This window comes from Rana temporaria, chromosome 1 (genome assembly GCF_905171775.1).
Source record: "Rana temporaria chromosome 1, aRanTem1.1, whole genome shotgun sequence".
NCBI lineage: Eukaryota > Metazoa > Chordata > Amphibia > Anura > Ranidae > Rana > Rana temporaria.
Genome location: NC_053489.1, coordinates 34,603,515 through 34,747,693, shown reverse-complemented (window position 1 = coordinate 34,747,693; position 144,179 = coordinate 34,603,515). Strand labels below are relative to the sequence as shown.

Sequence of the window (144,179 nt, the reverse complement as noted above, 5' to 3'; positions counted from 1 at the left end):
TTAACTTTTACTTTTTGCCTCCAGGTGAATGGATAGGGGTACGATGTACCCCATATCCATTCACTTAGGGTGGGGGGCCGGTATCTGGGGGCCCCCTTATTAAAGGGGACTCCCAGATTCCGATAAGCCTCCGCCCGCAGACCCCGACAACCAATGGCAAGGGTTGTCGGGAAGAGGTCCTGTCCTCATCAACATGGGGACAGGGTGCTCTGGGGTGGGGGGGCCCGCAGTGCGCCCCCCTGCCCCAGAGCACCCAACCCCCCCATGTTGAGGGCACGCGGCCTGGCACGGCTCAGGAGGGGGGGGGGGCGCTCGCTCGTCCCCACTCCCTTCCTGGCCGGCCGGGTACCGTGCTTTGGATACGGGTCTGGTATGGATTGTAGGGGGACCCCCTACGTCAATTTTTCGGCGTAGGGGGGGTCCCCTTACAACCCATACCAGACCTAAGGGCCTGGTATGCTCCTGGGGGGGAACCCATGCCGGTTTTGTTTTTTACAAATTGACGTGGAGTTCTCCCTCGGGAAAGCATACCAAATGCCGTCGCTGCAATGGGCCTTTACAAGGTGTGACTAACTTTACACTTTGTAAAACGAGCCCTAATTTTACACTTGCAAAATAACACTTACGGCGCAAAAAAGAAGCTAGAAAGCTTTGTGGATCGCCTTAAGTGCTAATTTGCATACTAGCAACGGCATTTCGACTCGAAATGCCCCCAGCGGCGGATGCGGTACTGCATCCTAAAATTAGGCAGTGTAAATCAATTACACATGCCGGATCTTCTGTGTAACTTTGGAAAAAGCCTTTTGAGGATCGTTTCCAAAGTTACACACAGACTGAACAGCACTTAAGTCGGAGTATCTCTTTTGAGGATCTGGCCCATTGTTTGCAATATATTTAGACTGGATGGTAGTAAATTGCGTCGCTTTAACTGACAATTGCGCGGTCGTGCGATGTGGCTCCCAAACAAAATTGACGCCCTTTTTTCCCCACAAATAGAGCTTTCTTTTGGTGGTATTTGATCACCTCTGCGGTTTTTAGTTTTTGCGCTATAAACAAAAATAAAGCGACAATTTTGAAAAAAAATAATATTTTTTACTTTTTACCAAAATAAATATCCCCAAAAATATTTAAAAAAAGTTTTTTTCCTCAGTTTAGGCCGATACGCATTCTTCTACCTATTTTCCGTAAAAAAAAATCACAATAAGCGTTTATTGATTGGTTTGCGCAAAAGTTATAGCGTTTACAAAATAGGGGTTAGTTTTATGGCATTTTAATCAATATTTTTTTTTTACTAGTAATGGCGGCGATCAGCGATTTTTTTTTCGGTACTGGGACAATACGGCAGACACTTCGGACACTTTTGACACATTTTTGGGACCATTGGCATTTTTATAGCGATCAGTGCTATAAAAATGCATTGATTACTATAAGAATGCAACTGGCAGGGAAGGGGTTAACACTAGGGGGCGGGAAGGGGTTAAGTATGTTCCCTGGGTGTGTTCTAACTGTAGGGGGGGGGGTGTACTCACTAGGGGATACATTGTATGAACAGACGGTCTGTTCATACAATGTATCCCCTAGTGAGTCCACCCCCCCCTACAGTTTACACACACAGCTCCCGGTTCTCGCTTTGTAACGAGCTATCGCGGGAGCCCGGCGGTGATCGCGACCGCCGGGCACGCGCGCGGGAGTCAGGAGCGAGCGGGGGGGCCTAGTGGCCGCTTCGAGAGCCAAAGTAGAGCCACGGGCTTTCGCGCAGGAGAGCCAACCTGCTGCCGTAGAACTGCGGCGGCTGGTCGGCATCTAGTTAAAGGAGTTGTAAAGAAAAATATTTTTTCACCTTAATGCAATCTATGCATTAGGGTAAAAAAACATCGGATGCTGCCCCCCCCCTGAGCCCCCGTTATACTTACCTGACCCCTCGAAAGTCCAGCGCGGCCCCGAGATCCTCTTCCCCGCTCAGCCTGGCCGTTGATTGGCTAGAGCAGATGGATTGAGAGCAGCGCAGCCATTGGCTGGCACTGCTGTCCATCACATCCAGTGACGTGGCGTGCCGAGGGGCGGGGCCGAGTGATACAGTGAGCGGCTATGGCCGCTCGCTGTATCACGGGAGCGCGCCCGCAATTACTCACCACCATGCGAGCTTTCGCATGACTGTGGTCAGTACTTGTGGGGAGGACAGAGACAGCCGCCGAGGGACCCCAGAAGAGGAGGATCGGGGCCACTCTGTGCAAAATGAACTGCACAGTGGAGGTAAGTATGACATGTTTGTTATTTTAAAGGAAAAAAATAAATTCCTTTAGTGACGCTTTAAGTTTGCTAAATCCTAGTACTTTATGGTGGCTCTAGATGCGGCATGAGATTAGAACAAAGCAGAGGTTTTCTGACTTTAAACTGTCTAGACACATCAGATCTTTTCTAAATGTTATGAACTTCATTTTTTCCACATATTGAGCCAGCTCTGTGCCGGCGACCTTTCCAGAAGCATGTCAGCGAGTAACGGAAAACACGCATCCAACACAAATAGATTGCTTTGTTTGGAGAGTTTGGGCACCGGACTTTTAAACTTTGAAATGTTGCCTGCTAGCTCACTTGACTTCTTTCTTCACGGGTTTTATGGCCGTCAACATGGGAATTTGTTTTTCCTTGTGGGAGAGTTTTGTTAGCGTGCATTAAAAAAAAAGTTGAAAGGAACGGTGTCTGTTTTTTCATCCTGAAGCCTGTAGACACAAGGGGCCAAATCCTCAGCCAGGCGGCGTAACTTAACTTTTTCCATTTAAGTTACACCGCCGCAAATTTCCCAAGTTAGTGCCCGATCCACAAAGCACTTACCTGGGAATTTGCAGCGGTGTAACTTAAATTCCGCCGGCGCAAGGCGTTCCTCTTCTCCAGGGGGCGATTACCATTTAAATGAGGCGCGCTCCCGCGCCGGCCGTACTGCGCATGCTCGTGATGTCATTTTCCCGGCGTGCATAGCGCGAAATTACGTTACGTCGGGCTTTGTGGATTGCGACGGGACAATAAAGTTGCGTCGGGTAAAAAAAAAGATACGGCGCCAAAAAAAACATTTTGAAATTTAAAAAAAATCGCGTCGCGAGCAAGAAAGGTCTGTTTTTACAAGGTGTAAACAGTTTACACCTTGTAAAAGCAGCCCTAATTTTGCGTTTGCAAAATATAACTTACGGAGAAAAAACGAAGCTGAAAAGCTTCGTGGATCTCCGTAAGTCCTAATTTGCATACCCGAGGCGGCATTTCGACGCGAAATGGACCCCAGCGGCGGATGCGGTACTGCATCCTATGATCCGACAGTGTAATTCAATTACACATGTCGGATCTTCGTCCTAACTATGGGAAACTGATTCTGTGGGTCAGTTCCATAGTTAGGACCAGGGATACGACGGAGTAACAGCAGTTACTCCGTCGTATCTCTTTTGAGGATTTGGCCCAAGGACTTTGGTTTCTTCATACTGACACTTGGCAATCTATTCTGACCTCTGGCAAGCACTCTGAAATGGTGGGTCTATGAGTAATGGTGTGGTCCCGGGTCATGAAGATTTACAGTCACAGCTGCCTATTGTTTTCTACTGTTTCCCTCTAATTGTTCTGCAGCACCGCGCAAATAACATACACTCATGCATTGCATGAGTGTATATTATTGTCGCCAGCCTATTCAGATAACCAGACATTGGGCGCCGATTATCTGAATAACGGCAGCTGGTTGGCTGTGCGGAAGTGCCTATCAGAGCCAGCAGCTCTGATAGGCTTTCCCAGTACAGCCCTTCAGCTCCCGGATGTCTTATCTTAGGAACGTAGTGGGCTACGTCCCTTGGATAAGACTGACGGCCGTCTCAGCCAATCAGGTTCACTGATTCTGGTTATCAGTAACCTGATTGGCTGAGGCGTCATCGAGGGTGGCAGAAGACATCGAGGGACCGTGGAAGGAGGATGGCGAACCCCAGAAAGGTAAGTGCCGGGCGGGGGGGCAATCTGACTGGCAGCATTTTACAGGGCACAGTGGGGACAATTGATGTGGGGACAATTGATGTGGGCACAGTGGGGGACAATTGATGTGGGCACAGTGGGGGACAAATGATTTGGGCACAGTGGGGACAATTGATGTGGGCCCCATGGGGACAATTGATGTGGGCACAGTGGGGACAATTGATGGCATGGCACAGTGGCTGCATTTGATGGCACAGTGGCTGCGTTTGGCATGGCACAGTGGTGACAATTGATGGGCACAGTGGTGACAATTGATGGCACAGTGGTGACAATTGATGGCACAGTGGCTGCGTTTGATGGCACAGTGGCTGCGTTTGGCATGGCACAGGGGCGACAATTGATGGCACAGTGGCGACAATTGATGGCATGGCACAGTGGCGACAATTGATGGCATGGCACAGTGGCGACAATTGATGGCATGGCACAGTGGCTGCATTTGATGGGCACAGTGGCTGCCTTTGATGGGCACAGTGGCTGCCTTTGATGTGCACAGTGAGGCTGCAATTGTCTTTTTTTTTTCATTTGTTTGCGCCCCCCCAAAAATTTGGAGCACCAGCTGCCACTGACCAGGGGGGTCATCTAACCATGGGCAAACTCAATTAGGTTGTACTGGGATGCCTTGGTGTGTTGGAATACTGTTCAAAATAAACATTGTTTAAGCTTAACCACTTCCCGCCCAGTCAATAGCAAATTGACGTCCGGGAAGTGGTTGCGTTATCCTGACTGGACGTCATACGTGGCGATCAGGGGTGCGGAGGCTCTTTACCTCATGGTCAGCCGTGTCCAATCACAGCTGATCACAATGTAAACAGGAAGAGCAGCTGATCGGCTTTTCCTCACTCGCCTCTGAGAGTAGAGGAGAGACGATTGGCTGCTCTCCTGACAGGGGGGTCTGTGCTGATAGTTTATCAGCACAGCCCCCCCTCGGATCCTCACCCAGGACCACCAGTATGCCACCCAGGACCACCAGGGATGGGCATCCACACTAGACTACCAGGTATGCCCCCTAGACCACCAGGGAAATGCAAATCTGTGCCAAGGCAGCTGCCAATCAATGCCCAGGCAGCTGCCAACCAGTGCCCACCCAAAATCCCTGCCAGTGCCACCAGGGATAAGCATTACTGCCACATATCAGTGCCGCATGTAAGTGCCCATCAGTGCCATGTATCAATGCCCATCAGTGCCCAGCAGTGCCGCCTATCAGTGCCCATCAGTGCCGCCTATCAGTGCCACCAAAAAATACCCATTATTGCAGCCTTTCAGTGCCCAGTGTCGCCTATCAGTGCCCACCAGTGCCACCCATGAGTGCCCATCAGTGCCACCTATCAATGCCCAGTTAAGCATATCAGTGCCACCCATCAGTGCCACCTACCAGTGCTGCATATCAGTACCCATCATCAGTGCTCGTCAGTGCCCATCAGTGTCACCTCATTGGTGCCACCTCATCGGTGCAGCCTTATCAGTGCTTGTCAGTACCCATCAGTGAAGGAGAAAACTTATTTACAAAATGTAATAACAGAAAATTCTCGGAAATACTTTCGGTCTTTTTTTATTTGTATAGCAAAGAATAAAAACCCCAGAGGTGATCAAATACCACCAAAAGAAAGCTCTATTTGTGGGAACAAAATGATAAAAATTCTGTTTGGGTACAGTGTAGCATGACCGCGCAATTATCTATTAAACAGCGACAGCGCAGAAAGTTGAAAATTGGCCTGGGCAGGTAAGTGGCCGGTATTGAAGTGGTTAAAGCTCCAGGCCCCCCCCCCCCCCCAAAAAAAAGAACACTTACCTGTCCAGGGATGTCCTCACCTGAGCCAATTCTTTAATCGGCTTTGGGTGCAGGCCCTGGCATCCCAAGTAAGGAAAACAGAAAGTTAAGCCTTGTGGCGTCACAGTTGTTTTCCTACTGCACATGCGCAAGTCCCACTGCACCTTGTGAAGGGTTCCAGAGTCTTCTGGGACCTGTGATGTGTCCCAAAAGACTGCTTGAGAAGGAGCAGGTGCCCTGCTTTTGACAGGTACCCACTCACACACTTGAGGTCAGCATCTGACCTCAAGTGTGTGAGTGGGTACCTGTCAAAAGCAGGTAACCGCCCCCTTCCTCCCAAAAAGTGCCAAATGTGGAGGATGCAAACAAGCGGAATTTTTGTTTTAAAGTGTTACTAAACTTACAACAGTAAAATCAGTCGGTACCTGCAGTAAAGGATGTGTGTCATACGCACTGTGGAACCTAAGGGGTTAATCCTCTGCATTGTGTGAAACTGCTGTTTTATCCTGTCTTCTCTGATACTCCCCTTCTTACACTGTCAACAATCCATCTTCTGATAGTACATAGCTTTTGGGGCACTCTGCACATGCTCAGTTTGGCGTGTATTGCTAGAGATTTTTTTGGGGGGGGGGGGGTGCATGTGATCATCACAGGGCCAATAAGCAATGTCCAGACAGCTGGTCAGTGGTCATGAAGCCTCAAAGGACACTCAGAGGAGAACAAAAACTTATTCTACAAGCTTTAAACAACGGACACTGATAGAAGTCACAAGACTTCTATATACTGCTGATGAGAAAAAGTATTTTGCCTTTTTACTAAAATATTTGCATTTCCATGTTCTGTGAGAGACCAGATATAGTGAATGCAGGCTCCTGGGTTTAGTAACACTTTAAGGCTCTATTCACACCTATGCAGTTTGCTTTTGAGCGTTTCTGCAGTGCTTTTTGGGCTGTTTTACCACAATTTTATTTTTTAGGGCAGATTAACCACTTAACCCCCGGATCATATTGTTGGTCAAAGACCAGAGTACTTTATGCGATTCGGCACTGCGTCGCTTTAACTGACAATTGCGCGGTCGTGCGACGTGGCTCCCAAACAAAATTGGCGTCCTTTTTTCCCCACAAATAGAGCTTTCTTTTGGTGGTATTTGATCACCTCTGCGGTTTTTCGTTTTTGCGCTATAAACAAAAATAGAGCGACAATTTTGAAAAAAAATAATATTTTTTTACTTTTTGCTGTAATAAATATCCCCCAAAAATATATAAAAAAACTTTTCTTTTCCTCAGTTTAGGCCGATACGTTTTCTTCTACATATTTTTCGTAAAAAAAAATCGTAATAAGCGTTTATTGATTGGTTTGTGCAAAAGTTATAGCGTTTACAAAATAGGGGGTATTTTTATGGCATTTTTATTAATATTTTTTTTTTACTAGTAATGGCGGCGATCAGCGATTTTTTTCGGTACTGCGACATTATGGCGGACACTTCGGACACTTTTGACACATTTTTGGGACCATTGGCATTTTTATAGCGATCAGTGCTATAAAAATGCATTGGATTACTATAAAAATGCCACTAGCAGTGAAGGGGTTAACACTAGGGGGCGGGGAAGGGGTTAAGTATGCCTGGGTGTGTTCTAACTGTAGGGGGGGGTGGCCTCACTAGGGGAAATCACTGATCTTCTGTCCATACATTGTATGAACCGAAGATCAGCATTTCCCCTGCTGACAGGACCGGGAGCTGTGTGTTTACACACACAGCTCCCGGTCCCCGCTCTGTAACGAGCGATCGCGTGTGCCCGGTGGCGATCGCGCCCGCCGGGCACACGCACGGGAGTCGGGGGCGAGCGGGGGGCGCGCGCGCACCCCTGGCTGCCTGCGAGAGAGCCGACGTAGTATGACGGGCTCTCGCGCAGGAGAGCCGACCTGCCGCTGTAGAATGACGGCGGCAGGTCGGCAAGTAGTTAAAAAATGAAATTCTTGGTAAAAACACACTGCAGTGGAACTTCGGATTACGAGCATAATCCGTTCCTGCCCCTGCCGCCATCTTCGGTGAGGGAATCAGGAAGTGAAGCGTTGCGGCTTCATTGCCCAGTTCCCTAATGCGCATATGAGAGCGATGCGGCGCGTCCTCACTGGTCCCCGATGTCTCCTGGAACCTGTGTATTTCCCAGAAGGCAGCGGGGGGACGGGAAGGGGCGTGACTCCCGCGGGAGTCTATTCCCGGAAGTGGGTGCAAATACCTGTATTATACCGGTATCTGCACCCCCTCCCCCCTGAAAGGTGCCAAAGGTGACACCGGAGGGGAGGAGGGTTCAGAAAATCGGAGGTTCACTTTTTGTGTGGATCTCCGCTTTAAGATTTATTTATGTTTTTTTTTGGTTTTGTTTTTTACACGTCTCCTGCCCGTACTTCATTGTTTTGCTGCAAGTGCAATAATACGACTACCCTTGTCAAGATGATGAAATTGGTTGTTGATTTTGAGTAAACCCCAAAGGCCAAATAGCTGCACATTTCCTGGTAGAACACCTGAACTATGTGAAGGAACATGTAATGGTCGATATGTCATGTCATGTGTCAGGTATGAAGTCTGCTTTTCTTCTGCTTATGAAACATTAATCAATTTCTCAAACTTATACTAAGCAAACTGGTTTACAGTGGATCCAAAAAGTATTTACAATGCATCACTTTTTCCACATTTTGTTATGTTACAGCCTTATCCCAAAATGGATAAAATAAATAATTTTCTTCCAAATTCTACAAAAAATACCCCATAATGACAACGTGAAAGAAGTTTGTTGAGATCTTTGTACATCTATTACAAAAACACGTGTGTTGGATCCCGCTCGTTGCTTAGCGCCTCTTGTCGGAAGTTGCCGACGGATAACATCCCCCCGGCCGTGCATGGTGCCCTCCGTCGCTGGTCCTTAACCACTTCCTGCCCGGCCTATAGGCGATTTACGTCCGGGAAGTGGTTTTGAAATCCTGACTGGACGTCCATGGACGCAGCGCGGCGATCGGTGATGCGGGGTGTCAGTCTGACACCCTGCATCTCCGATCTCGGTAAAGAGCCGGTAATTGAAAGAGAAAACTTACTTATTTACAAAAAAATTAACAGAAAAAAATAAAAACGTAATTTTTTTTCAAAATGTTCAGTTTTTTTTTTTAGTTGTTGTGCAAAAAAAAAAAATCGCAGAGGTGATCAAATACCACCAAAAGAAAGCTCTATTTGTGGGAAAAAAAGGACCCCAATTTTGTTTGGGTACAGTGTAGCATAACCGCGCAATTGCCATTCAAAAGTGCGACAGTGCTGAAAGCTGAAAATTGGCCTGGGCGGGAAGGTGCGCAAGTGCCTGGTATGGAAGTGGTTAATGTTGGTTCCGCATGCCTTGCAGCCTCCTCCCAAACTCCGCTCTCATGCTGGCCAGTCCCTGTAGCTCTCCTCGGCGGCTGCCTGGATCTTGAATCCTGGGGGGGGTTTGGATGTCCTGGACTGCAGGAGACATCCCACTGCTGCCACCAATGTGACCAATCCTGGATACCCTGGCTGGGCACCTCCGCCAGACCTGTGTCTTCTGTTCTCTAAATGCACCCACAGCCTCCAAAACACACAGTGACCGTGCGTTCTGTGACAACATGTACATACAGTAAGTGTTCACAGCCTTTTGCGCAATACTTTGCTGAAGCACCTTTGGCACCAACTACAGCCTCAAGTCTTTTTGGGCAGTTTCTCCCATTCTTCTTTGCAGGTTGGATGGGGAGTGTCGGTGCACAGCCATTTTTAGATCTCTCCAGAGATGTTCAATTGGGTTCAAGTCTGGGCTCTGGCTGAGCCACTCAAGGACATTCACAGAGTTGTCCCGTAGCCACTCCTTTGTTATCTTAGCTGTGTGCTTAGGGTCGTTGTCCTGTTCGAAGATGAACCTTTGCCACCGGTCTGAGGTCCAGAGCGCTCTGGAGCAGGTTTTCATTAAGGATGTCTCTGTATATTGCTGCATTTATCTTTCCCTTGATCCTGACTGGTCTCCCAGTTCCTGCAGCTGAGAAACATCCCCACAGTATGATGTACCACCACTAGGGATGAGCCGAACACCCCCCCATTCAGTTCGCACCAGAACCTTCGAACGGACCGAACGTTCGTGCGAACATTTAGAACCCCATTGAAGTTTATGGGACTCGAACGTTCAAATTCAAAAGTGCTAATTTTAAAGGCTAATATGCAAGTTATTGTCGTAAAACGGGTTTGAGAACCTGGGTCTTGCCCCAGGGAACATGTATCAATGGAAAAAAAAGTTTTAAAAACGGTCGTTTTTTCTGGAGCAGCGATTTTAATGATGCTTAAATTGAAAAAAAAATTGAAAAATTTCTTTCAATATCGTACCTGCTGGGTGTTACTATAAGAAAAAAGTAATTTAAAACTGTTTGCGGCTTTAATGTAATGTCTGCAATATGGATGAAAATCATTGAGAAAAATAGCATGGGTCCCCCCCCCCCCCCCTCCCCCCAGGTCATTACCAGACCCTTTGGCCCTATTTACCTTTAACAGCAGTATACAGGCAGTGCAAACAAGACAGGGACTGTAGGTTTGTTGTTAAGTAGAATCTGTTTGTAATTTTGAACTGGTACTTTTTTAAAGTGTAGCTCCAGCCAAAAAATCTTCCAGAAACCCCTAGATCCGCAAACTCGACCTAACCGAGGTCCGAAGTTTTTTCAGAAGAACCACAGTGGGCGCCATCTGCGGCAGGTGAGGTAGTCCCGCCTCCAGATTCGCCAACACCGAAGTGTCCTGCGTTCCCGTCCGCAATAGAGCCTCAATAGAGTCGGAATCACCCCTGAGCCCTAGTCCTCCCAGGTGCTGTAGTTGGGAGGCATAAAAGTAAAGATTAGGGTTGGGAACTGCCGCTCCCCTATGATCTTTACCATATTGCAGGGTAGTAGGACTGATCCTCGCTACTTTTTTCTTCCAAATCAGGGACCTGAGTAGGGTATCAATACGGGCAAACCACCTACGGGGTATCCACTGAGGAGAATTATGCATAATATACAGCAATTGGGGGCACCAAACCATTTTAATAAGGTTTATCCTACCTATGACTGAAAGTGGGAGCTTGCACCAGGTATTACACGTTAGTTTAAGTCTTTTGAAAAGTGGCAGGAGGTTGTCTGTAAGGCAAGACTGTGGGTCAGCCGTAACCTGAACCCCTAGATATTTAAAGAAGAAGACCACCTTGAGGCACTCCGCAGCAACTGGCAACGAAATCGTTGAGTCATCTACGGGTAAAATATTTTTAGAAAATAAAGGATCCCAACCTGGAACGTTCAATAAGCAAAAGTCAAAGTCAAGTGTCTCTTCTCCTCCTGGCCACATCATCATGGAGGGAGCGTCAGCTATGAGACTTTAACTATTCTGGAGCTATCGCATGGTCCCCAGTTATAAAACTTTAACTATTGCAGAGTTATTTCATGGTCCTCAGCTATGAGACTTTAACTATTCTGGAGCTATCGCATGGTCCCTGGCTGTGAGACTTTACATATTCTAAAGTACATCACGGTTCCCAGCTAGACTGTGCTACCATAACAAAGAGAAGAGTGTCCTCTGCCAACTGACCTAGGAGCAGGGCCATCTTAATGCATGGGCATCCCTGGGCACTGCCCAGGGGCCCCTAGGTGCATGGGGACCCCATGATAATCTTTCACTGCATCATACTTGCCAACTGTCCTGAATTTTCTGGGACAATCACGGTTTTTACTAAGCTGTCCAGGGATGGCCCAAGCAGTGTCCTGGAAACCTGTACTGAGCCCTCCTAAAACCTGGACTGTACCCTCCTGATCCCCCTGTACTGTGCCCTTTATATTGATTAGTCACTCACTGGTTTATGGCATGTTTTCTTAATGTTTAAAAAAATTATTTTTTTTGAAAGTACTAATAAATACAGTATATGCTTAATTCCATCAACTATTCATACTTTGATTCTTGAGAGTAGGTGCGTTAATGGGGGCAGGCTGTTACGGGCCCCAGTACATTACTTTGCCCAGGGGCCCATGATGCTATTAAGACGGCCCTGCCTAGGAGTCCCCCTTTTACCTCTCCTGGTAAAGTTCATGCATGCAATAAATCTTAAAAAGATATCCCCTAGACCAGTGTTTCTCAACTCCAGTCCTCAAGGCGCCCCAACAGGTCATGTTTTCAGGCTTTCCATTATTTTGCACAGGTGATTTGATCAGTTGCACTGCTTTAATAATTACCACAGCCATTTCATCTGAAGAAATCCTGAAAACATGACCTGTTGGGGCACCTTGAGGACTGGAGTTGAGAACCACTGCCCTAGACCAGTGATGGCGAACCTTGGAACCTCAGATGTTTTGGAACTACAATTCCCATGATGCTCATGCACTCTGCAGTGTAGTTGAGCATCATGAGAAATGTAGTTCCAAAACATCTGGGGTGCCAAGGTTTGCCATGACTGCCCTAGACTGTTTTATGGAGCTGGAGTAAATGACAGCCACTGTACCAGATAGGAAGATCCTGTCCAATTCTCAGCAGCTCCTTTGGGGGCAGTGCTACATGTTTTACCATCTTTTTGTTGACCCCAAATATTTTGTAGGTGCTAAAGCTCATGCCTACAGGTACCTTATGCAAGATCCAACTTTGCCACATGTAAAACAACATTTAAAGGTATTTTTCTTTTCCTAAAATAGAAAAGAAGATCTACTTACCTGCTCTGTGCAATGGTATTGCACAGAATGGCCCCTTATGTCCTCTTCTGGGGTCCCCCGCTTCAGCTCTCTGCTCCTCCTCTTCTCCTAGTGACCCCTAAGCAAGTTGTATGTCTAGTGGGCACTTGTGACACCACGCTTCTGAGCTGGGCGTTCATAGACACACACACAGTAGGTCTATGCCCCTTGCTCTCTCATCACTCTCATCTTTGACTGTAAGCAGCAGGACCCGATGACTCCCGCTGCTGCCTGTATGTCCTGTGAGAGGGAGAAGAGAGATCAGCATTGCTGCAGATGGAGCAGCGCTGGATCAAGAGTGGATTCAGGTAAGTGTTTGGTTAGGGAACAATGGTGGGACTTTTTTTTACCTTAGCTACTTGCCTACTGGGCACTTAAACCCCCTTCCTGCCCAGGCCAATTTTCAGCTTTCAGCGCTGTTGCACTTTGAGAGAGTGAGTGAGTGAGGGAAAAACTTATATAGCGCTGCACATGCGAACTGAATCGCCTCTGGGCGCTTGTTTGACCATTTCTCCTTTGACCTCAAAAGAGATGGGTTTTGATCTTTCTCCTAAAGGCCAAGTGGTTCTCCTCCAACCGAATGGAGGTTGGTGAAATGTTCCAAAGTCGAGGGCCTTGGACAGCAAATCTTCTTTCTTCTTTGGACTTGTATCTGGTTTTGGGGATTTGGAGTAGATTTTGGTTGGAGGATCGCAGAACGCGATTGGGGTTGTAAGCCTTTAGTTTTTCGCATAGATATTTGAGGGCATTTCCCAAAATACATTTATGCGTCAGACAGAGTGCTTTGAATGTGATTCTGTCTTTCACTGGCAGCCAGTGAAGGCTTCTCAGTGAGGGTGAGATTGCTTCCCAAGGTTTTTTCCCAGTCACAAGTCGCGCGGCCGTATTCTGAACGACCTGCAGGCGAGTGATTTGGTACTTTGGGAGTCCGAGGTAGAGGGCATTTGCATAGTCAAGTCTGGAGTTAACAATTGTTGCCACCACGACTGCTATGTCTTCTTTAGGAATAAATGGAATCAGTCTGCGTAGTAGGCGCAGCAGATGGTGGGATCCGCTGACTACTGACCCTATTTGTGCATCCATTGTCATGTAGGTGTCGAAGATGACTCCGAGACTTTTGACTTTGGTGCTAGGGGTGATGATTTTGCCCAGAATGGGCGGAGGTGTGCAGGTTGTTGCCGGTTGATTCTTTCGATAGGCGTGAAACAGGAGAAGTTCTGTTTTCGAACCGTTGAGTTTAAGATAACTCTTTGTCATCCAGTTCTCTATCAAAGAGAGGCATTTCTCCAGACCGTTTTTGCAGATGATGATCCTTTTTGTTGCAGATGCGAAAGTACAATTGTGTGTCATCCGCATAGGAGTGGTAGAGCAGCTTTTGGCTGCTGATGATTTCAAAAAGAGGGCGAAGATAGATATTAAACAGTACCGGCGACAGAGGGGATCCTTGAGGGACTCCGCATGACACTGTGCGTTTTTCAGAGGTGAACTTTTCCAGTTTCACTACTTGTGATCGGTTTTCCAAAAAGGAGGAGAACCAGGATAAGTCACATTCCGCGACTCTGGCTACTTCAGCTAGCCGAGTCAGTAATAGTTTGTGGTCTACCGTGTCAAAAGCTGCGCTAAGGTCCAACAGTACTAGAAGACAAGATTCTTCTTCGTCTGCGGCCTCGAGAGCATCATCCCATATTTTGAGCAGTGCTGTTTCCGTCCCGTGCCCTGGATGGAAACCCGATTGAAAAGGATCGAGCAAATTATGGGTGTCTAAATGCTGTTGCAGCTGTTGTACCACTACTTTCTCCATTACATTGGAGAAGACGTTCAGACCTGTAATGGGACGACGATGTTCAGGGTCCTTGGGGTCAAGGGTGGGTTTCTTTAGGATGGGTTTGATTATACCTTGTTTCAACAGGGTGGGCACTATGCCTTCCCTGAATGACTGGTTAATCAGCTGCTTTATAGGTGGTGCCAGAATATCGGCACATTCCTTGAGCAGTTTGGTGGGGATAATATCATTAGGCGCTGTGCTATTTTGCAGGGCGCTGATGATATTTTTTGTGGCCTCGATGGAGATGAGCTTTAGAGTAAACATTGTTGATTGCGGCAAGATTTCTGTGGGAATTGGTCGGTTGACTAGGGGGGGGGGGGTTAATGGGAGTTCTATTTTGCTGAATGCTTTCACGGATCCTTTCAATTTTGTTAACGAAATGATCCGATAATTCATTGCAAAATTCTTGGGTATCTGAATTGGGAGCTCCTAGACAGACTGGATTCATGGTCTGAGTGACAAGCTTGAAGAGTTCGCGGGGACGGTTTAGGGCATTGGTGATGATCTTGGAAAAATGATTTTTTTGGCCTTGAAAATTTCTTTGTGGTATTTTTTTGTTATTTCCTAGTAGATGGAGTTGTATTTCCGGATGCAGGTTTTGCGTTTGGGCGCTACTAAGTTGGCTGACTGTAGTAGAGCTGTGTTAATGGCATCCAGGGTTTCAGTGGCTGATTGATGTGAATGGATTGTTTTTACTTTATTCCCTAATGTTGTTTTGAATAGTTCCGAATGGAGCTTCTTCTAAGATCTCGTCCAGTGCATTGTCACTGGTTTTGGCGTTTTTCTTAAAGGGGTATTTTTGGTAATCATGAATTTGATTACATGGTGGTCTGTCCATGGTAACGGCTCATTTTCCAGAATTTTAACTTCCAGATCTTGTCTGAAAATAAGATCGAGCGTGTGACCAGAAGCATGTGTGGGCCCACATACTAGTTGCTGCAGACCTAGTCCTTCCAAGTGGTCAATGCAGGCGACGGCCACGGGATCCTGTGAGGAGTTGGCCCAAAGGTTGAGATCCCCAAGCAGCAAAAGATGTTTGCTGTTTAGTGTATAAGTGGAAATGAATTCTGTCAACGATGTGAGAAGCTGCGATTTTGGACCCGGTGGTCTATAGCAGAGTAGAATATGGACGGTCTCCTGGGGATTTGTTTGAAGCTATAGGGAGAGGGTTTCCATGAATGGAAGTGTGTTTTGAAGGACTGGTTTAGTGATCGAGAGGGAACTCTTATGGATCACTGCCAGGCCTCCTCCTCTTTGCCCCACTCTGTTTTCTGTTATTATGCGATAGTTCTCTGGCATCAGTTCGTCTAGAATGGTGTTACAGTCAGCTGTGAGCCAGCTTTCTGTAATAAAGAGACAGTCTAAGTCGCATTGTAGGATGAGATCATGAATTTCTACTCGGTGTCTTACTGCAGATCTTGTATTGACCAGAGTGCATGATATGCGCTTTGGTTTGGATAAGCAGGTGTAGTGTTTGACTGTCGATCGTCGATCGATTCTAAACAGTCGTTCAATCCTTAAGGCTTTTTTGGTGGCAGCCGGTAATATTGAGACAATTGCGCGGTCATGCAACACTGTACCCAAATTAAATTTTTATAATTTTTTTCACACATATAGAGCTTTCTATTGGCGGTATTTAATCCCTACTGGGGTTTTTATTTTTTGCTTAACAAATAAAAAAAAAAACTTTCATAGTTTATTATTATGATCTCCTTCATTGATGTGCGCTGATGAGGCTGCACTGATGGGAACTGATAGGCTGCAATGATGGAAACTGATAGGCGGCACTGATAAGGCAATGATATGGTGGCATTGATGGGCACTGATGAGGCAGCAATGGTGGGCCCTGATAGGTGGCACTGATGGGCGGCACTGAGGGGCACAGATAGTTGGCACTGAAGTGCAATGATAGGTGACACTGATGGGCACTGATAGGTGACACTGATGGGCACTGATAGGTGACACTGATAGGCAGCACTGATGATGAGGCACTGATAGAAGACAATGGTGGGCACTGATAGGCAGCACTGTTTTGCACTGGTAGGTGGCACTGGTGGGCACTGGCAGGTGGCACTGTTGGGCAGCCGAGTCTCGTAGACTCACTGATCACAGAGCGTGCCGCATGCACCCCACAGGGGGCACGCAGGCAGCTCATGCATTAAAGGACGTACGTGGACGCCCTTCAAGCAATTAAGTAAGGCCTGGAATGGAGAGACAGCAAAAACAGTAATGAAGGGCCGGGCAAGACGAGTTGGAGAGGAGAGACAACTAAGGTGTTAAAATTGGGAAGGCTTAAGGGGAGGAGGCAAGATGGAGAAATGAACTGGAGGGGAGGAGCGGTATAAAGGGGGTAGGCGGGGACTTCCGGGAACAGTTTGGGGAAAGTAGACAGAGAGGAGACATTTGTCCCACCCAAATTCCCTGTTGTGTGTCTTTGTTGTGTTTGTTTTCTCTTCTTGCAGGGTCCATGGATTTCGGGGTCGTCATAGTAACGGCTGTGTCTTTGGTCTTTGATGGTGGCAAAAATAGATGTGATGGAAGTGGTGGGGGGCTCATCGGTAGTATGTGCCCCTCTGGCGTATTCCAGCGGAACGGTATGCTGGAATACGGTTATGGTTGCACTGCGGGTAGGGGGTTGTCTCTGAGCTGGTGATACGGCTGTAGGCCTGGTATGGTGAAATATGGTCCAGCAATGTAGTGGTGGAAAGTGTTAAAATTCGGGGTGCCTTCAAAGACCAACAGACCGGGAGTTAAAATTGTCGTTACAAATGTTGTAGATATGTTAATTGAGAGTTATTTAATATTGGATTTTATATTTTGTTAATAAAATGGCTGCTATGGCCAGTTACACTCCAACTCCTGTGTGGTCTATTATTGGTAAATGGGGGCAAGGAAAAGGGGAGATGTAAAGTGTTTTAATGGAGTAAAGGGGCGGTATTGGAAAAAATACACTGGTCAAGGCCCGCGGGGGGGGGGGGGGAGTGGTTAATGCAGGGAAAAACGTCTAGAAAAGCCCAGAGCAGGGGAACGCAGTGGACTCGGTGGAGGGCTGGCATGACTGACGTCACAGGGGACAGCAAAATTAATGATTGGCTGTCAGGTCCCGGGGGGCGGGGGAAGGGAGTTTATTTAATGTTTGGTCCCCGCCCTCCCGGCAACACAGCGCGGAAGAAAGTTTAGTGAGGATGTCTGAAGTGCAGCTCATGCTGGATCAGCTGCAGGCGGAGGCGTCGGCGCACGGCCCTGAGTGGCTTCGGGACCAGCTGCGGCCTATTTTCGGTAGGTCGGCAGCTATTGAGGACGCGGGGGGGAGGGACACAGGACGTGCCCGGCGTTCTCGTCCGCCGGAGCGCTTTTCCCCAGACACATCCCCCAGGGCCCAAAGAAGACAAGGGAGCCCCCGTTCGCGGGCCCCTCCGGGCGCCCCCGCCAAGCGCGCAGCTCTGCCCACAAAGGGGGGGAACGGGAGGAATCCCACTCGAGGCCGTCGCGCCGCAGCAGGCCGTTCGGCCAGCCCTGGAGCAGCACCTGGGCCCGCGCGGCGTGCGGATGGTGATTCGGCGGGCCCCGCCCCCCGCTCCACCGCGGGGGGTGCGGTGCCTCAGCGTGGGAGATCTAGAGGCCCGACTGCTGGGCTTCCCATTTCCTCGGCCCACAGCCTTGCCGCGATTCGGATTGAAGGGGAGGGGACCACCGGCGACCTAGTTGGGGGCAGCAGGGATGGGGAGACCCCCCCAGGCCCACGAAAAGCGGCGCAGAAATCGGTGAACGGGTCGGGCGCGCGGAGGAGTGACCAGGCGGACGCCAGGCCCACGGCAGCCAGGGATCCTTCCCCTGGGGTGCATTCAGCGGAAGAAGAGGATCCATCCACGTTACGGTCGGAAGGGGAGCTGACGGATTCGGAGGACGAGCAACCATCCAGGACAATAGCAGCAGCGGTGGAGACGGGACGATCGGCTGGTGGGTCATCACCTAGGCAGCCCGGTAAGTCAATTTTATCTTTGCCTCGTACTGTGGGGAGGGGTGTGATGTCTGCTGGGGGCAGTGGGGGGGGGGTGTCATCTCGGGGGGGGCGGATACACGGGCAGGGGGCTCTCAGTCTGTGACACCGGGCGGGGGGGGTGTCCCTGGGGGGGGTGGTTTTGCTGGTGGGCAGATTTGAGGGCTCAGATGGGGCGACGGCGGGCCCGGTTGCGGCTTGGGTCCCCCCTGCGGTTCCGGTGGGGGGGGGGGGGGGCTCTACAGTTGACACTCTGCCGGCGGTGGTGACGGCTGGGCCGGTGGTGGCATCCGCCCCCGCGGTGAGCGGGGGTTCGGGAGCAGCTGCGGCTCCGGCGGCAGCAACAGCGGAAAAAGGGGCGGTGGCAAGTGAGGTTGCGCGACAGGAAATAATCCGCCTTGCTGACGCGGCAAAATGTGAGGTGTACTTATGCTATGAGGCGTCGCTGGGGACACATTTGAAGGCAGAGGTCCGGGAGAAGATATGGAAGGGTGAGTATGTGGAGATTTTCGCGTTACTCCCATTAGAGAAGTTCAACCTGGACAGGGGGAAGCCGGATGAATCCAAAAAGGAGGAGGAGGAACGGCGCAGGTATCGCTTGATTCCACGGACGTTTACTAATTGGCTGCAGGCGTTCAGTATCCTAGCGTGTGTGGTAGGGGAGAAAAAGCCGGAATGCTGCTCAGGGCTCTTCATATATCAGAATGCTATAGGGGAGGCACACAGGATCTACGGAGGATCCGCTTGGCTGCGATATGATGAACAATTCCGACAGCGGATGGCGGTGCGGCAGGACCTGCGCTGGAATCAAAAGGATATGAACCTTTGGCTGTGTTTGATGACGGCGGCGAGGGTTCCGGGGCAGTCCTTTCAAGGGGGGGCCGGGGGTCCATCTTCCCTTGGACAACCGGCCGGTCGGGCAAAAGGGGTGTGTTGGCAGTTTAGCTCCGGCACGTGCAAATTCGGAGGCACCTGCAGATACAAACACGAGTGCTCTGGTTGCGGAGGCTCCCACCCGTTGTCCAAGTGCTTCAAGCAGGGGAAGGGACGTTCCGGAGATTTTGCGAACAAGAGGGACGACACCGGTGATGGTGGAAAGGATGCGGCCGTTCCTCGGTAGGTATCCGGACAGGGGGGCGGCTCGGGCACTGGAAAAGGGTTTCTCAGAGGGTTTTCAAATACCGTGTGCGCTGGGGGTGGTACCCCCGGTCCCGCGCAACTTGCGGTCTGCGCTCTTACATCCGGAAGTGGTTTCGGAGAAGCTGCGGAAGGAGGTAGCTCTGGGGCGCATGGGAGGTCCTTTTTCGGCGGCACCCTGGGGGGATCTGGTAGTTTCTCCGCTGGGGGTGGTGCCCAAAAAGGAACACAACAAGTTTAGGCTGATACACCACCTCTCCTTCCCAAAAGGGGGGTCGGTTAATGACGCTATAGACCAGGAGGCTTGCACAGTGAGCTACACGTCATTCGATGCGGCTGTCCATTGGGTGCGACATTATGGGCGGGGGTCCTTGATGGCAAAATCGGACATTGAAGCAGCTTTCCGCTTATTGCCAGTGCACCCGGACAGCTTTCGGCTGTTGGGGTGTCATTGGGGGGGGCAGTTTTATGTGGACAAGTGCTTGCCCATGGGGTGTTCCATTTCGTGTGCACTGTTCGAGATGTTCAGCTCATTCTTGGAATGGGTGGTTAGGGACGTGGCCGGGGTGAGTTCTATCATCCACTACCTGGATGACTTCCTGTGCGTTGGACCGGCGGCGTCACGGATCGCAGCGATTCTGCTGGCAACGCTGGAACACATGGCGGAGCGCTTCGGGGTCCCCTTGTCTCCCGAGAAGACGGAGGGTCCAAGCACGGAGATGACTTTCCTGGGCATAACATTGGATTCCATGGCAATGGAATGCCGCCTGCCGGAGGACAAACTTGAGGCGATGAAGGCAGAAATCAGGGGTATGCTGGGGGTCAGGAAAGTGAAGCTGAGAGCGCTACAGTCGTTGCTCGGTAAGCTTAATTTCGCGTGCCGTATTTTGCCCATGGGGCGGGTGTTTAGCCGACGGCTGTCGGCGGCGACCGCGGGCGTGAGTTCCCCTAACCACTTTGTCACGCTCGGCAGGGTTCTTAGGGATGATCTGAGGGTGTGGCACTCCTTTTTGGAGTCATTCAACGGCCGGGCATTGTGGATGGCGGGACCGGTCAGTAACTTTGACTTGGAGCTGTACACGGATGCTGCGGGCTCCACAGGCTTTGGAGCATTCTTTCAGGGCAGGTGGTGTGCGGGTCCTTGGCCGCAAGACTGGGTGGACGCGGGTTTCACTAAGAATTTGGTGCTATTGGAATTGTTTCCGGTGGTACTGGCGGTTGAGTTGTGGGGCTCGGAGTTCAGGGATCGGAAGGTCAGGTTCCATGGGGACAACCTGGGAGTGGTTCAGGTCATTAACAGGGTATCGGCTTCATCACCGCCGGTGGTTCGGGTGTTGCAGCATCTGGTTCTACGGTGCCTACAGTTGAATATTTTTGTCCATGCAGTTCATCTGCCGGGGGTTGAGAATGTTATTGCTGACGCGCTGTCTCGATTTCAGTGGGACAGGTTCCGAGAGTTGGCGCCGGAGGCGGAACGACACGGAGAGCCTTGTCCGGATTGGCTGTGGAGGGTTGCATTGGCGTGATATCAAAATGGCTCAGGAGGTCGGTGAGTGAGGCAACTTGGGGGGCGTATAGCAAGGTGTGGTTGGAATGGGAGGCTTTGGCAAGAATGGTGGCTGTGGACCCGTTCGGGTCGGAGACACGATGGCTGGTGTTGTACTTCGTGGCTAGGAACATGGAGGACGGCACGTCTGTGGCCACGCTGAACAAAAAGATGGCAGGTCTTGCGTTCCTTTTTAAATTACGGGGGTGCCAGGACTTCACGAAGGATTTCTGGGTGCGGCAGGCGCTGAGAGGTTATAGAAAGGCAGGAACGACAAGGGACTCCAGGCGCCCCGTGTCGTTTGCTCTACTGGAAGGAATGCTGAGAAAATTACCGGTTATTTGTTCTTCGGAATATGAGTTTTTGCTGTTCAGGGCGGCCTTCACGTTAGCTTTCTTCGGGGCTTTCAGGATCAGTGAGTTGGTCAGCCCGTCGACCAAATGTCAAGGGGGCTTGGGCTTTCAAGATGTGGCTTGTGGGCAGGACAGGGTATCTATTTGGCTGTCGAAGTCAAAGACGGACCAGGGGGGACGGGGCAAGTCCATACAGGTATTTACAATTACGGGTTCTCCTTTATGTCCGGTGCAGGCGGTGCGGGCCTTCGGGGCCGAACGGCCTGAGGCGACGGGGTCGTTTCTGGTACATAGGGACGGGTTGCCGTTGTCAAAATATCAGTTCGGGGCTGTTTTTAGGAAGTGTTTGTTAGCCATGGGGTTGGATGGCAAGGGTTTTTCGTCACACTCCTTTAGGATAGGGGCGGCCTCAGAGGCGGCCCGTTGGGGATTGGGTACGGAAGCCATACAGCGCATAGGCAGATGGGAATATAGGAGATTTCAGAGTTATGTCCGTCCCCACCTATTGGATGTTTAGGACGGTAACGTCAAGTGGCGGTGGGGAGGGGGTCTGGGGTGTGGTGTGATCTGTTTGAGTGTTGCTGGGTTATGCGGTGGATTACCCGGTGCAATTGTCTTTTTTCTTTCAGGTGGGACCCCGGCACTAGTATGGATAATGGGACATTCTTATGTCTTTTGGGGGGCAAAACGGGCTGAGCTTAGACATAGCGGTCGGCAGTTGGGTTTCCCGAGGGAAGAGGCAAGCGTGCACTGGTTAGGGATTCCGGGAATGCTCTGGGGTAGGGTGGTTCCGGAAGTGCATCGCTTTGCGCGGCTGGACAGGCCCCCTGACGTCTTACTCTTGCACGTGGGGGGCAACGATCTAGGGGTCAGAGCAATGATGGACATCACTCGGGATATCAAGTTTGATATCTTGAGACTTCGGATGGCCTTTCCGGATATGATCGTCGTGTGGTCCGACATTGTGGCTCGGACTGCATGGCGTATGGCTAGGTCGGTAGCGGGAATCAACAGGGCCCGGAGGAAAATTAATAGGGATGTGGCCAAGTTTGTAGTGAGGAACGGGGGGTTGGTGGTACGCCATATGGAATTAGAGGAAGAGACCTGGAGGTATCTGCGAGGAGATGGGGTCCACCTTAGCCCAGTTGGGATTGACATGTGGGTATTGGGGTTACAGGATGGGATTCAGAGGGCCATTAGGGTGTGGAGGGGCACCCAAGGGTAAGGTTTTACCTTTGGGTGCTGGTGGCGTTGGTTGGTCCCTGCGGGTAAGGAATAGACTTTGAGAATGAAATTAATGACCTGTCGGTGACAGGCGATGATGAGGGTGATGCCAGTTAACGGAGGTTAGCTGGAAGAATGGAGTATGGAGCACTACGGTCGTGAGACGCCTTTGAGCCTGTTCGGCTTGAGGCCTGCAGAGGAATCCGAAGACCGCAGTGCAGCAAAAAGGGCATATATATATATGTTTATATATATATAGATATTTTATGGAAGGATAGAGGCTTTGCCTGCGGGGACCAACTTCAGGCAGTTTTAAGTTAGCAGATGTTCTTGCTTAGTTTGTGTTAAAATATGTTATGTTAATAAATCAGGCTGCTACGGCCTATTTTTTCCCCAACAAGCAATGGTGTGGTTTCAATTTAATGGGCAGAGGTTGGGGGGATACTAAGGGTTTGGTTAAGGTGGTAAGTAAGTGAAGTAGGACATCTGTTGTACTAAAGTCAAGAAAAGCCCAGAGCAGGGGAACGCAGTGGACTCGGTGGAGGGCTGGCATGACTGACGTCACAGGGGACAGCAAAATTAATGATTGGCTGTCAGGTCCCGGGGGGCGGGGGAAGGGAGTTTATTTAATGTTTGGTCCCCGCCCTCCCGGCAACACAGCGCGGAAGAAAGTTTCCCGCCCACCCACCCCTTATTGTAGTGGTAGAACATCATGGGGGGTTGTAGTATGTGTGATTTGTGGTGTGTGTTTGTTTTCTTGATATTTTGTTACAGGTTCAAAAATGGGTTGTCGTGGCAGCGTTGGTTGGTCCCTGCGGGTAAGGAATAGACTTTGAGAATGAAATTAATGACCTGTCGGTGACAGGCGATGATGAGGGTGATGCCAGTTAACGGAGGTTAGCTGGAAGAATGGAGTATGGAGCACTACGGTCGTGAGACGCCTTTGAGCCTGTTCGGCTTGAGGCCTGCAGAGGAATCCGAAGACCGCAGTGCAGCAAAAAGGGCATATATATATATGTTTATATATATATAGATATTTTATGGAAGGATAGAGGCTTTGCCTGCGGGGACCAACTTCAGGCAGTTTTAAGTTAGCAGATGTTCTTGCTTAGTTTGTGTTAAAATATGTTATGTTAATAAATCAGGCTGCTACGGCCTATTTTTTCCCCAACAAGCAATGGTGTGGTTTCAATTTAATGGGCAGAGGTTGGGGGGATACTAAGGGTTTGGTTAAGGTGGTAAGTAAGTGAAGTAGGACATCTGTTGTACTAAAGTCATGACTTTAGAACCATTTAGAGTTTGTGTTGTCCTTTTTATAGTCAGTTGTTGGTTCCTCTTCTGCCAAATCCACCTCTGTATACGCAGTCAAACAGTTTTGTTCATGAAAAATTATCTTGACTCGGAGCGCTAGATTCCATTGAGTACAGTTTTGAGATTCTTCTTCTTCTTTTTATATCTGTCAGTAGAACAACCTATGCCTGGGGCCAGTCATGCCGTGCATTAAATGTGACAGTTTTCTAAAACAACTTTTGCGGTCACACCATTATGCCCTCAGCATTGAAGAAGCTTTGGGAAATTTAGAAGGCACCAAGTACACTGTAGCAATAAAGTGACACAATATCCTTATTCTCACAATATCCATACACACCAACTACGGCTTTTTTTTTTTTAACGTCAGGCATCTAGCAGGCAGATGCCCTTACGAGGTATGACAATTTAATTCCTGGAATTGTAAAAACAAGGTTTGTGCAGGAGTTTTGTCGTGGTGGAGAATCCACTTGTCAGGCTAGAGTTCCGGTCTTTTCCTCCAACCAGATTCCTGTAACCCAGGGGTGTCCAAACTTTTTTCAAAGAGGGCCAGATTTGATGAAGTGAACATGCGTAAGGGCCGATCATTTTGCCTGACATTCTTTGAACCATTAAAATTTGGTCTAAGTGTGTTCGTTCGAGCCCCAATACACTGCCCAACAAGAATTCTCTTGCCTTTGTGGCTGTGTGTGGTGAAGAGATGAGCGTGAGCGTGTTATTTGTATATACCGTATTTATCGACGTATAACACACACCTTCTCTTTAGCAGGGAAGTTTCAGGGGAAAAAAATGTACCGTATTTTCCGGCGTTTAAGGCGACTTTCTAACCCCTTAAAATCTTCTTAAAAGTTGGGGGTCGTCTTATACGCCGGTAACCTAACCTTACCTTATCCCAGAATCGCGACCGTACGATTTTTCAAAAGCCGCTCCTCCGACGTCTTCTGTTCCGTGATAGGCGGAACATTCAGCTTCCCAGGAGGCACTGTATTCACTGTTCGCCTATCACGGAGGCCCTCTCGTCCTGTGTTTGGTGTCCGCCTATCATGGAGGCCCTCTCGTCCTCGGACGAGAGGGCCTCCGTGATAGGCGAACAGTGAATACAGTGCCTCCTGGGAAGCTGAATGTTCCGCCTATCACGGAACAGAAGACGTAGGAGGCGCGGCTTTTGAAAAAACATACGGCCGCGATTTGCATGTCTTAGGATAAGGTAAGGGCACGGTCTGGTCATGTAATGGGGCACGGTCTGGTCATGTAATGGGGCATGGTCTGGTCAGGTAATGGGGCATGGTCTGGTCAGGTAATGGGGCACGGTCTGGTCATGTAATGGGGCACGGTCTGGTCATGTAATGGGGCACGGTCTGGTCATGTAATGGGGCATGGTCTGGTCAGGTAATGGGGCATGGTCTGGTCATGTAATGGGGCATGGTCTGGTCATGTAATGGGGCACGGTCTGGTCATGTAATGGGGCAGGTCTGGTCATGTAATGGGGCAGGTCTGGTCATGTAATGGGGCACAGTCTGGTCATGTAATGGGGCAGGTCTGGTCATGTAATGGGGCACGGTCTGGTCATGTAATGGGGCACGGTCTGGCATGTAATGGGGCACGGTCTGGTCATGTAATGGGGCACGGTCTGGTCATGTAATGGGGCACGGTCTGGTCATGTAATGGGGCACGGTCTGGTCATGTAATGGGGCAGGTCTGGTCATGTAATGGGGCACGGTCTGGTCATGTAATGGGGCACGGTCTGGCATGTAATGGGGCACGGTCTGGTCATGTAATGGGGCACGGTCTGGTCATGTAATGGGGAACGGTCTGGTCATGTAATGGGGCACAGTCTGGTCATGTAATGGGGCAGGTCTGGTCATGTAATGGGGCACAGTCTGGCATGTAATGGGGCACGGTCTGGTCATGTAATGGGGCACGGTCTGGAATTTAATGGGGCACAGTCTGGCATGTAATGGGGCACAGTCTGGCATGTAATGGGGCACAGTCTGGCATGTAGTGGCATAGTCTGGCATGTGATGGTGGCACGGTGAGGCGAGGCATGACTAGTAGGAAGGGGGTAGTCTTATACGGTGAGTATATCCCAAAACCAACATTTTGGCTGGAAAATTAGGGGGTCGTCTTATACGCCGGCAAATACGGTAAATGAAAAGCTGTGAAGCAAAATAAGGTTCATTGCCCATGAATGCAGCCTAATCAGTTCCCATATGCAGCCTCTCCATTGCCATGAATGCAGCCTGATCGATGTCCATCTGCAGCCTCGGAGGGAAAGGGGGGGGTGGGCGGGATGAGCACCAACAGATTACATACAGGAGAATCTCCTGTTTACATAGCAGCCTCTTTAATACAATTTCTCCCGCCTCCTATGATAGACAGAGGAGTCCGTCCAATGGCAGCCCAGGAGACGGGACTTCCTATTACAGATGTCACTGAGTAAACAGGAGTTTCTCCTGTATGTAATTTGACAGCACCCGTTCCCCCTCTCCCTGTCCCCTCCGAGGCAGCGCAGATAAATACAGTATATATCCAAATTACCAGGGGGGCCACATTAAACTGGAACAGGGGCCACAATTGGCCCCGGGCCGGACTTTGGACATGCCTGCTGTAACTTTTTCAGAATTTCCAAGTAACAATGTTGCTTGACCGTTGTACCATGTTCTATGAACTGAGATGGCCACTCCAGAACCTTCTTGGCCTTGTGTTTTGGATCATTGTCATGTTGGAATGTCCAAGTACGTCCCATGCGCAGCTTCCTGGCTGATGAATGCAAATGTTCCTCCAGTATTTTTTGATAACATACTGCATTCACCTTGCCATCAATTTTGACCAAATTTCCTGTGTTCTGACAGGGGGACTGCCCCCTCATCAGAACACACACCGGTTGGCCGCCAGCTAGGGTTGCCACCTCATCCCTTTAAAACAGAACACATATGAATTACACAGGTTCTGCGGCTGATTAAGGTGGTAATTGAACTCAAGTGGAGCCTTATCTAAATTAAATTAGCCTCAGAACCTGTGTAATTCATATGTGTTCTGTTTTAAAGGGATGAGGTGGCAACCCTACCGCCAGCACTGATTGGATGACGATCGAATTTTGGTCTTCCAGCATGCCTATTCTGCAGATGCCAACTATTCAGACAGGCTGGTGTACACACAGGCCGAATGTAGGGCGGTTTCTGTTGAACCGGCCGATATTTGGCCAGTACCGTATTTATCTTGCTATAACGTGCCCCGGCGTATAGCGCGCACCCCCGAACTTGAAGGAAAATTAATGGAAAAAAAAAAAATACCTCCAGTTTGGATGCCCCTCGTCAGTGTCTTGCCCGTCCTCCATCGCGTCCTGCCCATCGTCCATCGCGTCAATTGGCTGCCTCGTCCGGTCCGGCGTCCTTCTGCGGCCATCGTGGTGTCCTCCCCACTCGATCCCCGGATCCCGCGCTGTGTTTGAACCACTGCGCCGGCATATACCGAGCGCAGCACACTCGGGTATAGTCGGGCAGGCTCGGCTCCTCTCGCGTAAAGGACGTACAGGACGTGACCGCGAGAGGAGCCGAGCCTGCCTGACTATGTACTGCGCTCGGGATATGCCGGCGCAGTGGTTCAAACACAGCGCGGGAAGTGGGTATCAGCGTATATCGCGCACCCACGATTTTGCCCTGATTTTCAGGGCAAAAAAGTGCGCAGTATACGCCGATAAATACGGTATATACCAGGCTTTAGATTTCAGCCCACATCTATTCCTCAATAAATTGAGAAGCATGAGAAATTAATTTTATAATTCGTATGGAGCCTATTCTGAACATGAAGGAATGTTGGAACTTCGATATAATCCCACCAGTAGGATAAACTGACCAAAATTGTAAGCCGGGTCACACAGGGGCAACACGACTTCCAGCACAACTTTGGGAGGCAACTTGGACACGACTTGAGTATGAATCATCCGGCAACTTACAAGGCAACTTCAAGTCGCCTCCAGGACAGGAGGCTTTCCAGTGGCCAATCAAACAACAATCAGCTCTGTGGGAGGGAGGGGGAGGGAGGGGGAGGGAGGGGTTTGCCTGAGAAATGTATGTTATCTTCCTGTATTGTTGCTTCAGTTAAGACAGTGATCAGACTTCTGAGGCAACTTCCATTGAAATCAATGGGCTGGATTCAGGTAGAATTGCGCTATTTTTACGGAGGAGCAGGGCAACGTTTTTGCCCTGCGCCCCCGTAAATTTACTGCGCTGCCCTTGATTCACGGAGCAGTAGCTCCGTAAATTGCGTGGGCGCGCCGGCAAAATGCCCGGCGTAAGCGCACGCAATTTAAATGATCCCGTAGGGGGCGGGAATCATTTAAATTAGGCGCGTTCCCGCGCCGAGCGTAGAGCGCATGCTCCGTCGGGAAACTTTCCCGACGTGCATTGCGGCAAATGACGTCGCAAGGACGTCATTTGCTTCAAAGTGAACGTGAATGGCGTCCAGCGCCATTCACGATTCACTTACGCAAACTACGTAACTTTCAAATTTCGTGACGCGTTAACGACGGGTATACGTAACATTGGCTGCCCCTGCTAATACGCTTTACGCGAAAAACGCCGTACGGAAACGACGTAAATTGCGTACGCAGGGCTCGCGCAACGTTGTGAATCGGCGTTAGTATGCAATTTGCATACTATACGCTGAGCACAACGGGAACGCCACCTAGCGGCCATCGCAAGAATGCAGCCTAAGATATGCGGGCATAAGAGCCTTATCCCGCGCATGTCTTAGGCTGCAGTCGGCGTAACGAGGTTCCTGAATCAGGAGCATTCGTTACGCCGGGGCAAGTAAGCAATTGCGCTGTGTAACTTATGGTTACACAGGCGCAATTGCTTCTTGAATCCAGGCCAATGGGTACAAGTTGCCTACAAGTCGGATTGAAGTAGTACAGGAACCTTTTCTGAAGTCGGAGTGACTTCAGTTGTGTACATTAAGACGGCTCCATTCACTTCCATTAATTTTCTCGACCTAACGACTTGGGACGACGCGAAAGGGGCCTTAGGAAAAACTAGAAGGAAATAGGCTTGTATTATGGAAATGTACTGGTAATCTTCGTGGAAATTCTGGTTTATTGTATCTTCTCTCTTTATAAAAACATCCTCACATCTTGTTCTTATATAATGCGGGGGAAATTCCCACCAGTAGCTGAACATTCGGAGAATGTAAAGCATGAAGTATATCTGATCATAATTCATGCTATGAGGATCACTAGAAATGCTTCAGTGACAAATTAGCCAGGTATTAAATTAAACTTTAGGCTAAACAGCTACTGTAAATGCACAGATGAAATCAGATGAAATACAGTTACATAGTTACATAGTTACATAGTTACATAGTTAGTCAGGTTGAAAAAAGACACAAGTCCATCCAGTTCAACCTCAAAACCTCAAAACAGTAAAACCTTGGTTTAAAGCGGATCTCCACCCTAAAGTGAAGTCGCGCTGATCGGCACCCCCCCCCCCCCTCCGGTGTCACATTTGACACCTTTCAGGGGCGAGGGGGTGCAGATACCTGTCTAAAGACAGGTATTTGCACCCACTTCCGGCCACACGTCACGGGCAAAAGACGGGTTTTTCCTGACTTCCCTTCTGTCCCCCGTTGTGTGCTGGGAACACTCGGCTCCCAGCACACAGCGTGTGAGCCAATCGGCAGGCGCGACTCGCGCATGCGCCGTAGGGAACCGGGCAGTGAAGCCGGAGCGCTTCACTTCCTGGTTCCCTCACCGTGGATCGAGGGGGGAGCAGCAGGGTGACGAGCGATCGCTCGTCCTCTGCTGCGGACGCCGCTGGACTCCAGGACAGGTAAGTGTCCTAATATTAAAAGTCAGCAGCTGCAGTATTTGTAGCTGCTGGCTTTTAATATTTTTTTTTGAGCACACATCCGCTTTAAGAGTAACTTGGTTTGTCAGCATTTTGAAAGACAAGCCATTTTTTATTAATTTTGCCTTGATATACAAGCGATGTCTTGATATAAGAGTAGTGTGATGTCACAACTGAGTATAAACTAGAAGAGAGGCGCCTCTAAGTGTAGCAATATGGTTACATTTAATGAAGGTACAACATTTAGAAACTCACATGGTTGATGATTAAAAGAGCCACATCTAAGTATGCAGGCATCCGGGGTAAAGCTGTCCACATAGACCGTCCTCTGCACCACCATTAATGTTGTCCCTTCCACTAGCTGTTCAAGCCTCGCTTTCAGATCGCTCTACTGCAGGGTAGTCTTCCTGGTCACGATTGCAGACTGACATCGGTGAGAGTCGGCGGTGTGGGGAATGGTCTATGTGGATCGCTTTATCCCGGATGTCTGCATGCTTAGATGTGCCTCTTTTAACCACTTGCCGCCCGCCAATGACATATTGTGGTTGTAGAATCCTGACTGACTCATATGACGTCCTCAGGATTCTGAGCCGCTGCGCGCCCCCGGGGGCGCTCATCGCGGCGATCGTTGTTGCAGGGTGTCAGTCTGACACCCCGCAACACCGATCTCGGTAAAGAGTCTCTCATGGAGACTCTTTACCACGTGATCAGCCGTGTCCAACCATGGCCGATCACGATGTAAACAGGAAGAGCCGTTGATGGCTCTTCCTCACTCGCGTCTGACAGACGTGAGTAGAGGAGAGCCGATCGGCGGCTCTCCTGACAGGGGGGGTTCGCGCTGATTGTTTATCAGCGCAGGCCCCCCTCGGATCGCCACACTGGACCACCAGGGAAGCCCACCCTGGAACACCAGGGAAGGGCAAAAAAAAAAAGCATTAAAAAAAAAAAGATGCCAATCAGTGCCCACAAATGGCACTGACTGGCAACATGGGTAAATCAGTCCTGCCCCACAGTGTCCATCAGTGCCACCCCACAGTGTCCATCAGTGCCACTCCACAGTGCCCATCCATGCCCAGTGCCCACCTATCAGTGTCCATCTGTGCCACCCATAAGTATCCATCAGTGCCACCCATAAGTGCCGCCCATGAGTGCCCATCTGTGCTGCCTATGAGTGCCCATCAGTGCCGCCCATGAGTGCCCATCAGTGCCGCCCATGAGTGCCCATCAGTGCCGCCCATGAGTGCCCATCAGTGCCGCCTATGTGTGCCGATCAGTGCCGCCTATGTGTGCCCATCAGTGCCGCCAATCAGTGCCACCTTATCTGTGCCCGTCAGTACTACCTCATCGATGTCCATCAGTGCCATCTCATCAGTGCTGCCATATCAGTGCCCGTAATTGAAAGAGAAAACGTACTTATTTACAAAAAAATTAACAGAAAAAAATAAAAACTTAATTTTTTTTCAAAATTTTCAGTCTTTTTTTAGTTGTTGCGCAAAAAAAAAAAACCGCAGAGGTGATCAAATACCACCAAAAGAAAGCTCTATTTGTGGGGAAAAAAGGACGCCAATTTTGTTTGGGTACAGTGTAGCATGACCGCGCTGAAAATTGGCTTGGGCGGGAAGGTGCGTAAGTGCCTGGTATGGAAGTGGTTAATCATCAACCATGTGACTTGCTAAATATTACACCTTCATTAAATGTAACCATATTGCTACACTTAGAGGCGCCTCTCTTCTCTTTTATACTCTGGAGCTCCTGCTGGATTTTGCTTCTAGTCTCCTTGTGGAGGCTTCCATTAGTGGATGGACATTTTATGGTTACACAACTTATCACATTGCTAGAATCTTATTATTTGGACTATTGACTGAAGGACCTAGGAATAAATGATTATGGAACAAATCATTTAATCAGTTTCCATTATTTCTTATGGGAAAATGTGCTTTGATATACAAGTGCTTTGGATTACAAGCATGCTCACGGAACGAATTATGCTCGCAATCCAAGGTTTTACTGTACATATATGGCAGTTTACAGTATGTACAGCTGTTTTACCTGCCGAATGATTTGTTTTTCTGCTCATCCAGTCCTAAGGTTTACATGGTCAGTAAAACTGGACCAGCCATCATAGATCAATTGTAACACGTCCCTATCTTAAAGGATGTTTCCACTTTTGCAGCCAAATTGGTATCACACCAACTTTATATTTTTTCATTTGTCCAATAACGTAAAAAAATGCAACTTACCTTTTATAGATGTTCTATTCTGGGCCCCTCGGCAAGCAAAAAATCCTACTAGTTTGTCTTTGTTTATGAGGTGGCTGCGCAGCATTATTTTCCATAATTAACCCTGTCTGTACCGCGCAGGCAGGTCTTCATTATCATTTGTATCTAGATTTGAACACTGCGTTAGATGTGTTCAGAGTGATGTGCAGTGTAATGCCGCGTACACACGGTCGGTCCATCCGATGAGAACGGACTGATGGACCGTTTTCATCGGTTAACCGATGAAGCTGACTGATGGTCCGTCGTGCCTACACACCATTGGTTAAAAAAACGATCGTGTCAGAACGCGGTGACGTAAAACACAACGACGTGCTGAAAAAAACGAAGTTCAATGCTTCCGAGCATGCGTCGACCTGATTCTGAGCATGCGTGGATTTTTAACCGATGGTTGTACCTACTAACGATCGTTTTTTTTCCCATCGGTTAGGAATCCATCGGTTAAATTTAAAGCACGTTGGCTTTTTTTTAACCAATGGTTAAATAACCTATGGCGCTCACACACGATCGGTTTTGACCGATGAAACCGGTTCATCAGACCGTTGTCCTCTGTTTAACCTATCGTGTGTACGAGGCCTTCGTTTTCCTCCACACTCTGGCCCGGATTCACAAAGCACTTACGCCGACGTATATCAAGTTACGCGTTAAGTGCAAATGTGCGCCGTCGTATCTGTGCGCAAGACCCACAAACAGAGATGCGCCTAAAAATAGGCTTCACCCTGCCGACGTAACTTGCTTACGCCGGCGTAGGGTGGGCGCACATTTAGGCTGGGCGCATAGTGCCGCTCCCATTGATTAGCTATTCAAACATGCAAATGAGGGAAATACGGCGATTCACGAACCTGCGTGCGCGTAAGGCTACGAGAGGTGCGCGTAAGTTGTACGTCGGGCGTAAAGTTATTCCCCATAAAGGAGGTGCAACCCAGCAGCAGACATGCAAAGGTCTGCACCAAGGAACACAAGCCAGCGCATTTTACGTTGGACGTGTGTCTGGCTGGGCGTAGGTTACGTTCACGGCGTACGCAGTGATCCGGCGTATCTTAGGTAGTTGTTCCAACGTGGTTGTGAGCAGGCGCAGGGGGATGCGTCCACGTTACGGCGCATGCGCAGTTCGTTATAAGTACTTGTCTAGCGCTCGGCCCATCATTTACATGGGGTCACGCCTCATTTGCATGGGTCACGCCCACTTCCACTTACGCCGGCCTGTGCCCTTGATACCCACGCCGGCGCAGTGTTGGGAGCACTGGCTTTCTGAATTCAATGCTTGCCTCTCTGCGCTGCGTCGGCGAAGCGTATATGGGTTACTCTACGGCGGCGTAATGTGCGCCGTGCTCTCTGTGAATCTGGGCCACAGTGTTTTGCTTTTAGGCCAAAAAGTTGAATTTTGGTCTCATCTGACCAGAGCACCTTCTTCCACCACATGGCTTCTAGCAAACGGCAAATGGGACTTCTTATGGCTTTCTTTCAACAATGTCTTTCTTCTTGCCACTCTTCCATAAAGGGCAGATTTGTGGAGAGACCACTAATAGTTGTCCTGTGGACAGATTCTCCCCCCTGAGCTGTGGATCTCTGCAGCTCCTCCAGAGTTACCATGGGCCTCTTGGCTGCTTCTCTGATGAATGCTCTCCTTGCCCAACCTGGTCGGTTTAGGTGGACGGCCATGTCTTGGTAGGTTTGTAGTTGTGCCATACTCTTTCCATTTTCGGATGATGGATTGAACAGAGCTCCGTGAGATGTTCAGAGCTTGAGATATTTTTTTTATAACTTAATCCTGCTTTAAACTTCTCCACAACTTTATCCCTGACCTGTCTGGTGTGTTCCTTGGCCTTCATGATGCTGTTTGTTCATTAAAGTTCTCTTATATAAACTTCTGAGGGCTTCACAGAACAGCTGTATTTATACTGAGATTAAATTACATACAGGTACCACCTCTTTATAAAGCCAAACCTGTAGGCTGGAACAGCCAACCCAGGCTAGATTGAGATAGGACAGGGAAAAAGCTAAAATGGACCTAAACTAGAAAAAAAAGTAGATTTGGTGTAGTTGTCCAGCTTTCGATATATATGGTGATATTACACCTTTGTTTAGGGTATTGGGATCTAGAACATAGGGAGGTAAATCCACATTACATTAATACTGTGGGGGTATTTTCTTGGCACACTTTGAGCCACCTTAATACCAATTGAGCATGGTTTAAATGCTATGGCCTACCTGACTATTGTTGCTGACCAAGTCTATCCCTTTATGACTACCACTGAACTCTGCACTCTGTAAGTAACACCCCCCCCCCCCCCCACTCAGCACTCTGTAATGCACTCCTGGTATTTAATGCACCTTTAAGACCCTTTCTGTAAGTGAGATTTGACCTCACCATTTGATGCAGTTGTGTGTGCGTGGGAAGGGGGGTTTTGGAGGGTCATGGTTGAGTTCTTGCACCTATTTTCTGATAAAAAAAAGCCCTGGGTACAATGTAGTCATAACGGGATAGACTTGGTCAGCAACAATAGTCGCTAAGGCAAAGTGCACCCTTGAACTCTGCACTCTGCACTCTGTATGCAGAGCACCCCCTAACTCTGCACAATCTATGTAGCACACCCCTGGACTCTGCACATAGAATACCACTGAACTCTGTATGCAGAGCACCCCCTAACTCTGCACAATGTATGTAGCACACCCCTGGACTCTGCACATAGCACACCACTGAACTCTGCTCTCTGTATGCAGAGCACCCCCTAACTCTGCACAATGTATGTAGCACACCCCAGACTCTACAGACTCTACACATAGCACACCACGGACTCTACACGTAGCACACCACTGAACTCTGTATGCAGAGCACCCCCTAACTCTGCACAATGTATGTAGCACACCCCTGGACTCTGCACATAGCACACCACTGAACTCTGCTCTCTGTATGCAGAGCACCCCCTAACTCTGCACAATGTATGTAGCACACCCCTGGACTCTGCACATAGCATACCACTGAACTCTGTATGCAGAGCACCCCCTAACTCTGCACAATGTATGTAGCACACCCCTGGACTCTGCACATAGCATATCACTGAACTATGCACTCTGTATGCAGAGCACCCCCTAACTCTGCACAATGTATGTAGCACACCCCTGGACTCTGCACATAGCATACCACCGAACTTTGCACTCTGTACGCAGCACACCCCCGGTCTCTGCATGTATCACACCACTGAACTCTGTATGCAGAGCACCCCCTAACTATGCACGATGTATGTAGCACACCCCCAGACTCTGCATGTAGTGTGATAGATTTCTGTAATAATGCCTATTTGATAAGCTGAGCTAATTTTCCTATTAGAATTATTAATAATGTCTAGTATTATTTTTTATATATTCTTTTTGATACCTTTTTATATACATATATATAAGCATGCATGTAATCATATTAGTACATTTTGTCCTTGATGATATATATATAAGATATGTTTAATGCAATGAATTGTGTTTAAAAGGTGTTTTCACTCATCCCTGCTACCTCCCATCAAAGGAATTCGTGCCTTGGACTGTTTTACACCCTTAAAAGGCAATAACCTTGTTTCCTGTGTATGGATTTCTAAATGGACGATTTGCTGGACTATTTTCCAACAAAGGACTGCCTTATCCCTGCGCCTTTTTCTGGACAAGCCCCTTTCCCAGCCCATCTCATTATATCCCTTGCAGTTTTCATCAGGAGACCCCTATTATTTAGAGCTGAACAAAGACCTTGCCATGTGCTTAGCAGGATGGGAGGGTAAATGGGTGGGATCGATGGGTGTGTACTTAATGTGAACCAATGAAAATGTATGTATCTGTGATGTCATGAGCCCTATAAAGCCAAGGGATGGTGGGAGGGAGCTTCCTGTTCTGCTCTGCTCTCATTTTCCTGCTGCATTCCACAAGAAGCTGTGTGTGTGTGTGTGTGTGTGTGTTTGTTTCTGCTTATCTCAACAGATTATACCAGTGGGTTTCTGCAAGCCATTCCTGTTTTGAGACAGGAAATCCTTCCCTGACAGTAGCACACCACTGAACTCTGTATGCAGAGCACCCCCGCTGCTTACCTCTGCATCCCCAATCACTTTCACCCCTCTTCAGTACTGGCCTCTGCATGCAACCCCCCCTTCCCACTGCCACAATCTTCTCCTTCTCTCCTTAGAAGCTCCACCATTTTCCACATGTCTTACCAGTGTTGCTGTATTATGTTGCAGCACCCAGCCAGCTCTAGTACCTCCCCACAGACTGTAGGTAGCTCTGCCTCTATCACTTGCAGGGAGATCATCCAGTAGGGGTTTTGGAAGCTACACTGCACCCTGGGCACCTTCATATGCCTAGTCCATATCCTGCACTCTGTGGGAGTCACTCAGGAGATCAGGTCTGTGGGAGATGTTGGGAGACAAGCTTTCACTGATAAACACAGAAGCCGGACTTCTGTGTTTACAAGTGATAGAGGTAAGAAGGGAGCAAAAGACCTGAGCCAGAGGTGGTGGAACTGAGTTCCACCAAGTTCCAGCTGTTAAAAAAGCTCTGAGTGTCCCCATCTTCTGGCTCCTTCCAACAGGATAATGTCACCACGTCACAAAGCTCCAATCATCTCACCACTGGACAATGAGATCACTGGACTCCAATGGCCTCCACACTCACCACATCTCATCCAATAGCACCTTTGGGATGAGGTGGAACGTGAGATTTGCATCATAAATGTGTAGCTGACAAATCTGCAGCAACTGCGTGATGATATCATGGGGAATATGGAAAAAAAAGAAGGAATGTTTCCAAAACCTTGTTAAATCTATGCAATGAAGAATGAAGGCAAAAGAGGGTCCAACTGGGTACTAGCAAGGTGTACCTAATAAAGTAGCCGGTGACTGTATTTTATTCAACATGATAATTTCCAATGATTGTCAGCACCATCTAGTTGACATACCAAGGTATTTTCCTGAATAAAGGAATTGTATTTCAGAGATAAAAAAAAATGCATTATGGCCACTAGATGATGTTTTTCTTTTCTTTTTTTTTCTTTTGGGGTATTTTTTTTTTCATGCTTATGATCATAGTAAATAATTATATCAAACAAAAAAAGGCGATATTCCATTGCGGCTGTGCGAATGTTTGTCACATTTGTACAGCGGATTTTTTATCGTATAAATTGACCCCGTACACGCGATCGGAATTTCCGACAACAAATGTTCGATATGAGCTTTTGGTCGGATATTCCGACCGTGTGTAGGCTCCATCGGACATTTAAGACCCCCATTGATAACGTCCTGTGAATGACGAAACGCGTCTGGGAGGCTACGCAGTGACGTCACCACACAGAGGAGGAGGGCTCCTTGTATGCCGGCCGGCATTTGTTTGGACTTTATACATGCTGTTTAAAATTGTTTGCTTGTGAGTATATCTCAACTTTTAAATAAATCTTTTGTAAAACGGAGTCACACTATGGTGCACCTCTCTTTTATATTTTAAACCGATCTAATTGGAGTTTGCTGTCATCGAGTACCTGTGGTTAACCTGTTCCATCCGGGGTCCCTGAGGAGTTAAAGGCCATGGCTGGTCTATAGCCAATTGCTCAATCTACTTGCCCTCTGGTAAGCGGCCTATTATTCCGGTGGAGGGTTCACCTATATTGCTTTACATGTCACTTTGGTGGTGTCGATTGTAGGATATTATCTGCAGTGATTTAACCTACATGGATTTATGCTTATCACCTAAGTGATATGTTTTACTTCCTCACGGACTTCTACCCAAGTGATTCATGTCACTTAAATATGGACTTTTTCTATATACCATACTTTTAGAGTTTCAAGAGTGTTTTAAATATTTTGTGGCGCGGCTTTTTTGTTCTCGTTTGTTCTGTGTATCGCACGTTAACTGCCGCCTATAGTGTGTTAATTTAGTGTGATTATTAGCGCAGTTTTGTTTTTTCCCTTCTATCGGACATTTGCTGTCGGAAATTTCCGACAACAAATGTTTGAGCGCTGGTTCTCTATTTTTCCGACGGCAAAAGTTCCTGTCGGAAATTCCGATCATCTGTATGCAATTCCGAAGCACAAAAATCCTACGCATGCTCAGAATTAATTTGACGCATGCTTGGAATCATTGAACTTAATTTTTCTCGGCTCGTCGTAGTGTTGTACGTGACCGCGTTCTTGGCGGTCGGAATTTCCGACAACATTTGTGTGACCGTGCGTATGCAAGACAAGTTTGAGCCAATATTCCGTCGGAAAAAAATCCACGGTTTTGTTGTCGGAATGTCCAATCGTGTGTACGCGGCATTAGAGGCTTGTTTGCCAGCACTGTTCATCCACAAATGAATTCCCTGTTTTTTTTTTTGTGGTACCCAGTTCATCTCTGACTGGCAGTGGAAGTTGCTAATTTGTTTGCCGTTATGTCTTTCAAAAGTAAGTTTGTGGTTGAGTGGACCTGCTTCTGAAAAATGCTAGTGGCCTGGCTGTATTCCTTATTGTCCTCAGCCCTTCAGTGGACCTGGCAGTCTGCAGATCAGGAAATCAGAGAAGAGGCAGAAGCTCTCCTCTACATACTCTTTCCAGGTCAAGCCTTTAGGGTCCTTTCAGACGTCCTTTCAGTTTTTCAGTCCGCTCCGTCGGCTCAGCGGGGATTCCCGCTGAGCTCTCGGCGGATAGGGCGGTCCCCGCACACAGTGCAGGGACCGCCCTGTCTCTGTTCCGCTGTCCCCTATGGGGAACCGGATGCAGACGGACCATGTGTCCGTCTGCATCAGTTCCGTTCCGCCGGACGGAAGAAAAATAGGGTTTTCTTCCGTCCGAAAACCGGATCCCGACGGACGCGGATGCTAGCGGATGCTCCATCCGCTAACGGACGCGTTCCCATAGGGATTCATTACAAGTCCGTTAACGGACTTGTAATGAACGGACAGGCAGAGCGGACGTCTGAAAGAGCCCTTAAGGGTTAGCATGACAGCCAGGCCACTAGCATTTTTAGAAGCAGGAACGAGCATTGGCAGCCTCCAAATTTCCTTTGAATAAATAAAAAACAAAATTAAAAAAAACAATGCAGTTTTATTTTATTTTTTTATTTTTTTAACACAATTTAATTATAAAGAAATAATTTTAATACAATCAATAACTGATTTTAAAGCAACTTTCTTTTTTTTGCAATATTTAAAGAGGAATCCTGATTTGTAGGGAAGCAGGAAAATGTTTTAAAAAACAAAAGCACTGAACAAATAAATACAACCAATACATTTTTTTCTCTCTCTCATGCCTGCAATTTCAGAGCATCAGATATGCAGCTCAGGAACCAATCAAATACAGAGGGTCTAGGCCACCCCCCCCCCCCCCCCCCGGTCATGCTGAGCGATAACAAAACTCATAGGATCACCATCGTGAAAACGATGTATCCTGTAAATGCACTTAATCCATACAACAGTAATATTTATTTTTTTTATTTTACATACATTTATTTATATTTTTATCACATTTATACACACACCAAGCTGTCCTGTAAATGTGGCAGTTACAGGGTTGGGACAAACGAAAACACTGCTTGGGGTAATTGCACTGCTTGCTTTTTTAGGGTCACCACACACGTTACAGTCAGATTATACAATCTCCTTTAAATCTAACAATGTTGCATACAAGTCCTTTGAGGAATTCTTTGGTAAAGTTTGGGTAAATCTACAGTTATATCAAAGCTCATTTTTTAGGGTCACAACGCAATCTACCAGAAATTTTTTACTAGACATGTGTACTGCCAAAAAAATGTGTTCCTTTTTTGTTTTCATTTCATTCGTTTTTTTTTTCCTGTAAATTAAAAAATAGAAAATTTGTAAATCTGAATATAGGAAAGAAAAATCCAAACAGTTGAAATAACTAATAATAACTAAACTATTAAAATTATAGGTATTGGAATTTCCTTTCAAATTTGGCTGTTATGCCGCGTACACACGGTCGGAAATTACGCCAGCAAAAGTCCGATGTGAGCTTTTGGTAGGAAATTCCGACCGTGTGTAGGCTCCATCGGACTTTTGTTGTCGGAATTTCCACCAGCAAAAGATTGAGGCTGCGATCAGTCCATCCGATGAGAACGGTCCGAAGGACCGTTGTCATCGGTTAACCGATGAAGCTGACTGATGGTCTGATGTGCCTACAAACCATAGGTTAAAAACCAATCGTGTCAGAACGCGGTGACGTAAAACACAATGACGTGCTGAAAAAAATGAAGTTCAATGCTTCCAAGCATGCGTCGACTTGATTCTGAGCATGCGTGGATTTTTAACCGATGCTTTTGCATACTAACCATCGGTTTTGACCTACCGGTTAGGCGTCCATCAGGTCAAAATTAAAGCAAGTTCTAAATTTTTTTGACCGAAGGTTTCTCAACTCCAGTCCTCAAGACGCCCCAACAGGTCATGTTTTCAGGATTTCCCTCAGATGAAACTACTGTGGTAATTACAAAGGCAATGAAACTGATCAAATCACTTATGCAAAATTATGGAAAGCCTGAAAACATGACCTGTTGGGGCGCCTTGAGGACTGGAGTTGAGAAACATTGGGTTAACTGACCGATGGGTTTGGACCAATGAAAAGGTCCTTCAGTCCGTTTTCATCGATTTTGACCGATCGTGTATATGTGGCCTGAGAGCAGGTTCTCAATTTTTCCGACGGAAAATAATTCCGATTGGAAATTCCGATCGTCTGTAGCAATTCAGACGCCCAAAAATCCGACACATGCTCGGAAACAATGCGACTTGTGCTCGGAAGCATTGAACTTAATTTTCTCGGCTCCTTGTAGTGTTGTACGTCAACGCGTTCTTGACGGTCGAAAGTTCAGAGACGTTTTGTGTGTATGCAAGCCAAGCTTGAGTGGAATTCTGTCGAAAAACAATCCAAGGTTTTTCCAACGGAAAATACGATCGGCACTATTAGTGAACCTAACGAATACAAATTTATCTAAAAGTTACGAATTATCCGAAATAAAGAATGCCACATATAAACAAATGGAACAGAACAAAATAAAAATAAATAGATATACATTAAAAAATTATAATAATAATTTTAAAATACCGTATTTATCGGCGTATACCGCACACTTTTTTGCCCTGTGGGTGCGCGATATACGCCGATACCCGCGCCAAGTTTGAACCACTGCGCCGGCATATACCGAGCGCAGTACACTCGGGTATAGTCTGGCAGGCTCGGCTCCTCTCGCGGTCACGTCCTGGACTTACAGGACGTGACCGCGAGAGGAGCCGAGCCTGCCCGACTATACTGCGCTCGGTATATGCCGGCGCAGTAGTTCAAACTCAGAGCGGGAAGCGGGGATCGGACGAGGAGAACACCACCGAAGCCGCAGACGGACGCCGGACCCGATGAGGCCGCCGATGGACGCCACGCAAGACAACAAAACTGTAAGTACTAAAATCTTTTTTTTTACAGGAATGTGGGTCCACTTTAGGGGTGCGCGCTATACGCCGGAGCGCGCAATACCCCGATAAATACGGTAATATTATTAATTTGTTTTGTTCCATTCATTTAGATACGGCATTGGTTATTACGGAGAATTCGTATCTGCGGATACATTCGTATTCCTTACATTCAATAACAGACAAATTTGAAAGGAAATTCCAATACCTATAATTTAATAGTTAGTAATAGTTAAGTTATTATTTCAGATTTTCGAATTGTCGGGATTTATTATTATTTAGAATTTCCGAATATTTGGAAATTCGGATGATTCCAAATTTGTCTAAATTAGCTAAAAAAAAACTTAAAAACATTCATGTAGTATAAGGATACAGATTGATTGGATAGTTTAGGTAGGTCCTTGCGTTTCTCAAATGATATCGTTTTGGTAAAAATTTGGTAAATCTAAAATTATTTCAAATGTTCACTGTTTAGGGTCACCAGACACATTACAATTTGACTATACAATAAATACAATTTAGATTTAACAAAATGATGTAGTAAAAGGGCTTGCCTCAATGGATGATTGAATTCCCTGGTTTTGTTTGACCCCTTCCATTGCTCCTTGCTGCAAAGGCCAGTTATGGCCACTGCCCCCACCTATTTGTTTAGATGATTGAAAAGTTTAGGCAGGTTCGTGAATTCCTCAAATGACATAATTTCGGTAAATATAAAGCCTAGTGCACACGGGCCAAATGTTCAATAGAAACCAGCCGACATTTGCCCGTGTGTATGGCAGCCGGTCCGACGGAAGGCGGCTTCTGTCCAAAGGCTCATGAACGAAAAAGGGCTGCTGGCCGCCTCCAGATCAATGCTCTCAGCCAAGCGCAGACTGGAGTGTTCTGGTGGGGGGGCCAACCCCCTGTCAGAACACAATAGAACAGCAGGGGAGATTGCTATGTCAATATCACATTGTTAGCACAGCAGCTTCGACCAGAGCGGTCAGTTTTTTTTCATTCAACCCAACTAGAGATGTGTACTAGGCTTAAAATTAAGTGTACACATATTATATGGTGATTTTGTACAGTGTATGGTGAACTTTACATGTATAATTAAATCTTTTTTTTAAAGTGGAACCCCTGCCCCCTACATTTCTTCATATTTTGAAACTCCCCTAGATCCCGTAAACCCAGGGGCGGACTGACAACTCATGGGGCCCCCGGCAATAGAAGACTATGGTGGGGTCCCCGGGCTTACAGATGGCCACCACGCCAGGAGGCAGTGCAGAGGCAGGGCAGTTAAAATCTCTGGATTTTCACATCAAAAGCATGTCGGTTTCAGACATATCAGGGACAGATATAAAAAAAAAACACCGATTTTTTGAGCCTGGCAACCCTGATGGGGCCCCCTAGTGGCATGGGCAGGGCCGATCCTAGACAGGGTGCATAGGGTTCATTGCACCCAGGCGCCTGCAGAGGTGGGGGGGCGCCGAACATCTAACAGACTCTCTAACAGAAGCCCTCTCTGTGTCCATCACAGAGGCTCCCCCTCCAGGTCCCAAAAAAGTACTCTGCTTCTCTTCCTGTATTTTGTTTATTGTTAAGAGATCATGTAAGGATCCCAGGGTAATGAAGACTTCGTGGGGGAGCATCTCTGTGGTTGAGTCATTGCCATAGAAATATTTGTAAAGGGGAGGAGATAGTAAAATGACGATGCTCATGTGGGGGCGCCAGAAATATTTCTGCACCCAGGCGCTTGTGACCCTAGGATCGGACCTGGGCATGGGGCCCTCGGGAAGTGCCCAAGAGCCCTCAATGGTCAGTCCACCCCTGCGCAAACCTATCCATGCCTTTTTCTTGCAGGACCAGGTCAGTCTGGTGATGGTGCAGGCCCTTTCTATACTTCCTCGGTGGCAGAGGTGGACAATCCTTTCTCCTGGTTGCAATGAAATGCAAGAGCTGCTGTGAGGCCAGGCTGTGTAATAGTGTGCTCACCCAGGGGGTGTGTCCATGACAGCCGCCATAAATTTAAAGGAAGTCGGTTGAATGACGCTGGCTGTCATTCAACCCAGAAGAAACCGGTGGAGATATTGCTAGGACAGGAAGTTTGCAGTGCTTGGCCACATTTTTCTTTTTTAAAATACAACACAGGGGATGAACCCTAGAACTTTCCACAATAATTTTTTTTCCCACAAGAAAGAACCCTAGAACTTTAACAATAATTGCTTTAAAGTGTATGTATAGACAAAACTTTTTTTTTTCTTACTTCTGGATCGAATAAGGAAGCATTAAAATCCCTGTTAGTTTTTTTTTGTTCGCCGTTTATGTACTATTGGATAAATCTTTCTTTTACTTCCTGTCCCAGAGATGCAAACGGAAGTCATAGAAAATCCCCCAAAGTGAGAGGAGGAGCAGGTGTCCCTAACTGGAAAATTGACTCTCCCTTGTTATAGGGACAACACAAACATTTTGGATTTTCACTTTCTTTCTAGGTGATAATGGCCCCCCAGTACATATAGAATCTCCCCTATGTGAGCACAGCCAGCAATAAAAACGTAATAAATGGCGTCCATACCTCTCTCCCCGAAACATTTCCTCCTGGGTTTATCTCAACCGCAACTAGCCGAACCCTATAAGAAACTACTAAGACATATTCTTACAGCGGCGAGGTGCTTGATAGGAGGCCCTCTATGCCAGGGTCAAGGACGTAGAGCTCATGGAGAAACTGACGGCCAGGATTCGGGACAAATTAGATGATCACGACGTTGTCTGGGAGAGGTGGCACTTTCTGGAGGACCCGCCCTGAGCCGGCGACTGGATTACCAAGGTACCGTGCTATTCTACCCTTTCTAGTCTGCCTTCTTCTCTCTTCTTCTCTCCTCCTTCTCTTCTTTCTCTCTGTTTCTTAATTACTTTTGGATGTTTTGTTTTTGAACGTGCAACTAACTGTGATGCCACTGTTGTACAGTCATGTGTCACTTAACCTCTTGTGCGATGACTCCACTATGAGTGGAGGGACCGGCGATGGAGAGTGTGGATGTTTGTCCCTCCCCTCTCTTGAGCTGGGTGAACTTTGAACTGGCACAAGTATATCTTGTTCTATTTTTGTACCCTTTTACATATTTGTACTGCTATTCTGTTATTACTGAACTTTTCAAAATAAAAAACTGTTATTTAAAAAAAAACGTAATAAACGGTCCAACGCTGGGGCCTCCAAACTGTGGTCCGTGGGCCGAATCCGGCCTTCCTGGCACCATTCCTTCCAATGACATCAACGATGGGGCGCTATTCCTCCCAATAACACAATGATGGGGCGCTATTCCTCCCAATAACACAATGATGGGGCGCTATTCCTCCCAATAACACAATGATGGGGCGCTATTCCTCCCAATAACACAATGATGGGGCGCTATTCCTCCCAATAACACAATGATGGGACACTATTCCTCCCAATAACACAATGATGGGGTGCTATTCCTCCCAATAACACAATGATGGGGCGCTATTCCTCCCAATAACACAATGATGGGGCACTATTCCTCCCAATAACACAATAATGGGGCGCTATTCCTCCCAATAACACAATGATGGGGCGCTATGCCTCCCAATAACACAATGATGGGGCGCTATTCCTCCCAATAACACAATGATGGGGCACTATTCCTCCCAATAACACAATAATGGGGTGCTGTTCCTCCCAATAACACAATGATGGGGCGCTATGCCTCCCAATAACACAATGATGGGGCGCTATTCCTCCCAATAACACAACGATGGGGCGCTATTCCTCCCAATAACACAATGATGGGACACTATTCCTCCCAATAACACAATGATGGGGTGCTATTCCTCCCAATAACACAATGATGGGGCGCTATTCCTCCCAATAACACAATGATGGGGCACTATTCCTCCCAATAACACAATAATGGGGCGCTATTCCTCCCAATAACACAATGATGGGGCGCTATGCCTCCCAATAACACAATGATGGGGCGCTATTCCTCCCAATAACACAATGATGGGGCACTATTCCTCCCAATAACACAATAATGGGGTGCTGTTCCTCCCAATAACACAATGATGGGGCGCTATGCCTCCCAATAACACAATGATGGGGCGCTATTCCTCCCAATAACACAATGATGGGGCGCTATTCCTCCCAATAAGACAATGATGGGGCGCTATTCCTCACAGTGACCACAGTCCTGCCCCCTATTGTCTGATGAATAATAAATTGGCCCTTTGTTTGGAAACGCTTGACCTAACCCTGTCCCATTCCCTCCAAAAACTAAAAAAAGGTTTTATCCAAAGATACACTTTAAATTGTTACAGTAAATGCTTCTGTATCCCTCGAAGTATTAAAGTTTGTCCCAGCCCTTGTAACTGTCACTTTTTCAGGACACAAATTTTGGATTTTTAACCGATGGACGTGCCTACTAACGATCGTTTTTTTCCCATCGGTTAGGAATCCATAGGTTAATTTTAAAGCAAGTTGGCTTTTTTTTAACCTAAGGTTAAATAACCTATGGGGCCCACACACGATCGGTTTGGACTGGTGAAAACGGTCCATCAGACCGTTGTCCTCTGGTTAACCTATCGTGTGTACGAGGCCTAAGTTACTTCTGTGCCCCTCCCAGATTTCGTTTTACTTTGTTACTGCAGTCTGACTTTCCCTGACCTCATAGCCATGTCCTGTCAATTGCCATTTCACTGTCTAATGAGTAAGGATGAGCTCCGGCGTGTTCGCATAGAACACGTGCGGAGCCCGCCAGGAAGTCGGCACCCGCGCTGCGCTAATCACAGCCAGGCAGACATTTCCCGATGCTCGGCTGCAGAGATCGGGAAATGTCTGCCTGGCTGTGATTAGCGCAGCGCGGGTGCCGACATCCTGGCGGGCTCCACACGTGTTATATGCGAACACGCCGGAGCTCATCCTTACTAATGAGAGGAACTCAGCGGCCAGTAAGAGCACGTTTTATGAACAGGAAGATGTTCATTGGTTGAGTTTTGATATAAAGTCAGGAAAAGTCAGGCCCCAGTAACAAGGTGAAACTAAACCAGAGCGTAGCACAGAAAGGGCATTTCTGGCGATTGGCTAATAACATGTTACAATAGGTGTCTTGTGGTGTTTTCTCTTACTAAAAGTATAACGTGGCGTACAGGTTTACATGCCTCTGTACTAAATTTGGCAGTGTGTGTGCTAAAAATAACTACAACAGATAAAAGTTGGCAAGAAATAGTAAATTTAACATTCAAAAATATATTCAGCTCTCCAAGAAAATTGTGATAATACATAGAATGGCAGGAAATTTTCAGCAACCAAGAGTATTGACGTGATCCAGCTTTCTGCTTTACAGCTCGCAGTGTGAGAGTACGATATGTGCGTTAGATAGACTGCATGTGCATGTAGAATGATAGAAGAGTTCTCCCGGAGGTCTAATCATTTGCAGATGATGACCTGTAAATGTCCATACGGAAAGCTCAATAAGGTGAATAAATGCAGTAGTCCACAAAAAGCTTGGCTAGAATTGACCAGAGTCTGTGCTTAGTCAATACACGGTTCTTTTTTTTCCTTCTTTAGGCTCATATAGTAGATCCTGTTGGCCTCGGGATAGGTGACTTCGGACAGAGGCAGTTTGTATATGGCAGAATTGTTCGTGGTCAGTAGGACAAACGTAAGCGTCGTTAAGCAAAACGGCCAAGTGCAAGACGGCAACCCAACCTGGAAGAGAGCAATAGGTAATGAATCCAAAGCACAATGGTGGAACCCATGAAGTAGGTTCACTGCTTATTATCACAACCGTATTCAGCGTATATGTATATATATTTATTCAGTTGTTTAGAGTTTCAATCTCTATGGACCAGCTCTCTGAGCACCACATTGGATATGCTTGAAAGCCTTTTACATTGAATTTTTTTGGCAATTTATTTATACGGTAGATTGCCAGTTCTTTTCGAAAACCTTCACGAAACTCCATAACTTGGGACTGGCATGCAGAACAGGGCCGATCCCAGGCAGGGTGCACAGGGGTTACCTACTGACCTTCACTGTGCTTCCACACCATTCTATTCAACCACCAGGAATAGGGAAGGCCAGTTCTTTGTAAACTCTGAGCCACTGTAGTCACAGGGCCAATTACCAAATACCATTGCCAGCTCTCTAACACAGTTAGGCCGGGTACTCACGACCAAACATGTATGGTGAAAGCGGTCCGTCGGACCGTTTTCACCATACATGTCTGCCAGAGGGCTTCTGTACGATGGTTGTACACACCATCGTACAGAAGTCCGCGCGTAAACAATACGCGGGGCGTGTCCGCGGTGTCGCCGCGTCGATGACGCGGTGTCGCCGCGACAATGACGCGGCGACGTGGGCGGCCCGCCTTTAAAATGCTTCCACGCATGCGTCGAAGTCATTCGACGCATGCGAGGGACGGCGGGCGCCTGGACATGTACGGTAGGTCTGTACTGACGACCGTACATGTCCGAGCGGGCAGAATTCCAGCGGACTGTTTTAAAACAAGTCCAGGAATATTTGTCTGCTGGGAAAAGGCCCGGCGGGCAAATGTTTGCTGGAATTCGGCCCGCTCGCGCCCACACACGACCAAACATGTCTGCTGAAACTGGCCTGCGGGCCAGTTTCAGCAGACATGTTTGCTCGTGAGTATGGGGCCTTAGAGTGAGTCACATGCTCCTTTATACTCAGAAATACAGTGTATTTGCTTCACTCCCAGCAGCTGAAGAGGGTGAAAGAAAGGTGAATATGTGCTTTTGGGGAGGGAGATATTAAAAGGAAATCTGTTGCTTTGCCCACAGCCCTGTCTGGCAGGAAAGGTGACCTGATTTTAATATATAAATGTGCCTTATAACAGTATCTAAACACACCATCATGATATAGACTTCCTTAGTTGGACCTACAGTATATGTACATATTTGCTTAAAAACGTTGTAAAAAAAAAAAATTTGGTATACAAAGTGATTTAAAAAAAAAAATGCAAAAAAAAACTATTGTTGAGTAAACCACTGCATACCAAAAATGCAAATTTTTGGTCTGGTCACAAAGGTTTTGATTGCCCCGGAACTTTGGAAGGGTTAAGTTAATTTCTTTCAACCGTATTTTAGATTTTCTGTCCCTTGAGGATCGGTTCACACTGGAACTGGCTGCGGATCACACAGGAACGCTGTGTGTCCCCTTCTCCGGTTCAGGGACACATCAGGGTTCAATCTTAGCCTGAATTCGGCCCTGAAACTGAGCTAAAGATGCACATCGTTTCTGTGCAGTGTGTGCCGCAGCCGCCCCGGAGATGTGAACTGGCTTCATAGAGAGCCAGTCACATTCTCCTGCTATGCGAATCGGATCAGGGGGGGGGGGGAATCCGGCATCCAATTCACATAGGTGTGAACCCAGCCTTAAACATGGAGTTGTAGATATTCTACACAAAAAATACAGCGAGTGTGATTTTAGGCTCCCTGTAATTACTTTTCAAGCAATACTTACCACTGCCATCACATTAGCCAATGCTGCTCCTAGATAGGCACACATCAAAGCTACAAAAAGAAAAAAATAATAATATATAAAAAGGATCATATTAGATATATGAATAATGTTAAAAAAACATAATCTGAATTTCATAAGTATATTATACTATTAGTAGGTAACATTTTTAGTAGGGTTGTCCCAATACCGATACTAGTATCGGTACCGATACCAAGCATTTGCCCGAGTACTTGTACTCAGGCAAATGCTCCCGATGCTTCACCCGATACTTGTACTGTCAGCGGTGATCAGTGCGTGGGGAAGTTACAAGCACCGATCACCGCTGTATAGATTTAAAAGTAATTTCTCCACTTCTCTCTCCCCCGCGCGGCTTTCAGCTGCTTTAAAATCAGCGGTGATCGGTGCTTGTAACTACCCCACACACGATCACTGCTGACTGTCCCGTGTCCTCCAGCCCCCCTCCATGTCCCCCGCCGTGCTGCTCTCTCCCTCCTTGTCCCCCGCCGTGTTTCTCTCTCCCTCCGTGTCCCCCTCCGTGTTGCTCTCTCCTTCTGTGCTCCTCCTCCACCCCCTGGAACTGTCAGGATGAAGAGCCGCAAATGAACAGAGTCAGTGATTACTGACTCTGTCCATTCACATAACTGAAACATCGTAAACTGTGTTTACAATGTTTCAGTTAATGAATGAAGAGAAGACACTGTCTTCTCTCCATTCATTTTCAGCGCAGCTGAGGCTGCTGAGAAAGGGACTGGGAAACATGTGTCTCTAGTCCCTTTCTCTGTCTCAAAGGGGAGATGTCAGAGGTCTGTTAATACCCCTGATATCTCACCAAAGCCCCCCAACAGGGCTGAAAAAAAAAAATAATAAAAAAAAAAAAAAAAAAAAAATTAAAGAAAAAACACACTGACACGGTCCACCCCTCCCCCCCCCCCCCCTTAAAAAAGAAAAAGAAAGAAAGCATTCTAAATAATAAAAAAAAGTAAAAAATTAAAAACAAATTGTTAAAAAAAAAAAAACTACTGACACATGTCACATGACATTAAATAAAGTATCAGTAATCGGTATCGGCGAGTACGTGAAAAAAAGTATCAGTACTTGTACTCGGTCTTAAAAAAGGGGTATCGGAACAACCCTAATTTTTAGGATAGATCAGAAGTGGAAGTCTACATATGGCTCATAGTAAATTTCTTGTAGGATCCATTCACACCAGTTGTGGTGCCATCGACTGTATATAGCGGCCCATTGAACCTCCACAACACACATTCACTGCAGCGCAACACACCTGTTTTTCATTTGTGGGGTACATTACAGCCCTTTCTTTTTTTTAAGTGTGTTGCCCGACACAGCGAGCCACAACCCATTTCAATGAACAAAAGTGCATACATTGCAGCATACTAGTGCAGTTGATTTCGTAATACTGGAGAGTGCAAAATCTGGTGCTGCTCTGCATAGAAACCAATCAGCTTCAAGTTTTTGTCAAAGCTAAACTGAACAAGCTGAAGTTAGAAGCCGATCGGCTACCATGTACAGCTGCATCAGATTTTGAGTGCTTTCGTTTTAGTAAATCTCCCGGACCGGTACTTGTGCTGTGAATGAGCCAATCCACTCAAAATTGATATTTTAGTACTTGGCAGATGCACCCCATATAATATATTCTTCAGTTTCGTCTGTCTCTCGGGAGCCCTATTGGTGAGATCTCTGCACTGAGTTCTTAGCAGGGCTCAAGTCCTGCGGGAACGGAGTTCCTGCACTTTTTTCACAGCAGGAACTCCGTTCCCTTTGCAGGACTAGAGCAGCCGAGAGCAGCCGAGCCGCCCAAGCCAATCCTTCACTAAGCGGCGATGCCCAGCTCGAGTCACTGTCAGGGGCAGGCGAACCTTAGCAATCCTTTATGTTACTGGCCGCTTCCTGTATATGGATTCATCGGGTAGTGTGCGGGTATTCCGTCACTTCCTGGATGCCGCAATGTCTCCTGCAAGCTTTTGTCATTGTTCCCAGGAGACATTGCGGAGGTCTGCCGCGAGTTATCGTGGGATTTAGAAAGAACTTGTTCCCAGGAGACGTTCCGTCACTTCCTCGATGCCGCAATACCCGCATACTACCCGATGAATCCATATACAGGAAGCGGCCAGTAACAAAGGATTACTAAGGTACAGTGGATCAAAAAAAAAAAACAAAAAAACATGCGGTTTAGTAATTATGCATATGAGCGTATCTTTTTTTTTTTTTTTTGGTGGGGGAGTGGATCTTGGGTGGGAGTTCCCACACTTTTTTTCTCCAGGACTTGACCCCTGGTTCCTAGGTCTACACAATTGGCAATTTCCCCCCTCCCCCCCAGCGTGAAACGTATAGCAAGGTGGAAATCAGAGGCCTCCTTACCTTAGGAGGCAGAGGATAAGGATCTGGGATAGGACTGCTGCTCCTCATTCCAGCTACTCCTCACACCAGGGCCATTGCTTCTCCTCCCGGCCAAACAGGAAGGGGGTCCTGAGACCCCGTTGGCCAGGAGTCCTATGACTCTCTGGCCGATCGAGTCTTAGGACCTGCTTCCTGATTGGCCGGGAGGAGAATCAAGAAGACAATAGTGAAAAATAATTCACTATTGTCACAGAACTGGGTGGGCTCAAGGCGCAGTGCTCTGCGCCCCCCGAGTCCACCCTTTTTATTTTGTATTTTAGTAGCGTTGACGTTTAGGTGAATGGAACACCATTATATCTTCATAGATATGTTCTCGTTTAAAAATGATGCATGGATTCATACAACAGTCTAAATACACATTACCTAATTCTACTTAGCTTTACACTCACCACAAGCAATGGCCAGCAGGTGGGACTGCCAGGTCAGAGCGTAGAACATCCCACCTACTGCGATACAGCCGAGCACCGAGTTATAGCCCCACAGTCCAAAATAGATCATCTCAAATGGTGCAGCAATGCTTAATCCTAAAGGAATGAGATCCATTGAGAAAATTGGAATTAATATGCTGCTTCAACAAATATTTTTTTGGAGAAACTTTAGTCATTTTTTATATTTTAAGATATACACATATATATTGTAAGGGGTTAGCTCGGTAGCGGAGTGTGTGATGGGTTCACTACACACTGAATTTATACAGACAGGCAGTCGAAGACGGTTGAAAACAAAGATTTTGGTTTATTCTTCCATCTTGCTGGAAACAAGTGCGAGCATCCAAACAGCATAAACAAAATCAAACATAAAATAAACCCTGGCCACTTGGGGCGTCTACCTTCACCACACAGGAACCTACCTATGGAGTCTGGCACAGCCTAGTGCTGGGCAGACACTGCTGGTCATACATCAGAAAACAATAGTCTCTTTTTGATTTTTATCACAAAGAAAAATCAATCACCTCCTCAGAAGACTTATAGCTACTGCTCTCCTTCACTCAGAAAGCCTCAGGATGCAGCAATTCAGTGGTAATCCTCTGGATTACTTATAGAGGCCTTAATTGCCTCATTCTGAACAGCTGAAGTTTTCCAACGCCCTTAGACCTTTTCTGGCTACTTTTGCAGCCGACGCCTAATAACAATTGGTGTATTGTCTAAACAAGGCAGAAATGTATGTCCCGTCTGTGACAACACCCACAGATTTACCTGACTTCCTGTCACAATATAATATATATATATATATATATATATAAATCTCCACTCTTGAATTGTTATAACAGGGAAACCTTACTGCTTAGAGATTTCCTTTTGTTTAATTACTTACTTGTATTCTCTCCCTGTCAGATCAAAAGTGTCAAGCAATAAAGCCATTGTATCCCCTGAGGCCCGGATTCACGTACAGCGGCGTATCTTTGTGCGGGCGGAACGTATCCTATTTACGTTACGCCTTCGCAACTTTTACAGGCAAGTGCCGTATTCTCAAACGAAATTTGCGGCGGTGTAGCGTAAATAGGCCAGCGTAAGCCCGCCTAATTTAAATGTGATAGATGTGGGTGTGTGTTATGTAAATTTTATGTGACCCCACGTAAATGATGCTTTTTACCCAGTATCCGCAAGAAGCCAATGCTTTCGACGTGAACGTAAATTACGCCCAGCCCTATTCGCGAACGACTTCCGCAAACAACGTAAAAAACGACGTCCATACTTAACATTGGTACGCCTCATGTACGCCTCATATAGCAGGGGTAACTTTACGCCGGGAAAAGCCTAACGTAAACGGCTTATCTGTACTGCGTCGGCCGGGCGTACGTTCGTGAATTTGCGTATCTAGCTGATTTACATATTTCTAGGCGTAAATCAGCGTACACGCCCCTAGCGGCCAGCGTAAATATGCAGTTAAGATACGACGGCGTAGGAGACTTACGCCGGTCGGATCTAATACAAATCTATGCGTAACTGATTCTATGAATCAGGCGCATAGATACGACGGCTCGGACTCAGAGTTACGATGGCGTATCTGGAGATACGCCGGCGTAACTCGTACGAGAATCCGGGCCTGAATGTTGATAACAGACACATTTATCATTGATTCACTGGTAAAATGTGACTAGTGAAAAAAATAGCTAAAAGTAAAATTCGATAGGATTGGCCCAGAAATCTCTGGCAGGGTTTCATCTATTTATTATATGACATTTGCTGGGCGAATCTTGTTAACCACTTAGGACCCGGACCATTATGCAGGTTAAGGACCTTGCCCCTTTTTTGCGATTCGGCACTGCGTCGCTTTAACTGACAATTGCGGGGTCGTGCGACGTGGCTCCCAAACAAAATTGGTGTCCTTTTTTTCCTACAAATAGAGCTTTCTTTTGGTGGTATTTGACTACCTTTTGCGCTATAAACAAACATAGAGCGACAATTTTGAAAAAAATTCAATATTTTTTACTTTTTGCTATAATAAATACCCCCAAAAATATATATAAAAAACGTTTTTTTCCTCAGTTTAGGCCGATACGTATTCTTCTACCTATTTTTGGTAAAACAAAAAAAAAAAATCGCAATAAGTGTTTATTGATTGGTTTGCGCGAAATTTATAGTGTTTACAAAATAGGGGATAGTTTTATTGCATTTTTATTAATCATATTTTTTTTTTACTACTAATGGCGGCGATCAGCGATTTTTTTCATGACTGCGGCATTATGGCGGACACCTAGGACTATTTTGACACATTTTTGGGACCATTGTCATTTTTACAGCAAAAAGTGCTATAAAAATGCACCGTTTACTGTGAAAATAACAATTGCAGTTTAGAAGTTAACCACTAGGGGGCGCTTAAGGGGTTAAGTGTGACCTCATATGTTTTTCTAACTGTAGGGGGGCGGGGCTGGACATGTGACGTCATTGATAGTCTTTCCCTATATCAGGGAACAGACGATCAATGACACTGCCACTGCCACTGTGAAGAACGGGGAAGGTGTGTTTACACACACCTCTCCCCGTTCTTCAGCTCCAGTGACCGATCGCGGGACACCGGCGGCGATCGGGTGCGTGGGTCCCGCGGGCGCGGTCACGGAGCTTAGGACTGGGTCGCGAGCGCGCCGCCGGTGGCGTGCTTGTGACCCCCTGAATGGGCTTAAAGAGTCATGTACAGGTACGTGATTGTGCCCAGCCGTGCCATTCTGCCGAGGTATAACGGGTCCTTAAGTGGTTAAGTAAAGTATTGATGGTAAAGTATTTTTTTTTTCTTTTAAGGTGCTTTTTTTTGGGGGGGGTCTTTGCAGGAATATTTTGGGCGATTCTTGTTAAACAAATTACAGTAAAACCTTGGTTTGAGAGTAACTTGGTTTGAGAGCGTTTTGCAAGACAAGCAAAATGTTTTAATAAATTTTGCCTTGATATACAAGCGATGTCTTGATATAAGATTAGCGTCATGTCACAACTGAGTATAAAAAAAGAAGAGAGGAGCCTCCAAGTGTAGCAATACGTTTACATTTAATGAAGGTACAATATTTAACAACTTATTGCTACACTTAGAGGTGCCTCTCTTCTCTTTTATACCCTGTAAAAAAAAATGCTTTGATATACAAGTGCTTTGGATTACAAGCATGTCTCTGGAACAAATTATGCTTGCAAACCAAGGTTATACTGTAATGCCCTTTTCTTTTCGTTCCTTGTGTGCTTTCCATGGTGCTGAAACTGTCAGTACACAATTTCAACACTAGGAGGCGTAACGTATTATTTTTATTTTTTTAAAACAAATTGTAAAAAAAAAAAAAAAAAAAACACAGGGTTGGTTCCTTTGGGTCACACACACACACACACACAGCCAGATTCACGTAGGAGATACGACGGCGTATCTCCAGATACGCCGTCGTATCTCTGAGTGTGAGGCGTCGTATCCTGGCGCCTGATTCAAAGAATCAGATACGCTAGAATTTCTCCAAGATACGACCAGCGTAAGTCTCTTACGCCGTTGTATCTTAACTGCATATTTACGGCCTAGGGTCGTGTACGCTGATTTACACCTAGAATATGTAAATCAGCTAGATACGCCTATTCACGCCCGGCCGTCGCAGTACAGATACGCCGTTTACGTAAGGCTTTTTCCGGTGTAAAGTTACCTCTGCTATATGAGGCGCAGCCAATGTTAAGTATGGAAGTCGGGACCGCGTCGAATTGGACGTCGATTACGTCGTTCGCGAATAGGGCTGTGTGTCATTTACGTTCACGTCGAAAGCATTGGCTTTTTGCTGGTTAATTTGGAGCATGCGCACTGGGATATGTTCACGGACGGCGCAAAACGTCAAATACGTGGGGTCACATGTAATTTACATAACACATGCCCACATCTTCCACATTTGAATTAGGCGGGCTTACGCCAGCCTATTTACGCTACGCCGCCGCAACTTTGCTTTGTGAATACTGCACTTGCCTGTCAAAGTTGCGGAGGCGTAACGTAAATAGGATACGTTACGCCCGCACAAAGATGCGCTCTCCTACGTGAATCTACCCCACGTTTTTTTTCTGGAACAAAAACACCAAAAATCAACCAAAGAAGTGCTGAGCGTGTATTGAAAATACCAACAAAAAGCCTTTTAAAATATACATTCCTCACTTCAAACTAGGAAATAGTTTAAATATTGCTCGAGGTGAAAAAACAGGGGAATGTTGAATGAATTTCAGAATCTATATTTAAAGCCCCTTGAGGGAGTTGTGCGCCCAGTAGCATAATTTCTCTCTTGCATCATTGCTAGTGCTACCACAAAGCAGACGATAGTGAATTCTTGGAGGTCCCCTGTAAAGTCTGATCGTCTGTGTGGAAGTCCATCGGAGAAAAATCCATGCATGCTCAGAATCAAGTCGACGCATGCTTGGAAGCATTGAACTTCATTTTTTTTCGGCTCGTCGTCGTGTTTTACGTCACCGCGTTTTGGCGCGGTCGGAATTTAGTCTGATGGTGTGTAGGCAAGACTGATGAAAGTCAGCTTCATCGGATATCCGACGAAAAAATCCATCGGATTAGATTCCATCAGATATCCGATCGTGTGTACAGGGCATTAGAGATTTGTTTGTAGTTGAACGGGACAATGATTATTAAGCGATCACCCATTTCTTTGGAAACCTATGAGAGGTTCTGGAAAATATGGTCACACCGCATTCTGTATACCCAACTGAACCCTGATGCCCATGGCACTCCCCCTGATACCCATGGGGGGAGAGAACCACAGTATAACTCCCATCTCCCTTCCTTACCTTCCCACCATCCCATCCTTCCTCATTGTCAGGGCCGTCCTTAAGGCAGGTCAAAAGGGGCAGCTGCCCTGGGCCCTGTCATTGTTGTGGGGCACAAAGCAGCTGTCTCATACTTGCCAACTATCCCAGTTTAAATTCCATTGTTTCTTGAAGTGCTGTGCCCTGATATCTCAGTGTGAAGTGCTGCTACTAATGTTGCACAGCTTTGCCCTATTGTTGTGTACAGATGACTCACCTGTGTGCCCTGTTTTTACATCATTCCCTGTCATTCATATGTAAATAGTGGCTGCTGATGGCATTCATATGTAAATAAAGGCAGCATTCATATGTATATCATGCCCTTCTGCAGTGAGGAGCTGATGTGCTGTAACCTCTAGCAACCAATCAACAAGAAGAAATCATGTGTTGTAATCTCTAGCAATTAATCAGTGAGCTGTAACCTCTAGCAACCAGTCAGTAAGTGGTAATGATATGCTGTAACCTCTGGCAACCAATCTCTGCCTGATCTGATACAGTAAACAGATTTTAAGTCTAGCTGATATTTATTGTATGTCTCAGAGCAGGTGGAGAGTGAAATTGCATAGGGGGCCCCCAAGAATTTTTTTGCCCAGGGTCCAATCAATATTAAAGACGGCCCTGCTCATTGTACTCATCTTTTTGCCTCGTCCTTACCCTTTACTTACCCCTCCCTTTTTTCCCCCCCTATATTGAAATGTGCCCCCATAGTACAATTCGGCAACACTGGTTACAACACTGGTTACCTATCACAGCTTCACAAGTATTATCTTTCTCATTAAGCTTTGTTTTTCCCATGGTAATTGTCACCTTACCATGAGCAAGTATCAGTTTTTCTTTGTCGTTCCTGTTTGTCCACATAAATCCCCTGCCATTTTCTCGAATAGATCTACCTTTTGACCCAGCCTAAATGTGGCGCTTGTTATCATTTCTTGTATTATGTTCTGCAACATTTTGCCACGGGATCGCACGACCGCGCAATTATCAGTTAAACTGACGCAGAGCCAAATCTCAAAAAAATGGCCCGGTCATTGGGCAGCCAATTTTTTTCCGGGGCTGAAGTGGTTACATTTTATATAATTCATTTTAAGAAGCTTTTAAAGCGGAGCTCCACCCTAAAGTGAAACTTCCTCTCATTGGATCCCCCCCCCCTCCGGTGCCACAATTGGCACCTTTCAGGGGGGAGGGGGGACAGGATCTCTGTCAAAGACAGGTATCCTTTCCCACTTCCGGGAGTCTGGCCGTGACGTCACCGCAGGGCTCCCTCCTCCCCTGGCCGTCGGGCTAATAGGAGAGAGGAGCGGGCCTTGCGCATGCGCAATAGGGTTTCTGGCGTGAAGCCGAAAGGTTACACTGCCGGGTTCCCTTACCCGCAATGGCGGCGGCAGTGTAGCATTTTGGCTTCACGCATGGAACCTTGCTGCCGACATCGCTGGACTCCAGGACAGGTAAGTGTCCATTCATTAACAGCCAGCAGCTGCAGTATATGTAGCTGCTGGCATTTAATATATTTTTTTCCCCGGACCTCCTCTTTAAGAAAAAAATATATACCTACCCCCCCAAAAAAAGGTACCTATCCCAAAAGCAGTTCTAGACCTACCTGCAAGCATCCCCATAGCAGAGCCAATAGCAGCGTGCATGCAAATGATTGGGGAGGAAACGAAGAGACCGACCAGCATGATGCCACCACTCCATGGATTATCACAGCCGTATACTTGCCCCACACCGACCGGCACAGCTTTCAGCAGCTGAAACACATATATTATATTATAACTGTCAATGTGTTCTACACATGTTCTATTCCATTTTGAAAACAATTATCTATTTGACTTTTCTGCCAGCATACAAAATAAATAAAAGATGCATCTTTTTCAAACAGACTAGTTTCCTGGCAGCTATGCTGACCCTCTTGCTTCAATATTTTTACTTACCATACCAATGCAGATCACATTGGAAGAAAAGGTCTTCTGACCTTTTCGATTGGCTTACTTGTTTTAGGTCAATGATTAACAAGAATTAGAGCCAGAGCAATAGTCGTGCAACTAGCATTTCCAAAAGGAGGTCAAAAATGGCAGCATTTCTCTTAGTGAGGTCTACTAAAAATCAAACTGTGAACAGGCCTTTGGACAGTCATATATTCACACATTCTAAATAAGCCTCACTGACCTATGTAGCTGCTGGCGTTGTGGAACAATTCATCCTCAAGGGAGCTGTTAGGTTATCCAAGTTGACTCGTTGAGCAGCTATAGCTATCTTTGCCTTCCTTATACATTGCACTGTATCTGTGTTTTATTAGAGAATAGACTGCTGGGAGATGGAAGTAGGCGGAGCCAAGCTGCTGAGTCGCTTCTGTAATACCACGTACATATGATCGTATTTTCCGTTGGAAAAACCTTGGATGGTTTTTTCCGACGGAATTCCATTTAAGCTTGGCTTGCATACACACAGTCACACAAAAGTTCTCTGAACTTTCGACCATCAAGGATGCGGTGACATACAACACTACGACGAGCCGAGAAAATTAAGTTCAATGCTTCCGAGCATGCATTGAATTGTTTCTGAGCATGCGTCGGAATTTTGAGCGAACGGAATTTCAGATTTTTCTGATTTTTTCTGTCTGAAAATTTGAGAACCAGCTCTCAATCTTTTGTTGGCGGAAATTCCAACAACAAAAGTTTGATGGAGCATACACATGGTCGGAATTTCCGACCAAAAGCTCACTTCTGACTTTTCTTGTCGGAATTTCTGATGGTGTGTACGCGGCAAAATGCAATTTTGCGGCCAGCAATCTGGAAGGCAATTCATTTGCATTCAGGAGAGGGAGGTCCTAAACCACAGCAGGTCCTAAACAGTCCCAAAAGCTTATGTGCACCCGGACACATATAGCTGGATTCAGGTATCCGCTACGCCGCCATAAGTTAGAGAGGCAAGTGCTGTATTCACAAAGCACTTGCGTCCTGAGTTACGGCGGCGTAGCGTAAATGTGCCGGCCTAAGCGCGCCCAATTCAAATTGTGAAGAGGTGGGCGTGTTTTATGCTAATGAATCGTGACACTACGTGATTGATGTTTTTAACAAACCGTGGACATATCCCAGTGCGCATACTCCAAATTACGCCGCAAAGACTTATTGGTTTCGACGTGAATGTAAATTACGCCCAGCCCCATTCGCGGATGACTTACGCAAACAACGTAAAAATTAAAAAATTTGGCGCGGTTCAGACGTCCATAATTAACATTGGCTGCGCCATCTTTTTGGCGGAATATCTTTAGGCCTGAAAACGCCTAACGTAAACGGCGTATCTTTACTGCGACGGGCAAGCGTACGTTCGTGAATAGGCGTATCTCGCTGATTTACGCATTCTAGGCGTAAATCAGCGTACACGCCCCTAGCGGCCGGCCTAAATAGACAGCCAAGATACGACGGCGCCCGCGGTCGTATCTTAGCTAGATTTAAGTGTATCTCAATTTTAGCATACACTTAAATTTATGACGGCGCAGATTCAGAGTTACGACGGCGTATCTACTGATACGCCGGCGTAACTCTCTCTGAATCTGGCTAATAGGCTTTTATGAAGTTGAGTTTAGGAGCGTTTAGGAGCTGTAGTGTACATGGAGCCTAAGGGGGATCAGGGGTTGGGTGGGGGAGCAGGTGAATCTGTGCTGCTGAGTCACAGCTGGAAAGGGAGAGCAGACAGAGCTGACCTTCTGAGGTACTGCTGGAAGAGGGGAGCTGAGCACCTGAGAGAAAGTATAAATGCTTTTGCTGTGACATTTGAGAATGAATTGCCCCACAGTGTTTACAGCTATAGATATCAGGTAAGTTTTATATTTGAACAGGTTCTGGTCTCAGGTGCATCAAGTGAGCTTGACACTTGTAGACAGGGCCGATCATAGGCAGGGTGCACAGGGTGCATTGCACCCAGGCGCCTGCAGAGGTGGGGGCGCCGAACATAACAGACTCTCTAACAGAAGCCCTCTCTGTGTCCATCACAGAGGCCCCCCTCCAGGTCCCAATAAAGTACTCTGCTTCTCTTCCTGTATTTTGTTTATTGTTAAGAGATCATGTAAGGATCCCAGGTTAATAAAGACTTTGTGGGGGAGCATCTCTGTGGTTCATTGCCATAGAAACATTTGTAAAGGGGAGGCGTTAGTAAAATGACGACGCCCATGTGGGGGCGCCCAAAATATTTCTGCACCCAGGCGCCTGTGACCCTAGGATCGGCCCTGCTTGTAGAGCAATTTTGTAATGAACAGGAAACCCTTACTCTGTAGCAGACTTACCTGTGGTATGTCAACATCAGACCAGGACATGTTTGGGACGACACCTGTAGGCCGAAAGTCCACAGTGGGGAAGAATTCATTGTTGGGGCCAGTGGCAGCCAAGTGCAGACAAACGGCGATATTGAAAGGCAGCGTAAAAACTGGCAGGTCCCACTTACTAAAAATGTTACCCAAAGCACTGGACAGGAGCGGACTGCAAGAAAAGACAATGGACATCGAAAGGTGATTAAAGTCCAGATGCACCCCAGCCCTTCAGATAAGTTCTGTATTAGACTGAAAAACATACCATGTCATTGACATGACAGCCACAGGGAAAAGTAGCCACCCGTACCAGTCTCCTTTAGTAGAGAATACAGCCATCAGCAGCCCCACTAACATGGCACTGTATCCATGGAGTCCGGCCGCTATTGCTGACCTGTTAAATGACAAAAGCACATTTATTGGTGACTCTGCTTCATATAGTTACATAGTCGGTAAGGCCAAAAAAAACAACAATAGTCCATCCAGTTCAACCTGTGTAGGTGCAGGTGTATCAGTGTCTATAACGATTTCCCATATCCCTGTATGTGGAGTCCCTTAAGACAGGGCTAAAAATTTCAAGTCCTGAGCTACTAGCCAGGCCTCAAGGCATACTCGCCACCAGTTGCCCCGTCCAACCCCTACCATGTCCCGCCCCCAATCCCGCCCCTAGACACGCCCTCATAAATCTCATGAAATGGCACTTAAATGTTTTATGCAGAATTAAGTTATAAAAATAAATATTAACAACAACTTTATACGTGCCCAAAAATGCAGCCTGCCCATGTCTACCAATGCAGCATGTGTCCCCAGTGCAGTTCCCCCACAATTGCAGCCAGTAGTCCCCCCACAATTGCAGCCAGGAGTCCCCCCACATTTGCAGCCAGGAGTCCCCCCACATTTGCAGCCAGGAGTCCCCCCACAATTGCAGCCAGGAGTCCCCCCATAATTGCAGCCTACCTGTGCTGAGTAGGGTAGGAGAGGAGCCGGAGCCGCCGCCGCGTGGTTTAAACCGCGGGGAACATTACAGCTTTTGAATCAATAGCTGCCGCCGCCGCGAGCGTCCTATACAGCCCCTCCCCCCTTGTCCGGGAAACTTTGATAGACAGATCACCCATCCAATCCTGGGATGGGTGATCTGTCTATGAAAAAAGTGCCCGGAAAAGGGGAAGGCGCTATATATGACACACGCCATGGGGAACACAGCTATTGAATTGAAAGCTGTAATGTTCCCCGTGCTATTAACAAACAGGCGGCGGTGACAGCAGCAGCGGCGACTTGACTCTCCTTGCCCGCCCCCCCTGCTCCCAGGCAGCCCACACTCGCCAGCCCTCAAAATGTACTTGCAAAATGCGAGCAGGCGAGTGAAATTTTGAGGGCTGCCTTAAGATGTACATCTAATGCCTCGTACACAAAGTTCGATTGTTGCCCAATCGAGCGTTTTGTCAAAAGGGCGTGTGCCAGGATCTTGTTTTGCATACCAACGTTACACAATTGTCGTGCCACAAACACGAACGTAGTGACGTACTACGAGGAATTTCAGCTCTTAAGCGTCACCCTTTGGGCCCCTTCTGCTAATTTTGTGTTCGGTGAGCATTGATTTGTATTTGTAGTTGTACTTTTGACTTTTGTGTGACGGATTTGTGTACTGACGAAAATCAGATGTGTAGTCGTTGTCCGCCGAAAATTTACTAGCCTGTCACTCAACATTTGTTGGCGAAAAATTGGACAACAATTGTCAAAAGGAGAGTACCAACGGTAAGAATTTAGGACAACAGTCTGTCAACAGACAATCCCCTTCCAACAATTGAACCGTGTGTACGGAGTTCCAACCAAAAATTGAACTTTCCACTTTTCGGAACCCTCCCCACCTTCGGTTACACATTTGGCACCTTTCTAAGACAGGTATTTGCACCCACTTCCGGGCATAGAATCCCGTCCCCCCCGCTGTCTCCTGGGAAACACTGTTCCCAGGAGAGAGCGGGGACCAGTGACGGTGTGCCGCGCTACTCGTGCATTCACAGTGGGAAACCGGGCAGTGAAGCTGCAAGGCTTCACTTCCCGATTCCCTCACCGAGGATGGCGGCGGTAGTATCCGAGGACCGAGCGATTGATCAGCCTCGTCTGCCGACATTGCGGGCGCGCTGGACAGGTGTCCATTTTTTAAAAGTCAGCAGCTGCAGTGTTTGTAGCTGCTGGCTTTTAAAAAAAAAAGTTTGGGGTGGATCTCCGCTTTAAGAGTCTTTTAAAAATGTCCATACTCCCCGCAGCCGCCACCAGTTGTGGGAGAGAGTTACACATCCTTATTGCCTTAACAGTGAAGAACCCCCTAAGCAGTTTAAGTTTAAACCTCTTCTCCTCCAGTCTCATTGTGTGCCCCCATGTCCATTTACACTCCCTAGGACTGAATAGTTTATTACCTATGCTGGGATCCCCATTGAGATATTTGTAGATCGCTATCATGTCCCCTCTCAAACATCTTATCTCCAGCGAGAATACATTTATAGCCAGATTCACATACATCGGCGTATGTTTAAGCTGGCGTAGCGCAGCTCATTTGAGCTACGCCGACGTAAAATAGAGGGGCAAGTACAGTATTCACAAAGCACTTGCTCCTAAGTTACGTCTGCGTAGCGCAAATGGGCCGGCGTAATTCAAAGTAGGCATGTAGTAGGCAGGCTACATTTAAATTACCCGTGACCCCATGTAAATGAGGGCCGTTTGTACGGCGCATTTGCGCGCGCATGCTCAGAATCACGTCGCAAATACTCCCTACGTAACGATGTCGGCTCAATGCTTTCGACATTAACGTAACCTACGCCCAGCCCCATTGACGTACGCTTACGCAAACTACGTAAAATACGATGGCTGTTCCGTCGTCCATACCTTGCATGGGCTGCTCTATCTTTTTGGTGGTTTATCTGTACGCCGGCCTATGTCTTACGTAAACGGCGTATCTTACTGCAACGGGCGTACGTACGTTCGTGAATCGGCGTATATTGCTCATTTACATATTCGACGCGTAAATCCACGTACACGCCCCTAGCGGCCAACGTAAATATGCACATAAGATACAACGGCGTAGGAGACTTACGCCGGTCGTATCTTAGCCAAATTTAAGCGTATCTGGTTTCCAGAATACGCTTAAATATACGACAGCGTATCTACTGATACGCCGTCGTAAGTCTTTTTGAATCCGGCTATTTGTGTTTTCAGTCATTCCTTGTAAATGAGGTCCTCCAGTACCTTTATTAGTTGTGTTGTCCTTTGAACTCTCTCCATCTCCAGCACATCACTTTTGGAGGACTGGTGACCAGAACTGGAGGCCTAACCAGATTTTTATAAAGTGGCAGAATTATAGTTTTGTCCCTGGAATATATCTTTTTTATGCATGCTAATATTCTGCCTGCTTTGGTAACTGCAGCTTGGCACAGCATTCTGTTGCTCAATCTGTCATCTATTAGCCCCCCTAGATCCTTCTCCATCCTTGATTCTCCTAGCTGTTTTCCAACTAGTGAATATTTTTCATTTAGATTTTTGGACCCCGAGTGCATTACATTTCTCCACATTAAACCTCATTTGCCATTTGTCTACCTACTCCTTTATTATATTCAGGTCATTCTGCAAAATTTCTATGTCCTGATGCGAGTTTATTACTCTGCTTATCTTTATGTCATCCACAAAAACTGAGACTGAACTAGTTATCCCTTACGCTGTATCATTTAGGAATACATTGAATAGAATTGGTCCCAAGACAGAGCCTTGAGGTACCCCACTCACCACTCCAGACCAGTCTGAGTACACGTTATTAATCACCACCCTCTGGACCCATCCCTGTAACCAGTTTTTTACCCAAGCACAAACCCTATGGTACAAGCCTGCAGACCTCAGATTGTAAATTAAAGGGGTTGTAAAGGAAAAAAATGTTTATAGCTTCCGTTACCTTAGTGCAGTCCTCATTCACTTACCTCATCCTTCCATTTTGCTTTTAAATGTCCTTATTTCTTTAGAGAAATCCTCACTTCCTGTTCTTCTGTCTGTAACTCACCACCGTAATGCGAGGCTTTCTACCTGGTGTGGAGAAAGCCTCTTGAGGGGGGAGGGGGCGAGCAGGAGTGTCAGGAAACCCACTAACACACAGCTCCTTTCTCTATCTGCAAAGTAGAGTGTCCTGACACTCCTGCTCGCCCCCTCCCCCCTCAAGAGGCTTTCTCCACACCAGGGAGAAGGCCTCACATTACTGTGTGGAGTTACAGACAGAAGAACAGGAAGTGAGGATTCCTCAGAAGAAATAAGGACATTTAAAAACAAAATGGAAGGATGAGGTAAGTGAAGGAGGACTGCACTAAGGTAAAGGAAGCTATTTAGGGAAAAATAAATTTCCTTTACAACCCCTTTAAGCGTTTATGGGGGACTGTATCAAATGCTTTTGCAAAGTCCAGATACACCACATCCACAGGCCTCCCCCTATCTAGATGGCAGCTCACTTCCTCATAGAATGTTAGCAGATTGTTCTGGCAGGAACGTCCTCTCATAAACCCATGGTGATTACCACTAATGATATTCTCCGCAGTAAAATTTTGGATATATTATATCTGGTGTACATTTAAATTCCAGCTAATTATCAACTCACTGCCTGCTCAGCCAAAAAAATATCACTCTGCTACCTATTCACATGAATTGGACCTATATAGAGGCGGGAAAAAGCACTTCAACTATCTAAATAACCTCTCCAGACACAGGGTATATCCTAACATACTGTATGTATACTATACTGTATATAGTACATTAGCCTTTCTCAACCTTTTTACCCTAGAGGAATCTTTGAAAGGTCTTGGGGTACCCCAGATACAACCAATTATATGGAGGTCAGTTGAAAAAATGCCTCTTACATTAGTGGTCTGTAGAAATGTCCCTCCTACAGTGGTGCTCAAAATGCCACCCTTAACCGTTTGCCGACCAGCCGCCATCATTATACTGCGGCAGATCGGCACGATCCCGCAAGCCGTCATAGCTGTACACCGGCTCCTTTAAGCGGGATAGCAGACTTGTGCGCCCCCTGCACTGCGGGAGTGCCTATGCTCACGGCTGGTGGTCACGATGACCGCCGGCCACGTGCGATCGCAGGCACAAGAGGCAGAACAGGGACGTGTGTGTGTAAACACACAAATCCCTGTTCTGTGAGGAGAGGAGAGGCAGATCGTGACTTCCTACTTGCTAGGAACCACAATCTATCATATCCTATAGTCAATCCCCTCTCCCCACAGTTAGAACACACACGAGGGAACACAGTTAACCCCCTTGCTCGCCCCCTAGTGTTAAACCCTTCCCTGCCAGTGACATTTATACAGTAATCAGTATTTTTATAGCACTGATCGCTGTATAAATGTCAATGGTCCCAAAAATATGTCAAAAGTGTCCGCCATAATGTCGCAGTCACGATAAAATCGCAGATCGCTGTCATTGCTAGTAAAAAAAAAAAAAGAATAATAAAAATGCCATAAAACTATCCTATGTAGGCGCTATGGGCCAGATTCACATAGAATTACGTTACGCTGCGGCGGCGTAACGTATCCCATTTACGTTACGCAGAGATGATCAAATACCACCAATAGAAAGCTCGATTTGTAGGAAAAAAAAAAGGACGTCAATTTTGTTTGGGTACAGCTTCACATGACCACGCAATTGTCAGTTAAAGCGATGCAGTGCCGTATCGATAAAAATGGCCCAGTCATTGGGCAGCCAAATCTTCCGGGTCTGAAGTAATTAAAGAAGACCATTGGTGTCAACGCCAAGTGGCGTTGGACCAAAATAAATATAAAAAAAAAATCTATTTATACGCATACTATTATTAAAGTGTGAAAAACCGCCAAATCCTTATGTATGTTTAGTATCTTTCAAAATGCTTGGTGTCGGGAGCTGCGGTGGCTCAATGCGATTGGCACTGCGCTGACAAGCCATTCACCTCTGCAGCTAGGGGTTCGGATCCCGGTCTCGGCTACATGTGAATTGAGTTTGGTGGTCTCAGCCCGGCTCCCGGCTCCTGAGGTAAGCCTGTGCTTAGTATGCCCACCCCCCTCCCACAAAAACCACCACACTTACACGCACTCCAAATTGGGTCATGCACGCGGTCTCTAAAAAGAGAGGCGAAGGACTAACGGGGCTGGTTGAGTGGGCTAGATCCTCTCACTCCCTTATAGGGAGTCCCTCTGCCCCGTTGGGCTTCAAAGCAGAGCAGGTAGGGCGGGCTGTGTGGGAGGACCCCCTCACACACCCACCATTGCCACCCGGGGCATGGAGAAAGGTGGCAGATTGCCTCTGGCGGAGGCCTGCCTACTCCCAACTCCTGCAGTCCGGCTCCTCTCTCGAGTACACGCACAAAATACACTTTAACCACTTACCCCCCGGACCATATTGCTGCCCAAAGACCAGAGTACTTTTTGCGATTCGGGACTGCGTCGCTTTAACAGACAATCGCGCGGTCGTGCGACGTGGCTCCCAAACAAAATTGGCGTCCTTTTTTTCCCACAAATAGAGCTTTCTTTTGGTGGTATTTGATCACCTCTGCGTTTTTTATTTTTTGCGCTATAAACAAAAATAGAGCGACAATTTTGAAAAAAAATTATATTTTTTACTTTTTGCTGTAATAGATATCCCCCAAAAATATATAAAAAAACATTTTTTTTCCTCAGTTTAGGCCGATACGTATTCTTCTACATATTTTTCGTAAAAAAAAAATCGCAATAAGCGTTTATTGATTGGTTTGCGCAAAAGTTATAGCGTTTACAAAATAGGGGGTATTTTATGTCATTTTTATTAATATATATTTTTTACTAGTAATGGCGGCGATCATCGATTTTTTTTCGGTATTGCGACATTATGGCGGACACTTCGGACACTTTTGACACATTTTTGGGACCATTGGCATTTTTATAGCGATCAGTGCTATAAAAATGCATTGGATTACTATAAAAATGCCACTGGCAGTGAAGGGGTTAACACTAGGGGCGGGGAAGGGGTTAAGTATGCCTGGGTGTGTTCTTACTGTGGGGGGGGGGGGTGGCCTCACTAGGGGAAACACTGATCCTCTGTTCATACATTGTATGAACAGAAGATCATCATTTCCCCTGCTGACAGGACCGAGAGCTGTGTGTTTACACACACAGCTCCCGGTCCCCGCTCTGTACCGAGCGATCGCGTGTGCCCGGCGGCGATCGCGCCGGCCGGGCACACGCACGGGAGTCGGGGGCGAGCGGGGGGGCGCGCGCGCCCCTCCGGCGGCGCGCGCACGCCCCTAGTGGCGGCTAAGAGAGAGGACGTTATACTACGTGCTCTCGCCCAGCCGAGCCGACCTGCCGACGTAGAACGGCGGTGCGCGGTCGGCTAGTGGTTAAAAAAAAAAAAAATGCTTGGTGTCTCGTCTCACACCAGTATGTATTTAAGCACATAATTTTTCTTTTTGCAGGCTGAGAGCACTAAAGCCAAGGCTTCCCCATTAGTTGTGTCGACACGCTAGGGATTCTTTGAGCTACATGCCTGAATGACCTCCTATCTCATGTTGCCTGCATAGTTCTGGGGCCAACACCACTATGCAGAGACAGCAGCATGATACCAGTCATCTTTTTAGCTCTCTGTAGGGGTGGCATTCTGACCACTATTGGACTTTCTATCAGGTCTTTTAGATAGGCAGCCCAATAGCCAAATGCAGACACTTTTGCTGCTAATTAAAAGCCATAGGCTTAGCGTTGTCAGTCTGCAACAGAAAATGCTATTACTGGCAAGATCTTGGGGAAAGAAACATTTAAATAGATTCACAAAGAACAATTAGCTTAAAGCGTATGTATTGCCAAAACCTTTTTTTTTGGTAGCATAGGGAAGGGTTAAAATCTTTTCCTTCATCTTCTGTCCTGTAAATGCAACTGAAAACAAAAGGACAGGGGATTCTCTTCTTGTAATATTGTCATCTGAACTTGTGTCCTCACTGAAAGATTCCCTTCACCTCCTGTTTTGGATTTCCTATCACTTTCTACCTCTGTGGTCATCAGGACGGAGAGTGTAGGTGAAGGGACGCAGACAGCAATCAAAAACCTGATTCCAAACCCTACTCAAAAATAAAAAGTTTGGCTATCATTGCCCTGGAAGACGTCACGTGTGACGAAACACATAGAGCGGAGGTAAATGCTGATGATATTGCGCAACTGAAAGTGACCCGGAAGTTGTTGGTTTGCTGGCTGGAGTTGTTTTCCCTCTTTTTTTTTTTTTTTAAGTGTGCAATTACTCTATGCCATCTGTAAGTACAATATATATTTTTTTCAAATAAAGGGGTTTGAAGATTTTACACTATATAGAGTGCATGCACTTGTTCTTTTTTTTCTTGAGTACATGTGGCCGATGGCTGGAAGTGGCGATTTATACATTTTCTGTGTTGCTGGACTGATTTTCATTGATTTGAAATGTAAAGTACCACCTTTGGCCACCAATGGCCATCTAATGGCCAAATTTGGTATTTTCCAATTTATCCACTTCAGCCCCGGTCGCCTACACCTCAGTGCAAGTTATTTTTTGGAACTTTTCTTTTCTGTTTTTTCTTATAATTATTTATGTTTATTGTGGTGATAAAGAAAATGTGCAGATTACCTGTCCTGACTGAGAAGGAGGGCGGTGAGCGTGGACACGGCGGTTCCCAGGCATCCTGCGATCGCCCACCATGGGTTTTGGAGGAAGAGTGCAGCGATAATTATGAGTCCACTCAGAGGATTGCTGACAAACATGACCTGAGATGCTCCACGCAGCACCCAATCAATGAACTGGAAGATGATGGGTTTATCTAAAACACAAGAATACAATATTATTTATTATAGATATTTCCATAGCGTCAACAATTTATGCAGTCCCTGCACTCAAGGTGCTCACCAGTGGCGGCCCGTCCATAGGGGGCGTCCGGGCGCCGCCCCCCCCCCCCCCCCTCCTGTAGTCATAAAAAAAAAAAAAAAAAGTGAAAAAAAAACCGGGCCCTTTAAGACATTAAGAATGTCGTTCCGCAGAGCCGCCCCCTCTGGCTCTCGCAAAGAACATACATTCATGCATTGCATGAATGTATGTTATTGTGGCCAGCTGCCGCTGGTCTATTCAGATGGCCGGACATAGGGCGCCGGCTACCTGAATAACGGTAGCTGGTTGGCTGTGCGGAAGTGCCTATCAGAGCCAGCGGCCAATTAGGTTCACGATTCTGGTTATCGGTAACCTGATTGGCTGAAGCGTCATCGAGGGCGGGAGAGGACATTGAGGGACGTGGAAGCACAAAGGTAAGTGCATTTTACAGGGCACAGCGGCGACAATGGGCACAGAGGCGACAAAGGGCACAGTGGCATCAATGGGTACAGTGGTGACAAAGGGCACAGTGGCAACAATTAAAGGGCACAGTGACATGCACAGTGGCAACAATGGGCACAGTGGCGACAATTAAAGGGCACAGTGGTGACAATTGGCACAGTGGCGACAATTGAGGGGCACAGTGGCTGCATTTGATGGCATGGCACAGTGGTGACAATTGATGGCACAGTGGTTGTGTTTGATGGCATGGCACAGTGACTGCGTTTGATGGCATGGCACAGTGGCTGCGTTTGATGGCATGGCACAGTGGTGCGAATTGATGGCATAGTGACTGCATTTGATGGCATGGCACAGCGGTGACAATTGATGGCACAGTGGCTGCATTTGATGGGCACAGTGAGGCTACATTTTTTTTTTGCGCCCCCAAAAAATTTTGAGCACCAACCGCCACTGGTGCTCACACTCTAAGGTCCCCATTTCATATTCATACATGCACATACTAGGGCAATGTAGACGAGAGCCAATTAACCTTTGAGCATATCTTTGGAGTTTAGGAGGAAGTCAGAGTACCCCAAGGAAACCAATGCAACCACAGGGAGAACATGCAAACTCCATGCTGACAGTGTCCTGACTTGGATTCAAACTGGGGACCAGAAAAGTAGATGTAAAGCATAACTGAATGACTTTGTAGCCACTTTATGTGCAAAAGTTCAAATAAATACAGTTTTTTGAGGCACACCTCCATGCAAAAAAAAGGGAGAAAGGCTGGTGCCATGGAATTCGGCTAAAACATCCTTTTATTATAGCATGTGAAAAACAGTCAAAAACTCCAACGTGTTTTGGCCATTAGGCCTGAATCATGGCTTTTTTGAGGCACAGCTTGAGACAATATTTTTATTTTTTACAAAACTATTAAAATACAAGATAATTTAATCAAACACTTAAAATGCAGTCTGTTCCATCACTGCATATATACAATAATGTTTCAAAAGAGAATAGATTTTCCTTACACATTACAGTCCAATATATAATGCAAGTGTTGCTGAACGTGTTTCCTTTAATATATACACTTCATCAGGAGTTACAATTGAATACAGACTACTGGATCTGAATGAGACAAGATGTTTTTTTTAGAAACCGTACCATACAACAATGGAATGTAATATATAAATGCCCCAATGTGTCATATGGTAAGTAGCAGACATTCCTGGGTCCATCGTCCTTCCCCCCTTTTGGTCTCAGATGTGGTTCCATCTATGCATGCACCCCCTTTCGGCATATTTCTAAAAAACATCTCGAGTCTCATTCAGATTTAGTAGTCTGTATTCAATTGTAGCTCCTAATGAAGTGGATATCTTCCAGTAGACATGAGCAATTTGTTTAGTTAGTGAATTCGTTTAACGAATTTTAAAAAAATTAGTTAATTACGAAATTTCGAATTTCGTCAATTCGGAAGTTCGTCAATTCGGAAGTTCGTCAATTCGGAAGTTCGTCAATTCGGAAGTTCGTCAATTCGGAAGTTCGTCAATTCGGAAGTTCGTCAATTCGGAAGTTCGTCAATTCGGAAGATTGAAATGTTGAAAATTCGAAATTACAAAATTCGAAAATCTAAAATTCGAAAATTTGATTTTTGAATTTCCGAATTTCCAGAATTTCCCCCAAAAAATTATAAAACGAAAAAAAAAATTCGGCAGTGCACGTGTCCATCTTTCAGGAAACACGTTGAGCAACACTTAAATTATAAATTTGGGCTGTAACGTGGAAGGAAAATCTATTCCCTTTGAAAAATAAATGTATATAGGCACCGAGGGAAAAGACTGCATTTTTAAATGTGTTTGATGATCCTTTTTTAATTGTTTTCTAAAAAAAATTAAATAATAATTTTAATTATTGTCTCAAACAGTGCCTCAAAAGTCTCAAGAAACGCCAGTCATTGGGTTGGCGTATATTACATTTTTGTTTAGATGCACTTTAACTGTTCACTTGACAGATACTTCGGTTTCAATAAAGCTCCAATATGGTCGGCGGAATCATCCTAACCTGACTGCCATGCACAGTGCAGCTCAATGTAGAGTCGGGAAAGATGAAGGTAATACAGTGGAACCTTGGTTTATGAGAAACGCGATTTGAAAGACGAGCAACTTTTTAAAAAAAATTCTGACTCGGTTTGCGAGTGTTGTCTTGCAAAACAAGCAGAATTCAAGCTAATGGGGTGTGCAGTACCGCATTTGGCCAGAGGTGCGGGGGCGCCGATGACACTCGTAATGGTTCGGAGCCGTTCGGAAATACTTCAGAATCACTTGGAAATACTTAGGGCCAGATTCTCAAAAGAGTTACGCCGGTGTATCTACAGATACACCGGCGTAATTCGAAATTCCCACCGGCGTATCATTGTTTTGTATTCGCAAAACAAGATACGCCGGAATTAGGCTAGGATCCGACTGGTGTAAGTCACTTACACCGTCGGATCCTAAATGCAATACAACGCTGACCGCTAGGTGGCGTTTACGTTCAGGTCTCATTTGACTATGCAAATGAGCCTGATACACCGATTCCTGAACGAATTTGCGCCGCGTCGTCGTCGTTTCCGTAAGCGTAAGGTTACCCCTGCTATATGAGGGGTAACCTTACGCCAGTCCGCCGTATGCCATGTTAAGTATGGCGTCGGGTCCGCGTCGTCTTTTTCCGTCATTTTACTAAGTCGTTCTTGAATACGACTTTACGTCAATGACGCTCACGTCGGCTTTATTGACGTTTTCCGTTGTGAGCTGGAGCATGCGCACTGGGCTATTTTTCAGCCCGGTGCATGCGCAGTTCAATCGGCGCGGGGGCATTTACACTACGCCGCCACAAATAACGGAGCAAGTGCTTTGCGAATACGGCACTTGCTCAAATAATTTGCGGCGGCGTGGTGTAAATGGATTACGCTACGCCCAAATGTATGTGAATCTGGGCCTTAATTCCCAAACCTTTCTGAGATCAGCTGAGCTGTCCCCGAGCATTTCCAAAGGCTCTCTGGAGCCCCCAACTCTGGCCACATGCAGTATTGCATGGCATAGACGTCAATGCGGAACTAACTATCTTCGTTTTCATTGACTTCCATGGGGAAACTCGTTTTCATATGCGAGTGCTTTGGATTACAAGCATTCTCCTGGAACAAGTTATGCTCGTAATCAGAGGTTCCACTGTACAGACAAATTTGGTTTAGGCAGGCCTGAATGGGCAAAGCCCATGTTTGCTTTCATGAAGCCCATAATTCTGTAGTAATCCATACTCTATTATCTCATACACACGATCGGAAATTCCGACAAAAAAAGTTCGATGTGAGCTTTTGTTTGGAAATTCCGACAGCAAAAATTTGAGAGCTGGTTCTCAATTTTTCCAAACAAGAAAAGTTCTTGTCGAAAATTCTGATCATCTGTATGCAATTCCGACGCTCAAAAAAAACAAAAACACGCATGCTCGGAATCAAGCAGAAGAGCCGCACTGCCTATTGAACTTCATTTTTCTTGGCTCTTCGTGCATCTTGTATGTTACCGCGTTCTTGACGTTCGGAATTTCAGACAACATTTGTGCGACCGTGTGTATGCAACACGAGTTTGAGCCAAAATGCCGTCTGAAAAAAAATCCACGGTTTTCTTGTCGGAATTTCCAATTGTGTGTACGCGGCATTATTATTTTGTATTGTAGTTAATATTATTAAATATCATATTTTACCTTTTAGCCAGTTTCCGAATTCTTTCATTTCCCCTGAAATGTAATGGATGGCGGTGCAAAATAAACCGAGGCTGCTGGAACAGTGATTGGGACTCTCTACCGACTTCCCTTCCTTCTCCTCCATGTTGATAGGAATGTGGCTCTCCATGGTTTCTACTTTGGCGTAACTCTACAAATAAACAGCAAAATAGAGGCTCTGAATTTGTTTAAGTACAACTAAACATTACTATTAGACCTACCACATGCCCGGTAAAGAGAACCAGTTATGATTGGTGTTGGCCAGAAGTTGAAATATTGGCCCAGATTCAAGAAGCACTTGCGCCCGCGCAACCATAGGTTGCGCGGCGCAAGGGCTTACTTGCTCCAGTGTAACGAGTGCTCCTGATTCAGGAACCTCGTTACACCGACTGCAGCCTAGGATATGACAGACATAAGCCTCCTATGCCTTCATATCCCAGGCTGCATTCTTGCGTTGGCCGCTAGGGGGCGCGGCCATTGTGATCGGCGTATAGTATGCAAATTGCATACTACCACCGATTCAAAAAAGTTGCGCGGGCCCTGCGCACGCAAGGTACGGAGTTTCCGTACGGCGACTTTAGCGCAAGGTTGCTCCTGCTATAGCAGGGGCAACCTATGCTAAAGTATAGCTGCGCTTCCCGCTCGTGAAATTTAAATTTCACGTCGTTTACGTAAGTGATTCGTGAATGGCGCTGGACGCCATTCATGTTCACTTAGAAGCAAATGACGTCCTTGCGACGTCATTTGCCGCAATGCACGGCGGGAAAGTTTCCCGACGGAGCATGCGCTGTTAGCTCGGCGCGGGAGCGCGCCTAATTTAAATGATTCCCGCCCCCGGCGGGATCATTTACATTGGGCAGCCTTACGCCTGGCTATTTTGCATATCGCCCGCGCAATTTACGGAGCTACTGCTCCGTGAATCGCGGGCATTTCAAAATATTTGCGTGGGCGCAGAGCAAAACTCGTTGCCCTTTGCCCACGCAAATATTGCGTGAATCTACCTGAATCTGGGCCACTGAGTTTTCAATTAGCTTACTTATAAAAGATTTCAAAATTCTTACTTATTTTGGTATACAGTGGAACCTTGGTTAACAAGTAACGCGGTTAACAAGCGTTTTGAAAGACGAGCAACTTTTTTTTTAAATCCTGACTTGGTTTGCGAGTGTTGTCTTGCAAAACTAGCAGGATTCAAGCCAATGGGGTGTGCAGTACCGCATTTGGCCTGAGGTGGGGGGGCATTGGTGCCTTTCCAAGGGTTTGCGAGGTCAGCCGAGCTGTCCTTGAGCCTTTCCGACCGTTTATGAGGCTCTCCGGCGCCCCCCCCACCTCTGGCCATTGAAGTCGATGCGGAAATTTTTTTTTCTGGTTTCCATTGACTTCCACTGATGGAAAAACTCGCTTTGATATGCGAGTGCTTTGGATTACGAGAATTCTCCTGGAACGGATTATGCTCGGTATACAATGGAACCTTGGTTAACAAGTAACACTGTAAACGAGCGTTTTGAAAGACGAGCAACTTTTTTTTTTAAATCCTAATTTGGTTTGCGAGTGTTGTCTTGCAAAACTAGCAGGATTCAAGCCAATGTGCAGTACCGCATTTGGTCAGAGGTGTGGGGGCGCCGGTGACACTCAGAACGGTTCAGAGCCGTTCGGAAATACTCCATTCCCGAGTGTTTCTGAGTTCAGCTGAGCTGTCCCAGAGTATTTCTGAGGCTCTTTGGTGCCCCCCCACCTCTGGCCACATGCGGTATTGCATGCAATAAAAGTCAATGCGGAACAAATTATCTTTGTTTCCATTGAGTTCTATGGGGAAACTCGCTTTGATATGTGAGTGCTTTGGATTACAAGCATTCTCCTGGAACAGATTATACTCGTAATCCAAGGTTCCACTGCACTTAGCTTGTGTAAGCATGTTATTACATATTACAAAAGCAAAAGAACAAAAAAGAACACATTTGAACTAACAAGACATACAACATTATCTAAATAAGGCCCTGGATGTGTGCATATAACTACCGCCATTGATCGCGAAGGGCTCCAATAACTGCCTTTCATCATCGTCTTCTCTACTCTTCTGTGTCTGGATGGATAGAGGCTCGGCTTCTATATACCAACACTGGGCCATTGTAATTGGTGTTCAGCCATGAATATGCTAATTAAAGGTCAGACTGGTCCTATGAGGGTTGGTTACTTTAGACATACTTTGTTAACACCACATCACACCCCTTTTTCATGCAACGTGTCGTCAAAGAATTTTGGACTGTTTTTGAAAGAAATTGCCTTCTAATTTTTGAAAGATGAATAGAAGGCCACCACTTTTGTTTATGGTATTGGAAAACAAAGGAGAGCTTGCTCCCATTTTTAGTGTCAATAGATTTTTACTCAGGCATTAAAAGACTCGTAAAATTAACAAACAATGGCATACCAAAGGTTGCGTAAATGGCTGAATGAACAAGGCATATTTTGCATAAGAAAAGTACAAAGCAAATATATGGAGGTGCAATTTTACTATAAAAGATAAAACCACAGAAACAAGGAGAAACCAAGAGCAAAAAAAGTGAAATAGAAGGAGAAAAAGGCCACTAATATTTAGAGTAGGTTGTTCCCATTTTTAGATTGGCACCTACTGTACCTCCAGTTGTAAAGACCTCCCTAAAATCCAATTTTTAAACGTTCACCTTAAAGATTTAACCACTTCAGTCCCGGAAGGATTTACCCCCTTCCTGTCCAAACCCTTTTTTTGGTATTTGATCACCTCTGTTTTTTTTTTTTTTTTGCGCTATGAACAAAAAATAGAGCGACAATTTTGATTTTTTTTTTTATATTTTCTACTTTTTGCTATAATAAATACCCCCCCCCCAAAAAAAGAAATATTATATATATATATATATATATATATATATATATATATATATATATATATAAAAATAAATGTTTCTTCCTCAGTTTAGGCCGATATGTATTCTTCTACATGTTCTTGGTAAAAATAAACTGCAATAAGCATATTATTGATAGGTTTGCGCAAACGTTATCGCAACTACAAAATAAGAGATAGATTTATGGCATTTTTTTTCTTTTTTTTTACCAGTAATGGCAGTGATCTGCGATTTTTTATCGGGACTGTGACATTGTGGCGGACAGATTAGACACTTTTGACACTATTTTGGGACCATATAAAAATGCACTGATTACTGTGTAAATGTCACTGGCAGTGAAGGGGGTTAAAGACGAGGGGGTGATCAAGGTGTTAACTGTGTTCCCTCAGCATGTTCTAACTGTAGGGGGATGGGCTCACTAGAACATGACAGATCACTGCTCCTGATCACAGGGAGCAGTAGATCTCTGTCATGTTGCTATGTGGATGACTCTTCAAGGAGAACCCCTGATATGAGCGTATGGAACAGTAAGGTAACGGCAGGCCCAAATCTAAACCAGCAGCTCCTTTGGGGTAGTGCTACAGATATATGAAAGATTTTTAAGTCTATTAGTATATGTAATGCGATTCGATGATTTATATGAAAATTACTTGAACTTGTAAATATAACAAGGTTACTTTCCTGCATACAAAAGGCCAAACCCTTCCAACCCAACCCACTTCTGCATGGCATTCCACAGAGAATTATGTAACAATTTGACTCTTTTATGCGATTACAAAAATACCCAAAAGTGGAAAACACACTGCCTTACAAAAGCATACCTTTCATTTTTTAGATGTTATGTAAAATACAGGCTGTCTGACCTATCCATGATGAGCCTTTGAGGAATTAGAATGATGCATATAACACTTTGGGCTAAATGGAAATCTCTCATGAGTGGAGCAATTCACATTGAATTGGCCAATACATGTGTAAAGCCACAGTATTCAAGCCAGAAAAAATACAGTCAAATGGTCATAAGGTCAAATGGGTTTTGACACATTTTATTTGTGGACTTTCTACTTAATAACCTTTGTATCAAAAATATATTTATGAAATATATTTTGGTCCTTGGTGTGCCATTTTTTTTTACTTGGGGTGTATATACCATGTAATTTCATTATTTTTTTTTAAATAAAAGGGCCAGATCCACAGAGAGAGTACGCCAGCGTATCTACCGATACGCCGGCGTACTTTCAAATTACCCGCGTTGTATCTTTGGTTTGAATCCTCAAACCAAGATACGACGGCATCTGGGTTAGATCCGACAGGTATACGTCCTCGTACGCCTTTCGGATCTAAGATGCAATACTTCGGCGTCCGCTGGGTGGCGTTCACGTCGTTTTCCACGTCGGGTATGCAAATTAGCTATTTCCGTCGATCCACGAACGTACGAGCGGCCGGCGCATTTTTTTACGGCGTCGCTAGTCGGCTTTTTCCAGCGTATAGTTAAAGCTGGTATTTTGCAGCGTATAGTTAGATTTGCCATGTTAAGTATGGCCGTCGTTCCCGCGTCGAAATTAGAATTTTTTTTTTTTGCGTAAGTCGTCCGTGAATCGGGATGGACGTAATTCACGTCGAAGTTAAAAAAATGACGTTGTTGCGACGGCGGGAAATTTAGAAACGGAGCATGCACAGTTCATTCGGCGCGGGGAAGCGCTTCATTTAAATGAAACCCGCCCCCTAATCGCCGATTTGAATTCGGCCGCCAGAGATACGCTACGCCGCCGTAACTTACGGCGCAAATTCTTTGAGGATTCAAAGCAGCCAAAAGTAAGTTACAGCGGCGTAGCGTATCTCACATAAGCTGCGCCGATCGATTTCTATGTGGATCTGGCCCAAAGTGTCTTTTTGCGTCAGGGGGATTTCTCACACATCTTTTAGACCTGTTTTGTGGTAGAGCTATTTTGTGGTAGATCTGATAAATTCTATTACCTCTGCTCCCTTACCGGTTTCATTGTCTGTAGGGTCTGGTGGAGGTTACTCTTTCTACAGTGTCAGAGAGCATGGCCCGGATTCACAAAGCACTTACGCCGACGTATCTCGAGATACGCCGCGTAGGTGTAACTATGCGCCATCGTATCTGTGCGCCGTGCCCACAATCTGAGATACGCCTAAAAATAGGCTTCCTACGACCGACGTAACTTGCCTACGCCGTCATATCGTGGGCGCATATTTACGCTGGGCGCATTTGCCGCTCCCATTGATTTTCTATGCACATATGCAAATGAGGGAGATACGCCGATTCACGAACGTACTTGCGCCCGGCGCATAATATACGCGGTTTGCGTAAGTCCTACATCCGGCGTGAAGTTATTCCCCATATATGAGGCGCAACTCATGCAAAAGGTATGGACCAGGGAACACAGCCGTCGTATTTTAAGTTGTTTACGTAGTACGTGAATAGGGCTGGGTGTAGGTTACGTTCATGTCGTAGGCAGTGATCCGTCGTATCTTAGGGAGTAGTTCCGACGTGATTCTGAGCATGCGCACAGGGATGCGGCCACGGGACGGCGCATGCGCTGTTCATTTTAAGTACTTCTATGACGCATGCCCCATCATTTGCATGGGGTCACACCTCATTAGCATGGCGGTGCATACTAGCTCATTTCTAGATTGTAAGCTCTAACGAGCAGGGCCCTCTGATCCCTCCTGTATTGAATTGCATTGTGACTGTACTGTCTTCCCTGATGTAAAGCGCTGCGCAAACTGTTGGCGCTATATAAATCCTGTATAATAATAATAATAATAATAATAATAATAATAATAATGGCTTTTGCTTTTCAGGTAAAAAAAAAAATGGCAGCGGGTTTACTACCGCTTTAACCGGTTAAGACCCGGACCAATATGCAGGTTAAGGACCTGGCCCCTTTTTGCGATTCGGTAATGCAACGCTTTAACTGACAATTGCACGTGCGATGTGGCTCCCAAACACAATTGCCGTCTTTTTCTCCCACAAATAGAGCTTTCTTTTGGTGGTATTTGATCACCTCTGCGTTTTTTATTTTTTGCGCTATAAACAAAAATAGAGCGACAATTTTGAAAAAAAAAATGCAATATTTTTAACTTTTTGCTATAATAAATATCCGTCCCCCCAAAAAAATATATACTGTATATATAAAAAAAAATCCCTCAGTTTAGGCCGATACGTATTCTTCTACATCTTTTTGGTAAAAAAAAAAAAATCCCAATAAGCATTTATTGATTGGTTTACTCAAAATTTATAGCGTTTACAAAATAGGGCATAGTTTTATGGCATTTTTATTATTTTTACTAGTAATGGCGGCGATCAGCGATTTTTTTTGTGACTGCGACATTATGGCGGACACTTCGGATACTTGACACATTTTTGGAAATATTGTAATTTTCAAAGCGAAAAGTGCTATAAAAATGCACCGATTACTGTGAAAATGACAATGGCAGTGAAGGGGTTAACCACTAGGGGGCGCTAAATGGTTAAGTGTGTACTAATGTGTTTTTTCTAACTGTAGGGGGTGTGCCTGGACGTGTGACATCACTGATCATTGTTCCCTATGACAGGGAACAGACAATCAGTGACAAGCCACAGAGAAGAACGGGGAAGGTTTGTTTACACTTACCTCTCCCCGTTCTTCAGCTCCTGTGACCTGATCGCGGCGATCAGGTCTCCGGTTCCCGCGGGCGCGGTCACAGAGCTTCGGACCAAGTCGCAAGCACGCTGGGCTCTTAAAGGGGACGTACCTGTACGTCCATGTGCCCAGCCGTGCCATTCTGACGACGTATATCGGCGTGCGGCGGTCCTTAAGTGGTTAAACAAACAATATCTAAAATAGGCCCCTAGATGTACCTATTTTGAGGTGTCCCAGTAACTGTCATCCATCCTCCCCCCTTACTGCCCTGTGCCTGGATTGATACAGGGCCTGTTTCCATATTCTAGCATTGGGCATTTCCAATTGGTGGACCACCAAGAATAAGCTAATCAAATCATTTAAGTTCTATAAGGATTGGTTACCTAAAAACAAAATTTGTTACCTCTATTTCCACCCATTTTCATGCAAAGTGTTGATTTGGGTTAGCTTCCCCAAAAAAATGGGTCCGACACTTTTTTTTTTTATTCTCTTTGAAATTCTGAGAACCAGGGGCTAGCGTATCTCTAGATACGCCGCCGTAATTTCAAATCTGCGCCGTCGTATCTTTACGCCGATTCTCAAAGGCAGATACGTTGAAAAAATAGGCTTCCTCCGCCGGCGTATAATTGTGTGCAATTTTACGCTGGCCGCTAGGGGCGCTTCCGTAGATTTCAGCGTAGAATACGCAAATGCGCTGGATACGCTGATTCACAAACGTACGTGCGCCCGGGGGAATTTTTTATGTCGCTTGCGTAAGGCTTTTCCGGCGTAATGTTGCTCCTGCTTCTATGAGGCGTACGCAATGTTAAGTATGGACATGTCGAATTTTGAATTTTTTACGTCGTTTGCGTAAGTCGTTCTCGAATAGGGCTGGACGTAATTTACGTTCACGTCAAAACCAATACGTCCTTGCGGCGTACTTTGGAGCAATGCACACTGGCATATGTTCACGGACGGCGCATGCGCCATTCGTAAAAAAAACGCCAATCACGTCGGGTCACCATCCATTTACATAAAACACGCCCCCCTCATCCTCATTTGAATTAGGCGCACTTACGCCGGCCCCATTTACGCCATGCCGCCGTAACTTAGGAGGCAAGTGCTTTGTGAATACAGCACTTGCCTCTCTGATTTACGGCGGCGTAGCGTAAATACGATACGCTACGCCGCCGTAACAATGCGCCCGGCTACCTGAATCTAGCCCCAGGACTTTTCAGGGAATACCATTGAAGTCTATGGCGGAGCATTTGGCAGGCAGTGAGGCTGCACATTGACTTCTCGTTGCCTTATTTAACCCCGCACCAGCCCAATTTGCACGTGGTTTCGGGGAGCTTGCAGAAAAGTTCTATTCATTTGAATGGGCCTTCTTCGTCAGGGGGGGGGGGGGATCATTTCTGCCATGGCTGAAAGGCAAAGCATCACGGGCGTGACATTTTATTGCAAATATCATTAGATATTATCAGAGGCTGTCAGGTAGGCTGTACGGGGCTCTGTGATTTCTAACAGCAGCCCTGATAATCATTGTTCTTTTTTAACCACTTCCCTATTGTCAAATGATGTCCACAAGGTGGCTCTGCCATCCTGGGTGGACGTCATATGACGTCCTTGGGCCTCCCGGCCACTAGGGGGGCGCGCGCGCCGCGTCCTGTGGGTGCCTATGCACATGCCTGGCGGCCGCAATGACCTCCAGGCACCCATGTTTGGCAGTCACAGAGCCAGGGACGTGGATCTCTGTGTGTAAACACATAGATCCACGTCCTGTCAGGGAGAGGAGACCAATGGTGTGTCCCTTGTACATAGGGACACGGATCGGTCACCTCCCCCAGTCAGTCCCCTCCCCCTACAGTTAGAATCACTCCCTAGGGAACACATTTAACCCCTTGATCGCCCCCTAGTGTTAACCCCTTCCCTGCCAGTCAGATTTATACACTAATCAGTGCAGATTTATAGCACTGTTCGCTGTATAAATGTGAATGGTCCCAAAATAGTGTCAAAAGTGTCCGATCTGTCCGCCGCAATATCACAGTCCTCATAACTGCTATTACTAGTAAAAAAATAAAAATAAATTAAATTAATTGTCATAAATATAGCCCCTATTTTGTAGGCGCTATAACTTTTGCGCAAACCAATCAATAAACGCTTATTGCGTTTTTTTTTTTACCAAAAATACATATTCTTCTACATAGCAGCCTAAACTGAAAAAAAAAATATATATAAATTGGGATATTTATTATAGCAAAAAGTCAAAAAAAATATTGTGTTATTTTTCAAAATTGTCACACAAACCAATCAATATACGCTTATTGCGATTTTTTTTTACCAATATGTAGAAGAATACATATCGGCCTAAACTGAGGAAAAAAATATGTTATATCATTTTTGGGGATATTTATTATAGCAAAAAGTAAAAAATATTGGGCCAGATTCACAAATGAGATACGACAGCGTTTCTCCTGATACGCCGTCGTATCTCTGTTTCTATCTATGCGACTGATTCATAGAATCAGTTACGCATAGATAGCCAGAAGATCCGACAGGTGTAATTGTTTTATCTTAGGATGCAATACCGCGGCCGTCGCTGGGGGGAGTTCACGTCGTAAACCAGCATCGGGTATGCAAATTAGGAGTTACGGCCGATCCACGACGGTTTTTCGCGTTCGCTACGTCGCCGCTAGTATATTTTCCCGTCGCATAGTTACACTTTTTTTTTGGTGCCTTAACTTTAGTCAGCAAGTGTATTGCTGTCTAAAGTATGGCCGTCGTTCCCGCGTCGAAATTTAAAAATCAACGTCGTTTGCGTAAGCCGTCCGGGAATACTGAAGTACGCTACGCGCGTCGCCGTTCAAAAAAATGACGTCACGGCGCACAAAGCACGGCGGGAGTTAGTGAACAAAAAACGCAGAGGTGATCAAATACCACCAAAAGAAAGCTCTATTTATGGGGGAAAAAAGGACGTCAATTTTGTTTGGGAGCCACGTCGCACGACCGCGCAATTGTCATTCAAAGCGTGACAGTGCTGAAAGCTGAAAATTGGCCTGGGCAGGAAGGGGGTGAACAAAAGGAAAACAAAAGTATATTTTATATATATATAAAAAATCCAATAAAACATTTGAATCAACGGTACATAAAATAACAATGTTCTTTGGATCCCATTGAGTTGGACACCAGGTGACATGTATAAAAACTGATACAAATAAATGCCGACCGCAGCAAACAAAGACCTGGAAGAGGAAGAAAATATACTTGTAAATGTCACTTTGTAACAAGTCTGGGCGATACTTGGAACATTGACTTTTTGCTCTGCATACCAGTCCTGTACAGGAGGACAATCCCAGGAATGAACAATATATTATAGTTTTATAGACGGCTGTGCATTACCGTCCACACTCCGTATTAAAGTTTACAGCTCCCGTTACTATAAAAGGCCAAGATAAGTCTTTCCACTGTGTCAATAGTCAGCATTTTCAGTAAACAAAACTCTATTCCCGGTTTAAACAGTTTCTTACATGTAAAAAAAATGATATACAGTTGTGCTCATAAGTTTACATACCCTGGCCGAATTTATGATTTCTTGGCCATTTTTCAGAGAATATGAATGATAAACACAAAAACATTTCTTTCATTCGTGGTTAGCGATTGGCTGAAGCCATTTATTATTAAATCAACTGTGATTACTTTTTTTAAGCACTTCAGCCCCGGACCATTTTGCTGGTCAAAGATCGGGCCACTTTTTACGATTCGGCACTGCGTCGCTTTAACTGACAATTGCGCGGTCGTGCGACGTGGCTCCCAAACAAAATTGAAGTAATTTTTTTCCCACAAATAGAGCTTTCTTTTGGTGATATTTGATCACCTCTGCAGTTTTTATTTTTTGCGCTATAAACAAAAATAGAGCGACAATTTTGAAAAAAATTCTATAATAAAAAAAAAATTATATATATATATATATATATATATATATATATATATATATATATATATATATATGTGTATATGTATATGTATATCGGCGTATACTGCACACTTTTTTGCCCTGGCAAAATCAGGGCAAAATCGTGGGTGCGCGGTATACGCCAATACCCGCGCCGAGTTTGAATACTGCGCCGGCATATACCGAGCGCAGTACACTCGTGTATCGTCAGGGCAGTCTCGGCTCCTCTCGCGCTGACGTCCTGGACGTACAGGACGTCAGCGCGAGAGTTGCCGAGCCTGCCCAACGATACACGAGTGTACTGCGCTCGGTATATGTCGGCGCAGTATTCAAACTCGGCGCGGGAAACGAGCGGGGAGGACGCGAGGACGCCGCAGACGGACGCCGGACCCGACGAGGCCGCCGATGGACGCCGCTCAAGACACCAAAACTGTAAGTACAAAAAATCTTTTTTCCACAGGAATTCGGGGCAAGTTTAAGGGTGCGCGCTATACGCGGGAGCGCGCTATACCCCGAAAAATACGGTATATATATATATGATAAAAATGTTTTTTCTCAGTTTAGGCCGATACGTATTCTTCTACATATTTTTGGTAAAAAAAAACAAAAAAACAATCGCAATAAGCGTTTATTGATCGGTTTGCACAAGGCCATTTCATGTGGCCCTCACACCTCTCCTGCAGCTGCGCCAACCCCCTTGTCTCTGCCCCCACCTTGTCTCAGCAGTCAACAGCAAAGAGGAGGACATAAGTCCTCTGCCAGATCCTACGCCTCTCCTTACAGCACTAGGGAGGCTCGTCTCTGCCCTCCACCACCTTCCCTGTCTCAGCAGGTGGCAGCAGAGAGGAGGACAGAACTCCCACAGGTTCTGTGCAGCTGCAGCATCTCCCTAGCTGCCTCTGCCTAGTCTTAGCATTCAGCAGACTCCAACTCCCCCCCCCCTCTGGTCCTCCTCCAGATCCTGCACTTTCAGTTTCCCAGCTTCTTTCCGGCAGCAATACAAAGTAAGAGGTGTGCACTGTAAAGTATGTAAGAATGGGGGACTCTTGACTTTTTAATGTAAGGGGGAATGGGGTGCTCTGGACATCTAGTCTTACAGATACAACCGACCATAATGCTGATGTGGCTGATAATGATGCATTTGACACCCCTGCTTTAAAGTATAAATGAAGGAAGCGACAACAGATGGAATGCTTGCATGGTGACCTCATCTATAGGCTTACTGCGGGACATTCATTGTCGGTCGGGATGGCCCCGATGCTTGAGTCAAACCTAAGTTCAACTCGAACATTGGGTGTTCATTTGTTCACAAACAAACCGAACATATGGGGCATTCGCGGCAAATTCGAGTGCTGTGGAGAGCCCTGTAACGGCTACCCACTGGTAGTGAGGGGTATCGGCCGTTGGAGACGTCCTTTTTGCTGACAAGTTATGATATGCAGGTACCGCCGGTATATCCCATCGAACGCCCTTCCAAGAAACGAGACGTGCTACGTTTGAAGGGTCAAGCAGACTGACTTTATTTGGCATATTTCACCTGCTTATATCTGGTTACAACTGTTACAAGAACAATGACAGTTTCCGCCCCCCCCCCTTTTCCCAGTAGGGGGCTTCAACACAGACCCCCTGAAACAATGACATCTCCTTGAATTAATCACTTGACCAGTTTCTAGACGCTTCGGCACCTCACCCCACTTAACATTTCCTGGCCAGGCACATAGAATTCAATTAACCTTTAAAACAATTATCACTCACACATAATCCCCATCAGCATACACCTCACAGGGGGGCTGTTTGCCTGCACACAAAAGAAGAGTTCATTATCTATGCGAAGGGAACATTAGCATTCAACAATGAAAGAGACTTGTCCAATTAACCCTTTGAGCTCAGAATACAATGTGGTACATCCAATGGTGACAAGCCATGCAGTTCCTTGTAGTCCCCCTGCACGAAGATTATAACTGTCTCGGCAGCATGCATGTGTCCGTTACACTACTCCCCCTTTGTGGAACACTCCGGCAGACCCGGATTGATCTTTTTCGGATCAACTTGGGGATGTCCGGTCTGCTGTTAGGGTAAAAGTTCAGTTTGCCTGGACAGTCCGTCGGCATTCCCATTGAATCTGCCAGGGCGGTATTGGATAGAAAAATTGTAGGGTTGTAGGGCCAAGCTCCATCTTAGCAAGCGCCCATTATCTCCGGCTACTCGGTTCAGCCATACTAGTGGGTTATGGTCCGTGATCAGGGTGAATTCCTGACCATACAGGTAGGGTGTGAGCTTCTTTAAGGCCCAAACCAGGGCTAAACATTCCTTTTCCACGGCCACGTAGCTCACTTCCCTGGGTAATAGTTTTCTACTCAGGTACGCGACAGGGTGTTCTCCTCCATCCTCCCCGATCTGGCTTAGAACTGCCCCCAGTCCATACATGGACGCATCTGGGTCTCCTGGCCTGTTGTAGGATCATCTGTGATACGGGTCTGTGAGCGGGTGGTCACGGGGCAAGCTGCATCAGGTGTAGGTAGATACGCCGAAGTCAGAGGGCCAATGTCGTTGCCCAGCACAACCTCGGCCGGTAGGTTGTCCATGATACCAACGGTGGTCTTTCCTGACCCGACTCCCCAGTCTAAGTGCACCCGGGCGGTGGGTAAGCGGAATACAGCGCCCCCTGCGACCCGGACGGCAATTGTACGAGTGGAGACGTTCTCTGGCTTTACCAGATGTTTTTGAACCAGAGTGATAGTGGCCCCGGTATCTCTTAAGCCTTGTGCTACTTGTCCATTCACCCGTACCTCCTGACGGTGATGCTGACGGTTATCTGGGGAGGCAGCTTGTATTGGGTCTGCCTCATACAAAATCCCCAGACATTCCTCCGGGCCCCCCTCGGTCTCCAGGCAGTGGGCCGCAGAGGGACGTGATGGAGTGACTTCTGTGTTGGGTGTTGTACGTCTCCAATTGTTATTTGTAGCTCTTAGAGGGCAATAACGAGCAATATGTCCCGTGTTGCTGCAGTGATGGCACGTCACCCTAGACGAAGCCCGGGGGTAGTTGTTAGGCCCCTGAGGACGTGGTGGTCCTGGTGGAACTGGAGCCCGAAACTCTGGGCGTGGGGTGACGGTTGGAGTACGCGGTACCACCTTCTGAGCCAGCCGCATAGTACCCTGGCTTACTTTCCTTGTTTCCGCGTACTCATCTGCTAGCCGAGCCGCCTCGTTTAAGTTAGCGGGATGGCGATCTCGTACCCAGTCTTGTATGTCTGCGGCCAGGTCTTGGAAGAAATGTTCCATTAGGAACAGCTGTAATACTTCCTCCCCGGTGTTGGCCTTGCACCCTTGGACCCAATGGGATGCCACCCTTTGTAACTGGTTGGCCCATTCCATGTGGGAGTCCACAGCCTTCTTCTTGGACTCCCGGAAGCGACGGCGGTAGGCTTCTGGAGTTACGGCGTATCGGGTTAGCAGCGCCTTTTTAACTTGCTGGTATTGTAAAATATCCTCTGGGGCGAGAGCCCGAAAGGCTTCATTGGCTTTGCCCGACAATTTCCCCGACAAAATAGTGACTCATTGGTCTGGTGGTACCTGGTGTAGTGAGCACTGCCTCTCAAAGTCCGCCAAATATCCATCGATTTCCTCCTCACTTTCTACAAAAGCTTTAAATGCAGTGAACGGTATTTTCTTTCCTGTAGCAGCAGGTGGGGGGGTAGGAACTGCAGGTGTAATGGGCTGTCTCGCTCTTACCAGTTCCAGTTCTTGTCCCCTCTTCGTTTGTATTTCTTCCCTTGCTTCCCGGAACAGCTGGTTGATAAGTTCCACGGACGTTTCTGGATACAAGGATAATCTCCGCTGTACAATCCCAGTAATTACATCTTCCTCGCTGACCGGTGCAAGGGGCTCCGTTCCTTCCATGGATCCATCCATTTCGTCCAGCTCCAGCAGGTCAGCTATCAGCTCCCTCCGTGGTCTGTTGCTGGCGCTCCTACCACGAATCTCCAATAGATCTTTCAGTGTGGATCTTTTCAGCCTGGCGTACTGCGACTCCATTCAGAACTTGCTCTTTGGATAAAAGAACCATCCCACTGCTACCAACCAAATGTAACGGCTACCCACTGGTAGTGAGGGGTATCGGCCGTTGGAGACGTCCTTTTTGCTGACAAGTTATGATATGCAGGTACCGCCGGTATATCCCATCGAACGCCCTTCCAAGAAACGAGACGTGCTACGTTTGAAGGGTCAAGCAGACTGACTTTATTTGGCATATTTCACCTGCTTATATCTGGTTACAACTGTTACAAGAACAATGACAGTTTCCGCCCTCCCCTTTTCCCAGTAGGGGGCTTCAACACAGACCCCCTGAAACAATGACATCTCCTTGAATTAATCACTTGACCAGTTTCTAGACGCTTCGGCACCTCACCCCACTTAACATTTCCTGGCCAGGCACATAGAATTCAATTAACCTTTAAAACAATTATCACTCACACATAATCCCCATCAGCATACACCTCACAGGGGGGCTGTTTGCCTGCACACAAAAGAAGAGTTCATTATCTATGCGAAGGGAACATTAGCATTCAACAATGAAAGAGACTTGTCCAATTAACCCTTTGAGCTCAGAATACAATGTGGTACATCCAATGGTGACAAGCCATGCAGTTCCTTGTAGTCCCCCTGCACGAAGATTATAACTGTCTCGGCAGCATGCATGTGTCCGTTACAAGCCCCATAATGCACTGCGAGATCGCAGTGCATTGACGGCTGCTGATTGGCCAAAGCACGCACCTCACCAGCATGCTTTGGCCAATCACAGCTCGATCTACAATGTACCGCGTACACATTTACATGGGGGGTGGGCGGGATCTGGGGCCCCCTTGTTAAAGGGGGCTTCCAGATTCTGATAGGCCCCCACCCGCAGACCCCCAAAACCACCGGGCCAGGGTTGTGGGGACAAGGTACTTTGGGGAAGACACCAAAGCACCCTCACCATGTTGAGGGCAAGCGGCCTGGTATGGTTCAGGAGGGGGGGGCCCTTGCTCGTCCCCCCCCTTTCCTGGCCTTTCAGGCTGCTTGCTCGGATAAGGATCTGGTATGGATCTTGGGGGGGCCCCACACAAATTTATTTAAAAATTTTGGCATGAAGTTCCCCTTAAAATCAATGCCAGACCCACACTGTTTTTAAAAAATGTTGGCTTGGAGTACCCCTTAAAATCCAAAGCAGACCAGAGGGGCCTGATATGGACTGGGGGGACTCACGCTGTTTTTTGCCTTGATTTTTCATCTTTTTTATTGTTTCACTTTAAGCATTGTTAAAATCACTGCTTCTGAAAAAAAACTATTGTTTTAAAAACTTTTTTTGCATTGATATATGTTGCCTGGAGCAGTACCCAAACACTTTTTATGACAATAACTTGCATATAAGCCTTTAAAATTAGCACTTTTGATTTTTCATGTTCGTGTCCAGGCATGTACTGGCCATTGGGACTACACTACAGGGAGTTTCCCGGTGGGCCGATGGCTCAGCGGGCCGGTTTCGGTGACAGCCTGTCAAAGTAATTGCTGTGCAGCCCATTAATTTGAGCACCGCTGTACTGCCTATAAGAGAAATAAGACTTTAACCGCTTCCCGACCGCCGCATGTAGATATACGTCGGCAGAATGGCACGTACAGGCACATTGGCGTACCTGTACGTCCCTGCCTTTCCGCGGGTCTGGGGTCCGATCGGGACCCCCCCCCACTACATGCGGCGGTCGGATACTCTCGGGGAGTGATCCGGGACGACGGCGCGGCTATTTGTTTATAGACGCTCCGTCGTGATCGCTCCCCGGAGCTGAAGAACGGGGAGAGCCGTATGTAAACACGGCTTCCCCGTGCTTCACTATGGCGCTGCATCGATCGAGTGATCCCTTTTATAGGGAGACTCAATCGATGACGTCAGTCCTACAGCCACACCCCCCTACAGTTGTAAACACACACTAGGTGAACACTAAATCCTACAGCGCCCCCTGTGGTTAACTCCCAAACTGCAACTGTCATTTTCACAATAAACAATGCAATTTAAATGCATTTTTTTCTGTGAAAATGACAATGGTCCCCAAAATTTCCCAAAATTGTCCGATGTGTCCGCCATAATGTCGCAGTCACGAAAAAAAATCGCTGATCCTTGCCATTAGTAGCAAAAAATATATATATATAAAAATGCAATAAAACTATACCCTATTTTGTAAACGCTATAAATTTTGCGCAAACCAATCGATAAACGCTTATTGCGATTTTTTTTTTTACCAAAAATAGGTAGAAGAATACGTATCGGCCTAAATTGAGGAAAAAAAATGTTTTTATATATGTTTTTGGGGGATATTTATAGCAAAAAGTAAAAAATATTGCATTTTTTCAAAATTGTCGCTCTATTTTTGTTTATAGCGCAAAAAATAAAAACCGCAGAGGTGATCAAATACCACCAAAAGAAAGCTCTATTTGTGGGGAAAAAAGGACGCCAATTTTGTTTGGGAGCCACGTCGCACGACCGCGCAATTGTCTGTTAAAGCGACGCAGTGCCGAATTGTAAAAACCCCTTGGGTCATGTAGCAGCATATTGGTCCGGTCCTTAAGTGGTTAATAAGGTTTGCATGTAGGGTTTGCTTGTTCTGGTGTGAACCGAACCGGGGGGTGTTTTCCACCCATCCATAGTTGTTGACTGTCTCGCCTCTCTCCTGAAGCTGGCTGCTGGGAGCCAATCATGTGACCAGACCGGAGCGACTATAGAATAAGTAAGTATAAGCATCTTCCTTTCACAGGGTAGTTGTATAGATATTAGGAGGGTGGTGTGAATTGTTTAAAGCTTAGTTAGATCTAGCCTGGAATTTCACTTTAATGCTTCCAGAACAGCTCCATCAGTAGCTGTAGAAAAGCCAGCTTAACACACATGTTGGAAAGATTGTCCCTGCAGTATCCTAATCCCGCATACACTTACGCAACAGCATGGGCTCCAGTCCACCAGGCCTCAGTTATAACAGGAGAGCATCTGATTTCTGACGAGCCCCTGGATGCAGTAACGTCGGGCATTCCTGCCCTGGTGTCAGCTGTCCAAGTTTACATTCGTAGGCTGCTGCGGATTGGTCATAAGCCAGCCTCATACTAAATCCCTCACGTCAACTGCCAGCAGTAGTATGGCAGTTTTACAATGCTAAACCGCTTATCCAATTTCTAAACTGCTGCATTTGTAAATTTCAAAAGCCAATATAAAAGGAATAGTAATGATAAAAAGCACTTTTTTTTTAAATATAATTCTCCTTTAAGGGGGGCATGGTAGGGGGTGTGTCTTATGACTACATCATTTTGCTACCAGGTGTCCTTCATTCCCATCCCAGAAAGTTGGGAGGTGTGCATTATCATTGAAAGTGAAAGGAAAGAAAAATCACAAATTATGGGCTGTCCCAAGAAAAGTAATAGAGTGGAAATCTTCCAATGGGGACACTAGTTTTGGTGACCTAGGGGTCCCCAAAGGAATTTATTTATTTATTTATTACTATTTATTTGGGAAGCGCGCATATACCACCGGTCGGTGGTGCCAAAGCATTTTGTGACAAAATAGCCCGGATGTTCTGGCGAGGGGAGCATAAATAAAAGAGAAGGGAGGAAAAAAAAACAAGAAATCAGCGAAGAAAAATTGGCCTAGGATTGAAATGCTTGGCAGAATAGCCAGGTCTCCAGCTTCTTCCTGAACGCATATAGGCTTCGGGAGATGCGAATGTTAAGTGGGATTTGCTTCCAGAGAGTCGCCCCCGCAGAGCCAATCCGTTTTCCTCCTATAGAAATTAGCCTGTCAGTATTGCCAATGAGTAGAGCTTTGTCGGCTGAGCGAAGACAGCGTCTAGGTATATAGTGTGGAGTCAGATCTGATAGGAACTGTGGGCCCAGCTGGTGGTAGCCCCTGTAGTTCAGACAGAGGATTTTAAAATCGGCCCGTTTTGTAACAGGGAGCCAGTGAAGTTCTTTGAGCACAGGGCTGATATGGTCTTGCTTTTGGAGATTGTAGATAAGCCTGGCTGCTTGATTTTGCACCAGCTGCAGTTTCTTGAACCATTTCATTGGAATGCGTAGTAGGACTCCATTTGAAAAGTCAAGGCGAGAAATAATTAGGGCCGGGACTAAGTCTTTCCTCTGGTCTTGGGTCAGGAGATGTTTTGCCTTGCGGATAAGTCATAGAAAATGGGAGGCTCTCGAAACCGATTGTCTAACCTGGGGAATCATACTTAGTTTTTCGTCCAGGATAACCCCCAGGACCGTCACCTTATCTTTCGGTTTTGGTGTCAAGCCCAACTCAGTGGGCCAATTTTGAAGAAAGTCGGTCTTGCCTTTTCCAACTATCATGACCTCTGTTTTGTTACCATTGAGGCACAGTTTGTTGATGGTCATCCAGTGGTAAATGTTGCGCAGACAATTGGCCAATCTTAAGGGCATGTCAGGGTAAGTTAGATCATCGGCTACCAACTGGACGTCGTCCGCGTACAAATGGAACCAGAGACCATGTTTAGCAATAATGTCGGGTAAAGGCCTAAGATAAATGTTGAAGAGAATGGGGGACAGGGCTGATCCCCGAGGGACCCCATTCTCCACTGTGGTAATCGGGGATAGAAAAGAGCCCATCTTAACTTGGTGGGTGCGAGCTGTTAAAAAATCACGGAACCAAGCAAGGGCGGTATCTCCCAGCCCGAAAGAGGACTAGAGTCTGGATAGCAGGATGGAGTGATCCACGGTGTCAAAGGCTGCAGACAGGTCGAGCAGCACCAGGGCTACGGACCCGCCCGCATCCACCACGTTAAGGAGCTTCTCTCGAGTGGACAAAGCTACCAGCTCGGTTCCCCTCCCAGGGCGGAAGCCCGACTGTAGATCATGGAAGAGCAGGCCATCCTCACAATGAGTTTGGAGCTGGAGAAGAGCCACTCTTTCGATAACTCTAGCTAAAAAATGAGAAGCTGAAATGGGTCGGAAGTTGTTAGTGTCGGTCGAGTCCAAGTCGGCTTTTTTTAGAAGTGGAGTCAGAAAGCCGTGTTTTAGAGTTGTTGGAACAATCCCATGTTGGAATGCCCTTAACCGCTTGCCGACCGCCTCCTGTGTATATATATAAACACACACACATGCGTTGGCAGAATGGCATGGCTGCGCAAAGAAACGTACAGGTGCGTTGCTTTGAATTTGCGTGCGCGCCCCTGCTGCGAGCTCCGTGACTGTGCCCTGGGGGACCCGGACTCAATGTCCACCAATGTCCCGCGATCGTATCACAGAGCTGCAGAACAGGGAGATGCCCATGTAAACAAGGCATTTCTCTGTTCTGCCTAGTGAAAGGACACAGATCTTCTGCTCCCTGTCATCGGGAGCAGTAATCAATGTTGTGTCACTCGTAGCCCAGCCCCCACACAGTTAGAATCACTCCCTAGGTCATATTTAACACCTTCCCCACCCCCTAGTTGGTTAACCCCTTCACTGCCAGTGTCATTTACACAGTAATCAGTGCATTTTTATAGCACTGAATGGTCCCAAAATAGCGTCAAAAGTGTCCGATGTGTCCGCCATAATGTCGCAGTCACGATGAAAAAAAAAAAAGAATGATCACAGATCACACCATTACTAATAAAACAATTATAATAACAATGCCATGAATCTATCCCCTATTTTGTAGACGCTATACCTTTTGCGCAAACCAGCCAATATACGCTTATTGCAATTTATTTTTTACCCAAAATTTGTAGAAGAATACATATCGGTCTAAACTGAGAAAAAAAAACACATTTATATCTTTTTTAGGGATATTTATTAGAGGAAAAAGTAAAAAATATTGTTTATAGCGCAAAAAATAAAAACCGCAGAGGTGATCAAATACCACCAAAAGAAAAAAAGGACGTCAATTTTGTTTGGAAGCCCCGTCGCACTACCGCGCAATTGTCATTTAAAGTGACGCAGTGCCGAATCGCAAAAAGTGCTCTGGTCAGGAAGTGGAGATGGAGAAATCCTGGGGGTCCACAAGGAATTCCCTTAATTTGCAGGTGCCTCCATGCCAGCATACGTATGATAGCAGCCCTGCCTACTTCCGCCCACAGGACCAGTGCATAGCTATAAAAAGTTATCATCCACACAACAGCCCATTCCCTTTTTTCCCGTCATGGAACTCACAGTGTGAACAGGGGCGTTGCTAGGTGCCAAAAAGACCAGGGTCTTCAGCCCGAAGCCAAGCCGGCACGGGGGGGTTGCGGGCGCGGCCGGTGGAAAGGTGCAGGGTGACCTACCTGACACATACCCAGAACCCAGACCTACGTGAGTGTGTGTGTGTGTATATGTCAGTACACACTGACATAACCTGCATACACTAACACTGACCTGTCCTGACTACACTGACCTGACCTGCATACACTACACTGACCTGACCTGCATTGCATACACTGACCTGACCTACATACACAATCACTGACCTGACCTGACCACACTGACCTGACCTGCATTGCATACACTGACCTGCATTGCATACACTGACCTGACCTACATACACAATCACTGACCTGACCTGCATACACTGACCTGACCGGACCACACTGACCTGCATTGCATACACTGACCTGACCTGCATTGCATTGCATACACTGACCTGACCTGCATACACTGACCTGACCACACTGACCTGCATTGCATACACTGACCTGACCACACTGACCTGCATTGCATACACTGACCTGACCTGCATTGCGTACACTGACCTGACCTGCATACACTGACCTGACCACACTGACCTGCATTGCATACACTGACCTGACCTGCATTGCATACACTGACCTGACCTACATACACAATCACTGACCTGACCTGCATACACTGACCTGACCTACATACACAATCACTGATCTGACCTGCATACACTGACCTGACTACACTGACCTGACCACACTGACCTGCATTGCATACACTGACCTGACCTGCATACACTGACCTGACCTAACCACACTGACCTGACCTGCATTGCATACACTGACCTGACCTACATACACAATCACTGACCTGACCTGCATACACTGACCTGACCTGCATACACAATCACTGACCTGCATACACTGACCTGACCACACTGACCTGACTATACTGACCTGACCAACATACATACACAATCACTGACGTCACCTACCTCAGCGGTGGTGTGCGGTGCCGGCATGCCCAATGTGCCCGTCATAGCGATGGAGCCAAAGAGGAGAGGAGAGCCACCAAGCAGGGAGTGGGGATGTGGTGGGCAGCCGTAGTGCCAGAGGAGAGGAGGCTCAGGAGCTGTGGAGACTCCGAACCGAGCGGGGATTGGACCGGATTGGACCAGTGGGATGTCCATCATTGGCGCTGCAGGCTCCAGAAGGCGGGACCTGCTCTGTCACTCGGTGGCGATCGGAAACAAAATGGTCCCTGCTCGGCGGCACTCGGGGCTATGGCCGAGACTCAGGGCTTTTCATTGACCCATTCAGGGCTCCAGCCTCCCCAGCCCACCCCTAACAACGCCCCTGAGTGTGAAGAATGAGGATGAGCTCAGGTGTGTTCACAAACCCCATGTGCAGAGCCTGCCAGAAAGTTGGCACTGCACTGCGCTAATCACAGGCATTGAGACATTTTCCGATCTCTGCACCCGTGCATTGTGACAATGTCTCACTGCCTGTGATTAGCGCAGCGGCGACTTTCTGGTGGGCCCTGCATGTGGAGTTTGCGAACAGACTGCAGCTCACCCTCACATTAGGGTAACCAGACATCCCCGGTTCCCGGGCGACAGTCCCCGGGTTAAGGACACTGTCCCCGGACCAAATCTGTCCCCGGTTTTGTTCCCGAATTGGATTTGAACAGGGACTGGGGCAATTTCAAAGACAGTCAGTGCAGAATAAAGAAAATCTGAATCACACCCCCCCCCCCCCCCCCACTCTGCTGCTCCTACTAGCTTAGGGGGGTGTATTTCCCCCCCCATTATCTGTGCCCCTTTCTGATGATCATGTGCTGGTTGGAGCGGAGGGAATATTTCTTCAGTTTCGGGTGCATTCCCATTCATCCCTGCTCGCATGTTCTTCTGCATTGGCTCAAGTCCCAGCCAGCCGCCCGCCTGCTTATTTCCTTGCCTTCCCTGGCGGAGTGATCTTCCTCCGCTCCCCACCCCCCCTTCTCAAAAATCAGCTTGTGCTGTAACGAATCACAACACAGTGATTGGACAGAAGAGGTGGGTTTTATGATTTCTCCAATTACAAGCAGAGCAGGGGAGCGGTGGCTGTGTCAGATTCATTTCGAGACATGAATTGGAATGAAGGTGCCCGGGACAGACCTGCAAAATGCGGGACTGTCCCGGGCAATCCGGGACACGTGGTCACCCTACCCCCCAGTAGTAGCTGGGGCTTGGAGAGTGAGACTTGACAGGCTGTGATGCGGCCGGTGGCAACGGGCAGAGAGTCGCTGATTGCAGCCATTACTATTAGAAATAATATGTCCCTGGATTTAATTTTAAAAATATGGTCACCTTACCTTACATGTAATGTACACAGTGGTCGTCTGGACTGTGGTCTGAGGGGAGGCCTGTAATGTACACGGCGGTCTAAGGGGGGGGGGGGCCTGTAATGTACATGGTGGTCTGAGGGGAGGCCTGTAATGTACACGGTGGTCTGAGGGGAGACATGTAATGTACATGGTGGTCTGAGGGGAGGCCTGTAATGTACACGGTGGTCTGAGGGGAGGCCTGTAATGTACACGGTGGTCTGAGGGGAGGCCTGTAATGTACACGGTGGTCTGAGGGGAGGCCTGTAATGTACACAGTGGTCTGAGGGGAGGCCTGTAATGTACACAGTGGTCTGAGGGGAGGCCTGTAATGTACACAGTGGTCTGAGGGGAGGCCTGTAATGTACACGGTGGTCTGAGGGGAGGCCTGTAATGTACACAGTGGTCTGAGGGGAGGCCTGTAATGTACACAGTGGTCTGAGGGGAGGCCTGTAATGTACACAGTGGTCTGAGGGGAGGCCTGTAATGTACACAGTGGTCTGAGGGGAGGCCTGTAATGTACACGGTGGTCTGAGGGGAGGCCTGTAATGTACACGGTGGTCTGAGGGGAGGCATGTACACGGTTGTCTGTGTAATGTACTGCACGCGGTGGTCTGAGGGGAGGCCTGCCCACAGGCGCAAAATGTTGTAAAACTTTGTAAAACTCCACCAGCATTTTATGTTGCTTTTGTTCCTTTAACATTTTTTTTTTTTTTTAACAGTTAGCTATTAATATTTGATTATTTATGTTCGAAGGTATCCTACGTGTTGTCATCATGCAATCCTTTACCGTTCTGAATTGTTAATTCATATTGTTATTGTTGAACCACAATTCTTTGGTAAGAATAAAATACAAAATATGCTTTGACAAGTTTTTTCTCTATCTTACTAACATTTGGTAGTTATATCCCCAAAAATTCTAAGAAGTATCTTTTTTGATTTTTATCTAATGGACGAAATGTGAGAAATAAAATATACATCATACAATCATTTCATAAACACATACACTGCATATATCGTTTGAGGAAAATATGCTTATAAAATAGTTTTACCATTTTCCAATAAAAAAAAAATGTCCCCAGACATTAGTTGTGTGTTACATCTCCTCTCGAATGGGCTGCAGCTGCGCTGTGTTTCAGTATGCATTCTAGTGCAAATTTTGGAAGAGAGAGCCAAGTGTCTACATTCAAGAGAATAACGCATTATGCTGAACAGGTGAAGTAGACAAAGCTCACATGGGGTCTATCTTTGGTTTGGGAAAAAAATCCCCCCAGTGGCCATCTTGGAGTGAGGCAAGACTACCTTGAAGCCATTTTGGAAGTGGGCAAGGTGAGAAGTTTGCCAGGAGTGGGAGGCAGGAAGAAGAGTTGAGGAACATGGGGTTAAAGACCCAGCAGCTTGATAAGGAGTTTACATACCAGCACGCCCATAGCCGTAAACCCTGAATCAAGGGCCATTTCATGCTGCCTAGTGAATAGATATGTCCTTACTCATGTCTCGGTGTGCCATTATTATTAAACCTGACTAAATGTCAGTGTTCCAGCTGCCCTGCATAACAAAGATCCACATGGTTGATGGTTCCTATAGGTAAGGGTCATCAGATCAGGTAGGTATTTTCTGCTAAAAGAGTGCATTCAGGTGCTAACTGACCTCTCCCTTGACTAATGAGCCCAGCCCGTCCCACTGACAGGAATATGCGTGAGATTAGCATCAGACATCCAATCCAAGGTAGAGAAAATTCTCTTCCATACTGCAAATGCCAACACTATGGCTTGAAGAGTGTGTCAGGACCACCTTAAAGCGGAGGTCCACACAAAAATGGAACCTTTGCTGCCCGGATTGCCCCCCCCCCTCCGGTGTCACATTTGGCACCGTTCAGGGGGGAGGGCATAGCGGATACCTGTCTAAGACAGGTATTTGTACCCACTTCTGGGCATAGATCCCTGCATTATGTGTGGGAATCTACGCCACGTCCGGCGCCCCCCCTCCCTGTCTTCTGGGAGACACACAGGTCCCAGAAGACAGCAGGGACCAGTGGCATTGCGAGTCGCACATGCGCAGTAGTGAACCAGGAAGTGACGCCGCAAAGCTTCACTTCCTGATTCCCTTACCGAAGATGGCGGCGGCAGCATCCGAGAGCCGGGGCAGAGGTCGGCTTCGGGTGCCGACAATGCGGGCGCGCTGGACAGGTAAGTGTCCTTATTTTAAAAGTCAGTAGCTGCAGTATTTGTAGCTGCTGACTTTTTAAAAAAAAAATAAAAAAATGTGGTCAACCTCCGCTTTAAAAAGGCAGCCAGAGATCTCCGGCCCATTATGCTTCGCCACAAGGAATTGCTGTGAATCCTGGGTGAAGCTGCATTTACAGCATGAATAATGTGTCAAGCATGCTTTAAAGAAAATTAGGCCCCTTTCACACTGGGCGGGAGGTGCGGTGGCAGTAAAGCGCTGCTATTTTTAGCGGCGCTTTACCGTAGGAATTGCGGCGGTATTCAGCCGCCAGTGGTGCAGTTTTACCCCCCCACTAGCGGCCGAAAAAGGGTTAATATCGCCGGCAATGCGCCTTTGCAACGGGAGGGTATTGGCCAACACAAAAATGACTCAAGCTTGAAAACACATGAAAAACGCTTCAAAAACTTGCAAAAAACACCTTCCTTTGTCTTCACCCACCTCCATTGTTCATGGCCCAGCCGTGTGTTTACAGGTCACCCATTTTATTTATTATTTTATTGCAATTACCTAACCACTTAAGGACCAGGCCTATTTTTGACACCTGACATGATATTTTTTTTTCTCAGGCACCCTAGAGAATACAATGGCGGTCGTTGCAATACTTTATGTTGCACTGTATTAGCGCAGCGGTGTTACAAGCGCAATTTTAAATAAAAAAAAATAAGAACCCTGTAAAGTTAGCCCAATTTTTTCCTATATTGTGAAAAATGATACTACGTTGATTAAACTGATACCCAACATGTCACGCTTCAAAATTGCGCTCGCTCGTGGAATGGTGACAAACTTTGGCACTTAAAAATCTCCATAGGCGACATTTAAAAAATTCTTCAGGCTACCAGTTTGGAGTTACAGAGGAGGTCCTGTGCTAGAATTATTGCTCTTGCGCTAACGATTGCGGCGATACCTAACATGTGGGGTTTGAACACCGTTTTCATATGTGGGCGTGACTTGGGTATGCGTTTGCTTCTGCGTGCAAGCCCCGGAAGGACGGGCACTTTGAATTATTTTTTTTTTTTTTGTTATTTATTTTACTTCTTAGTTTTGGATTACTTTCATTCCTATTACAAGGAATGTAAACATCCCATTTAATAGAAAAAAAAGCATGACAGGTCCTCTTTAATGTTAGATCTGGGGTCAAAATGACCTTTATATTTACACTTAAATAGCTATATTCAGAAAGAGTTAAGCCGGCGTATCAGTATATACGCCGTCGTAACTCTGAATCGAAGCCGTCGTATCTTTAAGTGTATTCTCAAAATGAGATGCACTTAAATCTAGCTAAGATACGACGGCCTGCGCCGTCGTATATTAGGTTTCTATTCAGGCCGGCCGCTAGGGGCGTGAACGCTGATTTACGCCTAGAATGCGTAAAGCAGCGAGATACGCCTATTCACGAACGTACGTTTGCCCGTCGCAGTAAAGATACGCCGTTTACGTAAGGCGTTTTCAGGCGTAAAGTTATTCCACCAAAAAGCTGGCCTAGCCAGTATTAAGTATGGATGTTGGTCCCACGTCGAATTTTGAAAATTTTACGTCGTTTGCGTAAGTCGTCCGTGAATGGGGCTGGACGTAATTTACGTTCACGTCGAAACCAATAAGTCCTTGCGGCGTAATTTGGAGCATGCGCACTGGGATACGTCCATGGACGGCGCCATTCGTTCAAAACGTCATTTACGTGGGGTCATGGTTTATTTACATAAAACACGCCCACCTTTTCACAATTTGAATCAGGCGCGCTTACGCCGGCCCATTTACGCTACGCCGCCGTAACTTAGGAGGCAAGTACTCTCTGACTTACAGCGGCGTAGCGTATATGCGATACGCTACGCCTGCACAAAGTTAAGCCAGTCTTTCTGAATCTGGCTAACTAGCAATAAAAAAATTAAATTGTCCCTCTTTAACCACATCAATACCAGCCCATTGTAAAATGACGTCCACAAAGGACCTCTAACGATCCGGGTGGACGTCATGTGACGTCCTGGGCTTTGTGGGGGGGATATCTGAATGATGCCTGCAGCTAGAGGCATCATTCAGATATCCTTCTCTTCTGCCGACGATTCTGCATAACGTAAGAACGATCATAGCGGCGATTCCACCACTAGATCGTTCTTACAGGCGGCGGGAGGGGACATCCCCCCCTCCCGCCGCCATCCGGTGCTTCTCCGGGCTCTCCTGTGCCATCGGGGGCCCGGAGAACGAATCGTCCATTGCTGGCAGGAAGCATAGAGATGACTGGTGACCAGATGGTCACCAGTCATCTCTATGACCGTCGGAGGACCCGGGCGCGATGTGATGACGTCACGCCCGGGTCCCCGTAAGTAAACAAAGCCGCAATTGTGGCTGCTAAGCAACAGTAATCATGAGATCGGTGATTTTTTTTCAACGATTTCATGCTTTCCAGCCTGGAGGAGAGATGTGCGGTCTTATTGACCCCGCCTCTCTCCACAAGGGATGTTTACATTCCTTGTAATAGGAATAAAAGTGATAATAAAAAAAAGTGTAAAAAAATAAATAAATATGTACAAATAAATAAAAAATATTTTTTTTAACGCCCCTGTCCCCAGTAGCTCGCATGCAGAAGCGAACGCACACGCAAGTCCCGCCGACATATGTAAACGCCGTTTAAACCACATATGTGAGGTATCGCCGCGTGCGTTAGAGTGCCAGCAACAATTCTAGCACTAGATCTCCTCTGTAAATCTAAACTGGTAACCTGTAAAAAATTTCAAAGCGTTGCCTATGGAGATTTTTAAATACCGAAGTTTGGCGCCATTCCATGAGTGTGCGCAATTTTAAAGCGTGACATGTTAGGTATCTATTTACTCGGTGTAACATCATCTTTCATATTTTACAAAAAAATTGGGCTAACTTTACTGTTTTGTTATTTTTTTAATTCATGAAACAATTTTTTTCCAAAAAAAAGGCGTTTGAAAAATTATTGCGCAAATGGCGTGCAAGATAAAACGTTTCAATGACCATCGTTTTTATTCCCTAGGGTGTCTGCAAAAAAAACATATATAGTGTTTGGGGGTTCTGCGTAATTTTCTAGCAAAAAGATTATGATTTGGACATGTAGGAGAGAAGTGCCAGAATAGGCCTGGTATGGAGGTGTGTATAAAAGCCCGGTATTGAAGTGGTTAAGGTCGCTGGGCGGAAGCGACGTTTGACGTTCGCTGCCGTCATCCAATGGCATGCGCAGGAGTGACGACATCGCCGCTATCTGCTGCCATAACCCCGGTATTTAACGTCAGGACCAACGTATATCGGCGGCGGGCGGTCCGGAAGTGGTTATATAGTGCTGTCAATTTATGCCAATATATCTTGCACATTCACATCACCCATGGCAACCAAAGTAAAATTGTGAATTAGGGGGCCACAGGAAAATAAAATAAAGGAACTTTAATAAAACTTGGATATGATATAAATGTAACTTACATTCTGCCCACTGTGGGTAATTTGCTGGTAATCTCACCTTGTGTAGCCAATCAACACCTCATACCGGTAGCAGAATCTCCCTCTAGCACAGGCTCGGAGTGGGTGTTGGGGCCTATGTGGACAGGCTTTGAGTTTGGGTTGATGACATCAGTTTTAGACACTTCAGAGATCAATAAGAGCTTGTTCACATTAGGGAGTGCAGTAAGGCCCCGTTCACACTTGAGCGACACCATCGCATTGCATTTTTTGGCATGTTTTCGGAGCGGCGCCATTCATTTGAATGAACGCCCCCTCCACTCTGAAAACACGCTAAAGAAGCTCCTGTACCAAATTATGGCACTGAGCCAAGTGCCTCAAAATGCTTGGCTGCTACCCATCATTTTTTAGGGTGCCATTAAAGGTTCCTGTAGCTGCTGACTTTTAATAAGGACACTTACCTGTACCTGTCCTACTCGCCCGTGAGGTCAGCCCCCCGTGGCCGATCCTAGCAGCTCCCGGCGCCGCTATTCTCAGTAAGGCTGCATTCACACCTGAGCGTTTTGTCGCCTGAAGCCTGAACCTATAAAACGCTAGAGGGGGAAAAAATACATTATTCTCTATGGAGATGGTTCACATCTCCACTCCAAAACGCCTGAAGCCGAACGCCTGAAGCTCAAACAAGTTCTGGACCCTTTTTTGACGCGCAAATCGGGCGGATTTGGACATTTTTGAACGTTTTTATTCCCATAGAAACTAATGGAAACGCTCGATTCAAGCGTCTTGTGCGACAACGAGCGTTTCTACGGGCGTTTTGTCCATTTAATCTGTTCTGTGAAATAGAACATTCACCCAGAAAGAAGATAAAAAAAAATCTACAAACATAGCAACAAGTGATGAAAGAGATGATCATTTTTCCTATTGGCTAAAATAAAAAACGACGAAGTACAAAAACGTCAGACAACGCTGTATGCAAACGCGCAAATACGTGTGAATCCGACCGAAAACGCTACGCTCAGGTGTGAATGCGGCCTAAGGGAAACGGGCAGTGAAGCCGTGCGGCTTCGCTGCCCGTTTCCTACTCTTTGTGAATTCTCTCTGCGATACACACAGTTCCCAGAAGGCAGCACGCCCCATTCACCAGAAGACACCGCGACTAGGGTGGAGGAAGAAGATCCACGGCGGACGATGAAGAGGCAGAGTACGGACTTCCGCATAGCAACCGCTATTTATGGTAAGTATATATAAAAAAAAAATCTATTTATTTTTGGGGGATTTTTGTAAAAAAAAAAAAAAATTCACGGTGGAACTACATTTTAACAACTTAAGGTCGGACCAAAATGCAGGTAAAAGACCAGGCCCCTTTTTGCGATTCGGCGACGTGGCTCCCAAACAAAATTGGCGTCCTTTTTTCCCCACAAATAGAGCTTTCTTTTGGTGGTATTTGATCACCTCTGCAGTTTTTATTTTTTGCGCTATAAACAAAAATAGAGCGACAATTTTGAAAAAATTCTATTTCCTGACAGACTCCATGGCAGCCTACGTGTGGGTTAATCCCGCCTCTCATACCTCATAGGACCCTACTCCCATAAAGCTTTGCTTCTCCCAATAGACTGTGTTCCTTTGTTGTCCTCCTCCTAGGACCTAGGTAGTCTTACCTTTTTAAATATGAAGATTTCTCGAAGTTCCAGTCCTGGTCGTTGCACTCATGGGAGATCTCAGTTTCTGGAGTCCAACAAGTCCCAGCTATTAGCCGGGTGGATAGAGGCAGTATTCAAAACTCCAATGCCTTATAAAGCTTTTTGAACCAGCCATTGGCAGGCAAGCAGTATTGTGGCCAAACGTCCCAGCTATTAGCAGGAGGCCTTCCCCCACAGACGGTTTCCCAGATGGTGCATCTCTGAGCCTCATGGTTCCCAGACTGGACGGATCGTTTTTGGTATCGTATTATCTGCATTTGTTATTGGCAGCCTGTTTATGTTTGTTGTTTGTCTGCGCTAGTGCCCTTCCTGGTTATGGCGGCTGGAGCGCACCTGCGTTCCAGCCTCTCTCCCCTGAGTCTACTGCGCGTGTGCGAGCCCCCTCCGGTTCGCGCATGCGCAGTTACGACTAGTACCGCTGTTCGCGCATGCGCGCAAGGTACTTTCAGTCACGCCGGACACTGCGCAGGCGCACAGAGTACACGGCGGGGCGCGGTGACATCATCAGGAAGCGGCAGCTTTTAAAAAGCTGTCAGTCTCAGCATGTTGTTGGGATCTCCTGACGCATGCTGTTTCTGCTTCCAGGCACATCGCTTGTCGTTTAAGGTAGGTGCCTATTGGCACTCCGTTTTATATCCATGCTGTTGCCTTCTTTGAATGCCTCACCCTTATGGTCATGTTTTCTCTATATGCATCAATTACAGTGTGTATCCCTGCCTATTATGGATGTGTCACCGCCCCCCAGTGGCCAACCCGCACGCCGCAGGTAGGATGGAATTTTTATTTCCTCTACCTGTCTGTTGGGTTTTAGGTGCAATTTTTAATTATTTCCCTACCATCAGCCCTTCTAGGTCTGATCTACAGCCCTCAGTACATGAAGAAACTGTTGTTTCTAGATCGCAACATCGTCACTCCAGATCAAGTTCTAGACATCCAAGATCACCTTCTAAACATCACAGTGATAAAACTAAAACCACATCTGACCGTCATTCCCACCGTCATTCCAGCCATTCTGATAGGAGATTCTGCTGGGGGTGCAGAGCTCAAGTTCCAGAAGGCAAATCCTTCTGTGATCCCTGTTATGCTTGTGCTGCTGGTAAAAGAGAAAATCATGATCAACAGGTGGAGGCTCTGGTCAGAAAAGTGGTTCAGGAATCTCTGAACAAACCTGTTCCCAATTGTAGCTTTCCTTCTCCAATTGTCCCAGCTCCAATCCATATTCAGGATGATTCTGAATTACCGGGTCCTTCTCAGCGTAATCGTTCACCAAGTCTGTCTTCTACTAGTGAAGTAGAAAGTATTGTCAATTCTGCAGGATTTGATTTCTCTCTTGTTCCAAATCTAGTTAAAGCCGTTAAAGCCGCATTAAAGTGGGAAGATCCGGTTGAAGCGCCTTCCAAACAGAGAAAATATTTCAAGCACCTCAAAAAGGAGCGTCCCAGTTTTCCTCTCCTAGGGGAACTTGGAGAAATGATTACTGATGAGTGGACAGCCACGGAAAGGAAAAATTCATTGCTCTCTAAAGTCGCAAAAATTTATCCATTCAAATCTGAAGATGTTAAACATTTGGAATCTGCTCCTTTGATTGACGCCGCATTAATGAGGTTAGTGAAACATGTTACTCTTCCCCTGGAAGACACTGTTTCATTTAAAGACGGTTTGGATAGGAAGATTGATACAGATCTCAAACGCATATACGTCACAGCAGGTATGGCCTGCAAACCAGCTCTGGCCCTCGCAGCCCTATCTAAAGCAATGGAAGCTTGGACGGATGAAGTGGATTCTACCCTGTCAAATCTATCCGATCATGTGTTCAGAGATCTACCACTCCATGAACTCAGAATGGCGACTGCCTTTCTGGGTGAGGCCTCCCTGGATATTATCCGTTTAGTGGCACGGGTCATGCTCTCTTCTGTCACAGCTAAACGTGCCCTATGGCTTCGTCCTTGGGTAGCCGATCCAGCCTCCAAGCAGGCATGGTGTCGGATTCCCTTTCAGGGGTCCTCCCTGTTTGGGAACAAACTTGATAGTGCTATCACCCGTGCCACAGGGGGTAAGTCGGGGTTCCTTCCCCAGGATCGCCGTCACTTCAATCAAAGAAAGTTTTTTCCCAGACAAGACCAGGATCGCTCAAGGGAGGCTCGTCGGTACAAACCTGGTAGAGAGTTCAGGAAGAACTGGAGAAGAAACCAGCCTTCTGGTCAGAAGTCCGCAAAAGGGGCATCTTCTGGTAACCGTGACACCTCTAAGTCCTTTTGATATAGGGTCGGCTCAGACGGATCAAGTTGGAGCTCGACTTCTGCAATTCCGCCATGTCTGGGCAGCCTCAATCAAAGACTTTTGGACAATCAAGACAGTATCCACGGGACACTCCTGGACATTTGTCAGTCCACCTATACTCCAATTTATTCCCACAAATCTACCCTGCTCAGAAGAGAAAAAACAAATTCTTCTAACATACACAAACACTCTTTTGGCCCAGGGCGCCGCCATACACGTTCCAACGGCAGAAAAATTTCAAGGAATGTACTCACCTCTGTTTATGGTCCTAAAGAAGACTGGCTCCTGGAGGCCAGTGATAGACCTGACACACCTGAACACCTTCATCAAAAAAGAGAAGTTCAAGATGGAGTCCTTACTCACAATACGCCAGACGATTCTACCGGGCGATTGGTTGATATCTATCGACTTGAAAGACGCCTACTTTCATGTCCCAGTAGCGGTAGAGTTTCAGAAGTACCTTCGCTTTGCAGTGGGCAGTACTCATCTCCAATTTACTTGTCTCCCGTTCGGGCTTACAACATCGCCTCGAGTGTTTTCAAAGCTCTTACTGGCCGTCGTGGCCTTGATCAGGACAAAAGGCATTCGTCTTCACCATTATTTGGACGACCTGCTGTTACTTTCACAGAGCAAAGAACAACTACTGACACATCGGGCCCAAGTCATCCTTACTCTAACCGAGTTTGGTTGGCTTCTGAACAAAGAGAAAAGTCATCTAGATCCCACACAGTCTCTTGTTTTCCTCGGTGCCCAATTCGACACGGTCCAGAGCACCATTTCCTTACCCTTGGAAAAAATCCCAATAGTTCGGGACAGGATTCGTCTAGCACTGGACTCTCCTTTTCTCAAAGCCTCACTTTGCCTCAAGATAATAGGCACCATGGTGTCCACAATTCCCATGGTAAGGTGGGCACAGTGGAGAATGCGTCCCTTCCAGAAGGGTTTTCTTCAACAATGGGATCCAAGCTCCCGAGATCATTTGGTTCGGATAACCTGGTCAATGCGGGAAAGTCTTTTCTGGTGGCTTCTACGAGAGAATCTCCTCAACTGTCTTTCAATAGCCCCTGTCTCTTGGGTCACAATTACATCCGACGCCAGCAGCAAAGGCTGGGGTGCTCTTTGCCTAGAGGAAGTATCTCAAGGGAAGTGGGACTGGTCACCTCGGAAGGTGGTTTCCAATGTCCTGGAACTCCGTGCAGCCTTCTGTGCCCTTCAAGCCTTTTCTCATCTAACCAAGGGGTCGTCAGTCCTCCTAAGGATGGACAATACGACAGCGGTGTCATACATAAAGAGACAGGGAGGCACTCGCAGTCTTTCTCTACTGAAGGAGATAGAGCCGATCATGTCATGGGCTCAGACATATCTGACAGATCTGACAGCAGTTTTTCTCCCCGGGGATCAGAATCTACAAGCAGATTTCCTATCGAGGACGACACTCAACAACAACGAGTGGTCTCTCCACAGCGAAGTATTCAGCTGGATCCTATCACTAGGGTTTGTGCCGGAAGTAGACCTGTTTGCATCCCCATGCAACTTCAAACTGGAGAAATTCTTTACGAGAAGTCGCTGTCCCCAGGCGTTCGGGGTGGATGCCCTAACAGACCAGTGGATGTTCCACAGAGCCTATGCCTTCCCTCCAGTCCCGGTCGTTCTCCGGTTCCTATCGAGACTCAGGTGGGAGGAAGTCGAGGTAGTGGCAATAATTCCTTACTGGCCCAACAGGCCCTGGTTTCCATTGTTATGCCAGCTGAGCTTCCGGGATCCAGTTCCACTCCCGATCAGACCAGATCTCCTGTTGCAGGGAGCGACCCCTCACCCTTGCCCGGACCATCTACATCTAATGGCCTGGTTCTTGAGAGGGAAAGGTTGGAAGAACTAGGTTGTCCAAGTCAAGCATTATCTACCTTACTAAGTGCTAGGAGACCAAGTACCAACAGGATCTATCAAAGAATATGGTCTAAATTTTCGGTTTACACCTCCTCCATGAACGGTTCACCTAAGGATCCCAGAGTTCAAGATGTTTTGGGTTTTCTCCAGACAGGGCTAGATCTACCATTGTCAGTCAGTTCCCTGAGAGTTCAAGTGTCAGCGATATCTGCCTTCACAGGAATATCCTGGGCTAAACACGTCCTTGTCAGACAGTTCTTCAAAGGAGCTATGAGGCTGAGACCTCTAAGAAGACCAAGGTTCTCCAAATGGGACCTCCCATTGGTTTTGGACTTTTTCTCAGAAGAACAAAATCTGGTTCATCTATCTATTAAAGATCTTTCCCTCAAGGTTGTCTTTCTTGTTGCCATAACATCTGCCAAAAGAGTCTCTGAAATTGGTTCCCTAGGATTCAAAGAACCATTTCTCACTTTCTTTCCAGACCGTGTTGTGTTGGTCCCGATGCTGGGGTCCAAGCCCAAGGTAACATCAGTTTTTCACGAAAACCAAGAAATTGTCCTCCCCACTTTTCGTTCCTCTGAGGACTCTATTGTTCATCCTCTGGATGTTGGGAAAGTCCTGAAACAATATTTGGAAGCTACAGCACCCTTCCGCAAAACGGATCATTTGTTCGTGTCTTTTCATGGGAAGAACAAAGGGATGCGGGCTTCTTCCAGAACCATTTCAACTTGGATCGTCCAAGCAATTCACAGGGCTTATAAGGCAAAAGGGTTGGCTCCTCCTGAAGCGGTAACTGCTCACTCCACTCGGAGCATCTCGACATCATGGGCGGCTGCCCGACATGTTTCTCCGGAAGTCATCTGCAAAGCAGCTTCCTGGTCGTCTTTAAATACTTTTGTGACGCACTATTGCGTAGAACCGGCTTCTTTATCGTCGGTTAATTTTGGTTTGCATGTTTTATCTGTTGACAATGTCAATTAAACCTTTTTGTTAACCAGCAATTGCCCACCCGGGTGTGTTTGGCTAGTCATTTCCCACACGTAGGCTGCCATGGAGTCTGTCAGGAAAAAGGAAAATTTATATGAAATACTTACCGTAATTTTCCTTTCCTGATGGACTCCATGGCAGCCGGAGTTCCCTCCCCTTTGCTGGAGTAGGCTATATTACGGAACACAGTCTATTGGGAGAAGCAAAGCTTTATGGGAGTAGGGTCCTATGAGGTATGAGAGGCGGGATTAACCCACACGTAGGCTGCCATGGAGTCCATCAGGAAAGGAAAATTACGGTATTTCATATAAATTTTCCTTTATTTTTAACTTTTTGCTATAATAAATATCCCCCAAAAACATATATATATAAAAAATGTTTTCCTCAGTTTAGGCCGATACGTATTCTTCTACCTATTTTTGGTAAAAAAAATAAATAAATAAATAAAAAAAATCGCAATAAGTGTATATTGATTGGATATCGTCTACAAAATAGGGGATAGAATTATGGCATTTTTATTAATAATTTTTTTTTTTTTTACCAGTAGTGGGGGCGATCTGCGATTTTTATCGTGACTGTGACATTATGGCAGACACATCGGACACTTTTGACACCATTTTGGGACCATTGTCATTTATACAGCGAACAGTGCTATACAAATGCACTGATTACTGTGTAAATGGCACTGGCAAGGAAGGGGTTAACCACTAGGAGGGGCGAGCAAGGGGTTAAGTGGGTCCTAGGGAGTGATTCTGTGAGGGTAAAAAAAATCACAAAAAAGCGTTTATCGAGTGGTTTGCGCAAAATTTATAGCGTTTACAAAATAGGGGATAGTTTTATTGCATTTTTATTCATTTTTTTTTTTTACTACTAATGGCGGCGATCGGCGATTTTTTTTTTTTTTTTGTGACTGCGCCATTATGGCGGACACTTCGGTCAATTTTGACACATTTTTGGGACCATTGGCCCGGATCCAAAGAGAATTGTTTTTTTTTTTGCGGAGGCGCAGGGCAACGATTTTGCCCTGCGCCCCCGCAAATTTGCTCCGCTGCCCTTGATTCACGGAGCAGTAGCTCCGTAAATTGCGAGGGCGCGCCGGCAAAATTGCCCGGTGCTAGAGCACGCAATTTAAATGATCCAGTAGGGGGTGGGAATCATTTAAATTAGGCGCGCTCCCGCGCCGAGCGTAGAGCGCATGCTCCGTCGGGAAACTTTCCCGACTGCATTGCGGCAAATGACGTCGCAAGGACGTCATTTGCTTCAGAGTAAACGTGTATGGCGTCCAGCGCCATTTATGAATCACTTACGCAAACGACGTAACATTCAAATATCGCGACGCGGGAACGACGGGTATCCTTTAGCATTGGCTGCCCCTACTATTAGAAGGGGCAGCCTTGCGCTAAACACGCCGTACGGAAACGACGTAACTTGCGTACGCAGGGCTCGCGCAACATTGTGAATCGGTGTTAGTATGCAATTTGCATACTATACACTGAGCACAATGGGAGTGCCCCCTAGCGGGCATCGCAAGAATGCAGCCTAAAATATGCGTGGCATAAGAGCCTTATGCCACGCAGATTTTAGGTTGCAGTCGGTGTTACGATGTTCCTGAATCAGGAGCATTCGTAACGCTGGAGCAAGTAAGCAATTGCGCTGTGTAACCTATGGTTACACAGGCGCAATTGCAACTTGAATCTGGGCCATTGTCATTTTCACAGCAAAAAATGCATTTAAAATGCATTGTTTACTGTGAAAATGACAGTTGCAGTTTGGGAGTTAACCACAGGGGGCGCTGAAGGGGTTGTGTGTTCCCTGAAGTGTGTTTTTATAACTGTAGGGGGGTGTGGCTGTAGGCCTGACGTCATTGTGTGTTCCCTAATATAGGGACGCACAATCAATCGATGACAGCGCCACAGTGAAGAACGGGGAAGCCGTGTTTACACGCGGCTCTCCCCGTTCTTCAGCTCCGGGGACCGATCACTGGACTGTAGCGGCGATCGGGTCCGCGAGTCCCACGGCCGAGGTCACGGAGCTTTGGACCTGGTTGCGGGCGCGCGCCCGTGACCCACCGCTGGGCTTTATACAATCACGTACAGGTACGTGATTGTGCCCAGCGGTGCCATTCTGCCGACGTATATCGTCGTTAGGCGGTCCTTAAAGCGGTCCTCCACCCTAAAGTGAACTCCCGCTGATCGGAACCCTCCCCCCCTCCGGTGTCACATTTGACACCTTTCAGGGGGGAGGGGGGTGCAGATACCTGTCTAAAGACAGGTATTTGCACCCACTTCCGGCCACACGATACGGGCGAAAGACGGGCATTCCGTCACATCCCGTCTGTCGCCCGTTGTGTGCTGGGAACACTCGGCTCCCAGCACACAGCGTGTGAGCCAATCGGCGGGCGCAGCGCGACTCGCGCATGCGCCGTAGGGAACCGGGCAGTGAAGCCGCAGCGCTTCACTTCCTGGTTCCCTCAGCGTGGATGGCGGGGGGAGCAGCAGAGTGACGAACGATCGCTCGTGCTCTGCTGCGATCGGCGCTGGACTCCAGGACAGGTAAGTGTCCTAATATTAAAAGTCAGCAGCTGCAGTATTTGTAGCTGCTGACTTTTAATATTTTGTTCCCATGGCACATCCGCTTTAAGTGGTTAAGAAATAATGGCACAGCAAACGCATTGCGCATTTTTTGCACGTTTGTAGAAACACTCAATTCTGCCCACATTTATGCTATGCCCAGGTGTGAAAGGGGCCTTAAACAATCTTTTTTAGAGTACGGCTGTTGTTGAACCCAGTGGCCCCCTAATCTACAGGCGGGGTGTCGGACGCATGGATTTCAATGTTTTTTTTTTTTAAAGCACATGATTAGAGTCTGATGCCGCGTACACACAATCATTTTTCGGCATTAAAAAAACGTCATTTAAGGCTCCATTCACACCTTGGCGACAAAACGCCCGACGCCGGATGCTCGTGTCGCTGGAGGGGAGAATACCCATTGCTGTCTATGGAGATGGTTCACATCTCATAGACGCCGTACACCTGCCGCCTGAAAACAAGTCCCGGACCCTTTTTTTCAGGCGGCATTGGCGTTCGGCCATAGAAAGCAATGGGAAAGATTTGTTAAAAAAAAAAAAAGTTATACGAATCGCGGCAAAATACGCCACGTACGCGGCGTTACTTGTCGCGGAGGTGTGAATGCAGACTTAAATGATCGTGTGTGGGCTGCACATAATTTTTCAGGTTCTGAAAAACGAAAAAAAAAAAAAATTCGAACATGCTGCATTTTTAAATGTCTTTTTAAACTATGTTGTTTTTCGGGTTGTAAAAAATGGTCGTGTGTGGGCTAAAACGACGTAAAAAACCTGCGCATGCAAGTTATGAGACGGGAGCGCTCGTTCTGGTAAAACTACCGTTCATAATGGAGTAAGCACATTCATCACGCTGTAACAGACAGAAAAGCGCGAATCGTCTTTTACTAACACGGAATCAGCTAAAGCAACGCAAAGGCGAATGGAACTTCCCCTTTATAGTGCCGTCGTACGTGTTGTACGTCACCGCGCTTTGCTAGATCATTTTTTAAAAACGATGGGGCTAGATTCAGATAGGTTAGTGGATCTTTAGATCCGTGTAACCTATCTGATTTACGTCACGCCACCGCTATTTTTTGAGGCAAGTGCTTTATTCAGAAAACACCTGCCTCTAAAGTTGCGGCAGCGTATCGTAATTCCCCCGGCGGAATTCAAATTCCACGGCTAGGGGGCATGTAGTATTTAAATCAGGCGCGTCCCCGCGCCGATCGAACAGCGCATGCGCCATCCGGAAATTTACCCAGCGTGCATTGCTCCAAATGACGTCGCAAGGACGTCATTGGCTTCGACATTAACGTAAATTACGTGCAGCCGTTTTCGCGAACGACTTATGCAAACGACATAAATTCAAAACTCGGCGCGGGAACGACGGCCATACTTAACATAGGATACGCCGCACTTACCCCTGCTATAGCAGGGGTAACTTTCCGCCAGAAAAAGCCGAACGCAAACGACGTTAAAAAAAAGCGCCGGGCGGTCGTTCGTTTCTGAATCGGCGTAAATGCTCATTTGCATATCCGACGCGTAAAAGATATGGAAGCGCCACCTAGCGGCCGGCCTGGAATTGCAGCCTAAGATCCAACTGTGTAAGTCACTTACACCTGTCGGATCTAATGGAGATCTATATGTAACCTGATTCTATGAATCAGGCGCATAGATACGATGGCCAGACTCAGAGATACGACGGCGTATCAGGAGATACGCCGTCGTATCTTCTTTATGTATCCGGCCCGATGGTGTGTAGGCAACGTCGTTTTAATGATGAAGTTGGGAAAACGTTGTTATTTGGACATGCTGAAAAATGATCGTGTGAACGCGGCATGAGGCTCTAATTTGCTTCAAAATAAGGGTAGGCTCGGTGTGCAGAATACTGCGACCGAGCCCACCCAGTTGAACGGCAAATTAATATTCACTGTTGTCTTCTCCTCCCAGCCAATCAGGAAGCAGTTTCTGGGGCCCTGGTTGTCCAGGGAATCTTACCAACTCCTGGCCAATCGGGTCTCAGTCAGGACCCACTTCCTGGTGGGCCTTGAGGAGAAGCAATGGCCCCGGTTTTATTTATAGGGCTTCTTTAGACTCTATTTTAGCCATAGCTATGTATAAAGAACTCCAGTGAATACAGTCAGTCTAGAAGAATCTATATATATATAAAACTCAACGTGTGTGTGTATGTATGTATGTATGTTCCAGCATCACGTCCAAACGGCTAAAGATATTAACATGAAACTTGGCACACATGTTACTTATATGTCAGCAACAAACATAGGATAGGTGGTTTAACCCTTACCCACCCCCATTTGCCATGGTCGGGGTGTTTCTTTAAAGTCCCATTCAACTCTATGGGAAATACATGTTACTTCATAACTTCCAAACGGCTGTAGATATTTCGATAACACTTGGTCACATGTTACTTATATGTCCACTTAAACTATAGGATAGTTAATTTATCCCTCAACTACCCCCATTTGTGAGGGTCGGGGTTTTTGTTTAAAGTCCCATGCAAATCAATGGGAAATGTATGTTCCCACATAACTTCTGTACGCCTGGAGATATTTCAATAATACCTGGTACACATATTACTTATATGCCAAATAAAAATATATGACAGTTAAATTAACCCTTACCTACACCCTTATATAAAAGATGGGTATATTTATATTACTATGATTTTCCTCCCCAAAAGGTTAAGATAGGAAGACCGGGCAACGCCGGGTATTCAGCTATTATATTATATATGTCAGTGACACAGAAAATAGAATCATTTTTAAAACTCACGTTCTTGTGTATTGCCTGGAAGTTGTTCTCGGTCTCCACCAGATATGTTATCGTCATTTTCTGAAGCTATGTGAGGGCCGTCCATGACATGTCTTATCTCTGTCCCTGCCAGAACTATACGTCTGAGTGTGGTGGGGGAGATATACAATTCTGTGTATAATAGTAAACTTCTCATCAATTTTAAAGGGAAACTATATTATATTATATTACTGTCTTGTCTCTGTCAATGCTAGAACTATACTTGGAGGTAGAGATATACAATTCTGTCTAAAATAGTGTGTGTGTATATATATATATATATATATATATATATATATATATATATATATATATATATATATATATATATATATATATATATATATATATATATATATAATGTGTGTGTGTGTTTCGGTAGCTAAGCAGTGGTGGCCCATCCATTAACCACTTAAGACCCGGACCTTTAGGCAGGTAAAGGACCCGGCCAGTTTTTGCGATTCGGCACTGCGTCGCTTTAACTGACAATTGCGCGGTCGTGCGACGTGGCTCCCAAACAAAATTGGCGTCCTTTTTTCCCACAAATAGAGCTTTCTTTTGGTGGTATTTGATCACCTCTGCGGTTTTTATTTTTCCTTCAGTTTAGGCCGATACGTATTCTTCTACCTATTTTTGGTAAAAAAAATCACAATAAGCGTTTATCGATTGGTTTGCGCAAAATTTATAGCGTTTACAAAATAGGGGATAGTTTTATTGCATTTTTATTATTTATTTATTTTTTACTACTAATGGCGGCGATCAGATTTAGGGCGATACGGTTTAGGAGATATTCCCCTTGCAATGCGCCGCTGATTGCAGGGGGGATCCTCGGCTGAAGGGCCGGCAGCTGCATTCCGGAATGAAATCTCCCGCACGCATGCCAATCACCAATCACAGCGCTGGAGCGGCGATACCCGGAAGACACGCTCGGCGTGGACCAGGTAAGTTACCTACACCTCGTTCCGAGGTAAGTATTTCATAATGAGCTAATATGCGGTGCATACTAGCTCATTATGGCTTTTGCTTTGCAGGTGTAAAGAAAAACAAAATCATCGCGTACGCCGTGAACATAACGTACGCCCAGCCAGACACACGTCCAATGCACAATACGCCGGCTTGTGTTCCCTGGTGCAGACCTGTGCATGTCTGTTGCTGGGTTGCACCTCATTTATGGGGAATAACTTTACGCCGGACGTACAACTTACGCGCATCTCGCGTAGCATGCGCCCGGCACACGCACGTGAATCGGCGCATTTCCCTCATTTGCATGTTTGAATGGCTAATCAATGGGAGCAGCCCAATGCGTCCAGCACATATGTGCGCCCACCCTATGCCGGCGTGTGCAAGCTACGTCGGAGCGGTGTCGCCTGTCATTAGGCGCATGTTGGTTCGTGGGTCTGCCGCACACATACGCCGGCGCACATTTGCACTTACGTCGGCGTAACGTGCTATACGTCGGCGTAAGTGCTTTGTGAATCTGGGCCTAAGTATTTCCGAGTATTTCCAAACGGATCAGCTCAGCTCTGCTTGGCTCCGGTGCCCCCCACACCTCAGGCCAAATGCGGTACTGCAGGCCCCATTAGCTTGAATTCTGCTAGTTTCGTGAGACAACACTTGCAAACCGAGTCAGAATTAAAAAAAAGTTGCTCATCTTTTAAAATGCTCGTTAACCGCGTTACTCGTAAACCGAGGTTCCATATAATAGTAAACTTCTCATCAGTTTCAAGGGAAACTATAAAATATTACCATTAGTATTCTGATCTAAGGGCTTGTTCTCACCAGCTGGGGTTCATAATGCTCAGTGTGCAATGTGAAGGGCAGTGAGATGGGTTGGTTGCTTTTATAAGTAAATAATATGCTTAAAATATGTTAAATGCACATCCAGAAAATCCAGAAAGTATTCACAGTGCTTCAAAAATTATTCCAAAATGTATTTATTTCAATATTTTCCTCCAAATTCTACAAACAATCCCCCATAATGACAACATGAGAGAAGTTTGTTTGAAATCTTTGCAAATTTATTAAAAATAAAAAAATAAGTACCGTATTTATCAGCGTATACCGCACACTTTTTTCCCCTTAAAATAAGGGGAAAATCTTGGGTGCGCAATATACGCCGCTCCGACATATACCGAGTGCAGTACACTCGGCTACATTCGGCCAGGCTCGGCTTCGCTCGTGCTCACGCATAAACGTCACAGAGGGTGAGCACGAGCGAAGCACAGCCAGACTTCTGTGTTTACAAGTGATTGTGGTGAGCGGGCACCAAAGGGTCTGAGCCAGAGGTGGTGGAACTGAGTTCCCCCAAGTTCCCCCTGAAAAAAAGCCCTGCGCATAGATATCCCTAAGATCCGACAGGTGTAAGTGACTTACACCGTCGGATCGCTGCAATTCCAGGCCGGCCGCTAGGTGGCGCTTCCGTATTATTACGCGAGGAATATGCAAATGAGGAGTTACGCCGATTCAGAAACGAACGACCGCCCAGCGCTTTTTTTTTTACGTCGTTTGCGTTCGGCTTTTTCCGGCGTATAGCTGCTATATGAGGCGTAGCTAATGTTAAGTATGGCCGTCGTTCCCGCGCCGAGTTTTGAAATTTTACGTCGTTTGCGTAAGTCGTTCGCGAATACGGATGGACGTAATTTACGTTCCCGTCGATACCAATGACGTCCTTGCGAGGTCATTTAGAGCAATGCACTCTGGGATTGTTTGGGGACGGCGCATGCGCAGTTCGGTCGGCGCGGGGGCGCGCTTCATTTAAATGATACACGCCCCCTACCCGCCGAATTTGAATTCCGCCGGGGGATTTAAGATTCCCCTGCCGCAACTTTACAGGCAAGTGCTTTGTGAATAAAGCACTTGCCTGAAAAACTTGCGGCGGCGTAACGTAAATCAGATAGGTTACGCGGATCTAAAGATCCGCTCACCTATCTGAATCTAGCCCCATGTGTGTGTAAAGGCAGGCGTCCCAATACTTTTGGCAATATAGTGTATATAATGGCAAGATTTTCCTCTCCAGGCCACCGTGATCTAACCATACCCACTTTTTGCCGTGGTGCACTACACGCACCCCAGCCACTGTCTCATTCATGTGCCCCTCCTTCTCAAGTTCCAGAGTTGGGAGGTATTGTTATTGCATATTAATATTTAAAATTTACCACTTGTAGCCCGCAGGGTCATGTCCAAGTCCATTGCTTCTAAATGATTGTACTGTGTATGGGGTTTACAACCCATAATTTGGTCTGTTTTATTGTCTATGCCGTACACACGCACAGCCAAATGATCAGATCAAGGACGCCCCCCCCCTCCCCTCCCCCGCCTACAGAGGGCTGGAGCCATAGGGATCATCAGACACTGGTGTAAACTGAATACATATAAAAATGAACCATACAGTATTTTTGTTTCACAAGGCTTAGAACTGGAAATATCCTGAAATTTTCATCACTTCTACACTTAGCAAACATTAGTACTGTCTGGCAAGTGAAGGTTTGCATGGTTTAAGGTGCATAGTGGTGGGTGTAGCAGGGCATATGCTAGTGTGCTTTAGATTAACCCCTTGCCGACCGCCGCACAAACATTTATGTCGGCAGAATGGCACGGCTGCGCAAAGCGACGTACCTGTACGTGCACACGCCCCTGCTGCGAGCTCCGTGACGTGACCGTGACCAGCGGACTCGATGTCCGCCCGTGTCCCCCCCGATCGTGTCACGGAGCTGCAGAACTGGGAGATGCCTTTGTAAACAAGGGCCTGGATTCAAGAAGCAATTGCGCCTGTGTAACCATAGGTTACACAGCGCAATTGCTTACTTGCCCCGGCGTAACGAATGCTCCTGATTCAGGAACCTCGTTACGCCGACTGCAGCCTAAGATATGCGCGGCATAAGGCTCTTATGCCCGCATATCTTAGGCTGCATTCTTGCGATGGCTGCTAGGTGGCGTTCCCGTTGTGCTCAGCGTATAGTATGCAAATTGCATACTAACGCCGATTCACAACGTTGCGCGAGCCCTGCGTATGCAATTTACGTAGTTTTCGTACGGCGGTTTTCGCGCAAGGCTGCCCCTGCTATTAACAGGCGCAGCCAATGTTACGTATACCCGTCGTTCCCGCGTCGCGAAATTTGAATTTTACGTACTTCGCGTAAGTGAGTCGTGAATGACGCTGGACGCCATTCACGTTCACTTTGAAGCAAATGACGTCCTTGCAACGTCATTTGCCGCAATGCACGTCGGGAAAGTTTCCCGACGGAGCATGCGCTCTACGATCGGCGCGGGAACGCGCCTAATTTAAATGATTCCCGCCCCCTACGGGATCATTTAAATTGCGCGCGCTTACGCCGCGCATTTTGCCCGAGCGCCCACGCAATTTACGGAGCTTCTGCTCCGTGAATCGAGGGCAGCGCAAAGAATTTGCGGGGGCGCAGGGCAAAAACGTTGCCCTGTTCTGCCTTGTGACAGGACACTGATCTACTGCTCCCTCTCATCCGGAGCAGTGATCAACGTCATTTCACTGGTAGACCAGCCCCCTCACAGTTAGAAACACTCCCTAGGACCCACTTAACCCCTTGCTCGCCCCCCCTAGTGGTTAACCCCTTCCTTGCCAGTGCCATTTACACAGTAATCAGTGCATTTGTATAGCACTGATCGCTGTATAAATGACAATGGTCCCAAAATGGTGTCAAAAGTGTCCGATGTGTCCACCATAATGTCACAGTCATGATAAAAATCGCAGATAGCCGCCATTACTGGTAAAAAAATAATTATTAATAAAAATGCCATAATTCTATCCCCTATTTTGCAGACGATAACCAATCAATATACACTTATTGCGATTTTTTTTTTTTCTATTTTTATTTTTTACCAAAAATATGTAGAATACGTATCGCCCTAAACTGAGGATTTTTTTTTTTTTTTTAAGATTTTTGGGGGATATTTATTATAGCAAAAAGTAAAAAATATTGCTTTTTTTTTCAAAATTGTCGCTCTTCTTTTGTTTATAGCGTGGCTCCCAAACAAAATTGGCGTCCTTCTTTTTTCCCCACAAATAGAGCTTTCTTTTGGTGGTATTTGATCACCTCTGGGATTTTTATTTTTTGCCCTATAAACAAAAATAGAGCAACAATTAAAAAAAAATATATATATATATTTTAACTTTTCGCTATAATAAATATCCCCCAAAAAAATATACTGTATAAAAAACATTTTTTTTCCTCAGTTTAGGCCGATACGTATTCTTTTACATATTTTTGGTAAAAAAAAATCACAATAAGCGTTTATTGATTGGTTTGCGCAAAAGTTATAGCGTCTACAAAATAGGGGATAGTTTTATGGCATTTTTATTAATAATTTTTTTTTTTCTAGTAATGGTGGCGATCAGCATTTTTTTTCGTGACTGCGACATTATGGCGGACATATCGGACACATTTTTGGGACGATTGTCATTTTCACAGCGAAAAGTGCTATAAAAATGCACTGATAATTGTTAAAATTACAATGGCAGTGAAGGGGTTAACCACTAGGGGGCGCTGTAGGGGATAAGTGTGACCTCACGTGTGTTTCTGTAGGTGTGACGTCACTTATCGTCGTTCCCTATGACAGGGAACAGATTTGATCACTGATGCTGCCACAGAGAAGAACGGGGAATGTTTGTTTACACTTACCTCTCCCCGTTCTTCAGCTCCTGTGACCGATCGCGGGACACCACCAGCGGACGGGCTTCTTAACCCCTTCCCGACCGCCGCAAGTATATGTACGTCCACAGAATGGCACGTACAGGCAAATGGGCGTACAGGTACGCCCTTGCCTTCTAGCGGGTGGGGGGTCCGATCGGGACCCCCCCCCGCTACATGCGGCGGTCGGGTTCCCTCGGGGAGCGATCCGGGACGACGGCGCGGCTATTCGTTTATAGCCGCTCCGTCGCGATCGCTCCCCGGAGCTGAAGAACGGGGAGAGCCGTATGTAAACACGGCTTCCCCGTGCTTCACTATGGCGCTGCATCGATCGAGTGATCCCTTATATAAGGGAGACTCGATCGATGACGTCATTCCTACAGCCACACCCCCCTACAGTTGTAAACACACACTAGGTGAACCCTAACTCCTACAGCGCCCCCTGTGTTTAACTCCCAAACTGCAACTGTCATTTTCACAATAAAGAATGCAATTTAAATGCATTTTTTGCTGTGAAAATGACAATGGTCCCAAAAATGTGTCAAAATTGTCCGAAGTGTCCGCCATAATGTCGCAGTCACGAAAAAAATCGCTGATCGCCGCCATTAGTAGTAAAAAAATTTTTTTTATAAAAATGCAATAAAACTATCCCCTATTTTGTAAACGCTATAAATTTTGCGCAAACCAATCGATAAATGCTTATTGCGATTTTTTTTTTACCAAAAATAGGTAGAAGAATACGTATCGGCCTAAACTGAGGAAATTTTTTTTTTATATATGTTTTTGGGGGATATTTATTATAGCAAAAAGTAAAAAATATTGATTTTTTTTCAAAATTGCCGCTCTATTTTTGTTTATAGTGCAAAAAAGAAAAACCGCAGAGGTGATCAAATACCACCAAAAGAAAGCTCTATTTGTGGGGAAAAAAGGACGCCAATTTTGTTTGGGAGCCACGTCGCACGACCGCGCAATTGTCTGTTAAAGCGACGCAGTGCTGAATCGCAAAACCTGGCCTGGGCATTTAGCTGCCTAAAGGTCCGGGGCTTAAGTGGTTAAAGGGGACGTACATGTACGCCCTTGTGCCCAGCCATGCCATTCTGTCGACCTATATCGTCTTGCGGCGGTCCTTAAGTGGTTAATGTAGGTTAATTTATTAAATGTTTGCAAACAGTAGAAAAACGTTCAAGAAAAAAAAACTTCAAAACCTGGAAGCCTCCGGGATCTTCTTCCTCTGTGGGCTGCTCTGCATTCTGAATGTGTCAGCAAAGTCAGTTTGCTCCAGGACAGGATTAAAGTCAGAATGAACTTGGCAAATGATGGACATTTTCCCTGACAGCTACTGTACTGAAATTAGCATCTCTGCAGACTGTATAAAGACGAATATCTTAACCACTTCCATACCGGGCACTTATACACCTTCCCGCCCAGACCAATTTTTAGCTTTCAGCGCTACTGCACTTTGAATGACAATTGCGCGGTCGTGCTACACTGTACCCAAACTAAATTTTTATCATTTTGTTCCCACAAATAGAGCTTTCTTTTGGTGGTATTAGATCACCTCTGGGATATTTATTTTCTGCAAAAAAATAAATAAATAACCGGAAATTTAGAAAAAATACTTTTTTTTTGTTTGTGTTATAAAACATTGTAAATAAGTATGTTTTCTCCTTCACTGATGGGCACTGATGGTACTGCACTGACGGGCACTGATAAGGCGGCACTGATGGGCACCAATGAGGTGGCACTGATGTGGTGGCATTCATGGGCACTAATATGCGGCACTGATGGGCGCCACGGATGGGCACTGATAGGCGGCACGAATAGGCGGCATGGATGGGCTTGGATAGGCGGCACGGATGGGCGTGGATAGGTAGCACAGATGAGCACAGATAGGCGGCACGGATAGGCGGCACGGATGGGCACGGATCGGTGGCATGGATGGGCACGGATAGGTGGCATGGATGGGCACGGATAGGCAGCATGGATGGGCACGGATAGGCGGCATGGATGGACACTGATAGGTGGCACGGATGGGCATAGATGGGCACTATCGTATGTGTTGTATTAATGGATGCCAATCAGTGCCAAACAATGCCTGCCAATCAGTGATGCCCATTGTGGGCACTGATTGGCATCCATTGCGGCACTGATTGGCATCCATTTTTTGTGTACTTCTCATCCCTGGTGGTCTAGGGTGGCATACCTTTTTTTTTTTTTTGCATCCCTGGTGGCCTAGTGGCATCCCTGGTGGTCCAGTGGGCGTCCCTGGTGGTCCAGTGGGCATCCTGGGGGGGGGGGGGGCTGTGCTGATTATCGATCAGCACAAACCCCCCCTGTCACAGGAGCAGCCGATCGGCTCTCCTTTACTCGCGTCTGACAGACGTGAGTGAGGAAAAGCCGATTACCGGCTTTTCCTGTTTACATCGTGATCAGCCGTGATTGGACACGGCTGATCACGTGGTAAAGAGTCCCTGTGAGAGACTCTTTACCTTGATCGGTGTTGCGGGGTGTCAGACTGACACCCTGCAACAACGATCGCCCCCCCCCCCCGGGGGCGCGCAGCGGCTCAAAATCCTGAGGACGTCATATGACGTCCACTCAGGATTCTACAACCACTTTGCCGACGTCATTCTGTCATTGGCGGGCGACAAGTGGTTAAGCAGATTGCCCATCAAATAAACGACAATGTAAAAAAAAAAAATGAACCAAATATATTTTTACTATGTTAAGGGCATGCATACCAGACATAGGTGTGCACAGCCTATTTCATCAGGGTGTGCATCCCAAATCCCAAACACACATCCGTGTGTGTCTGTATATAACACAGTTTACTATGCTTCAGTTATGTGTGAACACGGTGAGTGATCAGTACCGATCACTTACTGTGTTCATTTACAAACGAAGGGGGTCAGTAAATGACATAGGGGCCCAGGCAGCAGAAGGGCTCAGGTAGCAGTTTAGGGTGTGCCCAGGCACACCCAGCACACCCTGTGCGCACACCTATGATACCAGGTAATATGTACGTTAGGGTGACCACGTGTCCCGGATTGCCCGGGACAGTCCCGCATTTTGCAGGTCTGTCCCGGGCACCTTCATTCCAGGACAATACAGTGTCCCGGAATGAAAATGACACAACTATCCCCCCCCCCCCCCCCCCCGGGCCAATCTGATTCCCCCAAAAAAGGCCGCCACATCACCGCTTTACCACCGCCGTCGTAGGCGGCTGATCACGTGGTAAAGAGCCTCCGCCGGAGATCGCCGCGCTGCGTGCCCCCACGTAATCCTGCAGGATGTCAATAGATGTCCAGTCAGGATTTCACAACCACTTCCTGGACGTCAATTGACTATTGACCGGGCGGGAAGTGGATATATATATATATATATATATATATATATATATATATATATTTTTTTTTTACAAATAAACATTTTATACAGGGTGCAGCCATGGCACCGGGAAGTACAAGTGCTTTCATTGGTAGCCTAATGAAGAGAATGCTACTTTCCTGGCTGTGTCTTTTGAACCATGGATCCACAACAAGCATGCTTGTACTCGTCACGAACTCGGACAGCATTGAAGCCAAAAGCATCCAAATGACAGCCAGGGAACTGGGAACTGGAAGGGCCAGATTCTCGTAGAAACGGCGTTGGCGTAGTGTAAGCCATTTACACCACGCCACCGCAACTTACTGGAGCAAGTGCCGTATTCTCCAAGCACTTGCTCCGTAATTTGCGGCGGCGTAGTGTAAATGGCCCGGCGTATGGCCGCGTATTTCAAAGGGGGCGGCTTGTATTCAAATTAAGCGCGCCCCCCGTGCCGATTGAACTGAGCATGCGCCGGGCTGAAAAATAGCCCAGTGCGCATGCTCCAGCTCACGACGGAAAACGTCAATGACACCGACATGAGCGTCATTGACGTAAAGTCGTATTCAAGAACGACTTAGTAGAACGACGTAACCGACGGAAAAAGACGACGCGGACCCGACGCCATACTTAACCACTTCCCGCCCGGCCTATGGCCGATTTACGTCCGGGAAGTGGTTCTGAAATCCTGACGGCGATCGGTGATGCGGGGTGTCAGTCTGACACCCTGCATCTCCGATCTCAGTAAAGAGACTCCGGCGGAGACTCTTTACCATGTGATCAGCCGTGTCTAATCACGGCTGATCACGATGTAAACAGGAAGAGCCGTTGATGGCTCTTCCTCAGTCGCGTCTGACAGACGCGAGTAGAGGAGAGCCGATCGGCGGCTCTCCTGACAGGGGGGGTTCACGCTGATTGTTTATCAGCGCAGCCCGCCCTCGGATCGCCACACTGGACCACCAGGGAAGCCCACCCTGGACCACCAAAAAAAGCATTGGAAAAAAAAAAAAAAGCTTTTTTTTTAAAAAAAAGCTTTAAAAAAAAGATGCCAATCAGTGCCCACAAATGGGCACTGACTGGCAACATGGGTAGATCAGTGCCGCCCCACAATGTCCATCAGTGCCACCCCACAGTGTCCATCAGTGCCACCCCACAGTGTCCATCAGTGCCACCCCACAGTGCCCATCCATGCCCAGTGCCCACCTATCAGTGCCCATCTGTGCCACCCATAAGTATCCATCAGTGCCACCCATCAGTGCCGCCTATGTGTGCCCATCAGTGCCGCCTATGTGTGCCCATCAGTGCCACCTATGTGTGCCCATCAGTGCCGCATACCAGCGCCGCCAATCAGTGCCACCTCATCTGTGCCTGTCAGTACTACCTCATCGATGTCCATCAATGCCATCTCATCGGTGCCCATCAGTGCCACCATATCAGTGCCCGTAATTGAAAGAGAAAACTTACTTATTTACAAAAAAATTAACAGAAAAAAATTAAAACGTAATTTTTTTTCAAAATTTTCAGTCTTTTTCTAGTTGTTGCGCAAAAAAAAAAAAAATCGCAGAGGTGATCAAATACCACCAAAAGAAAGCTCTATTTGTGGGGAAAAAAGGACGCCAATTTTGTTTGGGAGCCACGTCGCACGACCGTGCAATTGCCATTCAAAGTGCGACAGTGCTGAAAGCTGAAAATTGGCTTGGGCGGGAAGGTGCGTAAGTGCCTGGTATGGAAGTGGTTAACATGGCATACGGCGGACTGGCGTAAGGTTACCCCTCATATAGCAGGGGTAACCTTACGCTTACGGAAACAACGTAAACGACGACGACGCGGCGCAAATTCGTCCGGGAATCGGCGTATCAGGCTCATTTGCATAGTCAAATGAGACCTGAACGTAAACGCCACCTAGCGGCCGGCGGAGTAATTACATTTAGGATCCGACGGTGTAAGTGACTTACACCAGTCGGATCCTAGCCTAATTCCGGCGTATCTTGTTTTGTGAATACAAAACAATGATACGCCGGCGGGAATTTCGAATTACGCCGGTGTATCTGTAGATACACCGGCGTAACTCTTTTGAGAATCTGGCCCGAAGAGTTCAATCATGGCAGCCTCCATGATTCTCCTAAAGTTCCCTTTAACCTCAACCCATAAATGCCTCTGCCCGTAAACCTAAATCAATTTTAAGCACTTTATAGGTCACTGTAGGGTGGGGATTCCTCTTCTTAGAATGTAAACTCTTGCATACCCTTTCCAGGTCTGGAATATAAAAATGAAATCCTGTTTAAAGCAGACAGTGACCGGTTACTACAATGATCTTTGCCCAGAGTTCATCTATAGGCGACCAAATTGTTTTCTATGTACAGCACATCTATCCAGCAGCACTCATAGGGCCAGATTCTCAAAGGCGTTACGACGGCGCAACACCATTAGCGCCGTCGTAACACCTCATCTGGCCCCGGGTATCTATGCGCATAGGTACCCATTAGATCTGACAAGCGTAAGGCTGTTACGCTGTCAGATCTTAAAAGTAATTTTTTTTCCCGCCGCTAGGTGTCGCATCGTCGCTTTTCCCCGTCGTCTATGCAAATGAGGTAAGTACGGCGATTCCCGAACATACGCGAGGTCGACGCAGCGAATTAACGTCGTTTGCGTAGCGTACCCGACGCGTAAGGTTGCCCCTGCTAATTAGCAGGCGCAACCAATGTTAACTATGGCCGTCGTTCCCGCGTCGAATTGAATAAAAATTACGTCGTTTGCGTAAGACGTCCGTGAATGGCGCTGGACGCCATTTACGTATACATCTAGGCAAATGACGTCGGGGCGACGTCATTTAGCACAATGCACGTCGGGTAATTTACCCGACGGAGCATGCGCAGTACGCTCGGCGCGGGAGCGCGCCTAATTTAAATGGTGCCCGCCCCATTTGAATTGGGCGGGCTTGCGCCGAGCAATCTAACGCTACACCGCCGCAAGTTTACAGGTAAGTGTTCTGAGAATCAGGATTTAAACCTGTAGACCTGCGCCGGTGAAACGTAGAGCTCATACATTACGCTGCCCAGGAGCAACGCTAATGTATGAGAATCTGGGCCATAGCATAGTAATAGTAAACAAGGGGCCGGATTCAGGTAGAATTGCCCATTATTTACGGAGGCGCAGGGCAAATTTGCTCCACTGCCCTTGATTCACGGAGCATAATGCCCGGCGCTAGAGCACGCAATTTAAATGATCCCGTAGGGGGCGGGAATCATTTAAATTAGGCGCGTTCCTGCGCCGATCGTAGCGCGCATGCTCCGTCGGGAAACTTTCCCGACGTGCATTGCGGCAAATGACGTCGCAAGGACGTTATTTGCTTCCAAGTGAACGTGAATGGCAGTCCAGCGCCATTCACGATTCACTTATGCAAAGTACGGAAAAATTCGAATTTCGCGACGCGGGAACGACGGGTATACGTAGCAGGGGCAGCCTTGCGCGAAAAACCGCCGTACGTAAACGATGTAAATTGCGTACGCAGGGCTCGCGCAACGTTGTGAATCGGTGTTAGTATGCAATTTGCATACTATACACTGAGCACAACGTGAACGCCACCTAGCGTCCACCGCAAGAATGCAGTCTAAGATATGCGGGCATAAGAGCCTTATGCCGCGCAGATCTTAGGCTGCAGTCGGCGTAACGAGGTTCCTGAATCAGGAGCACTCGTTACGCCGGGGCAAGTAAGCAATTGCGCTGTGTAACCTATGGTTACACAGGCGCAATTGCTTCTTGAATCCGGCCCAAGGGTGTCATCCAGCCTAAAGATAAATGAACCCAAGAACAAATATATAATATATTGCAATTACCAGTCCTTGGATGTAATAGCTGCATTCGTTTACTTCTTCTTCTTTTTTTTCAGGCTGAGAACATTTTCAGCAAATACAGAGGATACCTGTTGATCCTACCAAAAATGCAGTGTACTTGTTACTGCCTTTAAGCTGCATTAAAGGGGTTGTAAAGTTTTCTAAAAAATAGGGGGCGAGCACGTTGACTAATACCCATGCCTCACTGTGTCCATGCCTCACTGTGCCCATGCCTCACTGTGCCCATGACTAGACTGACGTTTAACATGGGAGTCTATGGAAGGGGTGCCCGGCTTTGAAAAAGCGGTGCACCTCCAGACAACAAACTTTGTACACTTGTAGAGCAGAAATAGGGCTACATGTGTGCCAAGTTCCGGGTCCAGGGGATCTACAACCGGCTGGTACCAGGTCCCCAAAATCACCAGAGAAATTACCATTTAACATGGGAGTCTATGGAATGGGTGCCCGGCTTTGAAAAATCAGTGCTCCCCGGCCGTAGGTCCCCCGAACAACAAACTTTGCACACTTATAGAGGATAAATGGTGCTACATGTGTGCCCAGTACCGGGTCCCCAAAATCTGGGAGATCAGGCGCAAAAAGGTGACTCGAGTATAAGCCGAGGGGGCATTTTCAGCACTTATACTCGAGTATACACGGCAGCCCTCAAAAAATCCACTCGCCTGCTCGCATTTTGCGAGTGGATTTTGAGGGGGGGGGGCGAGTGTGAGCTGCCTGGGAGCAGGAGGGCGAGCACCGCCGTCAGCCTGGGTTGTATGGGAGCCTTTGTCCCAGCGATCGTAGGGGAAGAGAGAGGAGAGCCGCCGCCGCCTGGCTGATTGGAGCGCTGGGGAACATAACAGCTTTCATTACAATAGCTGTGTGTTTCCCCGCCGTGCGGCGTCATATACAGCCCCTCCCCCTTGTCCGGGCACTTTGATAGACAGATCACCGTCCAATCCTGGGACGTGATCTGTCTATCAATGTTCACCGGACAAGGGGGAGGGGCTGTATATGACACCACACAGCGGGGAAACACGCAGCTATTGTAATGAAAGCTGTTATGTTTCCCAGCACTCTAATTAGCCAGGCGGCGGTGGCGGCTCTCCTCTCTCTTCCCCTACAATTGCTGGAACACAGGCTGAAACTGGGGGGGGGGGCACAGGCTGAAACTGGGGGGGAACACAGGCTGAAACTGGAGGGGAACACAGGCTGAAACTGGAGGGGAACACAGGCTGAAACTGGAGGGGAACACAGGCTGAAACTGGAGGGGAACACAGGCTAAAAAATTGGGGGGAACACAGGCTGAAACTGGGTGGGGGGGGACACACTGAAACTGGGGGGGGGACACAGGCTGAAACTGGGGGGGGGGGACACAGGCTGAAACTGGGGGGCACACAGGCTGAACTGGGCACACAGGCTGCACTGAGGACCGGGACACAGGCTGCACTGGCGGACAGAGGCTGCATTGGCGGACACGGGCAGGCTGCATTTTTGGGTATGGATAAAGTTGTTGTTAATATTTTTTATATTAACTTAATTCTGCATAGAACATTTAAGTGTAATTTCATGAGATAATATAGAAGGGCGTGTTTAGGGGCGGGATTAGGGGCAGGGCAGGGTAGGGGTTGGGGGCGGGACAACTGGTGGCGAGTAACCCTTGAGGCCTGGCTAGTAGCTCAGGACTTGACATTTTGAGCCCTGTATACAGTATTTAGAAAATATAAAACAAACCTTTACAATCCCTTTAAGCACTTGGGCACTTAACCCCCCTTCCTGCCCAGACCAATTTTCAGCTTTCAGTGCTGTCACACTTTGAATGACAATTGCGCGGTCATGCTACAGTGTACCCAAATGACATTTTTATACATTTTTCCACACAGATAGAGCTTTCTTTTGATGGTATTTAATTGCTGCTGGGTTTTTTATTTTTTGGTGGGAAAGAGTCCAGCTGTCCTATGGTGGTGTGAGTCTACATTTCCTTTATTAGGAAGAGCCTGGTGGATATCAGCGGGAGGCAACTGATGATCCTGTGGCTAAGTGAATAGATGACCCCCGGTGCTGAGGAGTTAGAGACTGGGTATGATTTTAGACTCTGGGAGGAGTACTAATCACCGTCAGCATAGAGATCCTGTGGGACTTTCATTTTTTGTACTGTACAGCCAGCAAAGTCAAGGAGCCCTCAAGGTTTTCAGTTCTACAGTTTATTGGGGTATCCTGAGCTCCCACTCGCTATCCCAGTTTATCGTTCTCAATAAAAATCCAAAAAGAACCCCTAGACTATTCGGTGGAGCCAGTGGAAGCACTGCATGCACGGCAGACTAGCACATAGGACACCTTTTTAAATTGGGCCTTTCGACCGGTCTTCCTTCTGAGTTTGCACTCTCTGGCCATATGAATAGCCAGGCCGTGATGACGTCACTCCTATGAGTGTTCACGGAAATCACCTTAATGGCATGGTGCTATCTGCAATCAGGGCACACTCAGTGTGCCCGGAATGCATGGTGTGCCGCTCATGCGCCAGTGACATCATCGGCTAAAGCTGTGCAGGTTTAGGAAATTTTGGCCCGGATTCACATACATTGGCGCATATTTATGCCGGCGTAGCTTTTCTTTTTTAGGCTACGCCGGCATAGCGCAGAGCGCCAAGCACAGTATTCACAAAGCACTCGCCCTCAAATCTACGCTGGGTTTCCTCGGCGTAAGCCAGCGTAGGTGGAAGTGGGCGTGAGCCATGCTAATGAGGCGTGACCCCATGTAAATGATGTACTGAGCGTCATAAAGATACGAATAACATCGACGTAAGTGCTTTGTGAATCCGGGCTGTTCACGGCACCTACAGGTAAGACTTCTTAGGCCCTGTACACACGATCGGACCTTTGTCCGACCAAATTCACATTGTTATTCCGTCGGACGAAAAGAGAACATGTTCTCTATGTAAACTCCGATGGAATTCCTCGGAATATCCAATGGAAAAACTCAGATGGGCATACACACGGTCTTCAGACTTTTTCCATTGAAAATTCCGAATGTGTGTACGAGGCATTACAAGCCTAATGCCCCGTACACACAATCGGTTCATCTGATGAAAACGGTCTGATGGATTTTTTCATCAGATATCCGATGAAGCTGACTTTCATCAGTCGTGCCTACACACCTTCAGTTAAAAAAACGATCGTGTCCAACGCGGTGACGTAAAACACAACGACGTGCTGAGAAAAATGAAGTTCAATGCTTCGGAGCATGCGTCGACTTGATTCTGAGCATGCGTTGATTTTTAACCAATGGATTTCCCCACAGACAATCGTTTTTTTCTATCGTTTTTTTAACCATCACATAATTTTAAAACAGGTTCTACGTTTTTTCACCGATGGGGAAAAAAAACGACGGGGCCCATACACGATCGGTTCGTCTGATGAAAACGGTCCATCCTGGTGGTCCAGTGTGGCGATCCAAGGGGGGGCTGCGCTGATAAACAATCAGCGCGAACCCCCCCTTTCAGGAGAGCCGCTGATCGGCTCTCCTCTACTCGCGTCTGTCAGACGGGAGTGAGGAAGAGCCATCAACGGCTCTTCCTGTTTACATCGTGATCAGCCGTGGTTGGACACGGCTGATCACGTGGTAAAGAGCCTCCGTGAGAGACTCTTTACCGAGATCGGTCTTGCGGGGTGTCAGACTGACACCCTGCAACAATGATCGCCGCGATGCGTGCCCCCGGGGGCGCGCAGCGGCTCAGAATCCTGAGGACGTCATATGACGTCCGGTCAGGATTCTACAACCACTTTGCCGACGTCAATTTGTCATTGGCGGGCGGCAAGTGGTTAAAAATGATTAAAAATAGATAAAAAACAATCATATAATGTACCTTTTAGTTTCAGTTTCGTTTTTGCATGTTACGCTGCCTCTGTGCTGTATAGAGCCATAGAGAAGTGAGGGTTTGAAAACGAAACTAGAAGCTCCCAGTACTGTGGTCCAAAGGAAACAGACAACCAGGAAGTGCCCAGAACAGAGCAAAATTACAGCAACATCAGAGCAAAAAACGAACGATGAGGACATGAAACCAGGACTGCAGTAAGGTAAAGGAAGCTATTTAGCAAAAAAAAAAAAAAAAAAATCCTTTGGTGACCCTTTAATTTTGAAATTTAAGAAACTGCCCCGGGACATTGTACAGCAAGAAAAAAAGTGGGGTGGGTGTGTCAAGAATGTGACCTGGGGTAAAAATTGTACATTTGTAGATGTCCTCTGACACTCTGGAAGGAGTGGTGTCCTGTCTGATGTCCTCTGTGTCATTCTCCATGATATCTATGTCCTATAAAAGAGATATTCCCTCCTGCTGGGAGCACACAATGTCCTGGCACAAGGCTGGCACACACACAGAGCTGGGTGGACCATCATTTATTGATTGGATTTCTGGAAGGATTCTGTGTCAATAATTATGCCAGCATTGTGTAAAATTACAAAGTGTGACAATAATGTAACCTTGTACAGCGATGACATAACACTGCATTCACACAGCACAATCACATCTCTGTACTACACGCACGTTCCTTATAAAGTAAACCGCACAGAGCATTCCCTAGTATCGGCTTACATAGCCAGAGATTTCCTGAAGAAGTCTTCAATTTCAGCTGATACTTCCAGTAATGCCGCATACACGCGATCTGATTTTCCGTCGGAAACCTTGGATGGTTTTTCCAACGGAATTCCGCTCAGGCCTCGTACACACGACCGAACATGTCTGCTGAAACTGGTCCGCTGACCAGTTTCAGCAGACATGTTTGGTCGTCTGTACGGCCGACCGGACAAATGTCCGGCGGATCGGACAGGTTTCCAGCAGACAAATGTTTCTTAGCATGGTAAGAAACATGTCCGCTGGAACCATGTCCGTCGGACATGTTCGGTCGTCTGTACAGATTTACCGGACATGTCCGATCGGCCGCCATCCCTCGCATGCGTCGAAGTGATTCGACGCATGCGTGGAAGCATTGACCTTCCAGGGTCGCGCATGTTGCGGCATCAGCGTCGCGGAGATGGCGCGGCCACGTCACCGCGCTGTCTGTCCGCGCGGATTTCTGTCTGATGGTGTGTACAACCATCAGACAGAAATCTCCGGGCGGACATGTCCGCTGAAAACGGTCCGGCGGACCGATTTCAGCGGACAGTCCGTCCGTGTGTACGAGGCCTCAAGCTTGGCTTGCATACACACGGTCACACAAAAGTTCTCTGAACTTCCGTCCGTCAAGAACGCGGTGATGTACAACGCTAGGACTAGCCGAGAAAATGAAGATCAATTCTTCCGAGCATACGTCGAATTATTTCCGAGCATGCGTCGGAATTGCTACAGACGATTGGATTTTCCTATAGGAATTTTTTCGTCTGAAAAATTTGAGAACCAGCTCTCATGCCGCATACACACGATCGGATTTTCCGTCGGAAAAACCTTGGATGTGTTTTCCGTCAAAATTCCGCTCAAGCTTGACTTTTATACACACACGGTCACACAAAAGTTCTCTGAACTTACGTCCGTCAAGAACGCGGTGACGTACAACACGACGACGGGCCGAGGAAATGAAGATCAATGCTTCCGAGCATTCGTTGAATTGTTTTCGAGCATGCGTCGGAATTTTGCACGTCGGAATTGCTACAGACGATCAGATTTTCCGACAGGATTTTTTTTTCGTCTGAAAATTTGAGAACCTGCTCTCAATCTTTTGTTGGCGGAAACTCCATCAGCAAAAGTCCGTTGGAGCATACACCTGGTCGGAATTTCCGTCCTAAAGCTTACATCTGACTGTTGGAATTTCTGATCGTGTGTACGGGGCATTAGCGAATCTTCCATAGGGATGAATGTAAAATATACTGTACATACATTGTACATACAGTTAGGTCCATATATATTTGGACACAGGCACAATTTTCGTTTTTTTCAGGTATTTACCAAAACATATTTAAGCTATAGTTATATAATTCATATGGGCTGAAAATGCACCCTCTCAGGTTTAATTTAAGAATATGTACATCCAAATCAGAGGAAGGGTTCAGGAATTACAGATTAGCCACCCCCCTTTTTCAAAGGACCAAACGTAATTGGACAAGCAGGTAAAAGGTCTGGAGTTGATTCAGCATTTGCATTTGGAATCTATTGCTGTGAACCTACATCATGCGTTCAAAGGAGCTGTCCATGCAAGTGAAGCAGGCCATTGAAAGGCTTCAACCAAAACCAAACAAATCCATCAGAGAGAAAGCAGCAACATTAGGCATGGCCGAATCGACAGTTTGGTACATTCTGAGGAGAGAAGAATGCACTGGTGAGCTCTGCAACAAAAAAAGGCCTGGACGTCCACAGAAGACAACAGTGGTGGATGATCGCAGGACCCTCTCTATGGTAAAGAAAAACCCATTCACAAGATCCAGACAAGTGGAGGACACTCTCCAGGAGGTGGGCGTATCATTGTCAAAGTCTACAATCAGGAGAAGACTTCACAAGAGCAAATACAGAGGGTTCACCACAAGGTGCAAACCATTCATAAGCCTGAAGAATAGCAAAGGCAGATTAGACTTTGCCAAAAAACATCTAAAAAATCCAGACCAGTTCTGGAAAAGCATTCTTTAGAATGAAACTAAGATTAATCTGTACCAGAATGACGGGCAGAAAAAACGCGTGGAGAAGGCTTGGAACAGCTCATGATCCAAAGCACACAACGTCATCTGTAAAACATGGTGGGGCTTGCAGTGTGATGACATGGGCATGCATGGCTTCCAGTGGCACTTAGTCATTAGTGTTTATTGAAGATGTGACAAAAGACAGAAGCAACCGGATGAATTCTGCAGTGTTTAGAGATATACTGCCAGCCCAGATTCAGCCAACTGCAGCAAAGTTGATTGAACGGCGCTTCATAGTACAGATGGACAATGATCCAAAACACACTGCAAAAGCAACTCAGGAGCTTTTGAAGGAAAAGAAGTGGAATATTCTGCAATGGCCTAATCAATCACCTTATCTCAACCCAATTGAGCATGCATTTCACTTGCTGAAGGCAAAACTAACGGCAGAAAAACCCATAAACAAATAACAACTGAAGACAGCTGCAGTTAGATCCTGGCAAAACATCAGAAAGGAGGGAACCCAGTCTTTGGTAATGTCCATGGGTTCCAGACTTCAGGCAGTCATTGCCAGTAAAGGATTCTCAACAACATATTAAAAATTAACATTCTATTTATGATTATATTTCAGCCCCTGAAAATGGGGGGACTGTGTACAAAAATGGTGCAGTTTCCAAAATTTGTACTTAAAGCGGGAGTTCACCCATTTAAAAAAAAAAAAAAAATCTCCCCTTAGCTTCCTGCTCGTTCGGTCTAGGGGAATCGGCTATTTATATTAAAATAGGTGCAGTACTTACCCGTTTTCGAGCTGTATCTTCTTCCGTCGCTTCCGGGTATGGGTCTTCGGGAGCGGGCGTTCCTTCTTGATTGACATTCTTCCGAGAGGCTTCCGACGGTCGCATCCATCGCGTCACTCGTAGCCGAAAGAAGCCGAACGTCGGTGCGGCTCTATACTGCGCCTGCGCACCGACGTTCGGCTTCTTTCGGAAAATCGTGACGCGATGGATGCGACCGTCGGAAGCCTCTCGGAAACCTGTCAATCAAGAAGGACCGCCCATTCCCGAAGCCCATACCCGGAAGCGACGGAGAGGATGCGTCTCGTAAACGGGTAAGTACTGCACATATTTTAAAATAAATTGCCGATTCCCCTAGTAATAACGAGCAGGAAGCGAAGGGGGAAAAGTGCCCTCTAAGGGTGAACCCCCGCTTTAATATTTATGTTCAACCCCTTGAATTAAAGCTGAAAGTCTGCACTTCAAATTAATTTGGCTTGTTTGGTTTAAATTTTATTCTGGTGGCATACGGAGCCAAAAGTATAAAAATTGTGCCTGTGTCCAAATATATATGGACCTAACTGTACATAGGATATAGAGGGGGAACCCTCCGACCCTCCACCCTGAGACCAAACTCAGAATGTAAGAACCCCTTGTCCTCTGTGATGACCTTAAAGTAAATAACAACACCAAGTTCACTATATGGACCCCTTATATATTTGTACATATTGATCATATCCCCCCTTATTCTGTGTGAATAAATTCAGTTCCTCTAATCTTTCCTCATAGCTGAGCTCCTCCATGCCTCTTATTAGTTTGGTTGCCCTTCTCTGCACTTTCTCCAGTTCCCCGATATCCTCCTGATATCTCTCTCTCTGGAGTCCATACCCCTCTTAATACAAGAAAGGACTTTGCTCGCTTTGGAACCCGCAGCTTGGCATTGCATGTTATTATTGAGCTTATGATCTACAAAAAAAAACAGATCCTTCTCCACTATGGATCCCCCCAGTTGTACTCCCCTTAGTATGTACGATGCATGAATATTCTTAGCCCCCAAGTGCATAACTTTACATTTATCAACATTAAACTTCATCTGCCACTTAGTTGCCCAATTAGACAGAGCATTGAGGTCGGCATTGAGGTCTCCTTTTCTCTAACTTTATTTATATCTATCTATCTATCTATCTATCTATCTATCTATCTATCTATCTATCTATCTATCTATCTATCTATCTATCTATCTATCTAACTATGTGTCTTTATCTATCAATTGTTATAACTTTATTTATCTCTATTTATGTCTATCTATCTATCTATCTATCTATCTATCTATCTATCTATCTATCTATCTATCTATCTATCTATCTATCTATGTATCTTTATCTATCTATTTAACTATGTATCTTTATCTATCTATCTATTTTTATAACTAACTTTATTTATCTCTATTTATGTGTATACAGTATGTCGCTATCCATCTAGCTATCTATCTACATTTTATCTCCATCTGTTGTCCTTACCTTGTGGTTTGGTGTGTCTGGCTGTCTTCTCTCACAATAAGAGTTCATGATATATTCTGTAACATGCCAGCATTCTTCTGAAGCATTCTATACAAATGAACCTCCTTGTACTTTCTCCTCCTATCTGTCTGTCCTAGTTTATGTCTAGTGATGAACAAACTGGGCAAAGTTCAGTTTGCATGACTAAAGTAATGCTGATGTTGCGGCTGCCATGACCTTACCTCTATTACCCACATACCATTCTATACATTAACCACTTAAAGACCGCCTACTGTGGCATGGTGGCTCTATTACGCGAAATCACGTACATTTGGCGCACACCCATTGGACAGAGGGGGAGTCAATCAGCGGGTCCGGCTGGTCCAATGTCCGTCAGTGATCTGCGATCATTACCCGGAGAAGAACGGAGTTCTGACAGCGATGGGCGCAGAGATCTTCTGTTTCCGCTAAGCAGGAACACGAATCTCTGTGTTCCTCCCAGTCAGTCCATCCCCCACACAGTTAGAAAGCACCTCCTATTTTTGGAGCGTACTCAGAAGAAGCTGCTGTATCAGAACCAGCGGATCTTTGCGTTTTGGCGATAAGAACAGTCGCCTGCTGGCGTATCTCTCCAGACTGGATTACTAGCCTTGTAGCATACCTAGGATTAAGAATTCAGAGCGAATTGTGGTCGAAGAAAACAAGGAGATCATGGATGCCTTTGTCACATTTTATTCGCAATATAGTTACATTTAATGAAGGTACAACATTTAGCAACTTATTGCTACACTTAGAGGTGTCTTAGAGGTGTCTCTCTTCTCTTTTATACCCTGTAAACAAAATGCTTTGATATACAAGTGCTTTGGATTACAAGCGTGTTTCTGGAACGAATTATGTTTGCAAAGGTTTTACTGTAACATAATAACATTTAATTACATTCCACGTAAACCTGAACTTACCAAACAGAAGTTATTTAGCTGCCTGTTTGTATGCCTCAGAAATATTAAGGATATTAAGGATATTTTCTCTATTGCATCGGCTGTTTCCACCGCCACTATACTATACCGCCCTCTAGCCGCAGTTACATCAGCTCAGGGACAAATTAATACCAGTTTTCACACCGGATGCAGCCCGGTGACCGACAGCTTTTTACTGACTTCAATTAGTAGGGAAGGTACACCCATGCCGAGATGGGCCCAACCCCTCACACTCCACGTACTGTTTTGACCATACCGACCTTCAAAAACCTGAGACCCCTGCCAAAGAGGCCCGCTCGTGAAACCTCATGCATGGGCCAAAAAACACACATCAATCCCGACAGGGGTCAAATGAACTCTGCTTCCCCTTAAATAGATCCAATTATCTCCCTCCAACTCTACATGTCGCACCGCCAATCCACCATTCCAGACAAAAAGTTGAGCCACCTCCTTGTTCACCTTAAAGGGGTTGTAAAGGTTTGTGTTTTTTCACCTTAAAGCATCCTATGTTATATATCATATATACTGCGGCAGGGCTGCTCTACTGTGCAAAACAACGTACCTGTACGCAGGGGCGGACTGACCATTGAGTCACTCTGGCACTGCCCGAGGGCCCCATGCCACTAGGGGGCCCCATCAGGGTTGCCAGGCTCAGTAAAACCAGGGACAGAATGTAAAAATCTGTGTTTTTTTTTACATCTGTCCCTGATATGTCCGAAACCGACATGCTTTTGATGTGAAAATCCTGAGATTTTCACATCAGGAGATACGCCGTCGTATCTCTTTTGTGAATCTGGCCCTATAAATTTTGCGCAAACCAAACGATAAACGCTTATCGCAAAATAGAAAAGCCACAGAGGTGATCAAATACCACCAAAAGAAAGCTCTATTTGTGGGAAAAAAAGGACGCCAATTTTGTTTGGGAGCCACATCACACGACCGCGCAATTGTCAGTTAAAGTGACGCAGTGCCGAATCGCAAAAAGGGGCCTGGTCCTTTACCCTGCATAATGGTTTGTGTCTTAAAGCGGAGGTTCACCCTAAAAAACAAGTTTCTACCATGCCATCCAGCATACTAGCGTGAGCTACAGTATGCCTTTATTTTATTTTTTTGTGCCGTACTGACAGTTTAATCCATTAGTTTCGTTTCAGACTCCCCGCGGGGAATGGGCGTTCCTATGAAGAGGGGAACATGATTGACGGCCGGCTATGGCGCGTCACGCTTCCCTGAAAATAGCCGGAGTAGGACTCGGCTCTTCGCGGCGCTATACGGCGCCTGCGCACAGACTAGGAGCTGACTGCGCAGGCGCCGTGATGAGCCAAGTCCTATTTCGGCTATTTTCGGGAAGCGTGACGCGCCATAGCCGGCCGTCAATCATGTTCCCCTCTTCATAGGAACGCCTACTCCCCGCGGGGAGTCTGAAACGTAACTAATGGATTAAACTGTGAGTACCGCGCAAAAAAATAAAAAATAAAGGCATACTGTAGCTCACGCTAGTTAACTCTAATGCCGCGTACACATGGACCGTTTTCATCGGTCAAAACTGATCGTGTGTGAGCGCCATAGGTTATTTAACCATCGGTTAAAAAAAAGCCAACTTGTTTTAAATTTAACCGATGGATTCCTAACCGATGGGAAAAAAACGATCGTTAGTAGGCACAACCAACTGCTTCCTGACGACGTGACATCATCACGAAACGTACGTCGAGGCTTACAGGTCACGCTCGACCCACCCACTTCCTGGTCCCGCTGGCTCTCTCATCCTGGAGGGTGGAACGCACGCCAACAGCGTTAGTGCGGCTCTGCACGGTTTTTATACCGGCCACGGGACTCCATCTATTCTCCCATATACATCCACGCTTTTAACCTCAGTGCCGGGGCTAGGCACCCCATCAAGTAAGAGGCCATTTGGCGTTTTCTTTTTCTGTTTTACCCAATAAAAAACAATATTATTCTATGGCGTTTTTCTCTCTCTTGCTCTAATTATCCCATGTGGCGTGGAGTATTACTCTATCAAGACTGTTGAGACTGAGAGATCTGGGTCTGGAATATTATCTTTATCTGCCTGATTGACCTCTTTTTAATTAAAGTGGTCCATTATTTGCGGTAAGGTGCCATCCATGAGCACTTTTTGGTGGTCTTTCTTTATCTTGGTGAAGGTGGAAGATCTTCTGTCTATGGTTTTGAAGATTCATCATATATATGGACTCTATTTTTAGTTTTGGCACAATTATCATTCTCTATTTCCATTGTGTATTATCACCATTTGTTTCATAACCACCATTGTGGTTTAATTTTTATATATGGTCACGATTTATTCACATGTCATTGTTATATCCACTTATTTATATTTAATTATTGATGCATACAATTTTTATTATTTATTTAGTGTACACACACTATCAGCTAGCGCCTCTAAACTTCACCTCACTGTCCAAAAATTACATTAATGTAATTTCACAGAGAGCAGCTCGGCTATCTATACATTGTTTAATTTATTCTATTTATTTCACTAATATATTGGCGCGAGATTTCATTTCCATAGGCACAACCATCGGTTAAAAATCCACGCATGCTCAGAATCAAGTCGACGCATACTTAGAAGCATTGAACTTCGTTTTTTTTAGCATGTCGTCGTGTTTTACGTCACCGCGTTCTGACACGATTGTTTTTTTAACTGATGGTGTGTAGGCGCGACGGACCATCAGTCAGCTTCATCAGTTAACCGTTGAAAACGGTCCATAAGTCCGTTCTCATCGGATGGACCGATCGTGTGTACAGGGCATAAGGGTAATAAGGAACAGGAACAGATAAAAAAATATATATATATATATTTCTAAGGTTGTTTTAAATGACATCATATGCAGATTTAATCCCCTTTGATCTGTAGATCAAAATGTTTTACTTTGTATCTCGGAAACCCGCATATGAACAGTGTTTACAAACACAGATTAGAAGGTAGTTTTTTGACAGCAGTGGCTCGAGTCAGCTGATGTATTTTCACAGAAGAAAGCCCTGGGGCTGATTCATAAAGACTTACGACGGGCGTATCAGTAGATACGCCGTCGTAAGTCCGAATCCGCGCCGTCGCAACTTTAAGCGTATGCTCAAACTGAGATACGCTTAAATGTTGCTAAGATACAACCTCCTACGCCGTCGTATCTTAGCTGCCTATTTACGCTGGCCGCTAGGGGCGTGTACGCTGATTTACGCCTAGAATATGTAAATCAGCGAGATACGCCTATTCACGAACGTACGCCCGGCCGTCACAGTAAAGATATGCCGTTTACGTAAGGGGTTTTCAGGCGTAAAGATAAACCCCCAAAAACATGGCGCAGCCAATGGTAAGTATGGACGTCGAAAACTGCGTAAAATTTTTCAAATTTTGCGTCGTTTGCGTAACTCGTCCGTGAATGAGGCTGGCCGTAATTTACGTTTACGTCGAAAGCATTGACGATTTGCCGACGTCATTTGGAGCATGCGCACTGGGATACGTCCACGGACGCCGCATGCGCCGTTCGTTAAAAACGTCAAATACGTGGGTTCACTAGTATTTCACATAGAACACGCCCCCAACCAGCCTATTTTGAATTAGGCGGGCTTACGCCGGCCCAGTTACACTGCGCCGCCGTAAGTTGCGGCGCAAGTTCTTTGTGAATACAGGACCTGCTGCCCAAATCTACCTGAATCTAGCCCCCTGTCTGTTATGTGACAGTTGAGAATTGATGTAAAAGCCGCTGGGGGGGGGAGCAGTAACAGGGTGGAGGGGTCGGGTGGGCTACGTACAGCCTTTTATAGCTACTTCCAAATATATATAACCATTGAAATATAGGGCCAGATTCACAGACTAAGTACGCCGGAGTATCTGCTGATACTCCGGCGTACTTTCAAATTTGCCGCGTCGTATCTTTATTTGTAATTCACAAACAAAGATACGACGGCATTTGGCTAATGCCGGGTACACACGAGAGGATTTATCCGCGGAAACGGTCCTCCGGACCGTATCCGCGGATAAATCCTCTGGCGGATTTTGATCTCCTGGTTGTACTAACCAGGAGATCAAAATCCCCGCGGAATTCCGTCCGCGGTGACGTGTCGCGCCGTCGCCACGATGATGACGCGGTGACGTGCACAACGCTGTCATATAAGGATATCCACGCATGCGTCGAATCATTACGACGCATGCGAGGGATGGGTTTGGACGGATCGATCCGGTGAGTCTGTACAGACCACCGGATCGATCCGCTGGAGCCGATTCCAGCGGATAGATTTCTTAGCATGCTAAGAAATTTTTATCCGCTGGAAATCGGTCGGCCCGAAAAAAATCTGCAGAAAAAGATCCGCTGGGTTGCAGATCAATTCCAGCGGATAGATCCTCTTGTGTGTACGGGGCCTAAGATCTGACAGGCGTACGGCTTCGTACGCCTTCGGATCTTAGGCTGCAATACTTCGGCCGCCGCTGGGTGGAGTTTGCGTCGTTTTCCAGCGTTGTGTATGCGAATGAGCTTTTACGGCAATCCATGAAGGTTTTCGCGTTCGTTACGTCGTCGCTAGTCATTTTTTCCCGTCACAAAGTTACGGCTGCTTTAACATGGCTTAAATTTAGACGAGCCATGTTAAAGTATGGCCGTCGTTCCCGCTTCGAATTTTAAATTTATTTATTTTTTGCGTAAGACGTCCGGGAATACGAAAGTACGTTACGCACGTCGCAGTTTAAAAAAATGACGTCACTTCGCGCAAAGCGCGGCGGAAATTTCAAAATGGAGCATACGCAGTACGTTCGGCGCGGGAACGCGCCTAATTTAAATGGTCCCTGCCCCATTTGAATTAGGCGGGCTTGCACCGGACGCCTTTACGTTACACCGCCGTAAGTTTACACGCAAGTGCTTGGTGAATCAGGCACTTGCGATGAAAACTTGCGGCGGTGTAACGTATATATATACGATACGTTACGCCACCACGATTCTATGTGAATCTGGCCCATAAAGTCTACAAATAAGTGAACTTCATCTAAAAGGACATTTTGCTTATCAATTCCAAACACATGCAGCAATGTGGTTTGTGCCATTTGACGTGAATAATAATAATTTTATATTTTTTTATATTATTACATTTTATTAGTATTTAACATATCAATTGATATATATATATATATTTTACAATTAATATATATATATATATATATATATATATATATACTATAATTTATATATATATTATCTCAAATAATAATTTAATATTGAAGGAAAATAATTCCACTAATATTAAAGCAAATAATAATATTTTAATATTAAATAACAATAATACCTCTAACATTAAGTCTATATAATACTGCAAGAGAATGTGTGGGTTTAATTGTTGCAACATTTCATATTTAAAAGCTAGGTGACTTTCTGCAGGAATTAAATACAGAAATAAAAATACATCAAACATGTTAACATTTCAAGGTAAAGTTCCAGCTTGCCATACCTGGTTGGGGTCTGGTGTCATGTGCCCAGCGGACCTCTCATGAGTTCTGAGGCTGCACAGAAGTCCTTGCTGGCTTTTTATCCATGTCTTATAGTCTCCTGACCTGCCCACTCCTCGCTTTGGGTGAATTGGACAGACAGTCCTTCCTACAGTGAGGATCTGGGACTATGCCAAAAATTTCTCAGCCTTTTAATCACATTTCTCTAGCTGTTCCTTGGGGTTTTACAGAAGCTTATTGCAAGTTAAGGTTGTACAGTAAAACCTTGGTTTGAGAGTAACTTGGTTTGAGAGCGTTTTGCAAGACAAGCTAATTTTTTTTTTATATACATTTTGACTTGATATACAAGCAATGTCTTGATATACAAGTAGCGTCATTTCACAACAGAGTATAAAAGAGAGGAGCCTCTAAGGCCCCTTTCACATTGGACCGGGAGCCGCGGTGGCGGTATAGCGCGGCTAAAAATAGCGGCGCTATACCGCCGGGATTCGGCCGCTAGCGGTGCGGTTATTAACCCCCGCTAGCGGCCGATAAAGGGTTAATACCGCCCGCAATGCGCCTCTATAGAGGCGCATTGCGGGCGGTATTGCCGCGGTTTCCCATTGTTTTCAATGTGAAGGAGCGGTATACATGCCGCTCCAAAGATGTCGCTGACAGGAGTTTTTTTCTCTCCCGCCAGCGCATCGCCTCAGTGTGAAAGGCTTTCACATTGAGTAGGCAGTGAAGGAGTTTTTCAGGCGGTATAGCAGCGCTATTGTTAGCGCTGTACCGCCTGAAAAACTCCTCAGTGTGAAAGGGGTCTTAGTGTAGAAATATGGTTACATTTACACCCCTTTCACACTGGGGCGTTTTTCAGGCGCTTTGGCGTAAAAAAAAAAAGCCTGTAAAGCGCCTGAAAAAAGCCTCATCTGCAATCCCAATGTGAAAGCCTGAGTGCTTCCAGAGCCCTTTCACACTGCCAGCGCCTGAAAAACGCTGGTAAAGCTCCGCTAAGACCCCTTTCACACTGGGGCGTTTTTCAGGCGCTTTGGCGTAAAAAAAAAAAGCCTGTATAGCGCCTGAAAAAAGCCTCATCTGCAATCCCAATGTGAAAGCCTGAGTGCTTCCAGAGCCCTTTCACACTGCCAGCGCCTGAAAAACGCTGTTAAAGCTCCACTAAGACCCCTTTCACACTGGGGCATTTTTCAGGCTCTTTGGTGTTA

At 46.5% G+C, this 144,179-nt stretch overlaps 1 protein-coding gene across 5 annotated transcripts; it reads right to left on the bottom strand.

Annotated features, from left to right (window-relative positions):
* Window positions 1-46,633: 46,633 nt before the first annotated feature.
* Window positions 46,634-143,077, bottom strand: SLC14A1 (solute carrier family 14 member 1 (Kidd blood group)). 5 transcript variants are annotated; one of them, XM_040336214.1, is made up of 9 exons: window positions 142,980-143,077; window positions 73,933-74,101; window positions 69,520-69,709; window positions 61,151-61,279; window positions 60,865-61,057; window positions 58,183-58,330; window positions 51,717-51,851; window positions 48,910-48,959; window positions 46,634-47,133 (listed from the first exon to the last, which is right to left on the bottom strand). In XM_040336214.1, the coding sequence occupies exons 1-9, from the start codon at window positions 142,998-143,000 to the stop codon at window positions 46,957-46,959; spliced, it is 1,212 nt and encodes a 403-aa protein (XP_040192148.1). In that variant the 5' UTR covers window positions 143,001-143,077; the 3' UTR covers window positions 46,634-46,956. The 5 variants fall into 5 exon arrangements, with proteins under 5 accessions (XP_040192148.1, XP_040192140.1, XP_040192165.1 ...); XM_040336206.1 differs by lacking the exon at window positions 142,980-143,077 and adding an exon at window positions 136,555-136,652; XM_040336231.1 differs by lacking the exon at window positions 142,980-143,077 and adding an exon at window positions 127,665-127,684.
* Window positions 143,078-144,179: the final 1,102 nt, after the last annotated feature.

Excerpts from the sequence above, each read along its gene's own strand:
- SLC14A1 (XM_040336197.1), bottom strand. The coding sequence starts at position 114,841 with ATGACGATAACATATCTGGTGGAGACCGAGAACAACTTCCAGGCAATA. Across the intron at positions 58,331-60,864 it reads CTGATGTTGACATACCACAG|CTGCTGAAAGCTGTGCCGGT; the intron begins GTAAGTCTGCTA and ends TATGTGTTTCAG. Across the intron at positions 48,960-51,716 it reads CCTGCTGGCCATTGCTTGTG|CTTTGATGTGTGCCTATCTA; the intron begins GTGAGTGTAAAG and ends TTCTTTTTGTAG.